Source organism: Primulina eburnea, chromosome 3 (assembly GCF_022965805.1).
Source record: "Primulina eburnea isolate SZY01 chromosome 3, ASM2296580v1, whole genome shotgun sequence".
NCBI classification, from domain to species: Eukaryota; Viridiplantae; Streptophyta; class Magnoliopsida; order Lamiales; family Gesneriaceae; genus Primulina; species Primulina eburnea.
In genome coordinates this window covers 7,525,078-7,667,704 of record NC_133103.1, presented here as the reverse complement: position 1 = coordinate 7,667,704, position 142,627 = coordinate 7,525,078, and the positions used below count along the sequence as shown (strand labels likewise).

At 33.7% G+C, this 142,627-nt stretch overlaps 17 protein-coding genes, 2 long non-coding RNA genes and 1 pseudogene across 29 annotated transcripts in view; 11 read left to right on the top strand and 9 right to left on the bottom strand.

Moving 5' to 3' along the window:
* Window positions 1-3,759, bottom strand: part of LOC140825921 (protein phosphatase 1 regulatory inhibitor subunit PPP1R7 homolog) — a 4,441-nt gene extending 682 nt beyond the window's left edge. The window contains 6 exon segments of the mRNA XM_073187968.1: window positions 730-844; window positions 936-1,078; window positions 1,214-1,360; window positions 1,907-2,137; window positions 3,325-3,435; window positions 3,437-3,759. Of these exon segments, the coding sequence (XP_073044069.1) occupies window positions 730-844; window positions 936-1,078; window positions 1,214-1,360; window positions 1,907-2,137; window positions 3,325-3,435; window positions 3,437-3,610 (921 nt within the window). The 5' untranslated portion in view covers window positions 3,611-3,759.
* Window positions 3,760-4,371: 612 nt separating this feature from the next.
* On the bottom strand, window positions 4,372-6,331 carry LOC140825920 (molybdopterin synthase sulfur carrier subunit). The gene is made up of 2 exons (XM_073187967.1): window positions 6,100-6,331; window positions 4,372-5,012 (listed from the first exon to the last, which is right to left on the bottom strand). The coding sequence occupies exon 2, from the start codon at window positions 5,007-5,009 to the stop codon at window positions 4,701-4,703; it is 309 nt and encodes a 102-aa protein (XP_073044068.1). The 5' UTR covers window positions 5,010-5,012; window positions 6,100-6,331; the 3' UTR covers window positions 4,372-4,700.
* A 3,449-nt stretch (window positions 6,332-9,780) lies between these two features.
* On the top strand, window positions 9,781-11,182 carry LOC140828151 (uncharacterized). The gene is made up of 2 exons (XM_073191136.1): window positions 9,781-10,046; window positions 10,271-11,182. Exons 1-2 carry the CDS (start codon window positions 9,927-9,929, stop codon window positions 10,865-10,867), a joined length of 717 nt encoding a protein of 238 aa, XP_073047237.1. The 5' UTR covers window positions 9,781-9,926; the 3' UTR covers window positions 10,868-11,182.
* A 229-nt stretch (window positions 11,183-11,411) lies between these two features.
* On the bottom strand, window positions 11,412-14,927 carry LOC140825919 (thioredoxin-like fold domain-containing protein MRL7L, chloroplastic). 2 transcript variants are annotated; one of them, XM_073187966.1, is made up of 6 exons: window positions 14,488-14,927; window positions 13,538-13,677; window positions 12,934-13,448; window positions 12,036-12,117; window positions 11,854-11,965; window positions 11,412-11,778 (listed from the first exon to the last, which is right to left on the bottom strand). In XM_073187966.1, the coding sequence occupies exons 1-6, from the start codon at window positions 14,564-14,566 to the stop codon at window positions 11,648-11,650; spliced, it is 1,059 nt and encodes a 352-aa protein (XP_073044067.1). In that variant the 5' UTR covers window positions 14,567-14,927; the 3' UTR covers window positions 11,412-11,647. The 2 variants fall into 2 exon arrangements, 1 of the variants encoding a protein (XP_073044067.1); XR_012116754.1 differs by having other exon boundaries at window positions 11,640-11,778; window positions 12,032-12,117; window positions 14,488-14,902.
* An 8,868-nt stretch (window positions 14,928-23,795) lies between these two features.
* Window positions 23,796-24,727, top strand: LOC140828150 (dehydration-responsive element-binding protein 3-like). Its single transcript, XM_073191135.1, has one exon. It carries the CDS (start codon window positions 23,937-23,939, stop codon window positions 24,624-24,626), a length of 690 nt encoding a protein of 229 aa, XP_073047236.1. The 5' UTR covers window positions 23,796-23,936; the 3' UTR covers window positions 24,627-24,727.
* An 8,321-nt stretch (window positions 24,728-33,048) lies between these two features.
* On the top strand, window positions 33,049-38,325 carry LOC140825916 (probable glycosyltransferase At3g07620; annotated as a pseudogene).
* On the top strand, window positions 38,278-42,840 carry LOC140825918 (protein CfxQ homolog). Its single transcript, XM_073187965.1, has 6 exons — window positions 38,278-38,508; window positions 39,480-39,590; window positions 39,759-39,857; window positions 39,989-40,099; window positions 40,527-41,063; window positions 42,163-42,840. The coding sequence occupies exons 2-6, from the start codon at window positions 39,480-39,482 to the stop codon at window positions 42,712-42,714; spliced, it is 1,410 nt and encodes a 469-aa protein (XP_073044066.1). The 5' UTR covers window positions 38,278-38,508; the 3' UTR covers window positions 42,715-42,840.
* A 3,310-nt stretch (window positions 42,841-46,150) lies between these two features.
* LOC140828149 (E3 ubiquitin-protein ligase ATL42-like) lies at window positions 46,151-47,552 on the bottom strand. Its single transcript, XM_073191134.1, has one exon. The coding sequence runs from the start codon at window positions 47,537-47,539 to the stop codon at window positions 46,328-46,330; it is 1,212 nt and encodes a 403-aa protein (XP_073047235.1). The 5' UTR covers window positions 47,540-47,552; the 3' UTR covers window positions 46,151-46,327.
* A 1,094-nt stretch (window positions 47,553-48,646) lies between these two features.
* LOC140828148 (E3 ubiquitin-protein ligase ATL42-like) lies at window positions 48,647-50,317 on the bottom strand. Its single transcript, XM_073191133.1, has one exon. The coding sequence runs from the start codon at window positions 50,179-50,181 to the stop codon at window positions 48,973-48,975; it is 1,209 nt and encodes a 402-aa protein (XP_073047234.1). The 5' UTR covers window positions 50,182-50,317; the 3' UTR covers window positions 48,647-48,972.
* A 1,283-nt stretch (window positions 50,318-51,600) lies between these two features.
* On the bottom strand, window positions 51,601-55,384 carry LOC140825915 (ninja-family protein mc410-like). Of its 3 annotated transcripts, none has more exons than XM_073187963.1 (3): window positions 55,281-55,384; window positions 53,485-54,619; window positions 51,601-52,368 (listed from the first exon to the last, which is right to left on the bottom strand). In XM_073187963.1, exons 2-3 carry the CDS (start codon window positions 54,503-54,505, stop codon window positions 51,872-51,874), a joined length of 1,518 nt encoding a protein of 505 aa, XP_073044064.1. In that variant the 5' UTR covers window positions 54,506-54,619; window positions 55,281-55,384; the 3' UTR covers window positions 51,601-51,871. The 3 variants fall into 3 exon arrangements, with proteins under 3 accessions (XP_073044064.1, XP_073044063.1, XP_073044065.1); XM_073187962.1 differs by having other exon boundaries at window positions 55,275-55,370; XM_073187964.1 differs by having other exon boundaries at window positions 51,601-52,365; window positions 55,275-55,370.
* Window positions 55,385-62,317: 6,933 nt separating this feature from the next.
* Window positions 62,318-76,631, bottom strand: LOC140825913 (tetratricopeptide repeat protein SKI3). Of its 2 annotated transcripts, none has more exons than XM_073187960.1 (22): window positions 76,510-76,631; window positions 76,261-76,371; window positions 75,935-76,147; window positions 75,704-75,826; window positions 75,532-75,615; window positions 75,384-75,434; window positions 74,880-74,972; window positions 72,927-73,067; window positions 72,763-72,843; window positions 72,402-72,640; window positions 72,156-72,327; window positions 70,619-70,734; window positions 70,471-70,528; window positions 70,137-70,202; window positions 69,815-70,027; window positions 69,637-69,688; window positions 68,923-69,296; window positions 68,738-68,832; window positions 64,767-65,012; window positions 63,923-64,566; window positions 63,386-63,589; window positions 62,318-62,717 (listed from the first exon to the last, which is right to left on the bottom strand). In XM_073187960.1, the coding sequence occupies exons 2-22, from the start codon at window positions 76,318-76,320 to the stop codon at window positions 62,533-62,535; spliced, it is 3,510 nt and encodes a 1,169-aa protein (XP_073044061.1). In that variant the 5' UTR covers window positions 76,321-76,371; window positions 76,510-76,631; the 3' UTR covers window positions 62,318-62,532. The 2 variants fall into 2 exon arrangements, with proteins under 2 accessions (XP_073044061.1, XP_073044060.1); XM_073187959.1 differs by having other exon boundaries at window positions 76,474-76,625.
* LOC140825914 (uncharacterized) lies at window positions 74,986-75,328 on the top strand. The gene is made up of 2 exons (XR_012116753.1): window positions 74,986-75,068; window positions 75,100-75,328. It is a non-coding gene; the product is annotated as an uncharacterized lncRNA (long non-coding RNA).
* A 1,062-nt stretch (window positions 76,632-77,693) lies between the features above and the next one.
* LOC140825912 (protein CONTINUOUS VASCULAR RING 1-like) lies at window positions 77,694-82,508 on the top strand. Its single transcript, XM_073187958.1, has 7 exons — window positions 77,694-78,097; window positions 78,925-78,977; window positions 79,660-79,769; window positions 80,016-80,183; window positions 80,267-80,364; window positions 80,923-81,049; window positions 82,181-82,508. The coding sequence occupies exons 1-7, from the start codon at window positions 77,918-77,920 to the stop codon at window positions 82,261-82,263; spliced, it is 819 nt and encodes a 272-aa protein (XP_073044059.1). The 5' UTR covers window positions 77,694-77,917; the 3' UTR covers window positions 82,264-82,508.
* A 1,444-nt stretch (window positions 82,509-83,952) lies between these two features.
* Window positions 83,953-88,358, bottom strand: LOC140825911 (uncharacterized). Of its 2 annotated transcripts, none has more exons than XM_073187955.1 (9): window positions 88,227-88,358; window positions 88,084-88,140; window positions 87,816-87,913; window positions 87,596-87,665; window positions 85,701-85,749; window positions 85,360-85,448; window positions 85,195-85,242; window positions 84,348-84,407; window positions 83,953-84,221 (listed from the first exon to the last, which is right to left on the bottom strand). In XM_073187955.1, exons 1-9 carry the CDS (start codon window positions 88,284-88,286, stop codon window positions 84,111-84,113), a joined length of 642 nt encoding a protein of 213 aa, XP_073044056.1. In that variant the 5' UTR covers window positions 88,287-88,358; the 3' UTR covers window positions 83,953-84,110. The 2 variants fall into 2 exon arrangements, with proteins under 2 accessions (XP_073044056.1, XP_073044057.1); XM_073187956.1 differs by having other exon boundaries at window positions 87,816-87,880.
* Window positions 88,359-93,076: 4,718 nt separating this feature from the next.
* On the top strand, window positions 93,077-93,685 carry LOC140828700 (uncharacterized). The gene has a single exon (XM_073191620.1). It carries the CDS (start codon window positions 93,077-93,079, stop codon window positions 93,683-93,685), a length of 609 nt encoding a protein of 202 aa, XP_073047721.1.
* A 7,845-nt stretch (window positions 93,686-101,530) lies between these two features.
* LOC140828147 (uncharacterized) lies at window positions 101,531-102,768 on the top strand. The gene is made up of 3 exons (XR_012117136.1): window positions 101,531-101,661; window positions 101,834-102,000; window positions 102,483-102,768. It is a non-coding gene; the product is annotated as an uncharacterized lncRNA (long non-coding RNA).
* Window positions 102,769-103,475: 707 nt separating this feature from the next.
* LOC140825910 (uncharacterized) lies at window positions 103,476-113,719 on the bottom strand. 5 transcript variants are annotated; one of them, XM_073187951.1, is made up of 26 exons: window positions 113,442-113,719; window positions 112,937-113,098; window positions 111,758-111,923; window positions 111,556-111,672; window positions 111,344-111,471; window positions 111,084-111,243; window positions 110,121-110,188; window positions 109,609-109,707; window positions 109,406-109,521; window positions 108,803-108,977; window positions 108,607-108,717; window positions 108,441-108,519; window positions 108,206-108,349; window positions 108,008-108,121; window positions 106,355-106,476; window positions 106,208-106,290; window positions 106,013-106,137; window positions 105,803-105,920; window positions 105,521-105,658; window positions 105,293-105,389; window positions 105,071-105,187; window positions 104,623-104,715; window positions 104,412-104,517; window positions 104,146-104,292; window positions 103,977-104,050; window positions 103,476-103,896 (listed from the first exon to the last, which is right to left on the bottom strand). In XM_073187951.1, the coding sequence occupies exons 1-26, from the start codon at window positions 113,598-113,600 to the stop codon at window positions 103,753-103,755; spliced, it is 3,162 nt and encodes a 1,053-aa protein (XP_073044052.1). In that variant the 5' UTR covers window positions 113,601-113,719; the 3' UTR covers window positions 103,476-103,752. The 5 variants fall into 5 exon arrangements, with proteins under 5 accessions (XP_073044052.1, XP_073044054.1, XP_073044051.1 ...); XM_073187953.1 differs by having other exon boundaries at window positions 103,977-104,054; window positions 104,150-104,292; window positions 106,013-106,105; window positions 106,208-106,283; window positions 113,442-113,718; XM_073187950.1 differs by having other exon boundaries at window positions 103,977-104,054; window positions 104,150-104,292; window positions 113,442-113,717.
* A 2,513-nt stretch (window positions 113,720-116,232) lies between these two features.
* LOC140828146 (uncharacterized) lies at window positions 116,233-118,885 on the top strand. 2 transcript variants are annotated; one of them, XM_073191130.1, is made up of 7 exons: window positions 116,233-116,388; window positions 116,514-116,601; window positions 116,718-116,842; window positions 117,220-117,316; window positions 117,905-118,014; window positions 118,164-118,238; window positions 118,637-118,885. In XM_073191130.1, the coding sequence occupies exons 2-7, from the start codon at window positions 116,532-116,534 to the stop codon at window positions 118,685-118,687; spliced, it is 528 nt and encodes a 175-aa protein (XP_073047231.1). In that variant the 5' UTR covers window positions 116,233-116,388; window positions 116,514-116,531; the 3' UTR covers window positions 118,688-118,885. The 2 variants fall into 2 exon arrangements, with proteins under 2 accessions (XP_073047231.1, XP_073047232.1); XM_073191131.1 differs by having other exon boundaries at window positions 116,236-116,384.
* Window positions 118,886-121,891: 3,006 nt separating this feature from the next.
* On the top strand, window positions 121,892-123,088 carry LOC140825909 (probable 3-hydroxyisobutyrate dehydrogenase-like 1, mitochondrial). Its single transcript, XM_073187949.1, has one exon. It carries the CDS (start codon window positions 121,930-121,932, stop codon window positions 122,959-122,961), a length of 1,032 nt encoding a protein of 343 aa, XP_073044050.1. The 5' UTR covers window positions 121,892-121,929; the 3' UTR covers window positions 122,962-123,088.
* Window positions 123,089-131,972: 8,884 nt separating this feature from the next.
* LOC140828145 (protein DETOXIFICATION 51-like) lies at window positions 131,973-133,893 on the top strand. The gene has a single exon (XM_073191129.1). It carries the CDS (start codon window positions 132,130-132,132, stop codon window positions 133,753-133,755), a length of 1,626 nt encoding a protein of 541 aa, XP_073047230.1. The 5' UTR covers window positions 131,973-132,129; the 3' UTR covers window positions 133,756-133,893.
* The last annotated feature ends 8,734 nt before the right edge of the window (window positions 133,894-142,627 follow it).

Genomic DNA, 142,627 nt, shown 5'->3' with positions numbered 1-142,627 from the left:
CTTCGGATTCTGCATCATCAGAGTAATTTGGAATCATGTATAATTTTGCTAAATACAACTGTTTTTTCCAGTATTTCAGACTTGAAACAATTTCATAAAACTCCATTGCATGCTAAAACAAATTGTGCAAAAGCAAGGGGAAATTACAGATTAATTTTGCATGAATCAGTTTCTTCCTTCAGATAACAAATTAATGCCTCTTCTGGCTAGCAATAGACAACAGTCAAGAGCACAAGAATCAGTGGATGTACAGTATACAACTACAAAAGTCAGCGATCAACGGCTTGAAAGAGGATAAAGAATACATATAACAGTCAGACAGCAAAAGCGCTTTATATCAGGTCCTACAGGAATCTCAACGAAGAGGGGTTCTATTACATGGAGAGAAAAATCGAGTTCGATCAAGGAAAAAAAGCAGGGATAGCATCCAATAAAAGCCTACTCTATAATAGAACCTTTTGTTGCTCAACATGTTGAATATTGAATGTCAAAATCCCGTGGGGGACCACAGGAAACAAGAATGTGAGAGGTCATTGACCTAGAACTGTTAGAACCAAGCTTAGGACCTATTGAGGGATTTAACAAATTAGGCTTGCAAATTTATGGAGCGAGGAGCAGCAGTTGCATATGCAGTTAAAAAAGAGTGTTCGAACAAGAGGATCACGAACCAAATTGGATTGTAGCCAAAGTGTACAATTAATAATATTGGCTAGAAATAGAAGTACATACACATGGATTGCGCTCGAGATATATTGTTGTGAGATTATCTTTGGCCCCACCAATTGCAACAGCTATGTCATTCAGTGATGTTATTTGATTGTCATTAAGCCACAGATCTTCCAACCTGAAATTAAACATGGACAATCAAGAAGGCAACAAATTTGATGCATACAATTTACATATTACTGTAGCATGGCTTGGTGAAACATTCGTACTTTGCCAAGTTCTCGATATCATTAATTTCTGTAAGCTTATTTGATGACAGGTCCAAGACTCGAAGGTTCGATAGAGTTGACAGGCCTTCCATTTTTGAAATACCATTATGGCTCAAGTATAATTCTTCAAGTGCAACACATTCCTAGACATCATAGAAAATCAAGAGATAAAATACTAAATGCCGTGTCATTAATTAGGGAGAGGAATTTAGGTAGGATTTCATATTAGAAACAGCAATTCTTCAACCATTACATCATATAAAGCTAATAAAAGCAACCTCAAGTCCTGTGATCGAAGTTAATCGATTACTCTGAAGGCTAAGCTTCTTAATGCATTTTAACCCACATAGATTGATTGCACGAATTCGATTGCGCCCTAGCCAAAGCTCTTGCAAAGTAGATAAGTTTTGTAAATTCTCCATTACCTGAAAATTAAACACAGGTCAAAAACAGCTAGAAAATTTTCAAAAACTAATTTAACAATGCCTAGGTAGAGAATACCCATAAGGTATGGATCCATGTAAGACTGACTGTTCATATAGAAAAGCCAAATAATTTGCAAATTGCTGCAAGAAAGTTTGGATTGCTGAGGATTTTAAAGTTCAGATACTTGAACCAACTTGACTTAACTCCAAAGCATGTTTGTTTGGAATTCAAGCAAAAACATCTATTTACGAAAGAAAGGTGAATTAATCTTGTCATATAAATCCTCATTTCCTATATTAATTTCACAAACTTTATGATTTAGAGGATTTTATGCTTTACTTAAAACATCTAATACGCTGTTGGAGGGGATTGGAAACTAGGTAAAAAGTTTTAAGAGAGCCTGTAATTTACCGTCTTATGAGATATCTAGTCCAAGTTGTTCGATAAAAGCTTTAGCTAAACATCATCGATATTTTGATTTTCCTACATGATTTTTGCATTAGGATGGCTAATTGAATTTATTATTTTAAAGAAGATGACCTAACCCGTAATTTGTTGGATCCAAGCTCAAGAATTTGCAGCTCATGGAAGTGCTCAATCTCATCCATCTTAGTAACTTCATTTTTAGAAACATAAAGTTCTTTGAGTGTGTTCGAGACTCTGGACAATCCATTAAGCGTCGAGATCTCGTTAAACGAAACATCAAAGACCAGGAGCTTTTTGAATATGCTAACATCTGGTATTTGCTTCAGCTGATTATCCCTCAATACTAGCTCCTGGAAAAAAAATTATAATATCATTTATAAAATAAGGAAAAAGTTTTGAATGAAACGCACCAAAAATCCAGTATTATAACAGCATATGTATCTGCAAACAAGCTCAAAAGGAGACCAAAGTGGGGGTTTTAGTGGGGCACATCAATTGAACATAAACAACCGGACTAAAGAGATCAATTCTAACTTTTGTTGGCGATCCTATTTTTTCACACATTACCTTCATCCAAAAATTTTACTCTTTACACATTGCCTTCATCCAAAAATTTTACTCCTTACACATTGCCTTCATCCAAAAATCTTACTCCATCCATCATATTTTGCCGTTTATCAGAAGCCCGACATTTCAATTCATGTAAGTCTACAATTATCAATCCAATATACACTAGAGAAGTTGCATTATCTATCTTTATTGTTTGGATAAGGAAGTAATAATTTTCGAATGATCGATTCTGAATTTTGATATTACATGGCCCTAAAAAATATGTCTTTAAATTACCGTAAATAAAATATTGAAAACTATGCAAATGCTCTGGAAGTTTGAGAGGGAGTGAGACAGATGTGACCGAGGGGCCCGCCCCTCCCTCTGCCCCAGTGTGGAGTTACTGCCTGCATTGGTGGTATGGAGCAGCTGCCATGGAATGTAGAATATTTTAAGAAATACCATGTAATCTCTTGGTCTAGATTGATCTCCAATTGTATTGCTTTCTGGACAAAGTTATACAATTCAATCTTCTAGCTAACTTAATATTGAGTAGAGAAAGCATGTTTGCTATACAATTGCCCACCTTTTGATGAACCTAAATTCATTGATTATCTGGATTCAAATGACCTTACATTTAGAATCTTATAGATACTTTGGCTTTAGAAAAGGCCAAAACATATATACATAGGTCATGTGATTCTAAAAATAAGCTGCGGTCAGACCCTATTATTTGTCCAGGCTTTTAAAAATCATTAGAAAGCAAAAAAAAAAAAATAAAAAAAAAATAAAACAAATCAAGTTGTCAAAAAAAGAAAAGAAAAGATTTTGAAATTTTTACTTTCACTCAATACTCAGTTAATCTATACAAGCCAATCACAACAAACTTGCATAAGCGCAGAATTCAAAACTCGGCTTAAAATTCAGTCAATTATTCGCCAGATAACGGGACTCAATTATATTTGGGGTAATCAAAATAAATCCTTACTTGGAGGCCAGAAATGGAGTACCACGTGGAAAGAGGACGGACACCATCATCGTTGAAAAGGTTCTGGCGAAGAGAGAGCTTCTGGAGGCTAGAGAGATTCGAAATGCGGGGGATCTAACGAGGACAAGCGGTTCGCCGTGAGGTCTAATTCGGTCAGACTCGGTGGCAGCACCACGGAGTCCAGATCGCGGAGCTGACAGCTCGTGAGGTCAAGAACAAGATTATTCGACGGCGAATCATCGCCATCATCCGAAATCTCGTCCGGGGGCAGATTCCAAGATTCCATGATCAGTGAGGATTGGTTGATCGGGAAATGAAATGGAAGCCAAGTCGGTTTTCTAGGGAACGACGGCTCCGAGAGGATTGAAATAGCCCGTTTGATGGTAAATCGAATTCGGAATATTATAAATATTTTTGTATGAGAAGAAAAATGGAATGCGGATAATCGTGCAATGAATGTTTATATAATTTTATTTTAGTTTCATAAATAAAGAGAATTTGTCATTTAAATAGAAATTACGGATAAATTTTATTTCCATCATGCCCAACTTTAACATTGTAACAAATAAACAATTTCCTTTAAATGATTTATACATATAGTCGATTTTGAGATCGAATTGTAAGACATCAATCTTAGTACTTCAAAACGGCTTGGAAAAAAGTGTCTATGATTTTTAGAAGATGATTTTGATTTAGGTGAGTGTATTTGTTATAGAGATTTATTGACTTTTTTTAAATAAAATATTTTGGTAGAGTTCATAGATTTCTAATGATTATTTTGATTTAAAAGGATTAATTCATTAATTTTTTTAAAAAATTCAAAATATTTTTTTTTGCATATCTCAATGCTGAAATCAAAACCAATGTCCCTCTGGAATTGATAGGAAAAATCAGCGCCTTTAATTGTGCTTGTATGCACAAAACGCACGGCAACCACAAAGCGATGAACAGAAATACTATGTAACACGAAGAGATAATGCCGATAACCAAACACATTATGAAATAAGATGAGGATCGAGGGAAATGGATATAAATCATGAATTATATTTAATGGACACATTATTTTATTCATCCTCAATTTTACCCCTTAAGTCAATGTACTGGTCGAGGCTCAAAATGTTGCACAGAAAATAGTGAATAACATCTATACAAACTTCACTCATGTTTTTTTGACAAGATTCTTGATCATCCAAGCTCCTACATAAAGAGATACATTACTTCCTCATTTAAAGTATCACAAACTTCGTGGAGTCACGCACATAAGTGGATAAGATATGGCAAGAATGTCAGAGACAAACAGCTCAACAACGTAACTAAGATAGAGAAACAGAGGCCATCTTGTTTCTGGATGTACCTGCATTTTCAGCAAGTACACGTTAGCCGCCACTTATAGGAGGAATGATAGCTAATTCATCTCTGTTTTTCACAACAGCGGACTCAGGAGTATATTCCTCATTTAATGCAAGGACCATACAGCTACGAATTTCTTCCAGGCTAGGATATTTAACAATAAGCTTGTTCAAGCAATCATGAGCAGTGCTACCAGCTGAAACAGCCAGCTGCATCTCGGACACTCCAGTTAGATCTCTTGCTCGTGCAAAGAACAAAACCTTGATCTCCACAGAATTATTACCTTTTTCCTCTTCTTCACCATCAATCTTCTCAGAGATATTTTCCCTTTCCATACACTGCCAAGTGCCAGGAACAATCAGTAGATCTATATTGATATATGACAGATCCGGCCAAGTAACAGCTTTATATAGCCTAGCATAAACTAAAGGTTCACAAGTATTTATGTGACTCGAATGTAAGAGTGCAAATGAATTACATCACTTTGTGAACCTTTTGAGCTGGCTCGAATATTATTCGATTTGTATTCAAAATTATAATAACCGGAGCCGAGCTAAAACATATTTAAATATTTATCAAACCACATCTGAGGTCAGATTGTTCGATAATTCCAGAATTGCTCAAGCTTTAAGATACTCTATATTGATAATGACATATACTTGAAATTAAAGGAGCTCGTGAGCTTAGGCAATAATTTTAGACATTGTTCACATTTCATGATTAATAAATTTGAATCCAAAGAATCGAGCTCAATTTCAAATTACGCTTAAAAATAAGCTAATTTTTCATGCTTTGGTTCGAGTTTCGAACAATCTCAACAAAATTTTAACTTTATCACAAATATAGAAATACAAGGAGCATTTGGTTCAATTCGATTCATTTGCTCCAATACTGATCTGTATTCCAATAACAAAAAGAAAAACATGGTGTACGGTCGGAATTTACTGTCCACTAAAACAAACAAACAGAAAATTAGAAATAATAAAGTTAAAGATGGGAGAATGCATAAGCTACCGAGCATATGGAGCTTCTTCTTGAACAAACATATGATGGACAAAATAAATATGCATGTTGGAATATCACAAAAGAAACATGAAAGCCAGCAAGTAGCAAACATACTACGTATCATTTAAAGGCAACTACTTTCTCCGATACTTTACCAATCAGTATTCTGCATCGGTACAATCATATGTTTCCACTGTCTACCCATCTTCATTATGTTCGATAGAACCCACACCATAAGCAAATAAAATATTCATGCAGACAGTACATCAAACAGATTCCAGGCAATCCGAGAGAAAAAATCCCACATACCAATAAAGATTCACGCAGACAGTACATCAAACAGATTCCAGGCATGCCGATAGAGAGACAAACAACCCCACATACCAAACTCTTTATGTCTAGATTACAAATATCGATTACCTTCTAAATACAAGGGCCAACGTATATCTTGAAAACGATTTCTGATTTCACAATACCCTTCGTTTGAAGATCAAACAAAAACAAAAGTGGGACAAGGTAATAAAACCCAGCGAAAGAAAATTGGCAGGAGATGAGGAGAGATCTATATACACCAGAGAATGGAGGTGTGTCCGTGTGAGAGAAAGGAAAACGAATCTTGCTGAAGATGAGCTTAAATAAAAACAGATGGTGTTTACCTTTATTAAAAAGAAATACTCAACTAAATGTTAACAAAAAATATACATAATTCACTAGATATCATTCTATAAAATATATAATCTAAATAAAAATATAAAAAATTATTGATTAATTATTTTTCAATCTTTTCTATTTGATTTTGGTTTAAATCAAATTCTATAAACTTCGATTTTAACATTTATATAAAAAAAAAATTAAAAATCGATTTCAGTTCGATGTCCTAATTTTCGGTTTGGAATTCTGATTTGAACACCCCTGTTTTCCATAAGCCATGGCATCCTATTTATGGGCCAAAATTAAGCTTATGATGTTTTGGGATGTCGATGGGAATGTCCTGTCGATCTAAACAATTTTTATCACCTAGTCCAGATAATGAAGTAGTTGCATAATTAATTTGGTCAGAGCAAGATTATCACCCCAAATTCGGAGGATCTAAATGCTGTGGTAAGAAATTTAGAAGTATGGAGGACTATTTTGTAACGTTATAATTAAAAAAACGATAGGCACCAGTGACAATTTTACAAATTAGATAACATATATGCTGTTCTTTTTCTCTACTCCAACATTGTTACTGTTAGGTTTTGAAGATGTGATGAAAAGTTGGACCCATAATCCATTCCAACTTGGAGGTCGACAAGTTTGCTAGATGGGCGAGCTGGCAAACTGCTTCTCTTGCTTCCTTGTAACCACACTCGGAGACAACACAAGGAAAGTCGCTGTAAATGGTTAACGTGTGGCAAAGAGACTTCGATATGTGATTGCATAATATATATATATACTACACAAGGAGGTCTCTGCCTACGCTAGCGTTGAATCTGTGCGTGTAAGCACACAAACTTTCCTACTCTTGTTGTTTCATGTGGACAAACTTAGGATAGTCAGCGGCTGCTTTTTACTACTTGCGAACCTGTGAGAAAACATCCGGCTGAAGTCCTGGAAAGTGCATATGCTTCCTGGCTCAAGGGTGTTGAACCATAATTGGACTGCTCCCTTGACTCTTGAGGTATTGAGAAAACCATGCATTTAATGGGATCAATATATTGATGTGGTAAGAAAGCATTCTCGAACCGAGCAAGGTGCTCCTCTGGATCTCCCTTGCTGGATATGTTTCCCTTCCCGGATATGTTAGGATAGCTGAAACATTGTGGTAGCTCGGCGGCTAGGACTTCGAGCGAGAAGGGAACAACTCAGGGTGATGGACGAGGGGCAACCAAGCGAGTGCTCCGTATACATTCCATATCTTCTCGTAGCTTTCTGACTATTCTGTTGATGCGGAGGATTATTTACTTATTTATGGGCCATGACTTTCTCTACGGTGACAATGATCTGTTGAGCAATTTGGGTTATGTTGAAACCAGGTGTGCAAATATACTAGTGCTTGTGTATTAACTTATATTTATAAAGCTGAAATTAAGTCCATTATATAGCAAGATTTCTAATTATATTTGAGTTGATCTTATCATATCTTTAATAATTTACGAATTCTAATGAGACATCCCTATTTCCTAGGATTATTTCCTTACCCTAAGGCACCGTTTGGTTCGTGTGATAGCCATTTGGTTCGTGTGATATGATAAGCAAATAATATATAATAAGAGTGATTATAAAATAAAAATTAAGGATAAACAACACATTATGATAAATTATATGATGTTTGACATGATTTTAACTTACTTGGTTTTTTTTGTTAATTATTTGCTAAAATGCCTTCGTCATATATTAATAAATAATATATTCATAAAGTGATTGAATAAATAAATAAAATTTCTAGAATTAATTGATTTTAAGAAAAATTTAAATTAATCACACATCATCCATTCTTTATCAAAGGAGTATATAAAGCAAAAATTTGTGTGAGACGGTCTCACGAGTCGTATTTTGTGAGACGGATCTCTTATTTAAGTCATTCTTGCAAAAGTATTACTTTTTATGCTAAGAGTATTACTTTTTATTGTGAATATCGGTAAGGTTGACTTGTCTCACAGATAAAGATTCGTGAGACCGTCTCACAAGAGACCTACTCATTATATAATTAATCACCAACAAGAGGATAATAATGCATACAGTGCGGGCAGGGTGCGAGTTGAACTGACCTATCACAATCTTAATCATGCATACCAAACACATGATAAGTGAAAGATTAAAAATCAATTATCTCTTATCATGTACACCAAACAATACCTAAAAGATTTATCGACATCTTGAATGACAAGGAATTCGTGCACCGCGTCATTATATCGAGTCTGGGTGGAGCCTCGCTTAGATCGGGTGTGCAGGCATTCTGTGCCGCCATACTCAGCCACGCCATACCGAGGCAAGTTTCCCGAGCTACAATATCCGAGGCATGTTCCATTCGAATTCAGGATACAGAATGAATATCAATAACATAGATTTTTTTTTATATCCATTTATGTTTTATAAGTTGAACGCATGATAATGTAAAGTCGTTCGAATCCAATACTCACAATTAGAGTAACCGAACCGAGATATTTATCCATAACCGAGTCAATTAATTTTCATAACCGATTAAAACCGAACCGAATTAAAATCGTTTAATTTGGTCGGTAACCGAATTAACCGATTAGCTTTAAAAAAATTGTGATTTATCTTTAATTTATATATATAATTTTTCTTGAACATTACAGTTTACGCAAATACATAAAAATATAAAATCACACACATCACAAATGTATAAGTTTTGTTTGAATACAATTAATACATGTTTTTTTATAAAATAACATAACATGGACGGGCATCGCCTCGACCGGTGACAAGAGATGGGTGGGCGACAGATGAAGTAAAGAGTGGATAATAGAGAATTGAGAAGGAGAAAGCCAATGCGTGTAGAATTATATTAGAATTAGGGTTGATTTTAAAATTAAAATTTAAATATATATAAAAATTGATAAATAATAAAAAATTATTAAATAATAGTATTTATTATATTTGTTATTTAGGTTAATCAATTTCAAAATTTTGAACATTGTAACCGAACCGAATTAACCGATATCACCGAATTTTTTAATTTGAAAACCGAATTTCCGAAATAACCGAACCGAATTTTCGAATTGGCTCGATTCGGTCGATTAATTCGATTTAACTGAAATCTTGCTCACCCCTATTCACAATCAATTTATTTATTTTATTTGTATAAATAAATTTCTTAGATACATCCCTGGGTTTAGACTTTGAGTGAGTCTCATGTAAGACCGTCTCACGAATCATAATCTGTGAGACGGGTCAACTCTACTCATATTCACAATAAAAAGTAATACTCTTAGCATAAAAAGTGATACTTTTTTATGGATGACCCAAATAAAACATTCGTCTCACAAATAAGACCCATAAAACTGTCTCACATAAATTTTTGTCCGACAGTTTTAGACTTTAGTTCCGAACATTCGGGGTAAGTTAGTAATTTCGTTGAGATTGCGTGCAGTAGCGGTCTAGTGGACCGTGGATGGTACCACCATGTCTCGCTGTCTTGGGATATATTATATTCTTGAATCTGCGTTCGAGACGTCACCGTTCATCACACACACTATAATAATACCCGACGGAGAAGAAGAAGAATAACGAATTAATGTGATATGGACTCAACCGATAAGGTGGAGATAGCAAAGCAAGCAATCAAAGAGATAATGGAGGAGCATCAAGTCTCCGAGCACAAACCCACTGCCAAACAACTCCTCTTTCGACTGCTTTCTCAGGTTCTATATCTCTATCTTTTCTGTTCTCTGTGTGATTATCTTTGCAAGACGTTTATGGGTTTCTTGGGTTCAGATCTTCACTTGAATCTTTTCTTGTTACAAGAACTTGAATCATTTAGAAGGACGCTATATCGGTGTTCGGCTGCTTTGTTTGCTTCATGTACAGCTCAACTGTCTGTTAAAGAATTGTTCCTTTATGAATTTGTTGTTGCCTAAAAAAACAGTTGGATTCATTGCAAGAGGAAGATTCTGAGAAATTGTGTCCAGAAGAGAAGCCAAAAGAACAGTGGGATTCATTGCGAGATGAACAGGTTGAGAAATTATGTCCAGAAGTGGATAGGACAGAAGAGGAGCCAAAAGAACAGTTGGATACATTGCAAGAAGAGGATGTTGAGAAATTGTGTCCAGAAGTCGATAAAACAGAAGAGAAGCCTGGAAAACAGTTGGATTCATTGCAAGAAAAAGATATTGAGAAATTGCGTCCAGAAGTGGATAGGACAGCAGAGATAATCAAAGAGGTGAGGAATGTAAAGAGGCAGAATCTGATCACTCACTGCCTTGTGTCGACCATGATTCTGCTCACTGCAGCTTGGCAGATATCAGAAGTGTCTCTGTTATTGAAAGTCAAAAATGGATTGAGGAACCCTTTTAACTTCTTTGGTGGAATCATAAAAGATTTAATCTTGAAAGGGGCCAGACGTGAAGTAGACGGCGAACAGTCATCTGGCCAGCAAAAACCTGCTATCAAAGCCCCCTTTATCGAGCTTCCCGATCTTCCCCTCTTGGATTGGTCAATTTTCGATTCTACTGATGAAGAATGAGGTTGTTTCCACTGTTAAACAGAAGTATACGAACATAGTGGAACCAAAAAGTCTCCCATGGTTCGAGAGACCGGTATCCTCTGCGCCGTATTTTGTTGGCTTGTAATTTTTGGACGAAACCATGTTTAGTTGTAGTCTACACTAGATGATTTTCAGTTAGTTCATCTTTTGTTGAAACGAATTAGTGCATCACGATTTCTTGAATGAAGTTTGTTCAAGATAAGATCTTATTGCTTTTGGGAAAGATTTGCTTGATTAATTCTTCAAGATAAAGGATTTGACGTTTGTCTAGAATATGATTATTTTTTAAGGTTACCGTGGTTTGAGCATTTACAGAATTTGTAGTCTGGTGTATCGTACGAATTTGCAGAATTGGGACCTGAATATGTTTGAAAAAGATATTGTAATGTATTTTACAATTAAAATATATGCTACATCAGGAATAACTATCTTATTGAATCTTAATCAAACACGATCATATTTTTATTTTGTATTCAAATAAACAATCAAACACGTTTATTAAAAAATAAGAACAGAACTGGCACTTTAGGTCTAGCATAGACCCAACCGTATTTAAAAGGTAAAGTTTTTTTGGCAATACACTATATAGTTTTTAGTGTAGAGCGGTTGGGAATATTGAATGCAATTAGGTACTGAATTCATCGATATATTTTCATTATTCGAAGGGAACAGAGCATTAGAAGATGAGAAATGCTCGGCAAACAAAGGTTGACAAACCATATACTGTGCGTGTTCTAACACAGAGCGACTAGAACTTCTTCATCGCTCACTAGTCATTTGAACAGAAGGAATTGCTTCTTCATTGCTCTCAACGGTCAGACAAGATGGCTTGGCCGCTCCAAAGTAGAAGAATGACATTATCTTTGATAACTCATCAGCTGTTCGGATAGCTGTAGCGAAAAATTGAAGATTCACGTACAGGCAATAGCCAAAAGCATGCAAGTGCTTGAATACTGAAAATTTACCTTTCTCACGGTACAAAATTTTTCCTGCTTCAGTGAAAATGAGTTCTGGGAAGATAGAGACTCGTAATGCAGAGACCAAATCAAGTTCCACGACAGCATCGATTGCAACACACTGTTTTCTAATGCTGATTAGTAGCTTGCAGAGAGGAAGATGTAAGCGTTCAGTGGAAAAGCTCACTTACTCTAGGTGATGGTAGCTGACAGTTCCATATGATGTGCACTGGTTTTTCTACTTCATCTCGGATCCTCTCATTATCCTTCGGTCTGCAGATATTTTTTTACAAGAATTAGTAAATATAGAGTTGCAAAAGGATAAAGCATTATGTACAAGAACTGAAAGATTTAAATTGACATCCAACTGGCATCATTAATCATCACATAATAAAAGTGTCATTCTTGACTTAAACTAACATAGATTGACATCCAAATAGTATTTAGCTAAATGGAATACCTTTCGGCCATATTTTGATAAATGGATTTGAAGAAAGTGGATATCAAATATCCATAGCGTATGTTTGGGCAAAAAATTTACATACGCATTTCAAATTCCACTTCTTTGTCTGATAATTTTTTCCACACTTTAATAGATTAAAATCACTCAAATACATGTATTTCAAATCAACTGATTTTCAAATATATTAATTTCAAAATATCTTTCAAATCCAACATACATGCTTCCAAATGCAGCCTAAAGGTATATGCTTTGTTGTCAGACAGCAACTCAATACTTAATATGGTCTCATGGTTGCATACTTGCATTAATTTCCTCCTATTCCTTTGAAGATGCAATTCTTCCTCCTTTCCAAGCTTTCAAATAATTACCAATACCACTAACTTTCAAAATTTTCTATATTTTTCCTCAATGGCACTCGTGTATTCAGTTTCCATAAATTTACTTTTTTTAGCCACACACTAAGAATGCCATATTCAATACAAATATACTTTTGCACGAGTGGATGTTCCAAAATATCTTATATATACTATTGGGTGACATCTAACTTTTCTTTTGGATACAAAGTTTCACTTCACCCAACTAATTTTGGATATCGGTTTAATTGATGAAAGAGTTTGAGGACAAACCTTTTGTAACGATTATGAACGACTAAAGGACTGATGTCCTTGAAAACAGCTTCTTCCCATTCTGCAGTGGTAATGTCTTTTATAGGACGAATATAATCATCGTCTTGCCATACTATTTCGTTTTCACCGTCATAATTCTCATCATCATCCTTTTTTACATTCTTGATGCTGATCTTGTTGAAGAACTGATTCAAATTAAATCCCCACCCATCAGCGTCCTCTGGCCAATCTGGATCCTCCTCCTCAACAAGTGGATCTTCAGCCAAAAGTTTCTGCATCTTCCTCCTCTTCTCAACAAGATCCGTCTCTTCCTCTAGATCAGGAATCCCACCAATAACTTCCCTAATCTTTTGCCTCCATTCTTTCCGCTTTTCTTCATCCATAGCAAAGGAATCATCATTTCTATCATCCTCGCTCCCACTGGATTCATCCCCTTCCTCTTCCTCCCCTCCACCAAGCCTAAGCAATTCTTCTATTTTTGAAACTTCAATGCCACTTCCTTTTCTGCCATCACCCTGTCTTCACAATCCAAAACAGAATTCACATATGTTTATAGGTATGATAGGGGGAAACTACAGAGCAAAAGGGAGATGAAAAAAGATACCCTTCGAGGTGAACACAGAAGCTTTTTTGTAAATAAGCCACCGAAAGGCTTCATTCTATGGTAGGAATCCATCTCATGCACTTCTTTCGCAGAAGTGAAGAGAGCATGTGGCCTTGAAGCATCTTGAAGAATTCCATTTCCTAAATATTAAATCAAACTGAAAGTCTGAGAATGAATTAATTTTGTAAATTTTATTGTAATGATCAAAATGCCCCAAATGCTAATTAAATATATATTCTTAAAATAATTGGAGAAATAATTAAATATTTATAATTATAATTTACATTTATTACAATTAATTTAAATATATTTATTAGAAATAAATTTGTAAATATGCATTTACTTTAATAATTAAAATAGCAATAATATTTTGAATATTAATGTTAAATAAAGTTTTAGTAATAATTATAATATTATTGTTTTTTCTTAAAATATTTGTAAATATTCTTAAAATAATTTGATAGATAATTAAATATTTATAATTAATAATTAAAATAATTATAAATATTCTTAAAATAATTTGATAGATAATTAAATATTTATAATTAATAAAAAATAGTAGTAATATTTTGAATATTAATTTTAATGTTAAATAAAGTTTAGTGATATTATAATATTATTGTTTTTTTAAATATTTATAAATATTCTTAAAATAATTAAATAGAGAATTAAATATTTATAATTATAATTTATGTTTATTAAAATAAATTTAAATATGTTTATTAGAAATATATTTGAAAATATTACAGTAATCATTAAACACAATAAATTAGAATTTAATAAATATTTATTTTCATAAAAAATAAGAGGATAAAAAGGTAATTTGTGGTGTGTTGATAAATCCTTAAAGTCCCCATATATCATGATATTCTGGAAAGGAATTGTATCACGTGTGAATTCAATCTAAAAGAAAACAGATATGACCTTCTGAGCAAAAACTATGTTTCTACCTGATTCAACCCGGGCGAAACTAATGAGTCGGGTAGGGAACCCCGGGTCAGGGATAGACCCTGAGACTTTCCGGGTCATGGAGCATATCCATGGTTGGTGCCCGGGCCAGGATGTAATGCTTTTAGGCCATGCTCACGCCCCGAGTCATAGAACTGCTCGGGACGAGGAAAGTACAACAGAAAAATCATGAAGTAGGCAGTCATTCAATAAGCCGGGCCATTAGATCACCCAGGACATGACTTCCTCGAGACGAGGAATGCCCGAGCCCTTATATAATTACTCTAGAAGCATTCTACTTGGCATCTCGATATGGGTGAAGCATTTAATACCGCCGAAAAACAAAATGTATGCAGCCGGCCTATCTCTGACATCACTGCAAGTGGTGGATAAAATCAAGTGGGCTGGATGTGACTAGCATAAGATTTGACATGTCAGAACAATAAGGTATAATCAACCACCCTACTACATTTAATACGCAAACACGAAAAACGAGGTAATCATTACATTCTCTACTATAAATACCAGGTTCTTTTACTTGCATTTATTCTCTACTCAGTCATTACTTCTCGTATTTAATACCCTCATTCTCTCTCTACACCAATCACATAGCCATCACTTGGCTACATTGGTTTTATTGCTTAAGTACCCTGCTGACTTAAGCATCGGAGTGGTCACACAATCATGAAGTACCCTCCGGCGGCCATTCATGTTGTTGTCTTCTTGTTCGCAGATCTCTTACGTCATTCAAGGAGTCACGAGATTCAAGTCCGACGTCGACTCATATTTCCTTAGATATTTTGATAGCAAACTCGGCCGAATTCCCTACCCGACTCATTAGTTTCGTCCGGGTTGCATCACTACCATTTCCAATTTCCTAATTACAATAATCAGTGATGCTCTGTCACTCAATTTAAATTACTCTTTAGCACAAGAGCAACAGCCAACTCAAGCATAAAAAAGATTAGCAAGCAATAATATCACAAGTGGCATCCATTACACAACAGTTTATAGTTAAAACGAAATACCCGATTCAGAAATAAACAGAAACCAATTCTCAAACATGAAAGATATATCAGTAACAAGACCCGTAGAACGAATCAGTGCACACACATCAAATACAGCTCTTTCCTAAAGCGGTTAGATTACGGACCCGCCGTCGTCGAGCTAGAACTTCGCAACCAAGGCCGCCGCTAAAGCAGAACCTGATACTCTCCATCTCTGCATATAATCGCCTCCTTCCCGCCAGTAGCTTCAGGATGCGGCCCAGTTATGTAGAAGAGGCAGCGCGAAATGGGATAAGGTTTCCAGCAACAGAATTAATTCCCATAATTAAGCCGAGAGCAATTTCTGCGTTGTGGGTTCCGTAGAAGGGTATAAATGACATTTCGTTTTAAACAATTTTTTAATATCATATTATATTCTAAAATTTAAAATATCTTACAAATTTTTTGGATAACAACATTTTCGTTAGTTATTTTTCATTTTGGTTCTGTTATTTAACATATTTTTCACTTTTTCATATTTATATTAACGTGACATCGAAAAATGATAAATTTATATCAATCAAATACTCACACATTTATGATATGATATTTTTTTTAATCCACGATCGAATTTCTCTTTTTTAAAAAAAAAATTCTACTTTCTTCGAAAATATGTTCACTACACCATTGTAACATTCAGAATTCTTTTGGATATATGTTGTATTTGTGCACAACATTCATGAATTTGAATTGTGTTTTTATTTTAATAAATTCTACCAAGATTTTTTCTCATCAAAAATAAAATAGCACATTTGTCATGAACAACATGCATGAATTTGAAATATGTCATGTATCAAAAAAATAAAAAAAAAATAAAATATGTTTGTCTGAAAAAACTTGTTTTTATTAGTTCTAAGAGTTTATATACTAGTTTTTAACTACTTATCGATGCTTGCATCTTATTTTAATAGTACTTTCTTCTTCTTCTGTTTTTTTTACAGAAAATACATAAGAAGTCGAGGGCGTTGAACTTTGTTTTTATTTTTAATAAATTTTACCTAGATTTTTCACAACGTTGCAAACCTTTAAAATATGCTCGTCTGAAAAGGCCCGTTTTCACAAATTTTAAGAGCTTATGTTAGGTTTTAACTACTTATATTGATGCGTACATCTTATTTTAATAATACTTTTTTTTAGATAAACTACACAAATTCTCATAGAAATATATAAAAAGTCGAGAGCGAAGATCAAGATCAATCAGAGGAGAAAGAGAGAGACAAATTGGATGAAATAATAATAACTTGAAACGTAACAAAGTTGTTATCATCTCAACATGTAGAACGTTTTTAGAAATTACATATAATTTCGTGATTTTTCATAGGATAGATCTTAAAATCAAGTCTATTCGAAAATTATATTTAAAACATGTAAAATTAATAAACATCCTAGCAAAGAAATCATATCGTTTCCATCCTCCTCACTCCCACTAGATTCATCCCCTTCATCTTCCTGCCCTCCACCAAGCCTAAGCAAAATTTTCTATTCAGGAAACTTCAATGTCACTTCTTTTTCTGCCATCAGCCTGTCTTCGCGATCCAAAACCGAACGAGAATTCATCTCATGCACTTCTTTCACGGAAGTGAAGAGAGCTTGTGGCCTTGAAGCCTGTTGAAGCAATTCCATTCCTTAAATACTAAATCTAACTGAAACTCTAAGGTCCCCTTACATAATGATTTTTAAAATATATACGCATGCATGTTTTTTTTTTTAAATTCGATCGACATGATATATCATTACAATTTTATATATGGTTTTTTCGCTTCGATTTGCTTCGATATGATCATTACATCACAAAACATATTCTAAATTATGTCAATGCACGGTTATAATTTCCATTTGAAATGGTAAGGAAAGTTCTAATTTTTGATAAGTTTTGCTATAGTTCTAAGGCGGTGGGATATAATAACCATTAACATAGTATAGCCTCTTAGATAATCAATAACTTGGGACTGGTATGTTAACCATAGAATTTTCGATATTAGATAATTTTATTATGGCTCTGATACGGTGTGATATAATAATCGTTAACATAGTCTCCATCTTTAAAAAATTAAAAATTAGATATTGATCAATTAACCATGAAAAACAATATGATTTTCAACATCATTTATTTGTTTTGTTCGGTTCTGATTTGTTTTTACATGTTATTATTTCGAATCATTAAGCTTATATGCATCTTTGTTATTCGTTATGATCGATCAACTCTCACTTACTGAATATTTCACAAAATGCTCATATTTTACTCTCCCTCTCCAGATAAAAACGAATAATAGCTACACGATGAGGAACAATAGATGTTCAGGAATTGGTGATCTATCCCGAAGTTTTGTTTTAGTTCTGCTTTTGGTTCAATTTCAAATGAAAAAGACTGTTATACAACAATAGTTACTATTTTCAATGTTAAATTATTAAACAACGCTGATGTTTAATGTCTCGTTCACGGGACGTGACATAAAGTCAAAACAACAATTTAACCATGATATTAGATCTTTTGAAATCCATAATTCTTTTGAATTTTCAATGTTTAAATAAATAAATTACACAAATGAAATCCAAGTCCATCACGTATAGGAATGTAAATGAGCCGAGCCGAGCCGAACAGTATCAGGCTCGGGCTCGGCTCGTTAAACTATTTGCTCGGCTCGGGCTCGTTACGAGCCTTTGGTTTGAAGCTCGGGCTTGGCTCGAGCCCAGCTCGTTAATGGCTCGTTTATCTTGTTTAATGAGCCGGTATCGGGTTCGGCTCGTTAAACAAGCTCGTTTCTGCTCCGAATCCAACTCTAAACCACATAAATATCGAATCAGCGATGGTTGCTAAAAAGCCGTCGCTAAGAGCGACGGTTTTTAAAAATCCGTCGCTAACAGCGACGGTGTTATAAAACATCGTCGCTAAGTAAATCTGCGACGGTTTAAAACCAACCATGACTGGAAATGTGATTACATACGAAAATTGATGTGTGAGGGCAGTGTCTCTCGCGCATATGCGCGACACCGATGCGCGCATATGCGCGAGGTAGGCAGAAGACGTCGCGCGCATATGCGCGAGGAGGCTAGTAGCTACGATGCGAGAACAGATGCACTCGCGCATATGCGCTAAAGTGTGCGCGCATATGCGCGAAAAACCGTCGCTATGAGCGACGGATTGTTTGAAAAACCGTCGCTGATTAAATCAACGACGGTTTGTCAGCGTAAAATATAATAAAAAAATATTGTGAAGCCCGTGTTTTTAAACATCCAAAGTAAAATATATTATTTTACTTCGCTTGTGTTATTACTGAAGTTATTGGTAATGTATTACTTCGTATTTTATTATTACCGAAGTAAAATCCGATTTTTCTACTAGTGTTATAACATTGTAATTTCTGTAAGATACACTTTAGAATTTTGAATAAATGAATTATATATATATATATATATATATATATATATATATATATATATATATATATATATATATATATATATATATATATAATGAATTACATGGGCCTATATAATTTTGGACCATATCATATTATAATATGATACTATATAATGTATCACGTAAGTGGCCTTGTATTTTTGGACCTCACAATACTAAGGTTTCTTCTATGCGGCGACATTAGATATCTAGTCGGTTGCCTTTGATGTCTGATATTCAGTTTATTATATTAAAATATTTTAATTTTTTTATATATTTACTTTAAAGTATAATTAATTTCAAACCATAATATTTTTAAATAATAAGATTATATACGTATAATCATATGTAGAATTAATTAGGAGTGAAAGTGCATACGCTAGATTCATTGCCGTAGCAGCAATAACAGATTGAAACTTTTGAACTTTTGTCTTTACATACGCTAGAATTAATTTCTACGGAGTGAAAGTGCATACGCTAGAATTAATTTATATCATTGCATTAACAGATATTTATATCATTGCATTAACAATGCAACAAATATGAGTTTCTTAAGTAGACTAAATTCATTGTCGTAGCAGCAATATTCAAACACACCTGAGGGGCTGAAACTTTTGAACTTTTGTCTCTAATTGTTTTGCCCACTGTATTTAGAGATGAAACCAAACCAGAATCAGAGCTAGGGTTCGCGACCTATACGATCTCCAAACTCTCGATTCACGCCTCAATCAAAGTCGACCCAGACGGTACAAGTATTTTCAGCCCTCGGCGTCGGCGGAAGAACGGAGAATCGTCGAAAATCGTACGCAGTGTAGAGGTGGACGGGAAAGGGGTCTCGCTACTTATACACGCTCAAATCTACCGATTTCTGCTTCGATAATGGTCGACCGGACCTGGGCTACGACCGGAGACCCTCGGCGACGGCGGGCGGAGGTTGGGAGGTGCGGATTCGGGAGGAATATGTGAGGTTACGGGAATATCCGAACAGGGTTTGGGATTCGGAATAGATGAGGATGAGGTTACGGGAATATGTCATTATTGCCATAACATTCACATTTTTAATATAATTTTTAATTTATTATTATTATCATACATAATTATTTTAATATGATAACTCATTAATTATCTCAAATTCGAGCTCACGATCTACCTAAACGAGCCGAGCTCGAGCCCGAGCTCATGAACCACTTAAACGAGCCGAGCTCGAGCTCGAGCTCACAAGCCGAGCTCAATTTTGAGCTCACGAACCTATTATCGAACATGTTCACGAGCTAACGAGCCGAACATCATTAATCTCAAGCTCGGCTCCACCAAATTGTCGAGCCCAAAATAAGGCTCGAGCTTGGCTCGATAAGCTTAGCGAACGAGCCCGAACGAGCTTTTTAACGAGCCGAGATCCATAAAGCTCGCGAACAGTTCGGTTCATTTACATCCTTAATCACGTACATACTTATTTAATCTATAATTGTACTAATTAAAATGAATTTCGAAACTACACAATATTGGAGTCATTTGAAATATATTATGATTAATACATTTATAATGTAAGTAAATATGAGATGGATTTGAATTGTTTTGTTTAAGTTAATAAACAATAAAAATACATATAAAATCATGAATTTCACATTGCTCAATCCAAAATCACCATTAGGATTTGGAAAACTCAAAGGGATGTATTGTCACCGGCCATATCTTGATACATCGTACTATGATTAGATATTCGAAACACGAGTCAGGAGATATTCCAACCACCCAATACATAATCTAATGCTTTAATATATGAGTAGGTCTCTTGTGAGACGGTCTCACGAATCTTTATATATGAGACGGATCAGCCCTACCGATATTCACAATAAAAAGTAATACTCTTAACATAAAAAGTAATATTTTTTCATGGATGACCCAAATAAGATATCTGTCTCACAAAATATGACCCGTAAAATCGTTTCACACAACTTTTTGCCTTAATATATAACACAGTACAAAACTTCGGAATTTCCATAACAAACGTCTTAAAAAACGAGCCTATGATTTAAAATATTTGGGGGCAATAATGTGGCGCCCGGTTTAGGAATTCATAATTATTCCCTTATTAGGTGCCACATTTACCTTCAATCTTTCTATATTGAACTTCTATTTTTATTTTTACCATTATTATTATTAGAAAGATATTGTAGATAAAATTTTGAATATTTTCTACCATAATTTAAGGATTATCTACAAATATTTACATTCTTATTTCAAATATGTACAATTATTTTACAGCGGAAGTCTAACATTCATATGTATAATTATGTTACAACGGAAGTTTAACATTCATTTATAAACAGATGATCTCAACTTTCAAATGCTCTTATTTCAGCTTCAGTTATTTTCCTCTTGTTCCAACTCGGGGGTTCCTGTGTCTGGAAATTACAATAGACGAAGAGAAACAGAGGGTTAAGTCTTTGAGGACTTAGTGAGTTTAAATCAATATATGACTTTTAAATAACACTTCATCATAATTATACATGAAAGAATAGGAATAAAAATTTAGATATTATGAATGATATGCAATGAAATAATAGATAAATGAAAAATTCCATAAATTAACATTGGTGGCTCTAATTGAGCACTTTTTACGAGCTGGGTGAACCATTCTCCGGACCGAAATATTCTGTACGCGTTGTTTAACCGGGACTTTTGACCCATTGTTCATTGGACTCATTTTCCGGGCCGAAGCGACGTTGTCTAGTTGACTCAATTTTCGAACCGAAATCCGTTGTCCATGACTCCTCATTCATGATATATCAATCCATTCATAAATATGCAAGAAAATATATCAGTAATTGAAATGAACAGTGGAGGATATTTGAACATTAAATAAATGCTATTGAAATTTCCAGGCCAAATGCCAAAGGCTTTAATAGAAGAATGAATAATAATTTCCTCACCTGGTAACTTACAATTTAGGCTTGATTAATACTCCGAGTTCCTGGAGCAAGTCCTAAAAATATATTATGAATGATATTTATGTGTTAGAATTTTTAAGTAACTAGCTGATCATTTCCAGATTATTTTTTGTTCAAAATTTAATCCGGTTGATTTTAATTAAATTTCAAAAATTCATATTAATTAGAAGGTATATCCAAACATTACAAAAGTTGGCCAAAAAGTCGGAAATAACATCAGGAACGTTCGGCCGCCAGAAAAACGCCGTTCCGACGGCGTGTGTGGTACACGCGCCGATGGTGCCGGCGCGTGGCTGGCCGCCCGGTGGCCATGCGCGGCCCGTTTTTTTCCAGCATGTGTAACTTTTTATGATCTTGAATTCTCTTATTGAAAGTTTTGTCAAATTCCTAACCGAACGATACCAGAATTAAATATCGTCGTATGGCTAACGGAGGTACTCCGGCATTCCGGAAATCTTAGTTTTGGCAATATTTTGGGATGACGGACAGGATGCACCTCATCTATGCAACAAGAGGTACAACTTTAATATTAAAGTCGACCTCTAGTTTGGTGTGTAGCTATAAGAAAAATAAGCGAAAAGTACCTAGCTTGAATACGGTATACCGACGCCGTTTTACGGAATATCTTTATTTGATTTTCTTATCTTTGGTCGATCCTCTTGCCTCACCTCCAGTGCTATATTGTTTTCAAATATGAGATGGAGTGTTGGTAATTTTTTGGAATTTTTCGAAAAAGGGTGTAGATTTTTCTTCTTCTTTTTCTTCCTTTCCTTCTTCTTTCTTTCCTTTTCTTTCTTCTCTTGCCCTCGGCTGGACTCTCTCGGGTGTTTACTGATTCTCGGCTGATTGGGTGCAGTATTTATAGCCGAAAGATCATAGTTATAATTTTTTTTATTATAATTAATTATTTATTAAATAGGAAAAAATCTCATATTTATCCAAAATTAATATTATTATATTGAATTTAATTATCTTAAACTTAATAATTATTATAATTAATTACTGAGTTTAATTATAATATTTTATTATATTTTATTAAATTTTGGGTATTGAATTTTGGAATGAGAACTTTATAGTGCTTGATGAATTTTTAAGTGTATTGTGATGTATTTTAATGTATTTCTAGATACTTTGGACAAACAAAATTTGTATCGAAAAATAATGTGATAAAATTTTAAAAGTGAAAATAATAAAATTTATACTAATAAAAATGTATTTATGCACCTTTGTTTTTAGGGTGTCACAAATAATGTCTCCACCAGAAGACTAATCAAAATATAATTAATGTTTATAATGTTATATGATTAAAAAGATTAAATTGACACTAATTATATATATCTTTTCATGAAACAACAATAGCTTAATCATACAAAAACATGCAAAAACAAAAAGTACCGATGTACATGTTGAAATTATGGAAAAGAGAACAGCTTCCAGAATGGACCTTCTACTCCCTAGCTAGGTGTCTTAACTGGAATTGCACCGAGGCTTTTGTATGATTTTGCAAAACCTGAAAATTGCAACTTTCAACTTATGGCCTCAGGGACATTGATAAATAGTAAAAATCGAGGTCTAACTACTAATTAAGAAAACAATCATATAGTTTTATAATTTTATAAACTAATTAAGGAAAAAAAAATTAGCAAATAATGAATTTCAAAGGTTGGGTCGGTAATGAGAGACCTCTCTTTTGTCCGTTCCAGGCACCGATTTTATATATTCTAAATACTAAATATAAATATAAAATGAAAATATTATTCGTAAAGAAAAAATATTTCAAAGGGGGACAAACAAAAAAAAAACTAGCTGTCTCGTATTAATTTTCCTCCCCTTCACTCGATGTGTACATGTATACTCACACGCACGAACACGAAATCTCATATATAAATACCTACCATTCTTGTCATATATAATACACTAGCTAAGTCTATTATATTATATTTTCTTTGCCACTTGTCAATTTCAATTTACTCTTCTTCGATCTTGATTGATGTCATACACTGACTGATCAAGCATTGATTGAAATATTTATAATAATACACGAACGATCATCAATGGAGAATCCGCACGGAGAATCATTCGGGCTTGAGCAGAGCCCGACAGTGAAGAGAAGCATAGAAAGTGATGGGAGCTCGGAGCAGCTGGGCGGTGGAAGAAAGAGTTCCAGCGAGTATCCTGTGTACACAGGGGTGCGAATGCGGGCCTGGGGCAAGTGGGTTTCGGAAATTCGGGAGCCGAAGAAGAAGTCTCGAATCTGGTTGGGGACCTTCGCTAGCCCGGAAATGGCGGCCCGAGCCCACGACGTTGCTGCACTGGCTATCAAGGGGGACTCCGCCATCCTCAACTTCCCGGAGATAGCGCATCTGTTACCCCGCCCGATCACTCGCTCCCCGCAGGACGTGCAGGCCGCGGCCACAAAGGCTGCTCACATGGAGCACCTCCACCTCCAGCACCGATGTGGAAGTAGCGAGAAGCGGTCTTTGGGGTCGTCTTCTTCGTTGATGACACTGTTTTCGACGTCGGAGGAGGCGGAGCTGAGCGAGATAGTGGAGCTGCCGATTCTTGACACGAACTTGGACTCGGCGGAGACTGTAGGTGATTTCGTGTGGGCGGATGATTTAAAGTGGGATTATTACAGTAACCCATCCTCACGAAGTTTCGAAGATTGTGGGGTTTTCTTCGGAGAAAATAACAATATTGGGATGGAAAATTATGACATGACGTCCGACAACTTGTTTTGGTGAAATGATTTAACTGTGTTTTCTTTAATGGATAATGGGAAATTTTTCCGGCTGAAATTGTAATTTTATCGTCTGTTTAGTTAAAATTAGTTTTTAACTTCTCTTCTCCTACCTCAAGTATCATATTAAAATAATGATTGGTATCATGTTAGCAGTCGAGCAGAAAATGGCCAAAATTGCTAAAGAAATAAGGTTGTTTCAGGAAGACCTAAATTTAATTCATCAGATCATCAATAATTTAATTTAGGCTAATTTACAAAACAGATATTTTTTTTCCTCGCTTTGAAAATCATTTTTAATGAGTTTTTATTGGGAAATTTCCTTCCTTCGAGTTTTTGTCAGTGTTCTTCTACGAAGATCGAATTTTGTTCTTTTTCTTTTACTTTCCCTCCTCTGAATTTGTAACTTTTTGGAAAGTAGTAAAATAATTTGTGATCTTATCTTTGTTATGACGTGTGACATGCAGTCACCACCTTTGATGTACACGATCGATAGCTAGATAAATTACACGGGAATAAACTCGCTCGTAGAATGTCGAAATAGCATATCTACAATTAATGCATATTAAATAAAAACAAGTTGTACGTATGTTCAGTATGCCAACAAAAATGGCACCAGTGTAAAAAGTTACTTTTATTATATGTTATTTTTATATATAGAATAAAAAATGATACTCAAATTATCCATTACTCACTATTATATAATAAAAATATAGAAATACTATAAATTAATAATATGAAAATCACGTGTGTTAATTTTCGAGTTCATTGTTTAAATATATTGTTTCACAAAATACAATTTATTATTCATGTGTCATTTCATCTTGTAGAAAATTATTTCATGATTCTAAAATAAAACTGTATTTAATTAACGTACAATATACTTGATCATGCATACACAAGATTATTTGTTTTGTGCGCTTCTATTTATTATAATTGTAGAGTTTAGGATTCTTTAGCGTTTATATATGTAGCGAAAAGAAAATGAAGTGGGTGAAAGCATTCGAACACGGCTAAAATCCACGTATTTGTGAACGACGTGAATTAATTTGAAATTTATCTTCATTTCAATAAATTCTACCAAGATTTTTTCACGGTATTGCACACCTTAAACGCTAGATGACGAGCTTGTCTTAAAAAGGCTATTCATTTTTCTAAGGGATAAAAGACATTATATTTTATGTTTTAGTTATCTAAGTATTCAAATTTAAGTTTTGATAGTTACATTGTGTTTTAATTTTTTATCCTTTTTTGTTGGGTGTAGATGTGGTGCCGCCATATGTTCTTATGCGTCATGTTTCTAATGCATGTCGTTTGATCTGATTGGTTAGGTAAACCGTAAAAAGAGAGACATCATGTCTAATGGGTTGGATTCTCTCTCTGCTGAGGACAACACTAGCGGTCGGGTAAGAGAAACACCGACCTAGAGGGATTGAAACATCACCAACAACGAGGCACAATCCCAAATCCCCTCTTGTATTCACGGTCCTAACTCCTAATAACTCAGCCCATTGGCACCAATATCGCTATAGCCTCTCATGTCCACATGTCATTTAGTATGAGACTCTGTGATAAATATAAAGAAGTAAAGTTATACATTGACTGATAACTATAGCTTTTTCCATAGTGGTAAATTTTTTATCATAACATCGATTAAATAAATGGGCATGATGATTTTCTGGTTCGGGGATTGAGGTGTGTATAATAGAATCCTACTTATACTAAGAATGGTATATCGTACCGTAACGAATTGAAAATTATATATTGTATACTGTATCGAAAATTACGGTATAAGAAAATTCATATGGATACCTTACCGAAAGATATACCGAAAATTTTGATACATATAACTAGCATACCGATTATACCGAAATTGTACGCTATACCGAAAATTTCCTTACAATATCGGTATATGTCGTTTTATACCTAAAAAACCTTATATTTTTAAAATTTTATAAATTTATTGTTTTGAGATATTATATATTTTAAATTTTTTTTATATTTTTTCTGTATTTTGGTATTTCGTATATACCAAAATTTTCAAATTCATTATCGTTACTGTACCAAAAAATTCGGTATTGTTATCTAACGTATCGAAATCTTTGGTAAGTTGGTCTCGTTCTGATTTTGCTATTTTATTTAGTCACGTTTCGTTTTTAGTACAATAGCTTTGATTTTATTTTATATGTATATATACACACACACATGAATAAAATTGAAAAAAAATGTAATTGTATCAAAATTGAATGGTGATCAGATAAAAGACTAGTTAAAATCGAGGTCAACTTACATGACAATTTAGTTAACTTCTTTATTAAATATAGACACTCAGTATGATTCAAATATATTAAGATACGTGATAAAAACTATCACCATTCACCATAGTCATTTCACGATAATTCTTTATTCGATCAAAATATGTATTTATAAATGTATTAAAAAAAACAATATTTTCGAAAATTATTTGAAAAATTAATAGGATTATTGTAAGAATATTTCCTTGGATAGAATATTGGAGTTGAATTTCGCATTTACAGCAAAAATCACATTATTTTAGTAAAAAAATACGAATGGAATGATCGAAGACGGTGTCGACACACACGACGGAACATAATTGAAGTGATAAAAAGCGATCGAGTTGGTGTATCGAAAAAAAGAAAGAAAAGAAAAGTCGACTGAGTTGGTCGCTCAAAGCAAGTAAAATATTACAAGTTAGTATCCTTCAAATTAGCAAGAAAGAAAAGAAAAGTCGACTGACGGTGGGAAATTACCAGTTAGTATCCTTCCCACTTCCTGCCCTTTTTGCACACAAAAAAGGTTCTAATATCGTATTATTCCACGTGTATAAACAAAAAGGATTTTAGCGTCCCTTAGTTCGAATGCCAAATTTCTTTTCAGATTTATTATTTCCATCAATGGGAAAAATTACCACCCTCACACAAATAGTAAATTTGCATGCATAATTAAATCAATTAGCATGTAGTTATGACAAGTTATACTAAGATAAATACAATATTTATTATAAAATAGTGAAACTCGTAACATGACATTTTTTTAACTTTGTGAGTCCGTAATCGCTACTTTTGATGCGTTCTGAATAAATTCATAGTGTGCAAACCAGACTAAATAAGTTGTATGTGTTACCTTTGTCTGGTAAATAATAAACCTTTGAGATGAGAATTTCCCAAAATTATTACAAAATCTTTTTCAAGATTTGCGGCTGTGGAAAGTTTTGAGGAAAGATGGTTGAATTTGAATAAATCGCAGCACGAAGGGGCCATTGCAAAATTCATCACCTTTTAAACAGGCTTCCTGCGTTTAACCATTAGTACTTAATTAATTCATTATGGCTGAAAATTTCACACTATACCAAAAAGCATCGCGAACCTAATTCACTACAAGCATATATAAAATATATGTGAAAATTTATCACAATCAAAACTTCAACTTGATTATTTTAGGTCAACTCTAAAAAAATTCGGATCACAAACTCTGACCTTTTCATTTTTGCCGTCATAAATTGCAATTGGGCCCTTAGTGTTTCATGGATTTATACTATCAAATTGTCGACGATTTGAAAGAGAGAATATTCTTATATTTTAAACATGCATCACTTTAAATAATCTCAATTAAGACATGTCAATTTGTAGTAGGAGAACTGTCGTGGTTTGGGTCCAAGGAAACTATGAAAGAGATCATTTAGTCCAGAAAGCTGTAACAATTACTGACTGAAGTAAAAGGGATAAATTCGATAATAATTTGAAATATCGATATATGAATTAACGGCAAACTAATCCTACATAAACTATTTACCCAAATTTATGATTTTTCATTTACTTTATCAACACATAATTTAATTATTCATTTATTTTCCTTACTCACAATGTAGCTTTTAATGGCGAAGGGCAGAGGAATTGATGAGATCGGATTTTTAGTTGGAAATTTGGGACGTAATAAACTACATAACCAAATCTACCATCACTACTTAATGACCGTAAAAAAAATATCATATATTCGTTTTTGTTTGTGATTTTGATAATCTATGTTATCAAATTTAAACGTTTGGTAGTGATACATCCGTTGATGCATGTTTCTTTGTGAATTGGTCGACTGTTGAATTGAATCCAACTGTAAAGGAAGATTTCAAATGAATTTAATTTATATATCCGAAGAAAAAGTGTGTTATGGACAGAAAAAGAAGAAGTATCTATCACACGTCGGTAAGCCATTTATGCATGGCATTCATGAATGGGCCGACGTATAGATATTTAAAACCATACATTTTCTCATAAAAATACGGAAACAAAACACACTTTTCTGTACAAAATCGAAGAAAAGCGCATATAAAGGCTCATTTTGTCTCTCACGAATATAACAAATTAAATTATTTATTTTTGTAAAAACGATTACAATTGTGCAGCATGTATGGGCCGTAGCAGAACCGGCATAGCCATGTATTGTTCCGCTCGAGCGATAACCCGGGTGGCTCTGTTTTTCTCTATTTTTTATATATAAAATTTTGTCTAATTTTTCGATAGTACGGAGACTCCTCATTTGTCAATACTTGCTCAACTTTTATCTTAAAATACTTTAGCTCGAATAGAAATAATAATCTGAGTCCACCACTGCGTAGCATGACATTAAAAATAAAAATATAGTCTGAATGTGACAACAATTCATTAATTTCAAAGAACATGCATAATGGGTTCTAAGAATTTATTTGTAGGGCACAAATATTTGGGGCGGTGGATATTATAAGCATTATAATAATAATATCAATTCAATTCACGTGCCATCCCACAAAAAATGAATTGGTGGCATATCTACCTTCGCTAATTAAGGTTTTTAATCATCCAATAATAATTCATAACCTAATATTTTTTTTAATATTGACAGAATATATTCATTTTAATTTTTAAAGATACTATGATATGGAAGGAGTCTGAGAGGTCAGAAATTTTTTAGGAGTGGAAGAGATTTCTGTAGTAATCCCGATTCGAGTGGTTAAGTCTAATGATCACCATTTAATATTCCCCTATTACGAAATAATTGCCCAACTTGTTTTATTTTATTTTATTTTATTTTATTTTATTTGTTATTGTATTGTTTATTTTAATATTTTATAATCATTGCAAATATAAAGTTCAAATCCAATTCATTAAACGGTTGAGTAGGTCTCTTGCGAGACGGTCTCAAGAATTTTATCTGTGAGACGGGTCAATCTTACCAATATTCATAATAAAAAGATTAACATAAAAAATAATATTTTTTCATAAATGACCTAAATAAGATATTAGACCCATGAAATTGATCTGTGAGACCGTCTCACAAAAATTTTTGTGTAAACTTTTTATGATATTGTAAATTCTAGATTAGTTGATTAATTGATATCAACGCATTAACATATAACATTTAATTTTAATTAAAAAAAATTAAAGTGGAGAGAGAAGTAGAGAATAATTGTTGGTCAAATAATTTATTATCAGAGTCCAAATGTATATGACAATATCCGTACTATATATATATAATAAAAGGAGATTTTATTGTTATGTTAAAGCTTTAAGTACCACACGTCTTTTTCCAAACTATCCCATCAAATTATAACAACACGATTCTTAACCACCGAAAAATCCAATAATTTTTATTACTAGGAATTTTAAAAAAACGAAATTCACTTAAATAAATTAGATATATATTTATTTATATAAGTATTTAATTTTTATGAAAAATTTTGAAAAATAATATTTATGCCTAATGTACGGTGTAAAATCTCGGCTGATCAAATTGAATAAAAATTTGTGTGAGACGGTCTCACGGATCGTATTTTGTGAGACATATATCTTATTTGGATCATCCATGAAAAATATTACTTTTTATGATAAGAGTATTACTTTTTATTGTGAATATCAGTAGGGTTGACTCGTCTCACGGATAAAGATTCGTGAGAACATCTCACAAGAGTCCTACTCATCAAATTGAATATGGTTGGACTTAAATTTTAACACATTTTTTTAGCAAATTCATTTGTCAAGTTCAAATCACCGAGTGATAGGTCATTGATCAGGGAAATGATAATTTAACGACAGAATAAAAGATAAGATTCTTTTTGTTTGACATTTAATAACTTTGTATAACACCAAAAAGAATTATATGTATTTACTATACTGAAAATAATATTATATGAAAAAATTTGACATATATCACATATAAAAACGATGACAAACACATACACAGTAAATACACAAAAACTCTTGTAAAATCGTTTCACATATCAATTTTGTGAGACAAATATTTTATTTGTTCACACACACATGTACGTACAAATAAACTCAAACGTTCAACACAAACACACACATATTTTTTTTTACTATGTTTTATTATTTAAAATCATCTATAAATTATATCTAAAGTGTTATCCAGAAATGATGTTTGGAAGTGAGAAATCGGCCGTTTGAAATAAAAGTTGAATAGAGAGATAATAAAACAAGTCGAAAGTTTATACATTTATGAAAAATATTAAAATGAAATATTTATATTTGGACAGAGAAGTTGTTTCAAAAAAATATTGGAAACTTCTACAAAAAATAATTTCAAGAGTAAAATATATTTAGTTAATAAAAGAATTTCTTATATATCCAAATTATCATCGCTAAGAATAATAAATTTTTATTAATATCGCTAAGCTTCAAAAGCATCAGTTAATAGCTTGGCCTTTAAATCTCACTGACCCACAACCTAAGGCCCAGCTCAATGGTTTTAGTGTTGTTGTAGCCCACAAACTAAGATATCCTAATCCGGTCCAAGTTTTTATGTTTATTTTTTCCAGGGAATTACCGATTATTACCTCTATTTATTTGACGTCAAATTCTACATATCTATATGATTATGATATTTTTTAAAAAATAATAATAATATTATACACACAATGTAATTAATACAAATTTAGAATTTAGTAAACAAAATAAATAAGAAGTTTAATTTATATATTTTTTTTTCAATGGGATTCTTGTAAAAAACTTCGGCTGAAATTCAGATGAATTGTTTATATTATATATAAGGGATTCAAAGGGTATTAAACTGTTTATTTCACCCTACCTTGTGAGGCACTGCTTCCATGAGATGATCAAAGGTCCAGATTTAAACACACATACACCCCATGAAGTGATCAAAGGCCCAGATTTAATCACCATATAAAATCAATGGCTGAGATCCTGTGAGGGCACTGCCCCCACAGATAGCATCTACTCTACCGTATTAAACTCCGTTTTAATTCCTCAATTATTCCTATAGAATCCCATGTTTATTGCTATTAATGCGGCCAATTCTATCCTACTCTAGGTGAAGTACTCCCCTTTACTTTTTTTCTTACACATGTCTTTTTTTTAATTATTATTATTACATTTCACACTATTTTAACCAAAAATCAACCAAACTAATTTCGTTTCATGTATATAACATGTGTTATATTATTATTATTATTATTATTATTATTATTATTATTATTATTATTATTATTATTCTCAAATTTTAAAACTTAATATTTTATATTTAAAAATTACGTGAAATTTTTATTTGATAGTAAAATTTTTACGTTTGAGGTTTGAGATTTTTATTTCTATTATTTTTATTTTGTGCTAGAATCATATAAATTGTAAAAAATCAATATTTTAAAATTTAATTATTATAAGAAATTCTATGTTCTACCCATTTATAAACACTAATAAAATTATTGTAGCTACTTTTAAATGCTAGACATATATATATATATATATATATATATATATATATATATATATATATATATATATATATATATATATATATACTATTTAGTGACAGGGAGTAAATCTCCCAGAGTAGGATAGAATTGGCCCTATTAATGTCTTTAATAATGGTAATTAATGACACCCACAATCTCTATATAATGTCTGCACACATAATTTTTTTTGTATTGTAATTAATTAAAGTAAATAATTATTTTAAAATTAAAATTTGCAACTCAGAGATTAGGAAAAAAACAGATTTTATATTTTATTTGAGGTTGTATTTGAATGGATGAATTTGAAGGTAGTGATTTCAAATCCATACTAACAAACCAATATAATTAAATCTAATTGACAATACATTTCAAATAAAAAATAGTTAATTATGATATTTTCAAAAAAAAAAAAAGTTATTTATGATAGATTTAAAATTCAATTAAAATAGAATATTTTCAAATTCAATTGCGTTCGTTAATTGTGCTTTACATTCAAATGAAATATAAATTTTGCAAAAAATTATTGAGAATGATTAAAAATTTAAATTAAAGGTACGAACGTGTATAATATAAAACGAGTGGAAATTTATTAAAATTAAAAATAATATCTTATTTGATTTCAATAAAAACTACAGTTTCTATTTTTTTGGGTAGTACTAGTTTTTAACGATAATTTAGATGCAAGTGGGACTGTGGGAGGTGATATTTGAGTTCAAGCTTGTTCTTTTTTCCTTTTGAGCACCGACAATTTGCTTCCGAATCTACTGATGCTCGCTCTTTGACCAAAGTTCCTTCGAGAGTAGATACTGAATATGCTTCTTGTTCCCCAATTTTCCACTTTCACTGTAATCAGTGGCTGAGAAAAAAATGAGTATTTAGTGCCTAAATATATAAATGATGGCGATGGTGATGGTGGATGGCTTTCGCTGAAGAAATAATTTGGAATTCAGTTGACATTCTTTTAGCCTTTTTTTTCTTCTCCATGTGTCTGTTTCTTTTTTGGGTATTTGAAGATTAACAGACTAATTTTGCAATGATCAAGATTCCTGAGATATAGTTTGGGATCCGGATTGGTTGCAATTTTTTTCATTTTTACTGTGATTGGAGTGTCTTTTGAGCCTGCAAACTAAGTGAATAGGCTTTCATGAATTCAGGGTTATGTGAGTTGTGTACCGCGGATCGGTGAGGTTGTAGTGCATTGGATTTTTTCTATGGATAATTCCATTAAAATCTCAACTCTACTTCAAATGGAGAAAAGGAGGTGGCTTTTCTTGGTGGGTTTGGTGGCTTTGACTCATTTATTTTGTCAGTCTTTGATGCTACCGGATGTGCACACCCTTCTTTCGCTGTTTCCGGATACCAAGAACAACGAATTTGTGAAGGAAAGTGAATCATCTAGGCAATCTTCTGGTGATATGGGGATTACTAACGACCGACATAAGGTTGCCACCCAAAACTTGAATAGCGAATCTCAGTTGGTGCGAAAAAGGAAAATCAGTAACGGTTATAAAGTGGGCGGAGATATTGAGAACGAAAAAGAGCTGATGGAGAAAGACCAGGAAATGAAGATAAAACTTTCTTTAGATGGTACTGACATGGATGATGATTTTGATTTTGTAGAGGATGAAACTTTAGATGATGAAGATATAGACACGGAAGAGTTGTTTGTGATACATAACGATAAACTTTTACAGATCGGAGGTGGTGAATCTAGGCAGAACTTTTCTCTTGCTCGGGCTGTGAAGGGAAGTTCAGGAAATATTATAGTAGACGCTGATACAAGAAAAATAGATGAAACAACTTCAAATGGTGGCTCTATTAATATATCACTTGTATCGGTCAAACCAGCTACAGTTTCATTGAACAATTCCTTTGATTCAAAGCATATGGAATTTGATGCTAGGAAAGCCAATGGTTCTGCCCTTGATGTATCATTTGATAAAAGTGAGAAAGTATCGATAAGTCAGCCTGCTAAGAAGAAGATGAGGTGTGATATGCCACCTAAAACAGTGACAACAATAGATGAGATGGAAACTGTTACTAATTCGAAATCGTGCCAGTTCACGTGCCAGTGTGAGTCTCCTTGATAAATTTAAAATCATCGCCTATATCTTGTTTCATCAGGTGATAAATATTAACTTTTTACTGTTGAATTTTAGAAACCGAGATGGTCATCTGAGCATGACCAGGAAATTTCGACAGCAAAGTTCGGAATTGAAAATGCACCAGTTTTCAAGAATGATCAGGAACTTTATGCTCCTCTATTTCGAAATATTTCTATGTTCAAAAGGTTAGTGTCTATAATACGTCAGTTTAAGGGAATGAACACATTTTGGGTTTGGTGTAATATATTTCCATACTAGATTATCTGATATTGGCATTGGTTTAGATTTCTTATTCTTCCCCTGCCTTTATGTTTTCAGTTCCAAAGACTCTCTAACGCATGCTAAACATAAAATGTGGATTAATATGCCTCGTATATGTCTGCTGCAATCTTATATTACGTAAATACATCTGAATATAACTCGTTTTTTTAATCATTGCCCTTGTTTAACATTTGTACAAATCCACATTAAATAAATAAAACAATAGCCTGCATTTCTATCATAACTGCTCTTGATTCTGTCATTCTTATGTGCTTGAACGAGTGAATGTATGAAAGAAATTTATTTTTTTTCGTTGAGACTAATTATCAAGTTCTTGCGAGAGTTTTAGAAAAATAAAAAGTGGATTTTTGTGAAAAAAATTCGCATCCTTTTCATGAACAAACAGAAGTAGTCTTGTTCCAGGCAATAGGCATCGGATTATATATAAAGGGACTCACATGGGCCTTCGTTATATGGATCAATTTTTTTGTGTAAATGCATTATGTTCACATAAATCATTTATAGTTTTCAAGTTTTGATTTCTGTGTCATTTTTGCTAGAGTTTCCAAAATCTTGTACTCTCAGTCAGTATCTCATCGCAACTCATGAAATGTTTAAAATCCATGAATGATGTTATTACATGCTCACACTCATGTGTGATGTGAAACTTTTTGAAGTTTTCTTATTCATGGTATTTATTTAATCAAGCAATTTCCTATGGCAGGAGCTATGAACTCATGGAACGTGTACTCAAAGTATATGTATACAAGGAAGGTGAAAAGCCGATCTTTCATCAACCAATACTTAAGGGATTGTATGCATCTGAGGGATGGTTCATGAAACTGATGGAAGGAAATAAGAATTTTGAAGTGAAAGATCCAAGAAAAGCTCATCTTTTCTATATGCCATTCAGTTCACGGATGCTAGAACACTCACTTTACGTGCGAAATTCCCATAACCGAACAAACCTTCGTCGATATTTGAAGAATTATTCTGAAAAAGTCGCTGCAAAATACCGTTTTTGGAACAGAACTGGTGGAGCTGACCATTTTCTTGTTGCCTGCCATGATTGGGTAATGCTTCATTTACTTCTGTTTGGTCCACGAACTAGACAGTTATAATTTTTTTTCCACGTCCTTCAATAAGAAATTTTTTGAGGAAAAGTAGAGCGCATTATCGATTGATGGTTTGACTAGCATTAATATATTTCTGCAACCTTTTCTTTGAAGAAACTAATGCTTTATAGTCTAATAGGCTCCATACGAAACAAGGCACCACATGGAACACTGCATTAAAGCCCTATGTAACGCGGATGTAACGACAGGCTTCAAAATAGGAAGGGATGTCTCTCTTCCAGAAACATACATCCGGTCAGCCAGAAATCCACTTCGAGATCTAGGAGGAAAGCCACCATCTCAGAGGACCATTCTTGCCTTTTACGCTGGAAATATGCACGGGTATCTCCGTCCAATCTTGCTTGAGTTCTGGAAAGATAAGGAGTCTGATATGAAAATATTTGGTCCCATGCCACCAGGCGTGGCAAGCAAAAGGAATTATATACAACATATGAAAAGCAGCAAGTACTGTATTTGCCCAAAAGGTCATGAAGTCAACAGCCCAAGAGTGGTTGAAGCCATCTTTTACGAGTGTGTACCTGTCATCATATCGGATAATTTTGTCCCGCCTTTCTTTGAAGTGTTGAATTGGGATGCATTTTCATTTATTCTCGCAGAGAAAGATATCCCGGATTTGAAAGAAATACTGGTTTCTATACCTGAAAATAAGTATCTTGAGTTGCAACTTGGTGTCCGGAGAGTTCAACAACATTTTCTTTGGCACCCAAAGCCTTTGAAGTATGATTTATTCCACATGACCCTGCATTCCATCTGGTATAATCGAGTTTTTCAAATGAAATTGAGATAGCAAAGCTTGGAGCTCCAAGAAACAGGGCAAAAAGCATTTTCCCCCCGTGTTTTTTAAAAATGAGTTAAACATAACTATGTGAACGAAAGCGTAGGAGCAAAAAAGATTTTGAGGGTTTTTGTGACATTTTTTAGAACTGTGGGGTTTTGCGCCTATGTTTTCCGGTGTTTTGTTGCCTTTGTTCAAAAGACAGGAGGCAAATGTGCTTCTCTCCAAAGAATAATGTTTAGGTACAAGGAAATGTATCTAAGGGCCATCCGCAGAAAAGATGAATGGAGGGGACAACAACAGAGTACGGTATGTTGGGTTTGAAGTCTATTACTGATTGAATCAGGCTAGTTTGTTTTTGATTGCTTTGCCTTGAAGTTGCTTTTGAACAAAAGCTAGAAACTTTTCGAGTGTAACTTATAGAGCTGAATGGTTAATCTTTGACAGGGTTGTTTTAGTATATATGTCTTGCTACGCTTCTTACTCATATTTTGAAGGTTATGGCCTAGAAGGATGGGCTATCTGTGTTGGGGGGAGGTGAGTAGAGGAAGATTCAAGAGTTTTAGGGAGGGCGACTCAATGAATTCGAAAGGAAAAACTCGAATTTTTGAAGAAAAACTACAAAATTTTCAGGTTTTTTTTTCTCCTGAAAGGCAACTTCCTGTTGAGTTACTCCCCAGAGGTGAGGCTCAATGCTAGGGATTCCAATGGTGTTCATGCTCATTCAGTGAAGATAATCTAACAAAGTTAATTCCATTGATTTACTAATGATAACCAACTTGGTAGAACAATCACACATATTACCTACTAACTCTTTGGATGGTAGACGTGAATTTCAACCATTCCTTCCTCCAAAACTAGAATCCCTCAATCATCATCATAGTTTTGTGCATCGATGGCTTCGACGAGTTTAAAACGTATTTTCTGTGAATATGATCATCTCAAGAATGTAACACTTTGTTTCATGTTTGAGTCTGTCAAATTCTTATCTCTCCCTTGAACAATGTGGTCATGATGGGGCTTAAATCTATGTTTTTTTTTTATATTTCGAGGGATCAAATCTGGTGAAATTGTTGGAACAGAATTCAGTCTAATGACAAATTGTGTGTATGAAACATATGTGATAATGCCCGTTTTGTTATGTAGACACAAGCTTTACGTACGTACAACAATAAGATCTTCATCTTATTTATTTATAAATAAATAATAAATCCAGTTAGGATTATAAATGTTCATAATCAAATCAATTGATTCAGACACATCCTAAATTTTATTTCTTATCTCAAGCGTTTATTTCAAATCAATTATATTAAAAATAAAAAAAATTGTTTTAAAAATTGGATAATTATATAGACAAGACTCATGTAAGTTGAGTACATTATTAAGAAACTCTAAATCATACCGAGCACGAGTCGGTCAACCGCGCAAAGGCAACGACTTCGTCGAACAAGCTGCACGAAAATCTTAAAAGTCAACCAAATTGTCCAATGCATGTGAAGCTGGCTGCCTGTACACACACATATGTATATATTCAAATACAATGATAAGTTTGACTTTGTCTTCCCACAACCAAAGAAAACCATCGTTATTTCTTCAATCCTCTCTGATTAATCCCATCAAAATCCCACCACCACCAATTCTAAAACCTTTTTTTAAAAAAAAGAAAAGAAGAAAGTGAGATTTGGGAGTGATTAGGATGAGGATTGAGGACAAGAACAAGAACAAGAATTCTGTTTCTGGAAACAGCAACAATATCACCATTCATTCATAGTGCTGAATCTGGAGATCTGCCTGGATTGGTCAGGCTGCTTGTCTGCAACCCTTTGCTCGCTAATGAGAAAAGCATTCTTGTCAGTACACGTTTTAACATATATCTATCTATATATGGAGTTATTTTTTTTAGTGGATCGTTATTCTTTTTAATCATATTTACATGTGGATTAATCGTACTAGTTTCCAATTTTTTGATTAGTTCATACTGTTAATTAGTATCGATTTAATGGAAGATGTTGCTTTCGAATTGATCATAGCCATGTGTGTGTGTGTCCAAAGTCAACATGGACATGTTGAGTTAAAATTTTTTTGATCTCTTTAGATAATCATGCTTGGTGTCTCTTTGATCTCGTTATATTAACTCTTATAATTTATTTGATCAAACTAGACACTACCATTGTATTCAAATGTATGTTTTATATTGTTAGATGTCTCACATCGGCTGGATGAAGTTATTGAGATTTGTATATATGAACCATGCCATTTTTGCTTGCTCGAACATAACAATTTGGATAATCATCATCTCATGAGCTAGTTTTTTGAGTGAAATTAGGTACAAGTCTCAATCTTAACATAATATCAGAGACACGTTTCGATCTTGGTTCAAACCCATCATTATATGTAGGATTATCTTGTGGCCACCCATTAATGTCTTATAAACTTCACGCTCCAGTAGTTCAGTTCATTCCCGGACGTGAGGGGAGTGTGTTGGATTAAGTTTTTGGGAGTTATATATAAGAATTCGGACAATCCAATTCTTTTTAGCTAGCTTCTCAATCTTAAGATGGTATCATAGATAAATTCTGATCCTAGCCAAAGTTCACATTTATGTATTGGACTGTGAGAATTTTATATATGGACTTTGATAATCCACCTTCTTTAAACTAGATTTTAGGATTGAGTTATCAATCTTAACATAGACCTTGGACATTCAAATGAAAGAATCAAATTATGGCAATTTTTTTTGGAATTTATCTTTATATAATATAGAATCAATTTTTCCTGAAATATCTCGTATCATTTTGTTCCGTGGGATGGATCTATGCAGATGTTACAGACACCTTTGCATGCCTCTGCTGGTCTCAACAGAAATGAGATAGTGAAGTATCTGCTTGAATGGAGAGGATCGGTGAACGTAGAGTTGGAAGCTACAAATGTTGTATGTATAGCATCTTTATCTATTTGTAATATTTGTCTTTATCTTTATAAAAAACGAGAACAAACATGAACTAGTTGGGAACATAGCTAGTCGAGCAGAGTCTTGTTTTTTGCAGGTCCATGGATGATGGATACGGTCTCAGATTTGTTCATTTTCTGTTGAATGCAGTATGGTGAGACTCCATTACACTTCGCGGCTAAAAACGGGTGTGTTGAATCAGCAAGAATTCTTCTTGATCACCGTGCAGACGTCCACGCCAGAACTAATGTTTGTGTCTTAATTTGCCTAGTTTTTTTCATACAAAAGTATTTATTGTATTGTTTTGAAAAAAAATTATATCCAATCAATTTTTACTTTGTTATTTATTAGTTGATCTCTTGTATCTAATCTAATTGCAGAATCAGATGACTCCATTGCATCTTGCTGTTGGTTTTGCGCTGCGATCTGGTGACAACTCGATAGTCAAGCTGTTGTTAGAGTTCAATGCCGATTGCTTTGCAGCAGACGATGTATGCATAGTTCTTATTTTTAGTCGCGAACTACTAGGATTTGATATTTTTTATATTTTTTTCTACGCCATAATTAATTTAAGCTGCGAAATTTAGTTATTCTAGCGGAAATCTTCCACTTTTCTTCCCAAAATCACTCATCTATGTTGGAAAAATGGCCAAGATTAATATAAAATAAATGCGGTGTTTTAGTCTTGTCGTTGTATATAATGTGATGAATTGGTAAATGATTTAGGTGAAAATGACCAAAATCAGTTGACAGAGATTACTTATATAACTAAAGTTGGTGATCAAATGTACAAAAGTAATAAAAGAATATCATAGGATGTGTATTACATGACTAGAAATAAATGTTGTGTTATTCTTTTATCCGTTTCTATATGTATATCTGCCGATGGAATTTACGGTGAAAAATTTTGATGAGCAGGAAGGCATGCTTGCATTCAATTATATACCTGCAACAGGCTATGAACATGAAGAATTACGCCAACTTCTTAGGTGCGAATACACGGGACAGAGCAGCTACTACAATACCTCCAACAGCAATAACTACAACAATGATGTCTACAATACTGCCTACTCGTGGAGTAAGTACCAAAATGTCGAAGAACCAAGGAATTACAAGGATGGTAGTGATGGAATAAAAGCAAAAATGGACGAGTTCGATCGCGAGTTGTCGAAGATAGTTGGATTAAGGGATCTGAAACAGCAGCTTCAGAAATGGGCGAAGGGGGTACTTATGGATGAAAAACGTCGCGCCATGGGGATAAATTTGGGTCCAAGAAAGTTGCCTCATATGGCGTTTCTTGGGAATCCGGGGACCGGTAAGACTACTGTAGCACGAATATTGGGCAAGCTGCTACATTCTGTTGGTGTGCTTTCTTCTAATAACGTGACAGAAGTGCAGAGATCGGATTTGGTGGGGGAATATCTGGGCCAAACTGGACCAAAAACCAGAAAAAAGGTAATTAACTGTGTGATTCTTATAGATAATTTCCAGTTCGTTTTTGCAATCTTTTCCTACTAAAGTATGCAGCATCATAAAAGTAGGTATTGAGAAATCTTGGGAAGTTTCTAATAGGTTATAAATTCGATGATATAACACATTGTAAGGTCAAAAGGGATGCAAAAGATGTATATGGGCGGTAAATCATTGGAGGACAGAGGGTTTTGAGTCTATTTTTTTCTAACTGGTTTTTTAGCTGCTTTGGAAAATCATAGGGGACTAAATGCATTTCACCCTTAATTTTATCCAAATACGAGTGTCGATGGTCGACCACCAATATAGAGGCAGAAAGTAAGAATATGATGACTGTTCGACCATATTGGGATTGTGGCTGATCAATGAGCAAACAGAAATTAACATAACATCAATGGTGTTTCGACTGAAAATTTGTGTCAATTTTAGAAGTATGCATTGGGTGTATCTTGAGAGTTTTCTAGCACCCTCAGGAATGATTAAAAATACTTCATAAAATCATAGAAAACTTAGGTTTTTTGAGTAAAAAATAGACTGATGGCAGCAAAATATGAAGTTGCACTACTCTCTCTCTCTCTTCCAAGGGAAAGTGAGAGTAGAGGTCCCTCGTATGTTCTGTGGTGGCTTACTTATCTTATAGTTCAGGGGCTTTACCTGTCTTTGGTTTCGTTGCTTGTTTTTTTGCGTGTTTGATAATACCACTACCTCATAATGGAATCAGATTCTTCTTTGGTTAGCAGAGCCTCCCAATTCTTGTTAATTGACTTAAGGTTGGCTAGCCTTGCTCTTTAGTTGATTGGAAAACCTGGCGAGCTGGCAATCCACCCGGCTCGGTGTTTGCAGGATCCTATTCCAGTGAAATCCGCAACAAAAGGCAGATGTCTATGGTCTTTGCTCTAAAACGTGATTTTGGGTTGAAACTCCAAATCAGCCTAAAAAATAGCTGCCTTTTCACTCAGAGTATTCTCGATTTTTATCTCTAGAAGAAATCAGTACCTTACAACATAGTGCTATCAACTCGTGATGCATATTCTTTTCTACTTATCATACACCATGCAAACGCTTTTCAATACTCATGATGCAGATCGAAGAGGCCGCGGGTGGCATTCTTTTCGTGGATGAAGCATACCAATTAGCACCCGAGCAGAAGGGATCAACGTACCGTGATTATGGTTTTGAAGCGTTGGAAGAGATCATGTCTGTACTAGAAGATGGAGATACCGTCCTAGTTTTCGCAGGTTACACCGAACCAATGAAGCGCGTATTCTCCTCAAACGAAGGATTCTGCAGAAGAGTGACACACTTTTTCGAGTTCGATGACTATAGTACCCGAGATCTTGCTGAGATGCTGACATTAAAGATGACAAAACAGGATGAAAAGAGTCGATTATACGGGTTTAAGCTCGAAAAGGGGTGCACTTTTGATGCCATGGTTTCGGTGATAGAGAAGAACAGTAGTGAAAAGCTAAGGAACAAAATGAACGGGGGATTGGTGGATCATATGTTGAATAACGCGAGAGAGAACTTGGATTCGAGGCTTACATTCGATTCGAAAGGTGATGAATTATTTACGATCACACTGGTCGATTTGGAGGCTGGACTTAAACTACTGTCACAACGAGTAAAAGTCGAGTAAAGAGACAGGAAGTCGAATAATGTAATAAACAAGTATGATTGATTATGTACCAAATACTATTTATAACTCTACTTTGTGTGATTTTGTGTTAAATGGCCCTGAATCTTATACCCAATCTTCATTCTATTGCTGTGAGAATCTGAATGAACAAAAAAATTTGTATTTTATTTTTTGAAAAGTAAAATTTTTTGATCAACAACTTGTATTTTTTTTTTTTTTACTTTTAGTATAGTAACTTCTTAAAATAAGTTATTTTTGATATCCACCAATTATCAGAATGTTCAATTTTTGCCAGAAAACGTCGACAAGATGATGACTAAAGTTGACATGGCAAAGAAATCGATTTACTTAAAAAAAAAAATTAAAATCTATTGTCATATTATATAAAAATATTTCTAATACTTACCCAAAACAAAAGGGAAAGCTATATGTTTTCTCCCACCAAATTCCCAAGACTAGTTTGGTTTGGTACGATCCACCTATGTGTCCTATAGAGCTATGGCAATAACTCCATATTTAAGAAGGAAATTGTTTGCTTTGGAAGAAGAAAATAAACCACTCACGTTCACTATCCACGTTTTAATTGAAAAGTTTATCCATTTCCATCTCTATAATAACTCTCACTTAAATCATCAGTAGGCGCCATTAAATTATTAATTAGACGAAAAAAGACAATAACACTGAAAATAAGTCAAAACTTATATAAAACAAGGGGAAGTTATTTAAAAATCCTCAATCATAATATTTCTTTGCATTCACTCCCTACCCACAAAATTGTGGTACTATTTCATACAAAATGTGGTACATTTCATGTGGAAATGTGGTACACTTCATGTGGAAATGTGGTACTAAAAAAGTACCTAAGGACTGAAAACAAAGAAAAAAGACGGCTGGGGACTGAAGCCAAATTTCCCGATAAAACAAACTACAAACTTGTGCAAGATGTCATTTCTTCATCACCAAACTTATACTATAATAATCATGGAAACGTTTTTTTGAGATGAATATTTTATTTCAGTTTATAAAAAAAAATATTAAATATTATTTTTTATTATAAATATGGACATATGTGATACTGTCTGACAAGAGATCTACTAATAATAAAAGATCTACTTTTATGAAAAATATATTGAGTATGTCTCTTATGAAACAGTCTCACGAATTTTTTTCGTGAAATGAGTCAACATTATCGATATTCACAATAAAAATTAATACTCATAGCATAGAAAACAATATTTTTTCTTGAATGATTCAAATAAGAGATCTGTCTCATAAAATATGACTAATGAGACCGTGTCACACGAATTTTTGTCAAACTTTTTATATAAAAAATTAGTCAAGGATGAGGTTATATATATATATATATATATATATATATATATATATATATATATATATATATATATATATCAAGGTTGGTCCCAATAAGTCTTTCTTTTTTTCAAATAATTCAGTTACTGACGTGTGGACTGCGAAAGGTTCAAACTTGGGAAGAAAGATTGCATTTACTATTGTCTTTGCAAATTGTGTATGCTACACATTCCTACACGCGATTATTCGCGTACATTTGTTTCGATTGATTCATTATTTTTTTCATTAATGTTTAGTTATTAATCATATTTAAATTTAAATTAAATTTAATATATATCTTATATTTTTTTAAAAAGAAAAATCAATAGACGATTATAGCCAAAAAAAAAAGATTTATCAATTTTAAGTATTTTAGGAAGTGAATCTTGTATTTTTTTTTAATAAATCAGAAGTATAGATAAATACCAAAAAAAAAATAGTTATTTTAAAAATTTTGGAAACTAGTTGAAAGATGAAGTTATCTCTAGGTTACTAATTCATCAGGGGTACTTTTTTTAAATAAAGATAAAGAAAATAACGTGAAGTATTCAAGTAAATTCATGTCAATGTAAAATTAACTAATAATCAATCTTTTAAGCTAAAACACATAGTCACATTAAGTTGCATGATACCAAATCCAACTCTTTGCATTTGATTAGCTTATTCAAGTAATCCATTTTCAATTATTGCGTAATCCTAAATTGTTCGGTTGAATCGAAGAAATGATACCACAACTTCTCGTGATTTTAGATTCGGGTATGTACAGTACATCTCATATGGCCATATTGATCAATTGAATTTCCTAAACATGGATGGCTAAATTCTTGTTTTGGTACAACTCGCTGAAAAATAATTAACCTCTATTATATCATGTCTAACACGTCCTTACCATATATGTGTTATTTTTTCCGTCTCGATATTTGTATACATCACATAACATGTCCAACATGTATCCATATCGTGTCATTATCATATATAAGTTTTTTTTTTAATCTTTTGATACATCACATAACGTGAATGACACGCGTATCCGTTTTGTATTAACACGTATATTTGTCGTGTCCTTATCAGATCAGCGTGATTGATATATCTGATAAAATACGAGTCAATTTTTCAGAGCGACAAATGTATGATAGCCTAATCCCCATCACTTTAGTTGAATTACATCACAAATTACCATATAATTGTTTGCCATGACCTGCAACTGTGGTTTACAAAAAGTCAATTAACAAACAAAAGTAAGTATTGTTACTACTCTTCAACGTATTACTGAAACTAATAAAATCAGTTCAATGGTTAAAACATTAAATATTATTAAATCAATTAAGTTATCGCAAATAATTTTATGTCATACAAATAAAAAAGGCCAAATGGTCTTTTTTAGTTGGTTGAAACCAAATCTTATCTTTTTCTATTTTAAATTCTTTACGAAAAATCTTTAATTTTTTAATTGGTAAATAACCTGTGATACTTCAGTATTTCTAGGATTTTATGTGATTCAAAATTTACTGAAGGTGGTATCCACTTTAATGATATTGTATGCAGTATGCGCGATGTAGCTTGAAACGAAATAAGAATTACATATTATTCTTAGATCATTTTAATTTTTATTCTTAACTTTTTTATCACGTAGGACTCTAAAACTATTGCCTTTCTATCGAGAGTGGGTCTCATGTGAGACCGTCTCATAGATACTATTATGTGAGACGGGTCAACCCTACCCATATTCACAATAAAAAGTAGTACTCATATCATAAAAAATTATACTTTTTCATGGATGATTCAAATAAGAGACCCGTCTCACAAATTCGACCCGTGAGACCGTCTCACACAAATTTTTGACTTCGATCGATGCATATTAGGTAATGCGAATAATGTTAATTGGGTAACTATACTTGACAACTCACGTGTCACAAGCTCTCCCGAGATAGTATTGGAGAGAATAAAAAACATATAATTATTTTTCAAGACTTGCAACTGAAGTGTACACAAAGTCGGTATTTAAAATTTAACAAGGCAATATAAAATAGCAAATATATATCCTACTCTTCAATGTATTACTGAACATAAATAAAAAAATAAAAAATTAGAAGTTTTTAATGTACAAACCTATTAAACTACCTCCTTAGACCATAATCAAAGAGAAATTAACAACTATGGATCCCAAAATATACAAATCAACACAACTAAACTGGTGTTTTAGAGGTAAAGAACTCTCAAACATTCGATCACCCGATGATGACCGTATCCAAATTGACGAATACTATGTTGTTTCATGTTTGTAGTAATCATAAATCTTCTGGCCTTGAGAACTGGGAGACCTCGATTCTCTATTTGTAAACCACTGCACTGTTTTTCTTGCAATTGATATCCAAAGTCTCATTCTTTCAGACTCGATGCTATTCTCGACAACAAACGAATCTGTATTATCCTCAAAATCTGTGAATCTTGAATGGACTACTATCTCAGACATGGATCTCTTGTTAATGCGACAGGGAAAGTTTGTTTCAAACTCCAAGTTTTTTGTCGAATTGGAGGTTGTAGGAAGGCCAGGAAAATCCGAGAAACTATGTCCAGTTTGGTTGATAGAACTCATCATCTGATCATTTTCCTTCCGAATCTCCTCGACTTCCATGGATTTCTTCCTCATAAATCTTGCACTTAATGCATCATTAAGAAACTCTGAATTCAAGAACTCGAGGTCGGAAGAGCTCACGTTGCTCCAACGATTCTTGAAAACAACATCAGAACAACCAACCACCCTGTGGTTGAATCTGTGGAACTGTTTCTTGAATTGATCAGCACTTTGTCGTGTGGGTAATTCGCCTTCCGGAGACAACCACCTAAAGCTACTACCAATGCTAAATCTTGAATATCCAAGGCCATTTTCTTCTCTTTGAACATAGAGCTCAGAATTGGATTCATCTCTTGGCTCACCAGATTGGCTACTTAAAAACCTCAGACTATTCGAACATGGAAACTCAGAAACGTCTTCCGGACTAATCTTTCGCCTGCAAAGGGGGCAGGTTGAGTGTTTTCGGAGCCACCGGTCGATACAACCGATGTGAAAAGCATGATTACATTTTGGCAGCAACCGAAGAATCTCAACGTCTTCGAACTTCGACAAACAAACCGAGCATTCGAGCCCTTCCCGCGATCCTCTTATAGACGAAAATCTGAAGAAAGGGAGTGACTCTATCACTGCTTTATCGACCCCGGATGCCCTACACCTCAATCGAAACAGTCCATCTTGAATCCGTTGGCCCGCGTTCCGAACATTCACCCCACGGTGGCAGAATTTGGCATAGATCAGGAGAAGATTTGCTAGAAAAAACAGGATGGATAGACAACCGAGCACAAGAGATAGACTTGACTGAAAATTGATTGAAACTTCTGCATTATGTAGTACTTGTGCTCTAACATCAACGATAAAAATCAAGAAAATGAAATGGAGAAGAAGAAATAATTTGATCATGTTCAATTAATAGATTTACTCAGAACTCAAATTATACATAATAGATATACCAAAATATGATTTTTAAACCTTTTTATCCTAAATTTTAAAAATATTCCTATCCCTCATGTCCAACATATGTATGACACTCAACATAGCCGTGTCCTCACGACATTACTATCGTGTCGAATTATATATTTTTCGTCTTAATCATCGGATCCATTACATGGCATGTCTGACACGTATTTCTATCGTGTCTTTACCATATCTGTGTTATTGATACATCCGACGTGCATCGTCTTGTTTTGAATTATAGTATTACAATCAACTGCGTTTTCACACTTTTTAGTAAAGTGAGCAAACCGTGTGATGCTATAGCTCCAAAGCATTTAGCATTTGTGTCCCATCTCTTGCGCCATTTTTGTATTATTTTAAATAATTTATATTGTTAGATTAATTGTTTTTTAAATAGTAAAAAAAATTATTTAATAAATAATTTAAATAATTATTCTTAATTTACAAAAATTATATTTTGTTATTTTAAGTTTGGTTAAAAAATAATAAATTATTGGTGTGTGGTATTTAATTTACTTTAATAATCCAACAAAAATAGATTTACTCACAAATCTTTAATGAATTTATATTATTTATTAGAAGTTAAATATCTTTTACTAACTAACTTTGTTACGGTGACAAAAAAAATTAATATAACATCCTCTAACTATCCAACTACACGTATACCATTTCAATTTTAAAAACAAAAAACTTTCATTTTTAAAAAAAAACTACTTCATATTCTTTTTTTCAAAAAAAAAACTGAAATATGATTTTTTTTTTAAAAAAAATCAGATTCCAAAATTTAAAAGATGTATTAAAAAAAAATCCCAAGTGTCTAAAACATGTGCAACACTCATGTAACCACGTCTATATCGTATTCTAACGGTGTTTCCACGTGCTTATTGTTTTTTCATCCTAATCTTTGGATGTATCATGTGACACGTATATCTATATATCCTTGTTATACCCCTAATTTTCGTGTATGCAACACAACCATTCAATTTTTCTGATTGCCCATACAGAACATAACCTAATCTTCTCTCAATTTAATGGAATCACGTCCACTATCAAGACTTGCAACTAAAGTGTTCAAATTGTCAGTCAACAAGCCAATATAAAAAAGCTAGTATAGATCCTACAGCTACTAGCTCTTCAATGTATTACTGAAACAAAGAAAATTGGAAGTTTTTAATACAAATCTATTTAACTATCCTCCTCCTACCAGAATCAAAAAGAATTTAAAACAGGTATGGACCCAAAAAATATTAACCAGCATAACTAAACTGGTGTTCTAGATCAGGTGAAGAACTCCAAGGATTCGACCACCCCGATGCCCGAATCTGAATTGATGAATACTATGTTCTTTCATGTTTGCATCAATCATAAATTTACTGGCCTTAAGGATTTGGAGGCCTCGATTCTCTATTTGTAAACCACTGCACTGTCTTCCTTGCAATTGGTATCCAAAGCCTCCTTATTCTTTCCGACTCGCTATTTTCGGCAAGAAATGAATTTGTATTATCCTTAAACTCTGTGATTCTTGGATGAACTACTATCTCGGACATGGATCTCTTGTCAAAGGGATAGGGAAACTTTGATCCGAACTCTAAATTATTTGTCGAATCCGAGGTCGTAGGAAGGTCTGGAAAATTCAAGAAACTATGTCCAGTTTGGCTGATGGTACCCATCATCTGATCATTTTCCTTCTGAATCTCCTCAACTTCCATGGATTTATTACTAATAAATCTTGCACTTGATGCATCATTAAGAAACTCCGAATTCAAGAACACGAGGTCGGAAGAGCTCACGTTGCTCCAACGATTCTTGAAAACAACATCAGGACATCCAACAACCCTGTGGTTGAATCTGTGGAACCGTTTGTTGAATTGATCCGAATCCAAATGACTTCGTTGTATCGGTACTTCGTCTTCTTTCGTACCCCTACGAGACAAGTACCACCTAAAGCTCCTGCCAATGCTAAATCTTGAAGATCCAATGCCATTTTCTTCTCTTTGAACATAGAGCTCAGAATCCGAATCATCTCTTAGCTCAACAGATTGGCTACTCAAAAACCTCAGACTATTCGAATATGGCAACTCGGTAACGTCTTCTGGACTAATCTTTCGCCTGCAGATGGGGCAGGTCGAATGCTTTTCGAGCCACTGGTCGATACAATCAATATGAAAAGCATGCTTACACTTTGGCAGAAGCCTAAGGATCTCAACATCTTCGAATTTCGACAAACAAACCGAGCATTCCAGCCCGTCCCGCGATCCCCTTAGAGAGGAATATCTGAAGAAAGGGAGTGATTCTACCACTGCTTTATCGAGCCCGGATGCACTAGACCTCGACCGGAACAGCCCATCTCGAATCCGCAGGCTCGAGCTCCGAACACTCGCCACCCGGTGGCAGAATTTGGCATAGAGGAGGAGGATAAATGTTAGAAAAAACATGATGGACAGAAAACCGATCACAAGTGCTAGACTTGGCTGAAAGTTGTTTGAATCTTGTGGACTTTGTTGTACTTGTGCTCTAACATCAATTATGAAGATCAAGAAAATGAAATGGAGAAAGGGAATAAATTTGGTCATTATCAATTGATTCATGTAGAAATTAAGATCTCCAAATATCAAAATATGGGCTACTAATATATTAAAATAATTATACTTATATTATACGCGGGTAGTTGGCTACTTGGCTTTGGTATACATAAATCTTTTTCAATGGAAACTTTCAGAAAGAATGTATCTTATTAGTTGTCAGTTTCCTTGATTTATTCTCTGCTTGTCCTAATGTCTTTCCATTTGTCCAATTTTATTACTTTTTTTTTTTAAAAAAAATGTTAATGTAGGGTTAGGTATTTGCTTATGTTATCTGATAAAGCTTTTATTGCACACTCATCCATTGAAGTCATCTTTCAAAACGAAATTTATTGGATGTATTCTAGATTGATTGACTTAATTATCAAAACTTCCCAAAAATCGATACAATCCGATATTTTACAAATAATCAAATTAATTCCGATGGAATAAAAAAAACGGACTAAGCTGAAAAACTGAAATAATTATCTGATTTGTTCGGTTTTGCCAAATAATATCAGCCAATTTAACCAAGTAATTAATTTTTTTTTTGGAAGTTATAACAGTTGAGTCAACAAAGCAACCAAACATAACAGCAAAACTAATTCGATCGACCCCATTAATCAGAATACTAAATTATTGTTCAATATGTTGATTTTTTTTTTTAAAATCGGTTTTTAGTAATCGTTTTTCGATCGAATTTTGAATACACTGGGCAGTTTTTGACCGAATATCCTCACATGGGATGACCATTTAATTTTTAGTTTCGAACATGATTTTAATTTTTAAAGTCTTACAAATTACTTTTGCCTTCTAATGTAGCCTTCTTTTTCCCTAGACATTATAAGGCAATTAATTTTTTTTTCTTTGAGTTGGGGATGGGAAAATCACAATTGTGTCTCGAACTTGATATATCGTCCTATACTTAAGAATTTGGAGTCAAATGAACTACAAATCATAGGATAATTAATTTAGCCCTCGTAAAATTTAATGGATACATCACAAGCCTAAGAATTAATGTAACTCTTAGCCATCATACCATCTTGAGTTGTCATTAAATTGTGAGGTAACAAATCAGTCAATATTTTATCTATCCTTCGGCCACCAAACCACGTGTCTAACTATAGCTTAATTAATTTCAATTAATGTGATTATTGAGTAAAACTTGCTCCAAGACTATGTAATGCACGGGTTTCTTGATTTATATGGGGAAGCGAGGAGGAAGGTTGACATCCCCAAGATTAGTGGCATGAAGCCCGAATACATGGATTACCTTGAAAAAAACTACACGACATTTTATTTTTCCACATAAAGAAGCAAGGGATCGTCTAAATCTCCACTAAATCCGCCCTTAGCCGCACAGAATTTCCCGGTCTACTCCAGATCCACCACCAGCGTACTCGTTTGGAAATTCATCAGGAAAAGTGATAAGCTGAAACAACTAGATGCATACAAAGCTCGAACAAAATTCATTACCAGATGCTATATCATACATAATATCTGAGAAATATGCTTTAGATTATTACACGACACTCACACCATCTATAAACAGCAAGTACAAACAAAACCGAGCAGAAAAGCGGGTACATGAAAGATGTCCAATCGCATATTCAGAGGATGCCAATGTTATTGATTCACCCTCATGTTAAAGAAAAAAGAAAGAAAGAAAGAAGGAAAGAAAGAAAAAGGAATCCTTTCAGTATCTTCACATTCACAATCAGCTATGTGCGGAGGCAGCCGGATTGCTATTTGGTAATGATGCTAAACCAGTTCCAGACTCTGGAGTAGTATTCTCTTCACTAGCATGCCGTATAAATTCTTCTGGAGACATGTGGGACCCATGGCAAGCACACACTATCCTTATTTGAGTAGGACTATACCGGTAAGTCACACCAGATATTGTCCTTCCATTGGGACTCGGGTCGGTAGTAGATACCCAAGGAAGGTTTGGATACGTACCACAGCCTCCAAATTTCAGGTCTGCAGCAATCCCTGGTCTTATGGCTGGATATTCCGAAGGAAATGATTCGGCTTTGGGATCAGATGTATCCTTCACATGATGGGTTATGTTGTTTCCCGTAAGATCGCCTTCTGCAAGAGAAATAGAGCCTTCGTCTCGAACATGCTTTTTACCATTAGTTTTTCCATGTTCAATTGCTCTACCATCATACTGCGTAGATTCAAAGGCCTTGTGAGCGATCACAGGCGCGACTGCTACACCAATAATACAAAGTGTTAAGAAAGGCAATAGCATTTCCAATGGCCAATGGAAAGATATCCGTGACCTAAAATCAGTTAGACCGAAACTTTTGTACAAACTAATGACAAGGTGAAAAGAACAAGAATAATGGTAAAACCAATTGATATATAACATCACATGTGGTGGCTGCGCAAAATAGCTAACGAGTTCCAAAATTTTGATGTGCGTGTAAAAATGATAGATCAATAGCATGGCATCAGGAGAAGAAAATTATTTAAAAACATTTTAGGGTAAATATCAGAAGTACTCTTTTTGGAGACATTTACAATCTGCTCTAAAATTGCATAACACCAGATCTATATTTCTGTCTTACTTCAACCTAGGAAATCAGACAGTACCATAGGTGCTCTTTTCCGGGATTAAGAGTAATTAATAAAATGAATGGAAAGATGAATAAGAATTTACATGCGACTAGGGCAACAAATCTGTTGTTTTCACAAACATCATTGTACCGCTGTTTCCAATTAAGAGTCGAGTCAATATCTCAAAACATCACTATTTAAGAAGCAATTAAACAGTACTTGCATAAATATTGATTCCAAAGCAATCCCTGCAAATGAGAAGTAAGCATGGACTATAAGTTGAGAGTTAAAAATTATGTAATAAGCATATTTTTTAAATTATGTAACAGTATAATACAGAGAGCTAAAAAGATCATCAGATTGCATGCACTGAAAAACTTTTAAGCAGATTCTGAATAAATAAATTCATATTGATAACATGCTTTGAATTTGAAGCATGAAGCAAAAGTATAGATTATAACAACTGCTTAAGAGATTTACAAACCAACCAAAGGCAATTTTTTATGAGGAAACAGCAATAACTCAAAAAGGTAAATTTTGTGATAACTGAAACTCGATGCAATTTATGTTGTAACAATAAGAGGGGAGACCAGTATCAGATGATAAGTGCAAGTCATGATCATGTCTCAACTACCACTCTCATTTCCAATATGATGCATTAATCTAGTCAATTGTTGGTTGAACATCTCAAACCCTTGAGCTATAAGATGAGCCTTTCAGCTTGTACTATATTTTACTTACAATAATAATGACAAATGAAAGCGTAACCTTGATTAAGCTTTCTGCTGTCATTTTGCATGTCTGAGTTTATGGGATTCTTTCCTGAAAAACCAGAGCGAATTTGTTGATGATGAGAACCAATGCCCCGAGAATTCTCCTTCTCCAATACGGGAATCTGAACAGCAGGGTATCCAAACATCAATGGAAAATTGGGAGGTACACCCGTCTGGATACCAGATCGCTCACTATTTCCGCTAGTCATACCATGGACCACTACAGGCAACGGATAGGTAGAAACACTAGGTGCACCAGAGAGATTAGAATCCCTTATAGATTGTGAGTAAGTCATGTTCGCTAGGTTTGTCGGTTGAGATGGAAAAGGAACATTATAGGAATTTGGCAAGTTCGATATATTGAACTCCTTTTCTGATGAAACGGCAAATCTCTTTGGACCTAAATGTTCTTTGCCGCTTGGATCACCAAATGCATGAAGCTCCTTTCGTGCACCAGATAGGCTTCCACTTACTACGACACATTTTGAGACATCGTCATATCGAGACACTTGTCTTGATGTCGAACCATCGACTTCTGAATCTGCTACATCTTCATTTTCGGCAGCTGACCCATCACATGTCTTTATGGAAATGTGAGATGTCCTACTCTTATCCGTCAAATCAGGGTGAGAAGCTTCTTTCTCATGCCTCTTCTGATGGCACTTCTCATTAAATGGGCCTTTTCTCTTTTCACCTACACCAGATCTATTTTCTTCTTCAACTTCAGTCGACCTCCTCTCATTTGTTGCCCATGTTTCCCCAGTGATCGAATTCTTGGAAGTTTCTGAATCCGCAGATGCTTTGCCAAAGTTTTTATAGAAGTTATCTTCTGATTTTAGGGGATGTTGTTGGTTTCCACCTTCTAGAAAGTTTTTGAACTCGTTAATCAATTTACTACCTCTGTCACCTTCATCCGTTCTAACGTCGGATGAGCTACCATATTTACCTTTCAGTGAATTGTTACTTCCACCACAAGGTAGAGCCAAACTTAGATCAAGACCTTTCTCATCTTCCATATCTAAAATATAAAAACCTCACTCTGTTAACCCTCTACTCTAATTACCTCGTCGAGTAGCAATGAAGCCTTCTAAATACTAACAGGTAACTAAGAAACCATCTGGCTTAAATATCTGTATCAAAACATATTTGATTAGAGGACACTGTACCGTGTTACCGAAAAAGCAAGCAAGAAAATATTCATCCAAGGAAATCATCTCACAGCAAGAATAAACACTAAAACATTTAATTTAAAGTGCAAATATTATAGATCAAGTTTGGTAAAATACAGAGGAAAATTGAACCAAAGTTCATTAAATTCAACTATAAAACCCACTAAAAAAGAATTAACAAAACGTTCCAAATAAAAAAAATCTCTCAGCTCAGCTGAGTTAATGTGATCAATAATTACACAAAATCTTGTACTTGACTGGAGTTTCTTATCTTATGCCGTAAACTACCATTAACTATTCCTGCGACGCTGATCAACAAAACAATATCGTCAAACAACATTTCTCAACAGAAGATAGAAATGTAACAAGCCAACCAAATCAAGCAAACAACTTCCAATTTATAGATCTGACCAGATAAATAGACAAACCCAATTTTAATTAAGTAGGTAAACAAAAAGAGCCGGGTAATCGTGCGAAAGACCCAAAAAAAAAATGAAGTAAATAATTCTCCTCCAAAATAAGCAGAACCCACAAAATTAAACACAGTTGCAAATTAATGCTTGTCAGTTGAAAGGGGAAATTGAAAAAAAAAGAAAAAGAAAAAGGGAATACATACCTGTACCTGAGGATGAAGAAAAATATGCAAGGGAGTTTATGTGGTGGAAGCGAGAGTCCCTGTAATGTGAGCGGTATCTAAGCAAAGACACCCCCCAACTTTGTTTTATTATTTTCACTTTAAATATTATTCTGATGAAGCACGTGCTATTTGGTTTTAACTCTTTTGGTCAATAATTACTTTTCTCGTGCTAAAAAAAAATATGTTCTATTTGTAAATTTTACAAACGTCTAGTGTTTATGTTAATTTATTCTTAAAAATTATGGAATAATAAACTAAGTGGTTTCAGTTTGAATACACTATCTGAAATTATAATTATGACATTATTTCTAGAGTTGGTATAAAATAAATATCTTATATGATAACAAAAAGATGATTATAACAACGAGTTCAGGTAATTAAGTGCTCAAGCCTGATTTGCTTAAGAAAAGTATTGGTCTAACTAAACCGATATTGGGGTCGAGTATGAATATTAAATTTTATACCCAAGTCGCTGCGAATTTGGTGATATATTATATAAAACCCGACCCATCTAGTTTAATAATAACCAGTAATAATTGGCATAAGCATTGCGCGTGTTTAAAAGAGGAGAGCCAATGAAAGTTGCAAAACATGTGAATGTTAGGTTAGCTATTACACCAATACCTTTTGATATGATCCTATTATATAATATTAATAATAATAATATTAATAATAATATGGCTAGCAAACCATGTGAATTGTGTGTCAATGCTTTTCTTATCATGATACAAGAGACTAAATTTCTTGTTTAAAATATAATTATGTTGTTTGTGATTAATTTATAAGTTGTGAGCATAACTTAGTTTAAAAACCTTTAAATTTGGTATCATTTAAAAAAAAATCTTACTGAACTTTAGTTTAAATTCCTCAACAATTTATATTATTATAATTAGACTAAAGTTCATATTCAAAGGTTTCAAATGCAAAAGAAAACCCACCTTTTAACATAACTAGATAATGATATGTTGTTTTGCAGGTGATAATAGTAAGGTCATAAAGTATGTATTATCCATAATATCAATTATCAACTAGGGGTGTGCATGGCGGGTCAGGTATTCGGGTTCGGGTATCCGAAATTTCGGATACCCACCTTACACCAACCCGATTATGTCGGGTACCCGAAATGATAGGGTATTTTCGGGTACCCGATAGAAAAAAAAATTAATTTTTATTTTTATTTTTTTGAAAAAATAAATATATTTTTTTACATTTCACAAAAAATCACGTCATTATATCGAGTTATAGCTAGTCATCATATCATATTATGAGACTAGTAAATTAAAAAAACACATGTATTTTTCACATTTCACAAAATATCATGTCATTATATCATTTTATGGTTAGTCATTTGTCATTATATCATTTTATGATTAGTCATTTATCGTTATATCGGGTTATGACTAGCCACAAAAAAATACATATGTTTTTTAAATGAATAGAAGGATAGACCCATAATTTATATTTATTTTTTTTCGTGTACCCGATACCCAATCGGGTACCCGTAAAATACTCGAATCCAAACCCGAAAATTATTTTCGAGTATCGGGTACCTGACGAACCTTTTTTCCTAAAAAAATACCCGACCCGATCGGGTTTTACCCGATCGGGTCGGATCGGGTACCCGATACCCGAAAATATAGACCAACAATAACGATATAAAATCCAAAGTTTATCGATATTACAACTCTTCATAGTTTTTACTTTTTGATCTTAACATCTTGTTTTCGACATCTTCGAGTGAGTTTTGATAGCTTCTCTTCATCTCATATGCCAATTGATTGGATTTTCTGCTTTTTTGTGCTCTTATTATCTTATCTTCTTTTCTTAATTTTTCTGGCAGGTGGTGAATAATTTTTTTTCTGATGGACCTGAAGTTGAAATACTCTTTCTTTTCTAAACATTTTCGGAGGTATCTTGTAATTTTTTATTTGTCATCAACCCTTCAACTATCATGGACACTATGTCATTATGTTGTTTTAAATTATTGTCTAGTTTAAACAATAATTTGTGTTTGACATTATTTTGCTCCTCAAGTTTTGGAAATAATATTCAGGTCTTTCATCCTGATATTCAAAAACTGTTATTTTTGATCGATGTGAAAATCAAAGAGAAATTGTTGTTCTATTATGGAATATGCTACTTTCAATTGTCTTGCAGATAAACTCATGTTTTGGAAAGCCTATGGACACCGCATCAATATTATCTTCAAAACAAAGTGATTCTTGTCACCAAATTATTTTCTTGTACAATTAATGATACGTGATACATGTTTATGTTTCATTGTATGTTTTAAATATTTAATTATCCTATATGTATTTATATGATGATGCACCATATCATCTTACATACAAATGATCTTACAGTCGAAGTCGATGCAATAGATACAATTGTATGCTTCATTTGTATGTAAACTGTGTAGATAAAGATGAGATCTAAGTTATGTATACATCTGTTAGAGTACAACTTTCCTTTTGCAACTTTGAACATGTAAATACCATGACTGGACAACCAAAATCATAAGAAACTTAGTCACAGAAATCGTATGACACGAACAACAATTCAGCTATACTGACGATGACTAACACAAACGTTGGAGCAAACTGAATTTTAATACTTCCATCATATGCTTTAAGGCTCAATAGTCCCAATTACGGGTCTAAACTAACAAACAAAATCGAGTCGAATATTAGTAAAAAAATTAAGGTTTGAATTTTTTGCTCAAATTTGAGCAGAAATCAAATTTGAAAACTCAATAATCCCGATATACACCTAATCTGCAGCTATATTATCTACACACTAACTCAAGCTTAAATGACAATTCACAACTGTCAAAATTCCAAACTCAACTCCCTTGATGTGCATTCAATAGTTCTCCACAGTTTGACAAAGCATCTGAAGGTTAAAACCGTGGAGTCGATTTTGAGTAAACTTCTTGGAGTGGGCATGCTGGAGTTGGATTATCAGCGTGAAGTGTTTGAGGCTTTGGTCTACTCTTAGTCTTACAGAACGTGCGATTCTTCCCCACGTGTTTTTTATTATTTATATAGGGTTTATGCATGTATGAAGAAGTTCAGGAATGCTACTGATATATGCTTTTTGCTGGATGCGTGAGTATGGATTTTATCAAACCATCGAGTCTTGTAATTTATACTTGAGTGCATGTGTTAGAATGGTTCTAACCATTCAGATGTTGCCTTAGCATTTTACAAGGAAATGTACAGGTGTCGGATTTCGCCAAATGTTTACGCTCATAATATGGTTATGGGCACTTTTTGTAGAGTGGGGAAATTAGAAACGGCAGTTGAAGTGTTTGAGAAGATGGAACAAAAGGGATCAGCCAGTAATTTGGTGTCATATAATACATTAATAGCAGGATATTGTAGTAAGGGCCTCTTGAGCAGTGGTCATGTGAAGCTTAAAGATAAATACATGTGATTAAGTATATTTAAGCACACTTAATTAAACATCTTAATTACGTTTAATTCGATCAAACTATAATTTAACCGTTTTTTTTCCGCTTTTCTCTCCGAAGTAGGGCATTTTTTTCGAGTTTCAAGCTTAAGCGAGCTTTTTAGAACACTAGTTAAAATTACTTTTGCCAAATAATAAAATTAACATCAAATGTATTTTCCTATTTGTTACAAAAAAATGAATGTCTTTGACTTGTTTGATGTTGTAACACTCAAAGTGATTAATATGAATTGTAAAACTGCGTAATTTTTATCTTCATTAATGGTTTACTAATTTGTTCATATGAGATTTTTACTTGTAACATGCGTGTAATTTTTTAACATGTGTTCATTTATACATATAGATGATAGATACGTATGTTACAATTGAGTTTCAAATCTAATATATCGTCATAAATTTGAGATCTTGGTGTAAGATGAACTATCTTAGTTATAATATGTGAATTTTGATAAAATCCACTCAAATCTATATACCTATAAAAGTGTGGATAGTTGAAAAGTTTTCTTATTATGAACGGACATTATTACCCTTCACATGTTTATTTATTTTCATTATTAGGTAACATATGTGGTAATTTCACATTTAGTCCATTAATTAATAATTAATACTAATTAACCATATTTTATGGTTATTATTTTGTGTTTTTGACTTTCTTCCCCATGTTCTTAAATGTTTGTGCTAATTTTAAATAAACATATTATTAAAAAATTTACTTAATATTAATATCAATTCTAAATTAAACACATGTTTATTTATTTTCATTGTTAGGTAACAAATGTGGTACTTTCACATTTACTCCATTAATTAATAATTAATACTAATTAACCATATTTTATGGTTATTATTTTGTGCTTTTGACTTTCTTCTCCATGTTCTTAAATGTTTGTGCTAATTTTAAATAAACATACTATTAAAAAATTTACTTAATATTAATATCAATTCTAAATTAAATATTGACAAATGAAAAATTAAAAAATTAAAATAATCATTATTACTTTTAAATTAAATAAAACAATTTGAATTGAAAATAAAATTATATTTAATCAAAATTTTAAATTTATTTTGTCAAACTATTAATTTCTAAATGCATGAACAAATATAATATATTGTAAATCTAAATTTAATTGTGAATTTGAATAATAGTAATAAAAAATTAATAAATTTGAATAAGAAGTACCTATAAAAGTGTGGACAAATGAATCGTTCATCCACATACATTGGATGATATGATGCTAGAAAAATATTGTTGTGCAATTGCTAAAATGAGAAAGAAATATATATGTAGAAAATCAATCAATTTTGTCATTAGTTTTTTCTCACTAATTTTGATAATAAATGTTAGTTATTGTTCTATTTCACTATCATTTGAATTCATTCAATGAATTATTAAAAATAAATTTTAATATAATTAGATTTAAAAAAAAAACTTCAAAAAATTATATATATATGAAGGACTCATGATAAAGTATGTGAGTGTTTTGAACGAAAAGTCATTCAAATAAATTCTAAATTAAATATTGACAAATGAAAAATTAAAAAATTAAAATAATCATTATTACTTTTAAATTAAATAAAACAATATGAATTGAAAATAAAATTATATTTAATCAAAATTTTAAATTTATTTTGTCAAACTATTAATTTCTAAATGCATGAACAAATATAATATATTGTAAATCTAAATTTAATTGTGAATTTGAATAATAGTAATAAAAAATTAATAAATTTGAATAAGAAGTACCTATATAAGTGTGGACAAATGAATCGTTCATCCACATACATTGGATGATATGATGCTAGAATAATATTGTTGTACAATTGCTAAAATGAAAAAGAAATATGTAGAAAATCAATCAATTTTTTCATTAGTTTTTTCCCACTAATTTTGATAATAAATAAAATTAATTGAATGATTAATTGTTTTAATTACTCTCATAGATTCTATTTTATTTAAGTCTCCTCATATTTATATATTATCAAATAGTACTCAATCATAACAATAATGCCATGACATTTTATTTGTATTTGTAGAGTTATTTACATACAAGTATATAATGACAATTATATTGACAAAAAGATAAGCACACATTAAATAAAAAAATCAATAAACACTTAATTTGAAAATAAAAATAAAAATTGAGCTTTTCACAAATGTTATCACAATTGATACTTTTCAGTTTATTTTTCTAAAAAAAAAAAAAATCAATGACGGTATCTATTATATGTATAAAAAAAATAGAGTCAAATGGTACATAGATAAAATTATTATGAAATTGTTTTAAAAAATGACACAAATGAGTCAAAAAAAAGTAAGAGCAAGATATTCCTACAAATAATTATTAGTATAATGTTAACATAACTAAATTGGAAGCTATGTTGGTGTAGAGTAAGTCTCTTGTGAGAAGGTCTCGCGAATTTTTATATGTGAGACGAGTCGACCTTACCGATATTCACAATAAAAAGTAATACTCTTAGAATAAAACTTAAATTGAAAAATTGTTGTCACATGTTCTTAATTATTCAAAATTATAAAAGATGTAATTTTTACATTTTATGAACATATTTATCAATTAATTTATGTAATAAGTAGATAAATATCAACATCATATACTAAAATGTTTTCTTCCACTCTTATATTGCTTAATTAATTAAAATATATTCATATAATTCTATTTACATTCTTATATTGCTTAATCAATTCAAATCATTGTATTGTATTGTTATTTTAGTTCAATTTAGTCCTTAATCTGATATATCATTATTCCAAATTCTTATAATTTGTTTTGATCTATCTTTTTCCGAACGAAATGTTGTTTGATGGATTTGATCACGTTATGCAAAGATAATATTTTTACTATTAATTTATTTTTTAGTTATTTAGAATATAGGTTCACGTGCGGATGCACGTACTTTTTTGCTAGTATATTAAAAATTTATGTTATTCCCTTCATTCCTTCCATAATTTGATAAAACAAAATAACCAAATTTGGAATTCGATTTCAAGAATCAGGTTCGCAAGTGCCAAGACATCAAATTCAATCATTGCAGGCTGTTGTTACTTCAAGGAAATTTAATGTCAACACCAACAAGGATTGTTAATCAGTAAGACAGCTATCCTTACCATTTTAACTGCTCTAATTACTACTGTTTGATCGTCAGGTTTTATTCGTTAGTTTCATACTTCAACATGCATCATTCGCCGGTTGAAACTTACGACCCTCGTGTTTTGAAGACATGTTAAAATCGATTACCAAAAACGCGATACATCGAATAATGAACACTAATAGGTTTCTGAGTGGTTTACGATTTAATAACATCCCTAAATTTGCTTGGAAACTAAGAAGTAAAAAAGTGAGGGCAAGATCATTGGTTTCGGTATAGCAATCCAATCAACTCGGTGAAATCACTGAATTTTTATGCGCAAGTGTAAGCATAGATTATGGTAATTGGTACCTAGCACTGTCTAAGACTAAATTTACAACTAGCAAACATCAGAGATCATAACTTTCACAAATACCCCCTCACTCAATTACTTTCTCCATAAAAGGGGGTAAACAATTGTTTTCTTTGCTGCATGTAGGAGTGAAAAAATCGTTTGGTACAGAAGATGGAATTGTAGGGGATAGATAGCCAAAGATACAGAGATATAAACCCTCTCTCACAGAGCCAAAATCTTCTGTTACCAGGGGATGGTGGATAGGAAAAATGTGTAAATGGAAAAAAGAGAATTGTGGTCCAGACTTCTCGTTGCTTATAGGTTATTGTATCAATGTACATGTTCTTTTTGCAAAAGCTTCCAATATCTCAAACATGAGGGATTGATGTGGATCGCTCTCAGCATCCATTTAAGCGAACTCCCGTCTGAATCCCGAATGGATGACGACTCGGAACCATCTTTCAGCTGTCTGGAAAGCAAATGCATTTGAAATAAGAGCTCAGCTGGCCTCATTTCTGCAAGAAATGGTAGGAGACAAATGAGAAGATAAAGAAAATGAAGCTGATGGTAAAAAAGATAGCGACAAACACCAGATTTAGATATCAGAATTGAAGCTTGTCAAACACATAATGCTACTGTCAATAGTTAGGCATTTGCCCTTCATTTGGTAATTTTTCACAGAGAAATGATGCAAAATGCATGAAAGGATTCTTAGATTGTCATCACGAAGCTAGCCACATGTGCCCTGCTGAAAGTTAATTCACATATCAGCTTATAGCTAAATTTTTCTTTTTGCTGGGGAGACAGCAATATCAGAAACAGTTATTATATATGCTTGACGGGGGTCCTCTCAGGACATTATAAAACTTCATTGTATAAAATGTGGACGATTCAGTGCGCTAGGGCTTTTTGCTTACACATGCCAGTCCTAGAACCAGTGTTGCATCAAAATTTGACCACTGATTTTAACTCTTCATCAGCCAATTAATTTTACAATTACTTCGATTCTTTCTCGAACTTTTAATCCAGAAGCATTAGCTGTTCCTTTGTGCTTTTTTTTGCCTTCTCTGTCAACATTTCCAGACTATAAAACTGACCGTGTAATGCGCAACAGCAAGAACTGAACTAAGAATGGCCAGTTCTTACGTCCTGAAAAACAAATGCATTTGTCAAGAAAATGCACCTGAAGGCCAAGAGAGCCATTCATCATGAAGGTTGTTTTCCCATTTCGCTTTGGAACCAAGGCTTGCTTCCGCTTGTGCAAGCAAAAGCGAGATGATAGGCAAGGGGCCCGGAGAAATCTCTTTCGCTTTTTTTAGACTTCTTATGGCACGTGATATGTACTGCGCCTCAAACTTCTGTCTTGCGAGCTCCATGCAGATGGCACCTGAATTCAAACAAAGATAATATCAATTATTGGCACCTGACAATGGTATAAAACATGAGTAGACTTTTCACAGTTGCATTGCATGATAATCTCTTTCATAACGAAGCTGATAGACCAATCAAGTTTTGGAAACTTACAAGATTTCATCTATACCTCGTATGTTTAAACACTCCATAATCCATAAAACCTAGAGTTAGTTCAACCTCAACCCTTCTATCTTAGAGCTAATGTTTGAAATAGTTTGAAAATATACAAATCATCGTCATTAGAACACCTACAATAGACCTACTATAGAGAAAAATAATGAAAGGCTTAAATTTCAAAACATGATACCATGACAAAGAAAGAGAAATATCTCGCTCTCTGCTACATCACAAGCTTGTGCAAGAAATTCTTCTGCAGCAACAAAATCACCAAACCAAATTGCAGACAAACCCTCCACCAAATTAAATATACCCATCCACATATTCCATGAAAGCTCCATATCTTTGAAGCAATCCTCAAAGCTCAAGTGCGAGATGCCAAGATCATTTTGCAGCTTATATCTAGATTCTATAAACTTCAGACAAATCCAACCAATATGAAAATCAGTTTTGAGTTCCAAGCATTGTCTGTATTCTTTGCTCATGCTGACAATATCATTTTCAGCAGCATATGCACGGCACAATAGTAAGTGTGCAAAAAAGAGACAGCTATTGTCAACTGAAACACCCAAAGCACTTCTAGCATGTTCAACGCATTCTCCAGTATTTCCTTGTTGCAAATTCAACTCAGCAGAACAGAGTAAAAGCTGGAAATATTGATATTGGAGACAAATATATTTACTCAAGCACAACCGATGAGACAGAGCAACAGATGTTAGCCTCGCTAGAACACGGCAAATATGTGGAGGAAATCTTGATTCACGGGCCTTCATAAAATAATTTACCGTAAGCAAATACCTAGCATTAAAGTTCCACGGCTCTTGATGTAAAAACCTGCAAGTTTGGAGTAGGTAGTTGAGAAAAAAGAGGAGCCATAAAATTATTTAAGTATCATAATTGAAGTGTATTGCATATAAAACCATAAAGACATTACAGACAAGAAAAGGATATTTGCATAAGCATAATTAGGAAATTGGAAAACTAGAATATTTATTAGACCGTCCAAAAACAGAAATGAGAAGAAGAAGAGAAACTTTTGCTGCAGCTTTATGATTCCAGACTGAAATGGCAGTTGGTGTCTACAGGTTAAAGCTGCAAAATTCTCATTGCCGTTTTTTGTGTCAAAACAGGCAACTGTTCCAGCACCAATGATCTCACATGCTGATTTCATGCCCTCGTCTTTTTTATGTTGGTTTGATAAGTCAATGATGGGGCATCTGGTTGCAAGACCAAGATCTCTCCATTCTTTGCTCGACAGTAAGAGAGAACCAAGAAGATTTCTGTTTATCATAAATTATATCAGACAAACCTCAGAGCAACAATAAAACATAAGGAAATAAGAATTATCACAAAACACTAGAAATATGGTGCGCCAAAGATGAACAAGGACTTGCTAAAAATTATCAGGACAAATCCCAAAGAATCGAGAGAACATTCAAATGTCTGCAGCTTGACAAGGTATCAATCAGCTGGTTAATAACTGAGGAAATATAATTCAAAATCTAAACTCTTACACGATGGATCACATAATGAGGCTAATGGATGAGGAGAAAGGATTAACAGGTGCATATCCCATTCCCAAGATAACCTAATAAATAACTCAAAAGGAAAAAAGGGAAAAAAAGATATGAATATTGCTCGCACATCTACACGACGAAGAGAGATGGAAAGAGGCAATAAAGACAGTGCCAGAGGCAAAACGGCAGGAAACATTTGATGAGATTACATAGCCACAATAGGAAATACAATTGGAAATAATGGCAATCTAGCCGATAAAGTATATGGCAAGCTACGCGCCTACATTAGAACATTTTTTCACTTCAATTGCTCTTGATACTTTTTGTCCAACAAAGTTGTCAAAATTTGAGGACTCTTTCTTCCCGTGTGATTTGGGTTTTTGTCCAATTTATTTATATCAGTTTCAATAGAAGTATGATGAAGTAGAGCTCCATTGACTGCATCATAAAATTTAACCAAGCTCCATCCAAGTGCATGTCCTGCGCCTTGATGCAGCATTAGTTTAATGTTTCTCTCATTCATGTTATTAGTTTTCTATCTGTCATTTTCTAGAATTTTTAACCGGATTAAATGCATTAGAATTGAACTATAAAATCAGTATTCTACTTATTATGTTAGAATTCTTGTATCCTAATTGCCTTGGGACTAGTATTAGTAATCTATTTAAATATCTAATTAGTACTAAAACATTCATTACATCTTAATAATATCTTCTTACAAAACATTAGGTTTTCCTTTTACTTGAAGCTTTAATTGCTTCGTGAAACACCCCTTCCTTCCCACCAAATTTCATCTTGCCTATGGTGATTGGCACCATCATCCAAAGTCCCTGTAGGTTGCAAAAGTAACCGTAGTACCGGAAACAGTGGTGTGGTTACTGTCTTTTGTGCTGAAATGTGAGAGATTGTCTACATCCATGAGTGATCTTTCCAGCAGCGAGGGTTTGATTTTATGTGTAGTCCCTACTCAAACCAGTTATATGCATTTGCATGGGTTGCATATGGTATCCGTTGTCAAAAACCAAACACTACCAATTCTGAGTGTCATACCAAATATATATTAAAAATAAAGAACTTACAAGTCGAAAAAAAAAGTTGACAGAATTCGACTGCTTGCCCTTCATGTTGCACTCAACCTTGAAAGCACTTCTAGTAAGGATTTCCTTAGAGAAGATCTACCACTTGATTTGGAATTACTATATTAGCAAGATTTAATGCTTAGAGCATTCAATGGTTTCCAGATGGAAAGATGATGAATGACACCCCCAAAAGACTCAAAGTTCATATATGCCCTTTAAATTTAAAAGTTAACTTTCAATTTGTTAAAGTTCGAATAGTATGAAAATTATGAAGAGAGAAAGACGTATGATGGAGTAATGGGATTTGGTTATAAGGTCTATATTCACCCCGCCAAGTAATAATAAAATCATACCTAACATTTATTATCATCTTTAATAATACCTTATTAGGCTTTGCTAAAGCAAAATGTTAACAATTGTGTGGTAGGAAGATAGTGGAACAGGAAAGAAACATAGCGATATCAAAATCGTTTGGATTGTTTTGCTTTATATCCATGAGATTGATGTCCAAATAGCTAATACTCTAATTATTTTATCCTAATTTTATCAATAATACAGATAAAGTGAAAATCTTTGCAATAAATATAGATGGCGAAATCTTCCAACTAAATAAAATCGTAGGATACATTTATCAAATGATCTTAATAATTTAGATCCTAATTTTGGCATTCATCTACTACTTATAAAATAAATACATATAAAAATTGAAGTTGACTTATGGAGCTTCATATCTTCACTAAACCACACTGTGAATCAATAAGCTTCCAGACAATTATCCACATGCTATATCTCAGCAATACTAAGAGGCAGTGCACTAGAGCCTATAAGCCCCCTTTTGTTCCACAATCATGTCGTGCAAATTGTTAAATTAAATTGCAAATAACCAGATTATCCATCGCAAAATTCATGATTTTGTTTCGATATGAGTGTGAATCGGAGCAAGAAAATTGATTAGATTACTTCCATCATAAGTTTGTACTTGTACACAGGGAGTATCGATCTTTCAGTGAGTAAACAGAAATACAGTCCTATTGAAAAACTATAATCGTATGGTACAATGCTTCTGTAATCATTAAGACATTGGTTGATAGAAGGCTAGAGGAAAGAATCTCTAATTTCGTTTTTTGGTTCTTATACAACAAGCAGCTGAATCACTGCCTAGGACAAACTAATATTGTAGGAAATTAATAAATATATGATAAAGTGTTAATATTATACTTATTTTAGAAAAGGTAGAATTTTGTAAAAAGTAAATTTAAGAAATTTTATTCATGTCAGATTTATGATTACAAGCAACTACGAAATAGTATTTAACACATGTTGATATATAATAATCTTATACATATTTACAACAAACACCTTCAATATGCAATATGAATTTAGAATAATTAACGTTAATTTATATGTTGCGACCAGTAATGTATCGTTTGGCTCGTGAATGAGATGATGAATAATTTTTAATCCAAGGATGATAAATCAATATAATTTGATAAGATATCGGTGGATGACAGGAATCTTTTATAAAACTCGAGCTAGTCTTACCATACGCACCAAGTGATGCTTAAGTGTACAATACACATACATAATATAATGAAAATTTTAAACATATAAATTTTAAGATATATAGAAATTTAAGGACAAAAACAACAAAGGATAAAAATGTGGCAAAACAAGTTAGACTTAACTAAGAACTTGCAGACATCAATGTCATGCTCCAAGTCACTTTGAGGGAATTCAAAAATAAGATTTGATCGTCATTTTTCTAAACCTAAAAAAAAATATTCAGGTTAAATTGCAATGCAGATGAACTGTGATTGCATAACCACCACAACATTAAATTTGAATTCCCAATAGCAAAGTTGGCAATGGATGAGCTCGAGCCTTATCATGGTAAATTGAGATAATAGCAGTCAATTCTTATATAAGCATCCAATGGCACCCAAACGCATTAATTTGGTGTGTGGAGTTAATACAAGTTGCAACAAGCTAGTAAGATTTAAATTAAATTATGAAAGATTAGAATAGTGCATATTTAACTTCAAAGATAGACAAACCAAATAGAATCAGGTAAGGCTTTGTTGAGTTGGGTTGCACAACCGCCACTTTCCTTTGGTTAGAGAAAGAATACATATAATTGTTTGAGTAGAAGCAATTCTAAAATTTACATCCACGTATTTCTAAGTAACTAGTTCAAACGAGCCTTTAGTTGCTCTTTAGGAGTGACCACAAGGGTAATAAATTTCAAAAACACGCTATTAGTTAAATAGTCGTTGCATAAAAGTAACATAAGCCCATGTATGATTCAGCTCAAACTTACTATCAGATCAAAAGTGTAGAGTCCAGGACATAAATGACACCTGGCTAAATAAATAGCAAAAGCCATAAACTATAGATTTTTGATTAAATTACCTTAGGACACTATTGTTAGGATACATGTGAAGAGCCTTTCTCAGGTGTCGTACACTCTCGTGAAACGCAAGGCAGTCCTTTTGTTGATGCTTAACCTGAAATTACCGGAACCATATAATTTGCCTGAACAAGTTATTAAAAAGTCAACAAGTCCTAAAAAGAAACAGTAAAAACTGGATACCTACAAGTTTACCGAGAGAAATTAGAAGGTGCATTGCAATTATCTCTTCATGAGACGTAACACAAGCACGACTAAGAGAAACAACAGAATCAAGCCGATCTTTTTGGTCCAACGCGTGCATAGCATAAACGATGAAACTAATCTTTGAACTATGAAAAAACTCCTTGGGCATTTTCAGTATGCTTGTGATTGCTGATTCCGATCCTGAAATGTAATACAGCAATCTACAGATGAAGCTAATGGAAGCAGCGGCCATATTTTTCTCCGCGGTCAAGATGCGGGAACCAAGTTCTCTAGCAATGGACAGAGCCGTATCATATCTGTTAAGTTTCCATAAACATAGAGCATATACTTGTAGACCTTCATGGCTAAGCTGTCCTAGAAATTCAAAAAACGTACCATGCTTTAGAGTGTAAACTTTTAACTTTGGAATAAAAGATGACCCAGAAGTAAAGATAACTAAACATCCAAATAAAATAGCAGAGAGAAAGAGAATGCAATCGAAGTAAATAGATTGCAGCTCATTGTCCATGGTCTTTAGCTATGACTTTATGGGGTTTTTTTTTCATTATCATTTTCAGATAAACAAGATCATTCAGCTGAAGTCACCTTTATCTTCTCCACCTTTAAACCCTCTCCTTTAAAGGGTATCCTCTTGGGGGATAAAACAAATATTTGTAATAAGAACACACTAAAGTACTTCAGCCATAATTTGCACCTTTTTGTCTTAAATATTCACACTCTTCAACAGCGTCTTCTGCATGTCCTGCCTGAACCAAACAAACCATTAGCTGATAAACACCATAAGGAATCACCTCAACACATTAACTTAAAATAAAAAGAATTACATGGCTAGAATAATGCATCTTGAACTCCAATGATAGCAAATAACTTACCATACAAAGTGATCTAGCCAAATTGATGGATATATCTTTGAGACAAGGTTCTGCTGATTCTGCTGCAAAAGATTTTAGAGCCCAACGTGCAAGCTTGTAGGAGGTAATAGCATTTTCATAATCAGATCTTGATTCACATACTAGGCCATTCAAATTGTGAGATTCAGGGTATTCAGGGGCACGCATCAAAGCCTGCTTGATGGCACCAAACACCTGCAACGCAATAATTGATATTTTACTCGACATTTTTGCCATATGTTTGAAAGTAAGAAACACAGATATGAAAGAAATCACCCGCAAAGAGATGTCTAGAGTACAGTACCTCTGAAGATGATAACTGGCCAGAATTCAAGGCAAGCTTTGCAAGACCAATTTGGAATTCTGCAAGCTGATCAATCAAAAGCTGTAAGCAAATTGGATTGGATTGAATATATGATAATTCTCAATCTGTAAACCTAAGGCTGTCAGCGGAAGACACTAGAGTTATTATAATGCTTGTAAATACTCGAGCAACGAAAAAACCAATGCAATATACAAAATAATATTAACCAAAAACTAGATAATACTCTAAACTAAGGTTGTAGATTTCTCTTCAATACGATGCCTGCTCTTACAGAAAATCACATGATATGATCATGCATGGGGGGAAATATTACCGGAAATATCTGCACAGCTCGTAAACAACATTCATATGCTTCATTCTCATTGAGATTTCTGTAAAAAGAAGAAAAGATAAATACGGCTTTGCATTACAAATAATACAGGGAACTATCCCTAAAGTCCCTGGGAGAATCTTAAAAATACCTAGTCTCAGCATCTGCCGACATGCCTGCCCAAGGCAGTGCAAGAGAGGGATCTATACTTCTAGCGCGATCGAATGCTTGTTGGGCCAACTGTAGTTCACCTTCTCGCCTATAAAGCTGTAACGATATGATCTCAATACCATCTGAGAAGATATTCCACATCGTCGCACAAATAAATGAAAAGGACACGGAAAAAGAACTGTCTGCCAAATTATCGTACTGATAATAGAGAAAACATCCCCATCTCCAATTATACTCCAAAAGAAAAGGAACATAATTTTCATTTTTTCCATCATCGCACCGGCTTTCTGCTCCGTTTTCCATGGACGGAGGAGTTTAAGTAACACAAAGATAGCTATACAAAACATTAACAAATCCCAAATATATAAAGTTTTTCTTCGTAATCAGGGGAGCCTAATTATGTAGTCAAGTCGCATGATAAATTGAAAACTGCAATCTGGATTCATTCATTCAAGTGGCAATTCCCAAACAAAGTTTAGTTTCTAATCAAAAAAAAAATCCCAAACAAAGTCGCAGAGCACAAAAACCAGTGGCTATGTGACATCATTGCAGGTATCCCCAGCCACTCTACGGAAGAAAGAGGAATTAGTAACCTCCAAAGCTTTAAAGGGGTATTCTAATGAGATATACAGAGAGACATGTTTTCCTCTATTAAAATAAAAACATAAGTTTTCCTATTCATCCTTGGCTCACCCCTAAAAGTTAGTACTCAGAATTTCGGAGCCAACAGCATAAGAAATATCAATATGGTCGGGAACTAAATGTGAATGAAGCTTTAACTAGTATTAACCATGACGCTACCAGCTTTAACCTTTATAACAATTCTACCAAATAAATTTATATTAGAGCATGGACTTAAAGTTGAAACCACCATTAGAAGAAATTCGATAATAAATCCATATATGAGCCACACATTGTAAAAACACCACTTGATTTTTAGTATAAAATGATGTAAAAATTCAAAACCTGCAATACACAGCCAAAAAGTCCAAAATTATTAGTTAATATAAGCATACAAAGATTGGAATCTCACTTCTATCTTTTATTTGACCATATAATGGATCATTCTAGAAATTAGCATATTAGATAGAAGGTTGGGGTGGCAGCGATTAAGAATAAAATTTGTGGTTGACATTTAAAATTGTTTGCACACATTCAATATCAACCATTAGAAACAAAAAAAAAATGAGTGAGATCGAAATTAACTAGACAAGAAGTTACTGAAGTATGCCTTAAGAAATTTGAAGACTTCGAGACGTTAGTCTGAAGCAAAGTAAAGTGGAAAAGAAGAGCTCTATGTACCAAGTCCAACGATTTTGGGGTTAAGACCAAGACGATGATAATTTATCCAGCTAGACACAGAGCTAATATAAATATCACTGCACCATTTCTCACTAAAAATTGAAAGGTGACTGGAGTGAATTCCAAGAGAAGTAAAATTATAAATTTATTATATTATTTGACCAAAATGAACATGATCATGCAGCAGTAACTGTAATTGCATTAATTAGCAATACCTTCCCAATGTATGCCCATGCAACAGCTAGAGATATATCCAATTGCAACCCACGTATGAAAGCATGTTGCTTTAATGCAATATCATCTGATAAACATCCCAGAGCCATCCAAAATTCCTCATTGTGGCCCTCAAGAAGTATACTACCCAAACACATCTTTTCAGCCAACGGCCTGGTTATTAGATGTTAGAGTAAGATAATGATGAGACACATATATAAATTCATTTGATGGAGAAAGATGATTACCACACAGGTAGGTCCTCTTCAGGATTCACCCTCAAAGAGGAAATGAGATCTGACGCAATGGCAACATCAGCATATATATTAGCTTGCCAGGGAGTCAAGCACAAAGCACGCTGATAGAAGTGGCTAGCATGTGATGCAGCGAGGAAGCAAGTTCTTCTCCAGGAACTGATAGAAGAACTGAAAGCAGTCTCATCAGCTAGCCCTTCCTCGGTCCATGGGAAACATCTTGCATATGTAAGCTAGAGAAAATGAAGACGACCTTATTCTCAACAGGAAGATAAAGGGAAATACCAATTCAAGTAGAGAGAACAACTTTTCTAGCATATGATAATAGTTAACTTCAAGAAGTAAATGTGTTTACCTGGATATCACCATGCAGCTTCCATAAACACGAAACGTTGCTAGCCAATGATGTACCATGAGTTGCCACAGCAGAAGCTTCCTATGTTCAGCTTGTACATTACTTAAAAAAACTCGTGGAGAGTTGCACATTTTGAGAAATAGGCATCATTTTAAGGCACTAACCTCTAAGAGTATAGCTCCCCATCCAAAAGCACCTAAATTTGTGCATTCTTTGGCAAAACCAAGAAGCGCAGAAGCAAGCCCAAAATGCGCAGAAACGTTGTGAGGTGATATTCTTAATGCATTCCTAAATTGCTCGACTCCCTACATTCAGACAGCACTGATAACAAAAGAGGGATAATAATATTGCTAAATTTATCATCATATCTTTTTAGGTGTGTAAGAATAACTGATGCAAAACAACGAATATTCATATGAACGTTTCGATTCTATGATGAATTTCTCTACATATCCCAGAAAGTAAACATAACACACTATGCTGCATTTCTATCGAATCTATCCTAAAAATTGCCTAGCGAGCCAAGCAGACAAACAACCATGCATATTTTTATCTTGGTTTTTATTAATTTTCATTACTTCTTTGTCATAAATCTGAGAATCTCCATTACTAAACTAAGATAATGAATTTTATTTTTTTATCATTAGTTTTTTTTTAAAACTCATAAATATAACAGTAAGTACATGTTTTCTCTTAAAATGTGTCATCGTTATCTTTTATTTCGCTTTTTCTTATTTTGTTTAATTTTTATGTTTCTTCCAAAACAAACTGACACCACTATCATGACTACCATCCCTAAACCCGACTAAATCCATCCCAACCCTGATAATCCCAGCCCCATGACACCAATTAGCAGCCGCAAGCAACAGGGCAGCTGGTCGTGGCGATTTGGGATGGTCGAGAGTCAGAGGGAAGAAATTATGGGGTTAAGAGATGGTCATCAAGTTTAGGAGGTCGTGGATGGGTAAGAAGGCTGGAGAGCGATAAATCAGGTTTATAGTTTCTAATTTACTATGCTGGAAGGTATAAATGATATTTCAGTTTTTAGCATTTTCTTTCAAAAAAATTGTAAAAGTAGGAGATAAATATTGAAACAAAAGATATAAACAATTTGTAAACATTGGGGGATATATATATATAATACATTGTTCTAGGAGTGGGCTCTCATCAATTAGCCTTCACCTCAAGGAAGATGGGACTTAATTTTCTTCTCTTTTTTTTGGCTATATACCCGATTCTTGAAGCCAAATTTTACCCATCCTAATCCTAAATTGAGTCGAGTCAGATTCATCATGCAGAAAGTCTCCTAGCAGTAGCACCAATCTTTTCACAAGATTCAATCTCTAATGTTGTTTATAGAGAACTGAACTCATGACTCATACCAAAAGGTGTTGGTAAGTAGGCCTATATTTTTATTTGGAAGAATTATTACACCTTAAAGTCATAACAGTGGGACCAAGCATTTTTCATTTGATGGAGCACCAAGTAGTGTATGAGCGGCTTTACTTACTTATCAGTTCACGTTATATAACCCCAACAACACACAAAGCAATCAATACATTTGTAAACAAAGAAATAATTCCTTCAAGAGCCAACCAGATATAGTCTAGCCAGAAGACCACGTACTGGCATAAATAATCTTCAACTATTATGTGGTTTATGTTGCATACAATCTCCTGCGTGGTCCTAGGCTCACCCAATCTTGGACTTTTGCCTCTTTGATAATTTTCAAATTGCCAGATCCTAATCAATATTCATCACAATTTCAAATCATCGTGGTTGGATGCTCAAGAAAATTAAGGGGGTAATTTGCGCTGATTCAAATAAGGATTTTCAAGGTTGTTGCAAAGTTTTCACCCTTCCAACTCTCATTGAACATTTGTGTCAATTATTGCATATTTCATGAAAAGCTAATTAGCTTTGAAGCATTTCCAACTAAAGAAAGGGCGTGATATAAACACATTGATACCCTATAAAAAATCGGGGTATAAGGAAATGGGGATTGAAGCTGTTAGGACAATAACAACACGAAAGACCTAGATACAAATAAATCGATTTCACAAGCTATGGACAGTAGAAAATATAGGAAAGAAATAGAGTCGAAGAAACTCTCTTACATTTCTAAAAGAACCAAGCATCAAGGAAATATTTCCACTCTCGATCCATGCAAAAACCCTGGACTCCTCCAACTCAATGGCTCTACCATACGACTAATTAAAACAGAAAAAAGTACTAGTAAATTAGATGCTCAGCGCCGGACATCATAGAGAAAACCCAAATTTTGCAATGTTATCAACAATGCTAAGGTAGAACATAGCAAAGATTTATAATCGTAAGTTATTTCTTTAGTGCAATCAGTAACAACCATTAACGACAACATACAAAGTTCCAATTCTTGTGTTCTTATTTAAAACAGTACATTAAAAAAGTAAGAGATAGTATTCGCATTAAACATGTATATGTTATAGACGTGTAGAATGTGCACATAATCTTTAAATTATGCTAAGGGTTTCCATTCAAGAACATAAGTTATTTGTGTATTCTTTATTACAAATAAAAAGGAAAATAATAATAATTAAGTAATGTGAGGAGCTAAAAGTAAAATGATTATTGAACATCACCTTGAGTGCAGCAGTTAACATGCCCATTCGATGGTAGGCAAGACCTAAGGTCTACAAATTTAAGGTAAATCAAAGACCAAAAGCTTAAAGATAGATGACTGCAACCAGTCAAGGATGAGGAATTGATAAAACGGAAACGAGGAAGGACCTCCCACAAATCAGCACAGGTAGGAAAGCCACGAATGGCATGCTGGAGATTATGTACAGCTTCTGACCATTTCTTCTGATGAGCCTGCAAGCAAGTACTCGATCAAATTTTTCCAAGATTCAGGTAAATCATACAACAAAAGAACCAGCGAAAAAATGTGGTGACATCCAACCTGAAGGTAACCCAATTGACGAAAAGCCCAAAAGGCCCTGGCAGACTTCTCGGAAGCTTCACAACAGACAGCAAACACCAAGCTCTCTTTCCCTTCTTTGTCCAACATATCACAAATTGCTTCCTGCATTGGGGATTGCAAGTAACTTCCAAAACATTGCAATGCTAAAAAAAACAAGAATTCGTGGAAAAAATAATCTCCTTAAGGATGAAACAAATGTTAAAAACAAACCCCTGCACAAGAATCATCAGGGTTGAGAAAGACAGCTCTTTGGTAGCACTTGAGAGCCCGAAGAGGCATGGGAGAATCATGTGCATAATAGTGACCCAGATATCTGAATGCATCCCCGTTCTGAGGGTCAAGCTTCACGGCCATCATGAAATGCTCCACCGCTTTTCCCCTGATATCTTGACTTTCCTCACCTTTCTCCCATAAAGAAACTCCCTAAATTCCATTGGTAACAATCATGTATACGAACAGAAACCACAAATAATCAAACAACCCGTAAAAAAAAAAAAGAAGATGAGAACGAAAGTAAGAAGACCCAGTGGCATTACCAGATTAAAATGGAGAGATGGGTCAGCTGGCAAGGACTCGGACTCGGACTTGGACTCCATATATTCTTCTTCCAACTTCTTTACAGAAACAGATTCTTCTTTTTTCAATAACTGCAAACAAAGACGGCATATAATTAACCAAAAATAATCAATTAACTTCGTTATACGCAGGTGGAGAACACATATTCAGAAGGGCTGGGAACAATAGAGCACCATTTTCTCGGCAAACCGAGGTTTTATGCTACTAACATTCGAAAAAGTGCCAGCTCTGATCCGAGGAGGAACGAACAACAAAGGAATTTATTCTTCTTTTCCGTCTTTAGAATTGGTTATGTAGCGCGTAGCTTTCAAATGTGTAATATTAAATTTTGTGCCTCTGATTGTTTTATCAAAATTTCACAAAAATTATTTTGTATCTTATATTTCTAAAAATGAAATAAATATGTTATATATATCTTTGGTTTTATTATTCTGAATAAAAAATATATTATCCATATTTTTTAATATACAAATATATTGATGGTTTAATTTCTTTTATTGATTATTTGATAGTAGAAATGTTAAAACACTACTAGACTGGAATATGTTGGTCCTAGAAATAGAATTAATTTGTTTTAGGAAAAAAAATTATTATGATAATAATATTTAACCCATAAGTGTATTTTAGGGAAAAAAAAGTTGAAACTTGGTGATTTGCTAATAAATTATTTGAAACTTGGTTTAATATTCATACCGAATATCTTTAAACAAATCCAAGCTTGAAGCGGTATTTTTCATCATGGATAAGCAATAATGCCTTCGAGATACAAAACTGCTTGTACAAGCAAAATGGCTGAAGCACCTTCCGATAGAGAAGCTTTGTAATAGAGAACAGGATCAGGTTGAGACTAGGCGTGTTACAAGACGAGTTGGATCGCGTTGAATCATATTAGTCTCATTGCATGTCAAATTAGATTTTAGTAATTGAATTATGAATTAGCTAGAATAAAACAAATTGTAACAGATTTGACTCAGGCACAAAAAACTAGTGACAAAATTTATTCACTCGGCATAGATTTCATTCGTTGAGTAATATTTCTTTATATATAAGGTCGCGTACCTTAAAATTAATCTATAGCTCATTTCTTTGTAACATGTCGTTGAACAAAGTTGATTGGATAAACACGTTGATATCATTATTTGACAAAGTGACACCGAAATAAAACATGTTATATCCATAAGTCAGTTGACGTTAACTTCGTATGAACGAGCATCTTCTGTGGTCAATTGTTAATTGGACCTGCTTAAATTTGGCTGCTATTTTAGACGTGGCAAGTCACATATGCCAAAATCCAATCCAATTTTTGAATAGATTTAGAATAAATAAAATAAATGTTCAGTGGAATTTTTGCAATTTAAGGAGAGATGAATACTAATATCTATTTATTGTAAAATAGGAATGGGTGGGTCGAGGAGTTGGGTCTAGTTTCGACCGTAGCCAGCTGTAGCTATGAGAGTAACATTCAGCTCCATTCCGTCTTGCGCGTGATTGAATTTAGCCTAGTAGTAATTAAGTTTAAAGTGGAAAAACACGAAGTCTACGGAGAAAAAGGTGAAATTTGCAAGACTGGTACACCCGAGGAAGAATCTAATCGCGAGTTTCGTGTTCTTGTGAGTGATGGGGGATGAGAAATCTTTAGGGATAATGGGGAACAGCAGCAGAGAAAGGGATCGAGAGCTTCTGATACCCGTGGCGGATTCTATTGATCACCTTCAGCACCACGATGACGACGGCGCTTCCTCGTCCTCCAAGCCATCCCCCTCTGCTTCTTCCTCTCACCATAATTCTGGCTGCGAGGTATTATTATATTTATCATGTTTTTGTTCAAGTTTCCCATTTTAGGGGTTTCCTTGTTAGTACCAGTCGTTTGATTTATTCGATTGGATGGACTTTCCGGGAAGTGGTTGTTTTCGGGTCCTCTTTAATTATTTGCTAAATTTGGTGCATGTGTGCTTATTAGCATTAAGCACTGCGGACTGCGGTGTTCAGTTATTACGATTGGAGGGCTTGTTTGATTGCTGTGACTGGAAGCTTGGTGTTTTCAATACACCGTCAGATAATTGGGGAGAAAAATTTATTTGTGAGATATCGGTTGATTAAGTGTAGATAGTAAAAGGTTACTGCCAAATTTAGTTTCTTAGCTTTCTTTAGTTCGATTCTTCGGTTGTGGAATTGAATTATCATGCATGCAAATAGAACCTCGACGCCAAATGCTTGGTCTAGCTTTAGTTGTGGAAGGCGGACTTGTTTTTTGTTTAGCTCAACGTATTCAGGATGAGAGTGATAATGTCGCTGGCATGTGAAAGGTTCACTTGTATTTTGTTTTTCTTCATCTGTTCCAAATTAGAAGAGAGGAGAGGCCCCATTATCATCAGTTTTTCAGAAATGTTTTAAAAGGGGTTTTAACGATTAATTGGCCCTGTGAATTTAGTTTCATGAGGAAGAACACTTGAATTTGGAAATATATTTGTTAGGTTTGTGTGTACCTTGGGCTTGCACCATCTGAGTCATGTCAATTTGTTTTCTTCTTCGGCAAAAAGTTTGGAAAGTAGTACCTCTATAGAATCTGTGATTCTTCCTGTGACGGAATTGAAACGCTATCATCGGTCTTGTTTACTGTGCAGGCCTTCTACAAAGTTGTGAGGAGCTGGGCATCAAAGAAATTTATGACTGGATGGTAATTGTTATAAATCCCTGTTGTATTCCATTTATGTGTTAAATTATAAGGATGACGGAAAACATACAATTTAAGGATCTGCTTAGACACTTGGTTGTTTCGGTAGTTATGCTGTTGCATTCGTTGACACCTAAATTTTTTGTTCCCTTAGTTCTAGTCATCTTAATTTATGATGTTTTCATAAATTATTATATTGTAAGTTAAGGCCTTTCTTGATTTACTAAACAAGCTAAGGAGGTTTGATCTGTTCATTGATGTCCGTGTGTTAAATAGAATGTGCAAGATCTTAGGTCCGAAAGCAAGATCATACAAATTATTTTGTCTGAGTTAGTAAATTATTATTGCAAAGGTGGAGGTGATGCAAGCCAATGCCAATGCCAATGCTCGGTGTGAGGCTTTATAAAAATTCTCAACTCATCCTCTTCACCAAATCTCATCTTTTTCTTTACTACAGAGTACAGATCATTCATCTTTAAAGAAAAAGGTCTTTAAATAGTATATAAGTTGATAGCATTGTGAATTGAGCTTGTTAGGCTGTGATACGTGGAATTTATGTTGTTGTGTGTGAGAAGATGAGCTACTTGTGGAACAGAAATACACTCTTTACTAGAGAATGAAGTAATTTCTTTCTAGAGTGATCCTTTTTGTTGTGACTGATTTTGCTTACTATTTTGATTTGCAGTGTCATCCTCCTCCCTATAGCAATAACTTTCTATATTACATGGTGGTTTATTCGTTTTGTGGATGGCTTCTTCTCTCCAATTTATGCACAACTAGGGATCAATATATTTGGTAAGCAGGAATATTAATCATTTTGGCGCAACACATTGATTCTGTCCATTAATGCATTTATTGCCTATGTTAATTTGAGTTATCTCGCTGAACTATCCATTTGAAGCTGTAATATGTTGTTCGTGTTCTTTATGGCACCCTCTGCGGCTGTATCATATATCTACGGTTAACAACTTGGCATCCAGTTAAATATTTTATGTCTCTCAGTCTTTTGGTGCATTGACATTTGCTACATGTTATGTTTAGGTCTAGGATTTGTTACCTCAATCACTTTCATTTTCTTGGTTGGAGTATTTATGTCATCATGGTTGGGGACATCTATTCTGAGCCTTGGAGAATGGTTTATTAAGCGAATGCCATTTGTTCGTCATATTTACAATGCCTCCAAGCAAATTAGTGCAGCCATATCTCCAGGTACACTTTTTTTTCTTGCATTCTTTTTTGTTGATAGACTTTCTGTTTTGGCACGGATCCTAGCTTTTCCAATTTGATTGCAGATCAGAACACTCAGGCTTTCAAGGAAGTGGCCATTATAAGGCATCCACGTATTGGTGAATATGCATTTGGGTTCATAACTTCATCTTTGACCCTCCAGGTCTGCCATGTTTTGCATCCTTTTCATTTAGCATTGCTACGTCTTTTATTTTTGTCATCAAACTTGTTCCTTTTTAAAAAAATCTGAGTTACTTTTTGTGGATATTAATAGTTCATTTCTCCGGCTTATCAAGATAATCTGATTGTCATTTCCTAAATATTTGTTTGCATATTTGCTCTATAAAGACCTTAAAAATGATGGTAGAGAGATGTCCACTTCTAGATGCTGATGTAACAACATTTTACCACTTGACTTCTGTTCTTGTTGTTAATTGTGATGTATCAGTCATCTCGATGTAATGGTGAATCTTATGATAAAAGATTGAAATAGTGGGATGAGTAGGAGTCATACAATTTTAGAATGTTTTAGTTTCTCTAAATTGTTTTTTTTTTATTTGGACTTGCATGATCTATTTCATGATCACTATCATAATGGCATCTCCCTTATTGTGATCGTGGAACATAATCTATGCATATTGCTTTTTCAATTTTTTTCTTTTTTAATCAATAGATCCATTGTTTTATGTCACAATTCACATAATTTCGTCTATGATTCCAGAATTATTCAGGAGAGGAAGAGCTATGCTGTGTTTATGTCCCAACAAACCATCTTTACATTGGTGATATATTCTTGGTCAGTGCCAAAGATGTTATAAGACCAAACCTATCTGTTCGAGAAGGGATTGGTATGATGTCTGTGCCATGTATCTTCTGTCCGCTAAATTTTATCCTCAACTTATTTGCCTTCATCCAATATTTTGCTTTTCATGGAGGCATTTCAATACCCGAGGGCATATGTTTCTATTTCACAAGTGCATGTATTTTATAATTCTTGGATCTTGGATAGCAGTCTAACACAGTGTTGGCCAGAGATTTAGTAATTTGAGATGCCTATAGGTGCAGCGCTCAATAGATTAAATTTTTTATAATTATCTCTGGGGAAGTTAAGATAAGTTAAAGTCTAGATTTGTGAACTCAAAGGTCCAAATTATAGAGTAAGGATAATAATTGGCTTAATAACGACTAGAAGGGCCCGAAAAATGTTTGTTCTTTAAAGCACACTTGATTTATAAACTTTCAAAGACTATTTAGAGAATACCCCCAATAATGTCCTTGCTAAGTATGACTTTTTTTTTATACCAAAAATGATAATTAATTGTTTGAAATTCTGTACTTTCTTGACATCATTCTAAATGCATAATATATTATTTTTAAAAAATAATATGTATTGAAATATAATATTCAGGAGGAGATAAGTAACCTAGGAAAAAATATAAAAAAACGTGTTTTTTAATAATTGGAGGTGAGGCTAGAAAATGCTGTGATTTAAACGTTTGGGTATTGATTAGTGTCAAATTGTATATTTGCCACTCCATTTTAGCAGATTAATTGATGGATTCTTAAATTCAAGGCATTGGTGAAGCTTTTTTGAGTAATTGTAAAATGATGCCATTGCAATAGTAGACGAAATTTAACAAATTTGAATTTGCTTAAAAAACTCAGGAAAACATCATATTGAAATTCCATAGATAATGTCTGTCGATACCATGCTGCTGATAATTTCAAATCAAGGTGATAGATACCCATAATTAATCTTATTATTTCTCTGGTATTAGAAGGTATTTTAGCTTTTATTGGGAGAGCCTACACTTAGTTTCAAAAAGGTATCGACCTTGACATATCCTTGTTACTTGTTGAGATGTAAATCCTTGATATTATTAGCTCAAGATTGCTCGAGGCCTAGTAATACTTTAAAAATAGTTTTTCATTAGCATTGGTGCACTCCTGTATTTTTAATATTTGTTTGTTGTGTGCAGAAATTGTCGTGTCTGGTGGCATGTCAATGCCCCAGATATTGTCTACCTTGGATTCAAGAATTATTCAAGTCGATAGAAACTGAGATGCATGAAAGTGGATGTGGACATATCATTTTCTCTACTTCAACACTTCACATTTTCGTAGATTAGGCGCTGGCATGTTGTCCTAGTTTACTTGGGATAATATCTTAAAGTGATAGATTCCTATTACTTATGTAACTATTATCCAATGTTTCAGTTATGCGAAATTATAAGGACTCATTTTGTTATTTTCCCTTTCGACGGAGAGCAGTTCAGCACTCAAGTTTATCAAATATATTCAGCTCTCCAGTCCTTGATTTCTTGATTGTTTTTGTCGATATCCAAAATTTTACAAGTGAGTCGTATGTTTCTGGTTATGACTGGTACCACCTCATCGTTACTCGGGAAGGAACGACTGAATCAGTGTGATAGATAAAAATTCATCAGTCCAAGTGCGCAATACATTCCTGTTTCAGTCTACATGGAAGTACTATAGTGGAGACTATTTCGATTTCTCCACGTGCATTGCTGTTTAGCTCTTCATCTCCATTTCATATCAAATTATCAATGTCAGTTTATTCCATCCATATAACTTGGTGATAATGGCACATATAACCTGGTTTTACTAGGTGATGTGTGATCTTATTAGCCTATACAACCGCGTCGAGATAATTATTTTAATAAAGAGATTGGTGGTGAATGTTAGCTTATTCAAGTATAGTTTGGTTTGTTTTTTATATAAAAATTTGAACCAAGCTTACAAAATCTCAAGCCAAACCAAACCATGAAATTCATTTTGTTTGGGTTTGGGTCGGTTTTGATTATTAATTTTGAGTTTCATGTGTATCAGTGCATAAAAGTTGAAAAAGTAGCAATTGACTTTCGATAGAAGTTGAGTGAACATTTTATTTCATCCCGTACTAAAATAATTACAGGTGATATATGATCTATGATACATTAAAATACTTGTACAGATTAAATAATTTTGAAACTCATAAAAAGCTTAAATTTTAATTGTTGCAGATACTTTTATCATGCAAAAAATAAATTCTCAATCACTAACAATGTAATACAAATTAAAAATAAATAAATAAATATATATCAAAGAAAAAGCACACTAAATTAACATAATTTATTTTATATTATATTCATGTGACCAAACCAAATTTTTAGGTTTGGTTGATTTTAAAACCAATGGAAACTCTGATTGACTGAAAATCAATAAAAAAAAAAACGTACGTTTTGATTTGTTGTTTTACCTTTTTTTTTTATTGGGGCACAAATATTATTCCATTTATTTATCTTCAAAATTATCAAATATCAAATCATACTATAACATATTCAAATGTATATTCCCGAGTTGAATTTGAAGTAAATTATTCCATTCGCGAGTTTAAAAACTTTAATATACTCGTTAGTATTAACAGATACTTTCAGAACTAAATAAATTTAAGCTTTCAAGGCGAATTAACATATTTGATTGATAGAATTTGACCAAAGAAAGAAAATTATCCAATTAAAATAAAGCCTTTTTAAGTATCCGAGTTTTAGACTTAGAACCAAGTTTTGTGAACTTGAAACTAACAAAGAATAAATAATATTCGAATTACACCCTAGTGGTTAATAGTAGATTTTTATAGCATATTCATGTCTATAAGCTTGATCATACTACCGATTCTAGTTCGTCTCATGCACCATCGTAAGGGCATAACAATTTTTTCCATTAATAGTCTAACAAAAGGAATTGCATATCGTCGATAAATATGAAATTTGCATATCATCGATAAATATGAAATTTACATCTAATTGATCAGTAAAAATATAATCCACCCACTCATAATTTCAGTAGAGAATAATACATCGTCAGCTACACGAAAAAACTTATTTTCTAATAATAACATTTGTAATTCTACAAGTGCTTCGTTGAACTTGTTTTCGGAACAAAACGCCACAGGTCCACAGCAACATCAACTTCCTTTTTCTTGTGAAATTTGTACAGTTGGGGAACATCGAATCGGAGCTAAGAAAGAGAGGGTGGTTTCTCATCAATGCAAATTATAAAAAAGCTAAATTAAAAAGAATATATTTAGACGCAGGTGCATCAAGCTAGCAAACTACAAGAGATACAGAAGTCAATATTAGATACCTCACACAAAACTTCTGCACTGACTGCATTATGCTCTCGCAAGGATGTTCTCTTGACATGCTGCAATCAGGATTAATCAAGAAAGGTAATAAAGCACTGTATTATCAGCAATATCGATGAGAATCGGTATGATTTGCAGCTAATAATGTTAATTTATGAATAAATTTAAGCAGAAAAAAAATGCTATATGCGGATAAGTTGAGGTAGAATACTTGACGTGGAAAGCCCCAAACTTTGTATGTATCAAGGAAAGTGGCGCAGAAGTGGAGTATACGCATGCACAGGGCACCCAAAAGCCAAAGCGCAAACAAAAAGAAGCTAACTTAAACCTAGGAACAAGCCTGGAAATGTTCCAAGACTACATAACAAATATGTTAATTGTTAACCCTGAAAAGTTTTGTAACAACTGGACAGGGTGATAAAACTAAGACAATCACAGACAAAAACAAAAACACAACCCATTCAGCACTCAAAATTAAATAATTCAACATCCCTCCCTTCTAGTTCGGTGTATAGAAGGTTGAAAACACAAAGCTGATTAGCCACCATCAACGATCTTTAATATAATTGATGAAAAGGGACAATTTGTTTGCTAGCCATACAGGGTACCTTGCAGAGAATGAATCCAAAAGGCAAGCAGTTAACTCGGTCATTAAAAAAAGCAAATTCTCAAAGCTCTGACCGCAATGAATAGAACCTAATTTATGATTCATTAACAAAAATTGCCATGACAAGTGACTGCAATTTAAAAAACAACATGAAAATTTAATCACAATTAATTGCATATCAAAAGACGAAAAAAATTCAAACATATATGATCCCAGCTTCATGAAAAACTCAAGCTTACGTCTCTTGTTGTGCTCTTGTGCAATGAATAAACTGCTTGAGAAGCAACCTGTCATGTTGATATTTTAAAAAATTAGATATATCAGACAAAAGAAAGTAGCCATGGAGGTCTCCTTGCAACATTAACACACACAAAAAAATTGTGAAACTGTAGTTGATGGTTTACCTTCAAAGCTGTGGAGAGAAATTCCATGTCAGCTCCTTTCTTTCTAGTTCCAAACGGAGGATTCAGTACAACAGTATCCACAATTCCACCTATACAAAGGTCACAAACTCTGGTCAACATTTCAATCATTTCAAGGAGGACAACACTTGAACTAATTTTGCATTCACACGTACATTTCTAATATAAATTCTCAATGTCTAAAATCACACATACACCTTAAAACATTCTTGGTCGTCTAACAATTTAAAAGGATCTTCTCAAGCGAATTAATCGAGTGTAACAAAGATGTATTAATTAAATAGTTTTGTATTTTTGTTAGGTGGATGCAGAGAAAGAACTACCTCGCCATCGTAAGTGCCTTATATCACATTGGATGAAATCCACGTCTAACTGCAAATGCAATTCATCACGATCAGAAAAGAAACCATGTCAACCTTTCAATTCAATCACGTAAGAACAAGTTATGCCAATCAGGAGAAGTGTGGCCATTCTAAAACAACGGCAAAATAAAACAAAACTAACAAATTTTAGTGCATACTTTTTTTTTTTTTGATAAGAAACTATTTCATTAATATTAAATTATCAAAAGGCTACATAACGTCGTGGACAAGAGATCCACGATCCACGACGATGAATTCAAACTAGTTATAAATCAGCATAAAATAAAACACCAGTCCCTAATAAGATCTGAAAGTAGTAAATGTTGAAACTCTGGTATGTTCAATGTCCATGTTGCCACTCTGAATTTTAGTTTTTCCCACAGTTTCCGTTGACTCTTCTAAGTCTTTGAATAGTCTGTTGTTGCGCTCCAGCCATATCGACCAAAATAAACAGTGTATAACAATACACCAAAAGTGTTTGAGTCCCTTTCCTTTAAGGTAGCTATGCTCCATGAGGAACATGTCTCTTGATTTTAGAGGAAAAGTCCATTCGAATCCCAAGTTTTGCAAGACCTTGTTCCAAATACTTCTTGTGTAAGAGCAGTGCAGCAGAATGTGGTCTTGATTCTCCTCATTATTTTTGCACAAAACGCACCACTGAGGACATAAAGCATAATTCGGACTCCTTTTCTGCACTTTGTCGGTTGTTTGCAATTTTCCCAACGCAACAATCCACGAGAACACTTTCGCCTTTTGTGGGATTGGTAATTTCCAAATTTGTTTAATGAAAGGGAAAGATGAATCTGGAATATTGCGGAATAAGGAAGAATATAAAGAGTTAACGTAGAAAAGACCCGTAGTGTCCCCTAGCCAAACCCTGACGTCCCTAACCCCCACACTCAAAGAAACCGAATCTAGGACACCAGAAAGAGATGTGAATTCTTCCAATTCATCATCATACAACCCTCTTCTGAAAGGCACATCCCAACAAGCTACAGAAAGACTTTGACTATCGGAAACAGAATAAAAATGGTTGACCGGTTTATTCTTATACTCAGAAAGAAGAAAAAGAAGAGGAAAACAATCTTTAAGGGGAGACAAACCCACCCATCTATCCTCCCAGAAGCGTAAAAGATTCCCACCCTTGAGGACCGAGCCAATCAAATGCTGACAAAACGGATGGGACCGAGAGATATACTTCCACGGGCTTCTATACGTTGAATTTTTTGCCACTCTTAAATCCCAACCATTATCATGGAACCCATAAATGCTACCAACCACCCGCTTCCACAAAGAACTTTCCTCTACCGCACATCTCCACCACCATTTTCCGAGTAAAGCTCTATTCCTTAACCGTATATTACCTAAGCCTAGGCCTCCTTTCTCTTTCGGTTTGCATACTTGTGACCATTTAATGACGTGACAATGCGTCTCCCCGTCAGGTCCGTCCCACAAGAAGTCCCTCATCAGTTTTTCCATTTGCTTCGCCACCAGATCTGGGACCATGAATAGAGACATAAAATAAGTGGGTAGAGCACTTAAGACTGAGTGGATCAATGTCAAACGACCACCTCTTGAGAGGTAGCCCTTTTTCCAACTTGCCAACTTATAGGACATCTTGGAAATCACCGGTGTCCAGAAATCAAATTTAGATGGATTTCCTCCCAACGGTTTAACCATGGCTTAGGATCTTTTCTAAGAACTTGTGTGCGGTAAATAGGCAATCATAGATAATCATTTTGGAAAACATATTGAACTGTTTCATTTAAACCAGTTATCAGATGTTGAGCTCTATCGATAAACATACATCAAAGACCTGTCAGCTTAAAACCAGGAAAGCACATGTAAAACCAGACCTCAAGTTCATCCGCATTTGAGGAAGCAATTTCTATAGATTCAGCATCAATATCAATCCCAATAACATGCCTGATCAAACAAACCAAGGATCAACATCTCGTATGTTTCAAAAAAATCAATTCAATCCCCGAGCTGGAAACAGATAGGTTTAAGATTTATGTACTACAACATAAACATGACACATAATCAGAAGCACTAAAAGACAACTTATTCACTTACTTTGCACCTAAAAGAGCAGCAGCAAGTCCTAGTGTACCGCAGCCACAACCAAAATCTACCACAACCTTATCGTTCACATCCCCAAATGAATTCTCCGCCTGATTTTGTGCAAAATACAAAATCCATGCATAATCATAAGGTAGCTATATGCCTATATACAACATTAACATAACTGGCAAACAAAATAGCATAAATTCAGCATATGAAGAAAAGGGTGTCCGCTAAAAGCAGGAAAAAGGAGAAGAATCAAAAAATGGAGAATCTTTACAGTGTAGAGCAACCGAGATGCAATGTGGGGTCCTGTCGGATATTGTTCCAATTCAATCTGTTTTATCAAAGGAGACTCCAATACTTCAATTCACAGTTATCGTAATGCACAGAAGCCCAAAGATAAGCAGAGAAATTCAAGACCTTTGGGTTTTCGAACTGGTGCAGAGAACCAAGGTAGCTCTCCAACTGCTTTAGCTTCATCTTTCTGTTCGGGAAAGCCCTGTGCGTGCCCTAGTATAAATATTTATGCAGATTTTTTGAGGTAACAAAATATTGAATTTAAATTCCTCAATTTTTTTTTTGAAATTATACGAATTATTGCAATATTTAATTGAGAGATAAATGGGTAATATTGGAATATATTTTACAATAAATTTATAAATTAAAAAAAAGATATACAAATTTTTATCCATAGACTGATTTAAAAACTACAATAATTATATTTCCCCCCCCCCCTGCCCCCCCAAAAAAAAAAAAACTACAATAATTATATTTCGAAGCATAGTTTTGACTCATATAAAAACTTTATTTTATCTTTCTCAAAAATATATATATATATTTATTAAAAATACACGCCAATGAATTTGAATTGGGTATACTACTTCTCACAAACTGTTCAAAAAGACACACGCGTGTCTATATATATATATATATATATATATATATATATATATATATATATATATATATATATTTGTTATATTATCCGTCGATCATGTCGATTTATGTGTCGACGATACTCAGCTATTAGATATAATGTATATAAAAATCGTATATCCAACAGGTGACACAAAAATTTGTAGGATTGGTGGATATGAATTCCCTTGTAGACATGCATTGTCTGACCTTCTCATTATGAATTACCTTGTAGACATGCATGGAAAATGTGGTCGAATGGACTTGGCTCGTACGGTTTTCGGTGAAATGGAGGAGAATAATATGTCCTCATGGAATTCTGTAATTGCTGGCTACTCTGCGTGTGAATGATGCCCTCGAGTGTTTCCACTGTATAACAGAAGCTGGCATCAGGCCGAATCACGTCACTTTTGTTGGTTAGTTCGATTATGGGTGTGGGGGCAGTGCCCACACCCCATATGAGTGGTTGAGATTCCACCTCATGGAAAAAAAAAAATTAAAAAAAAATAAAATTAGGCCAGAAAAAATTCTGGCCCTTGGATGTATCACTGCAGGCACTGCCTGCAGGAGTAAGATGAAATAATCCACTTTTGTTGGAGTATTGATTGAGCGTGCACGGGGGTTTGGTCCAACAGGGGAAATATTATTTCGACATAATGACAAAGATTTATGGGATTCGGTCTTCGTTCGGCCGTGTATGGCTGCTCAAAGAGGCCGAGTCTACTGTGGAGCAGATGCCGATGAAAGCTAATGTTGTCATATGGGGGAGTTTGATGGGTGCATGTGAAAACTATGGAGATGTGCAGATGGGGAAATGGGTGAGTAAACATCTGGTGGAGTTGGAGCCAGAGAACGACGTGGTATTTGTGGTTCTCTCGAATATATATGATAGCTGACCCCATTAGGATCCGGGTTGAAAATCACTCGATACTCAAGGTCACGACCCGTGTACAGGGTCAATTTCCTAGCTATCCGGATAAGTTTTTTCTTCCCGGGCAGTGTACCAGTAGCCTGGGCCTTTAAAAGAGTCATCCGGGTATTCCTCACATTTCCGGGGTGGGCAACCTCGAGAATGGCACCACCTCAAGAAGTGAACCGCACTCGAGTGTGATTAATACAGACAATCTAATCTGTCAGAACAACTTGGGTTTGGAGTGTCCGAGAAGTCATCAGAAGCTAGTGCGGTAAACCGACTTAGTAGATGACGCAGAAACCGAGGTAACTAACCATTCCTCTCCTATAAATAGTAGGTATTAATGAGATTAAAAGAGGATGAAAAACCTTTGAACTTTAAGCATTATACGTATTTTTCCTCAAATATTGCTTGTGTTCATCATCTTCATCTGCTGACTTAAGCATCGGAGTGGTCACGCCGGACACCCCTCCGACGCCCATTCACGAGTTACTTTCTTGTTTACAGGCCGCGATCGAAGCCATCTACTTTGCTCAAATTCTCAACCATTATAAATTACTGATTTGATCCGTTGGAGCTCCTTACCCGGCTCACCCATTTCAGCGAGATCGCATCAATAGCCACTGTATATGGGAAGAAGTGGAGCGGATGAGATCAGAAATTATGAAGCGGATAAAACTGGCCAAGATTCCTGCTTTTTATAGCTTGCCTGATGGTTCATATTGAAACCATACGTTAATTTGTTTATTGGAGTTCGACACTAGACTCGAAAAATAATTTTTTTTTTGCTGAAGCTCGATTGATTAAGTTTGAGTTGATGATGGGCTTAATAAGTGATCCAAATTCTAGCTCGTGGCTTGCCGTTACAGCAGCATAATTTTGATATAGTGATGAACAAAAACGATGAGCATTTTATCGAATCAGCTTGATGTTAAAGATGAAAAAGGTGATAAAAAAAAGGTTGCTTGGAGGGGGAAATATAATCATGTATTAGGATGGGCGTTATGATTTGGGCCTGGTTGAAGTCCCATTTTAGCCCAATTCCGGGTGTATAATTAATAATTATCTTTTCGTTTAGAAGTTTTCTTTTTTAAAAAAAATATAAAACTATTTTAACTTAGCTTGATATTTTATTATCCAAAAAATTATGAAATGATCACTGGAAGTTTTGTTTGAAACTTTTTAACTTGTTTGGACTGACAAGAGGGAAATGATTCTCAAACACATAATATCGACGTCATTTGAAATTCATTTATCAAATTAAATCAATATACACCAGGTTCGGATGATATTGTTTTAACTTTTTTTTTTTTTTTACATTTTTTAAATATTCAAATTTTGTATAACATGAAACAACTAGATTTTATTTATCGAGTTGGGATCCTGTGACACATCGAGTCAGATTTTCTATAAAATCATTTTGGGTCTCTATCCAATTAAGCCTTTGAGAATAAATAAATGGGTTCAACTCCGGGATAAATATGAGTTTTATTCACACATTCGAAATCTTTGAGTTGCCTTGAATACTTTTCGCAAAGCTCAACTATCTGTGTTAGTAATATTTTTTAGCTTAGTTTTTGTAATTCTCCGTTGTACATTTTTTCGTCTATTCCGGAGGTCTTGGTCTATTCTCCATAACACTCATGTTTTGTTTTTATACGAAAAATTAGGATAAAGTATTTTTTTCTAAACAAAAAAATTTATTTATAGCTAGAGTGGATTCTTTAATTGTACACCAATTTTTTTGTTAGAAAAACGAAGGCAAAAACTTGTGTGAGACGGTTTCACGGGTTGTATTTATGAGACCGATCTCTTATTTGGGTCATCCATGACAAAATATTACTTTTTATGTTAAGAGTATTATTTTTTAATGTGAATATCAGTAGAGTTGACTCGTCTCATAGATTAAGGTCTGTGAGACAGTCTCACATAAGACCCACTTAAAAGTGAAAGCAAAATTTTAAAAAATATGAACGTGGGGTTGTTGCAAGTGTAATTGGCGACCAATTGAAAGTAAGGAAACCAAAAGAAGTGTCTTCTTGACTTGAGGAGCACATCCAAATTAAATAAAAATGCATAATTTCTATTATTAGTTAATGTTTTTAAATTCAAAATATTTTGATTTAAAAACCAACATCCCCTCGTAGTTAATGTCTTTTTTCACCATAATAAATTATATTCATTATCCATCCATCAACAGAAATTGCCAAGGCGACAAATTAATAAGAATTATGTCACGTAACGGCATATAGATATATATATGGAATTATTAAATTTATATATTTGCATGAAATTAATTACGGGACCAGACTAAATAATTGTGGGTGACCCCTCGACTTACGCATTGTCCATTTCAGAGTTTATTAATGCTGAGAGAGAAGAGTAGACAGCCCAAATCGTGTCCGGGCAATTTCCCCTTTTATAAACTGTTATTTAATCTTGTGGATATAAATCCGTCACACTCAATAATTCCTAGGGGAAGTTATTTAAAAATCCCCAATCATAATATTTCTTTGCATTCACTCCCTACCCACAAAATTGTGGTACTATTTCATACAAAATGTGGTACACTTCATGTGGAAATGTGGTACACTTCATGTGGAAATGTGGTACACTTCATGTGGAAATGTGGTACTAAAAAAGTACCTAGGGACTGAAAACAAAGAAAAAAGGCGGCTGGGGACTGAAGCCAAATTTCTCGTAATTCCTACTCTTAATATTCTATTTCTATTCTATATATATATATATATATATATATATATATATATATATATATATATATATATATATATATATATAATTTTTTATAATATATTACAATGTGCATGCCATTATGATATATATTGAAAGAATGTTTGTTATCTAATCATAAAATAATATTTGAACACACATCTTGGACGCCTATAAGATATTGCGCGCGCACACACACACACATATATATATATCTTGATTTGAAGATAAAAAAATTTAATATTATCGGTCAAATTGGGCTTGTACTATTATTACTTGAAAATAAATACGATCAAAATGTTCAAAATACAAACTAGTCGGACATTCTAAAAAAGGTTCGAATGTACGTGACATTTGAGTTAGATTCGAAATCGATAATTTCTTATAATTTAAGCTAAGCATCCGATAAAATATGAACCTTTAATATGTGTGAAGAAGTATAAAATAAATTGGGTATAGCAAAACCTTAATGGAACAAGGTCCGACCGTTAATCCCTATAGCTTTACGTTTTTAACCACTACCCGTGCATGTGGTTGAGTGGGTGTGGTAGGGTCTTGGATTGGCCCTTATTAAATACACTTATTCTTTATGGTTCCTGGTCATCTTTGTATAAATAACCCCTTTCATTTTTCAGCAGTGAACCAACCAAACAACCAACTTTCTCCCATAGCTAACTCCTCTCCGAACAAAAGACAAATTAAACAAGCAAAAATGGTGGAAGTAGAAAAAACCCCGAAAGAGATGGGCAAGAAATATTGGAACTTGCTGAAAATAATGCTCTACATGATGAGAGAAGGCGTGTGCAGGAAAAGCAAGGTAATGCTGGACTTCCACATGCTCCTGAGCCAAGGCAAACTAGCGAGCAAGGCCATCAACAAGCTCATCCTCCACAACCACCACAGCTACTTCGCCGCCCTCACCTGCCGATCGGACGACTCCCGCATGTCGTTCATCTCACCGCGGGAGTACGAGTTCAGCTGCAGCAACACCCCCGTCTACACATCCTACATCTCCAAGCGCAAGAACCGTCAGAATGATCATCGCCACCACCAACCGCAGGAGGTTAAAGTCATGCAGAAGGTGTTCGAGATCCTGAACGTCTATGACGACTCCCCGGAGGCGTCCCCAGCGCCGGGAGCCATCCACGGAACCGTGGCGGCGGCGGACTCCCTGGCGGCCCAGCTGAGAGACTCTGACAAAAACCACCAGGTGGACAAGGATGCGGAGGCGTTTATCAAGAAGTTCTACAAGGAATTGAAGAACCAGAAGAGAATAGCTGCGTTGGAATCTCCATCGCCATATCATAAATGGGCTCGATAGATCCATAGCTCAAATTGAAGAACTTGTAATTTAATTTGTTTCTTTCTCATTGTTCTTTCAACATCTTAATTCCTTCCAGGGTAATTGTGTTCCTGTAAGACAACTTTTATTATTTTTTTACCACGATTTTCGTGCAAACGAGTTGGCTGGAAACGTTGATAAAAAAATATTTTGTTATTATATATCGAAACATAAGTAATTATTATTGATATAATCAGCTTAAAACAAATGCATGAAACATTAGTAAGATCGAATTTATTTAAAAACACAAAAAAATATTAAATTTAGATAAGTCATGTAAAATATTGAACTGGCAAAGGAGTAGATAATTTAGGAATATATTTTATAAGATTTATTAGATATATGATTTAATTAAGTAATTAAGTTAGAGTACGTCTCACGTGAGACCGTCTTACGGATCATAATTTGTGAGACGGTTCAACCATACCCATATTCACAATAAAAAGTAACACTCTTAGCATAAAAAGTAATATTTTTTCATGGGTGACCCAAATAAAAGATCCGTCTCACACAAGTTTTTGCCATTAAATTATCACCATATATTTTTGTACAAAATTTTTTATTTTAATATATATATATATATATATATATATATATATATATATTATTTATATATATAAAATATGTCTACTTTATATTAATATTTATATTAATATTTACTGTATAGGAAAAATTTATATAGTAAATATAAAATAAAAATATAATTTTATTGTATTCTTCATTAAATTTAATTTATGATTTTAATTAATTAGTTTCTGTTTGTTGGACAAAAATGGTAGCTATATTTTGAGTAGGAGTATTTAATATATTGACATCATCTATTATTTGACATTGAAGGTGATGGCTGACTCAAAGAAAAGCTAGCAATATTAATGACTTGCAAATAAGGCCACTCGAACTCGTGACTCAACGTGTTCCAGTCCCCACAGTCGTTGAGACGTCACATTTCATGCACGACATATGGAATTAAGGGTACATTTCCAGGGGTCCGAAGAATGGGTATTCGAGTCGGATTCGAGTGGATTTGGATAAATTAAAGATTTTCCTTATACGGAAGAATTTCGATCATTATTATGACCTATTTAAGCCATGTAATTTATCAAACTTTACATTTTTTTTTATTTGTAGGTATTCGAATAATTTGGATACATTCGAATTATGGCCTAGCAGGTTTGATAATTCGAATTCATTAACTTCGGGTTATGAATCGTGGCAGGTTTAAATTTAGGTTAAAACGGGTGGAATCTAATCTAGAACTAATTAAATCTGCTCCATAATCATCCTTATTGTATTTCAATCAGTACTTGGGGAAATAACTGATTTCTCATGATTATAGGGATATGGTATGTTTAAATACATACAAATATCGTAATTAAGTCCTCTGACGAATCAAAAAGAAAAAAGTACGCTACTCGTGCACAAAACCCTTGTATATATAACATAAAGAATGTGCGTGCTTTGATTGGCATCCCATGCTGCGCACAGATATCTCCAAGACAGGACGGCTACAGCATAGAAACATACCACTAACTAAGAATAGTTGTGGCCATAATTTCTTCCCATTATTGATATAAAAGTCTCTCTCGCATTTAAAAATGGGTGTTGAATTTTTTTGTTTGTTTTCCTTGCACCCTTCATTCTTTCTTCGATGGGTTCTTTTCATTGTGAAATCATTCTTATCCAGCCATGCATCATCATTTTTCAGTGGTGCCCAAAAAGATTTTTAGATTTGAATTTGGTGATGTAATTGGCTAGAAGTTATAAATAGGTAACTTCCATACAAACCAATTACTTCTCGATGCAGCCAAAGCCACATTAAGTGCAAATACCGATTCATAACTTGGAACTTGCAACCGCGTATTTGCCCCGAAAATATGGAGACACTGCCCGATTCCGAATGATAAAACGTCCTGGACAATACTTGGAGCGATTGAACCGCTTTTTTCAAATTTCACAAGCAGGGTTAATATGTGTCAAAGGAGGGAGTGGATGGATCTGATTAAGGATGATGATTGTGAAATTTTAGGACTTCAAAGCCAGGGGACGGGAGAACTTGACGCCACACGAACTGAGCTGAAAAGTTACTATGACATTAACCAATGACATAAACAGCTTGATTATCGGCTGTTGCACCTCAAGATTCCATATTGAGGTCAAATAATGTCTGAATATCCACCGTACAGGTGGAGTCAGAACTCTACGAACGAATGCAGGACTTAAAAAGTTCAGTTTCCAAAATCCCGAGGGTGATACACGCAGGGTTAAACGTACAAAATATTGCAAGGCAGTTAAGTCAAAATTGTGGATGTAATGCATTTTCAGTTATGGTAATTTCAAAAACATTAATTAGCAATCACAAATTGAAATCTAGTGTATCTCTGATTAGGCTTTACAGAGCAAGAGACTCCTAATGCTAGATGCAAAATACTTCCTGTGACTATTAGGGTTCAATCAAAAGCAACGATGATTTATAGCACATCTCTCAGGTCAGGTTCTTGACCTAATTATGACAAACCCCTCCCATATATTGGCAAAACTGGTAGTGATATTAGGAATCATATATAAGAAAAATGGCTAGCATTATGGAATATGTACTCACGTTGGAGGATTCTTCTCTGATTGGCATGTTGACAGGCATTCTACAATGCATTGGTGATTTGGTTCAACAAAGTAAGCCATCTGTAGAAGAAGGTTAATCAAGATTGATTGCCATCCTGTTTTATTGTACCAAATAAACAAGCAATAGTGTACATGCAGAACAAACACAGACAATACCCTGCCAATCCATAGTGAAATATCACCAGAACTTGGAATTGACCTCACAAATTTGGGCTCTCCGAAATAGCCACTTTCTTCCATTACAAAAGAATATACCTTACTTTATTTACACTCTATGTGGTATCTAACGACGGCGGAAAAGATCAACCAAAAACTTGTGAACATTCTCATTAACTCTTAATTTAAAGGGTTGTGTGTCAATTCCAAATTGAATAGTTGTAAATCCCCTTCAACTCATGACCGACTCCCACAAGATCAGATCAACGGGTCGTTCATGGCTAGAATTGCCTAAATTGATACAATACTTTTTGCCTAATGCAGACCACAAGTTCTGCGATATTACCTAGTGTAGCCAAGAAAAATCCACTGCAGCAAGATCTCACCCGTTGCTGGAGTAGGTACATGAATTTTCTTCACCTTTGCTGAATTGCATGGATGGTCAGTGACGAACCAAACAAAAATAAGAAACAATCATGCTCAAATTAAACATAAGAGATATTGCATGACAAAGAGGAATTCTCAAGTGAGAGTACAGGAAGAGAAATTTCAAAAACTTTGGAAAGCCTTGTAGAATTTCTTTCTTGACCAGTACACACTACCCGGTGTAAGTTAGACCTGCGCAGAGAAATAAAAGCAAACACATTCATAACTTATCAATTTCATATGCAAAGTATCCATACATTTCCTCAAATAGGTAAGTCGATGGAGATTCTATGGACAAAAGTTTACAAACTTAGACCTGCAATGCATTCAAATTTCAAACATATGAATTGTGAAATACAATATCTAATTTCTACTCGCATAATGCCTTAATATCGCGTGGTGTGTATATGGTTGCTAAATAAGCATATCAAGGCCAAAAGTCAGAGCAGTTGATTGGATTACGAAATAGAGCAGACAGGTGTTCATTGCTGCTCCAAATGAAAGAATCAAATCAAATAATTACATCATGATTGCAGGCATTTCTATAACTTATATTGCTACATTACAAAACATGCTCAGTATTTTGCGATCAAGTCGACAAGGGGACGACACTTTAAGAGAATGTCAGCTCCAAATCAGGGGAAAAAACACCACTAACAGAAAATACTTCTACACACTTGCACATTACCTAAAAGTGAAGTTGCTCCAGCGTTCCAACATATCACCAAGATTTACAATACATGCCCTGAAAATCAAGTACCAGCAATTAGATATTGAAAAAACGTCATCGCTAAATTGATAAAAATCTACATATGCATTTGAAGTTCAGATAGCCAATATTTTTTTTCCCAATTTATCTACAGGTTGAACATTCGTGCAAAACTTGTTCAATTCATAAGACTTGGCACGTCACTAATCCTTTGCAATTATCAATCCAATGTCAGCAATAACATTTTGGTACTGCTCCAATCGCTCCAGAATTTCGCAAAATATCACTGGTTACACAGAAATATATGATTTCTTGGTATCCTATTTCAAACATGAATATCACATGATGTTTTCATGCAAAAGCGTCTGACCCAAAAAGTAGTGTTATAAGAAAATATTTCCCTGTAAATAAATGATTAAAAAAATTCATCCTGAAATACTAATTTACATCAAACAATGGGCAGTCTCTACCCTAGAAACTTGACCCTCGATCGCGGTTATTTCATCCTACCTATGTGGGATTGCCCCCATGATAAGATGATGGTCAAGATTTGTCAATGCATATTAGGACCCACAATTTTTTTTGAAATTGTATGTTGGCAAGATCTGCCATTCATCCTCTCATGAGGACAATGCCCACATGAGTCGGATCTCATTACCCATCGATAGCGCGTCTTGGGCATGCATCTAGTTTTGACAGGAGAATTAAATACATATTGAATAATTAATAAATCGCCAATAACATTAATGCGTAATCAATGAGGGTGGGAAATAAGTTCATTTACGTGTATAATGGAATATCCAACTATTTATCTGTATTTACTAACTATTATATATTATAACGTTCCAATAATTATATAGGTTTGTTCATTTTCATACAAATTATTGATTTATTGAAAATATCAATTATACAAACATTTTTTTCATTTTACATTTATTTAATGAATGCTTATATAAATGAATTTTTTTTATCTTTTCAATATTTGGCTAATTACAAAGCCCCAAATTATATAGAGGTATAATACTATATTAGTGAAGAAGGGAGAAAAAAAATTATGACTAAATTTTAAAAGTATTAAAACAATTTCTTTGTCTTTTATTTATAGTTTTAATTTTTAATAAATAATCATATCACTCTTGTATTGTTGTTATTATTAATAATATTATGATTTTACCTATATACGAAGAGACTACTATGGGTTATATTAATTTCACCAATTATAACATTTGTTCATGACTTATGCGGAGAGTGGAACATGACGAGCCATGTGTTTTCTACTTAATTTTGTTTTTTACGGTAATCATATTACATTATTTTTACTTAAATTTTGATCCCAAAAAGTGAAGATGAAAATATAAAACAATAATAACCAAAAACGTCATTATCCTTATAATTAAGTTTACGAGGAAGTTTCTGTGGATCTTCGCATATCAGGAGAATTAAAAAGAAGACAATATCACAGACGAATCACAACACAAAATCAGACTCAGGAGTCAGGACGACAGCCGGGTCCGGCACAAGGGGCAAGAGTTATTGACCGAAACCCACTGCAAGATGCAATTTACGTGGAAAACATGGCCACAGGAGACCTGCGTACCCCCTGCTCCGCCTGTTTTGAACCCTTTCATGCAGACAGAGCAGCGACCTCCGCAATTCACCACCGTCGGCATTTCATCCAACAGGATTTCAGTGGCCGATCTGGGTTTTGCTCCAGCTTCATGCTGTTCGCTTAACTCCTCTTCCGGCATGGTCAAGGCTTCATCAAGGTCAAAAACCTGACCATCTATCTCAAACAGCGGCAACATGATTCGGCACTTGATAGAATTAGTTAGAATGGGAGAAATGGGATTCAAGAAATGATGTATGGGAATCGTGGGTTATGGGAACATCTGAATTTATAGATGTTTTAGAAGGGCAAAGTGTCCACGCAACTTGATGGTGTTATTGCATTATTATCGAAAGTCGAAAGTCAAAAGGAAAACACGTACAATTACAATATTGAACGCTATGTCACCACCATTGGCAACTTGCAAGATGTGAAAGGGACAAGCGCCTATCCGCCAGAAAGCTGGTTATAAAGGTGAAACTTTTTAGTTTTATATGTAAGTAGATCGATTTATGCGAGAACCTGTTTCGTCGAAGAAAAATGTGTCTCTAGATCGGCTGGTGCGAATTAAATTATTTGATTGAACGAGTAAATCTTCGATGCGACAGGGACAACATATTAGATTCAATTATTTATTTTTCAAATTTTTTTTACGAAATTAATTATCTATTTACTCTTAACGAGCTTTCCTAATTTAACGTGTACACACGTGCTTTTCCATCAATCGCCAAAGTTCAACACATTTTGAATTTAAATAAAAAAAAATTTATTTGTGCCTTTTATTTGTCATATTATAATTAGGTTGAATACTTTGAGAAAATTTTTGTCTTAGTTTAATAAATCCGTGAGTTTTCTTTTATAATTTTAGGTTTATACTTGGAATGTTAATATCATATCAGTAATATTCGACGTCGTGTATGCATTCTAGCGAGAAGAAAGGTTGTTTTTTTATATATATAAAAAAATTTGACTACATATTTATTTAAAAAGTTGGAAGATAACAATATTACAAGGTTCTTGTTTGACTAAGCTTGGGTGAGGAAAAAGATGGCAACTACTTGCATGAGGACCACCACCATTTTCTCATTAATGTTTCTAGGATTGTCAAAACATGTCATTTGATCACACACGAAAGAGGGTTTTCCATCCTACATGTAGAGGCACTATCCACATGATAGAATCAAGGGCTCAAATTTAGCTACACATACGCGAGGTCCACTAATTTTTTTAAAATCACATATGTGTGTGAATCTTGTCCATCCAAATCATGTGGAGGCATTGTCCCCTCAAGTAGCATGGACTTAACCAAAGAAAGAGGCTGCCTAACGAATTCATAATTAAGCTCAATATTTTCCTATGAGTAGATTCCCCAATTTTCAACTGGATTAGGAGATTTTCAATTTAGTTTTCATGAAATTATCGGCTCTACTATTAGAATATATTTTGAGCACATTTCCAGCTCGATTTTTATTTTTAATTTATGCGATTTGCTATCGAGTGAATTTTTTTTTTTTAATATATGTGAGTTATAATTCGTCCCTAGATTAATGGTTATGTTTGGACCGGTGGATATGAGATGATTGATTTCAAATTATTTGTCTTGTTTGAATGAAAAAAATTCAATATTTCATTTGAATTAATTAATTTGAAGTTAATGAATTCAAATCCATAATAACAAATGGTTTGCTCGATAAAATTCATTTAACAAATATCAAATCCAAATTACTTATTCTTTGACTTATTGTGGGAAATGGAGTCATTTCAAATCATCTCCTCAGATCAAGAACATTCAATCCAAACATAATCGAATGAATCTATTTATTTCGATTATAGTTTTATTGTTAACAATGAAATAATAAATCAGATTTTAAATACATAACTTTTTTGTTTACACAAAATAAAATGAATTTCAAATATACCATAATTAAGAGAATTTGATATCTATTACAATTAATATATAACACTATATAAACAAGGAAGGTTTCATTTGGAGTACATGATCTTGTTTATCTAAAACAATAAAAATATATTTGAATCCATCGATTCAAATACAACCGAAATGAATTGCAAATTGGAAATTTAGATAGTGCACTGGTTTTCTAGTCCGAGATGCACTAGTGAAATAGAAAATAACTGGAGTAAATTTTAAGTAGCATAAACTTCATACGATATCGACCCCAACATTGACTTCAGAAAATAATGTTTCAAAAAGTAAATAACTAGCTAGGGAAGAAACTAAACAAAAGAGATGTACCAAGTTGAGTTCTGCCAACTGCTATAATGGTTGATCCCAACCAACATAAAGAAACCTCTCGGTTTTCCATCACAACTTTCTCAGTGTGTGAAACCCAGAGGGGATGATGCGAGAAACAATCCCAATACGTCGAGCCTTGTCCTAAATCATTCAAGTCCTGCTGAAGTGCATGTAAATATCATTAGGTAAATCTACCAACCAAAAATTATATATACAATTAACAGCTCGATTACTTATACCATGTTAACTATGGACAAAATTTTGGATGATCGAATGTGAAAAGAAAGTTAATAGATCGTAGCATTCCAGTTTAAATTAAGTTCCCAATGCCTAAAACCATTTTTCCTGGATGATTAGATACATCCTGGAAAATTGATTACAAGAAATGAAGCTATCATTGGAGATCAATCCTATTGGAGGAGTCCACAAGCTGATATTTTAGAGAAAGCCTTACGAAAATACTCGACCGTCATGAAGTAAAGGCTACATGGTGACCTCTGTCATTTAGGATCTTAATCAATGAGGTAATCTGTTTTGTTGTTTTTTTTTAAAAGGTCACACTGATGGATGCCACTGCCCAATGGTGAACTTAACAAATTCTTATTTAGAGTGTTCCCTATTAGAGCAGAATCAAATTTCTTACTAGCTAATTATTATCAGCATATTAAGAAATATCTGAACAAACAATATAGGCACATTTCTTCAAGTGTGAATATCGAAAGCACTCAATCCAGGAAAAGGAATTATTTAACATACATTCTCTGAAATATGAAGACCCCTCCCCCTTTGGACCTATTAACACACATAATATATCAAAATTATGTATATGACAATTTAAAAATTAATATCAAGTCCTGCTTCCAAACCAAATCTATTCATGAATAGCTAGCATTCTTACCTGATTACTGTTAGCATTGCTACATATGAAGTCTGGCCAGTCCCTAAAGCAATGGCTCTAGCCAGTACACTATTATACTCATCAATCGCTGGTGCAAACTTTTTCCAGTTAACAACTTCCTTGCTGCTAGAAGATGAAGCAGCACTTGTGCACAGTGAATTTTCTTTAAGAAATGCATATAGAAAGCTCAAATCACCATGTTGCTTCTGCGAAAATGTCACCCCATAGCTCAACGAATTACCATCTTTTATCGGCAAAGAGAAGAGATAATGCAAGGCATCAAGCTTCACCACAGGATCATCTTTTGTAAGAGGCCATTGAAGTTCATCGCCAACTTTAGTAGTCGTTGCAAGAGATATATTCGAGTCGGATACTCGGAGAACCTCAAAATCTACATTGGTCATCCATAAGATAGACCTTGCATTCTTTTATTTTCAGCAAAGCGTCATGTTTTATGATCCTGTGTTCTGGGATTTCTTGCTTTTCCTCAGTTTGTGATGGGGTTTTTGCTGAATGTTTTGATCTCTTCAGCTTAAAACAGTTCATGTTCTTTAATTGCAATTGATAAAGAATATGGGAAAATAAAAGAAAGATGTGCTGTCATTGGATTCGATAATTTCCGACTTCATTCTGTTCTTGTTGAAGAAGTTGAGGCCAATATGTTGCTTTCGGCTGATGAAAATTGATAAGAGTAACGGATAAAGATTCTTAATATATATTTAAACTATAAACTATTGATACTTGATAATTTATAATTAGGAAATTATCGATTTCTAGTTTATTGGATACTTAGCAGTTTAAGAATAATATAAAAGAAAGAATGATCGAAGCGAATGATTTTGTTGTTTTTGTGACATTTTATTATTTACCCTTCCAAGGATTCGAAATCAGGAGAAGGTCATAATTGAAGATTTCAACATGAGATTTTTTTTTTCCTGAAAAATAGTTATGAATACTCTAGTAGGTCGATTTTTTTTCTTTCGTCAACTATTACAATATATACAAACATTTCAAATATCTCTCGTGTGTTTAAAAATCTTATCAACTAACTTTTCCAAAAAAATTAGAATAAATAAAACCTAATCATCTAACAGTTCAAAATAATTAAACGTGCTATTAATTAACTATAAAAAATATACATACACAAAACCTGTCACCGACCCTTGGTCAAGTGGCATCACCTCTCCCATTCATGTCTTATAACCCTCAATCTCCCTACACCCCTTGGTAAAAAAATAAAAATAATACCAAAAATAACTCAAAAACGATTTCCTAAACTTTCTCGAATTGAAAATAACTAAAATCCCAAGTACACTTGCAACTTCTGCAAAATACGCGAGGAAAATCTTTTCTCCCAAAGTCCGATTTGGCACACCCTTTAATGTGACTGGGATGTACACCTCTTTAGTATTGGGGTCTTGAGAAGATGAACACTTTTTATGAATCCTTTACCCAATCTACCCACAGATTGTAGCGAATCAACTAGATTGTCATCTTCTGAAAACTTGTCTCTTCTCCGTTTCTGAAATCGTACAATTGAAGGGTCAATAATGAAATAGTTATATTCATCAGAACCTCAGCAATGAGAATCATGAGACATACCTTTGAAAGGTACGTGAGACCAACAGCATCGCCTCCCAAAGAATCATACCATACCTTGAATACATTTGAAAACTCTTTCTGCACAAAGAATGCAGAAGAATAGGTCTAGGTGTTCAGTATAAACAACAAAAAATACCACCCATATGTATGTCAACAGCAATTATGTTACTAGCCTCAATGTCCGCCACAAGATACTTGAGTGGTTCAAAGTTCACCATCAGATTATTTTTCAGTTCCTCCGAGCTTCCTTCCATGTCCTGAGACGAGAAAAAAGGCTGGAAACTTTTGCTAGCTCTCCCACTTATCACGTGACATCCTGTGCATAACAAATGACATAATATGTTCCAGGGGAAGGGAAAAAATGGATACACCTAAAAATTTAGGGTATGGATATATAGAGAAGGATTCAGCTGAACATAAGCAGATGACAAAAACCTTGCTTGACTTCGGATGGGAATAGAATGCGGCGTGGATAAGGCAGTTTATCCATGTGAAGAAGAATGACAGCATCGTAGTTGCTCAGAGGCGTGCGGAAAAGACACTGCAGAGGAAACAATGCATCTTTCTAATTAAATGTTGCACAAAATAGAATACATCATCTATTACAATTTACTAAGAATTAGTAGAAAAAATAGCGGTCACTCACTTGCCACTGGTATGGATCAATCTGATTCTCCATAACGATTCTGGTTAACAATTTTGAACTGCTGGCCGCATATGCCACTAATCTCCTCAGCTCCTTATATATCAAATATACATGTTAACACCAAAGACAATGGCATCCAACACAAATATATCTCCCAAACAAATCAAGAAGAAATAACACAATTCAGACTTCAGAACATGTGAAGAATAGCCATAACTAAAATTCAAACCCCATTCCGGGAAGAAGGGTGATCTTTTCACTTCTGATAAAACTTAAAAAGTAATTTAGGTGTGACCCAACGGACATGATCATTCTACAAGCACACATTGAAGGTTTGGCAATTTGGCCTAAACTTATATCAAGAGTTTCATTGGCATACAAGAAACTTTTTGAATAGCATTAACCCAAAATTATGATAAAAGAAAGTCGGTTATCAAGAACTACTCACTGCCGCAGTCGGTCTTTGGCTGGTCCAAGCTTCAGATGTCTTGTCATATGCAGTAGCCACAAACATAGATGGGCCAGCATTCTGGGATTCCTCTTTTCTAGTCGACATGAAATGCTCCTACACAGCATAAATATGTGCTTATAGCTTCAGCAATTCTTTGTAAAGGCAAATAAGAAATACATAATTATCCATTAAAATCAGTTTTTAAGTTGCAGCACTTACATTAATTTCTCTGTCATCTTCAGGAATCAAATCACCATTGATGTCAACAATCAATGGATAAAAACTCCAATCGTACTGTGATAATAATCTTAGGAATCTGAAAGGAACAAATTATTCTTCATGGTTAAAACGACCCAACAAAATCAAAAGGCCCACCAAAGAGGGGGGAGGAGGAGTTGGCGATAAAGTAGAAGCAAGCGCAGACAAGCATATGATGAAAAATTTAACCTCAGAAATCCAGTTATTCGGGAGCATGGAGGTGTGAATGGCAAAGGCTTCAAGAAGAGATAGGCCACTAGCAGCTCAATGGTCTCTTCTGTCAATGCATTTGAAAATAGATGTGCAGATACCCAACGTTTTGCAAGCCTACAAGACAAAGAAAAGAAAGGGTCAAAGTTCAAACTTTATCTTTGTTTAAAAGATTTCTTTTTTCAACTTGTACTTCCTTTCCATTCATGATTTCTTTCAGTTTTTATCCCGGGAGTACATATAATGAACGCAAATTCTCACCGAACAACTTGCCCATATATGGGAAAGCGGCCTCGTAAACCATTAATCATGCTAGAATGTTGACTAAGAAGGAAAAGATATTTATCCGAAGACATGACCGACTTCTTTTGAGAACCACCTGTAAACAGAAAAATCATTCTCAACTTCAGACTGAATAGGAAGTTACTGCTACGATAAAGAAAAATGGTTAGGAAAAGAAAATGTCTTTACGTTTTTGATTCACCAAGCTCAAACCTCTCTCATGCAGAATTTTAAGACGAAATGCATATCCAGACATGAAAACATCAACATCATCTTCTGTAGCTGTACATGAAATCCGAAATCTGTCCTGAAGGCTGGAGTGTTTTGCAATTAGATAAAACATCTCAATCCTGGCGTTTTGACCAAAAAAACATCAAAACCAACCTCTCCGCAATTTTGAGGAGAAATGCTGATTTAGTCTTCTCCTGTGCCTGCTCATCCATTGGCCAGTTTCCAGAACCTTCAAGCTATAAGGAAGTAAGAAGCCGTTCTTGAAAATAATTGGTGAAACTAATTATCATCTGTTCTGACCTGAATCAAGACCAAAAGTGATTGTATACAGGTAGTGTATTCTTTCTCTAGTTTAACACGGGTGCCTTCTTTTTGTGCTAATGGATGCGGAAAGGGAGGAAAGACAGACGTCAACCTAAAAGCTGCAGTATCAGTAAGTATAATGCTATAAGTAGATGTGATAGCAATTCATAAAGTACAAAGCGTTGTACTGAAGCAGACTGGGTGAGAGAGATCATTTTTTTCCAATGAAGAGATTCCCAACGGCAGGTGTGGATGACTTGATACAGATTGTTAAATAAGAGCAGTGCACATCACAATTAAAATAACATGTAGCATCAATTTCATACCTCTCGATCATTCTTAAAGATGAATAAATTAAAATTTGATAATTGTACTATCAATTCAACCTACAGATGGAACAAAGCACCTTATCCATTGTATCCATTAAGAAACATTTACACTTTTCCAATAACTGTTTATGTTTGGTGATTATAGATCAATACTTTCACGACATCTGAGAAGTTTTATTTTCAGAGCCGATTGAGACACTGGAGCATGTCAATCATAGCTCAGCGGAGAATAGAATTCTACACCTTGACAGTGAATAAGGAAAACTCTCGTTCTATGCTTTTTAGAAGAAAAAAAAACGACAGGGTCAGTACATAGAAATCATGAAGTTGTCGATAATAAATAAATGTTAATTTGCATACTTGAGTAAAGCATCTGTCTAACATTTTGGCTTCTTGTGACGGTAATAACAAAGCAACAACGAAGATTGCAGGATGATACATTTGCTTTAAAGAACCAAACAACATGAAAACAAATGGAAATAATTATCGTTGCTGGAAAAATTATAGTTTTCCTTCCTGCCATAGAGCATTCTTTACTAAAACTACGTAAGAATTAAGAAGTATCAGGAATGTTAATGTAACTGGGGCCTGGGCCAGCCCCCAACCTGACCACACACCTAGCTGTGGGCGTGACAAGGAGCACTCGTACCCCAATAGCAGCCAAATTTTAAAATTCAGTTTAAGCATTAGGTGAAGATTGGGCCTTTCTTAATTGCATGCCCACTCAACATATCGGTTTTGTTTTCAAAATACCAAATCTGATGTTAGATAACCAAATAGTTTTGTGGGGGTGCAATAATCGCTTATGCTTGGTAATGCAATTGAAACGTGGTGCTTGAAGTGTTGTACGGTTTAAGATATTAGAGTTGCATCATTACCGTCAACTGTAGTTTTTGGTAAAGTAGCAAACGCGTAGTTTTACGATTGATATCAGAGCCAACATCACATGTTCAATTCAAATTAACTGCAAAGAGTGCAATTATCAAGTGAAGGATTGTTGGACTACAATAATTGTCTTTGCTTTGACAGAGCAATCGAAACGTGGTGTTTGAGCTGTTGTAAAGTTTAAAGATTAGAGTTGCACCGTTATCACTAGTTATAACTTTTGATAAAGTGTCAAACGCCCAGTCATACAAGTTCCTTTCAGTTAAACTATGCCAGAAGTAACATTTGTTCTATAAACTCTTGTTTTTAAGACAACAAATGGTAATTGTCATTGAAAGGAAAAAATCAGTTTCATACGTCGATGAGTACAGATTCAGCCCAAATTATATAACAAGCATGAGGGAAGGTTGAGGGCACTAACAATTGAGAGACAAACCTGAGTCTAGAGGCTGCACGCTGGATATCTTGAGAGGAATGTCATCAAGGAGGCGCAATTTCTTTGACAGGTCATCATATGCTTTCAACAGATTCTTAGAAAATGATATAGGATCTGCAACTCAAGAATCTATATCAGTGATTCATTTTGTTCTAAAAGAAACTACAGAAAATCATCATTACACAAACAAATCAATACCTCTATTGCCATGGTGGAGCGCAAAATCAAGTTGATCTACTATGGACAATATATTTTGTTTCGGAAGGGAGAGATGACGCTGTAGAACATGCTCAATTATTTCCTTTATTATAAGATGCTTTTGCCATTCCTCATGCTCCCACACTAACAATTAAAGATGTGTCGTGAGGTCTAATTTTCAAATCACCATTAGCATCACATAACAGCAAAGTATAAACTAATATGGATTCCTTACCTGCAACTTCCGCAATTTTACCATCACGAAACCATCTCAGTGTAGCCTTATCCCCCCAGAACTTTCTAAATGCCTGAGCCTATTTCAGTATTGGCAGCCATTTAGAAATTGATCAAAGCTACATAAACACACAGACAATGGGCAGAAGTACACGAAAGTAAACCACCTTATCTTTGTCTTCAGAACTAGGACCCATGATGGCCTGTTTGAATGCCTCTTCCACGGAGCCTATTGTGATACCAATAAATAAAGATTCTCCACCCAGCTCAAATAAACCCTACGATTAGAAGAAAAAACACAAATCCATCAACTCATGACATACTTCAAGAATTGTGTTGGAAAACTATTAGTACGCATCATACATCTTCAAAATTGCACTCAGACGCAGTGTTTCTCCAGATTACTCGAACCAGCTTAATTCTCCCCGTTAATGCTTGATCTAGGACACTAGATACCTTTTGCTCGTATGATCTCCAACATTCTTTATCCAAGCAAAATCCAGAAACATGAATATCATGATTGCCCTTCAGATTTAATCTAAAAAGACAATGTGTTAGACAAGGAGCAAGCACATGAAGTAGAAGACAACTCATATAATTTTATGCATCATTAGAAATCCTAAATCAATTATTTTTGTGGTAATTTCTGGAAGAAAGTACTAATTTCACCTTTAACAAAAAAAATTCATCTTTCATACATCCTCAAAGAAATCCATACAGGGAATATAGTCTTTTTCACTAACAGTAATTGTTTGAAAGACTACAATCATACATTCACAACTTCTTGTTCACTAAAAGCAAAATGTGTTAATATGCCGCAAAAATTTAATAACAAAAAATATTTACCCATCGTGGGAATAGGATTTATATATGGACAGTCACAGCTTTCAATTAATTAACTAATTAAAAAAAATGTAATAATTTCTCTCTCACAGGCAAGTACAATTATATACAATTCCAATGTACCTTGTGCAATAGTCATATTTGGCAGGAAAATCAACATCCTTCATAAAGATCTCATCAAAACCCCCATCTTTACATTTATCTATGCAGGTAACTGCCGTACCAGCCTCATCGCGAAGCTAAAAATAAATAGTTATAGCTAATTGTCAATGAATAAATACGGTCAATCTGATGACTGCTTGATTGAGATCCATAAAAGAGTATACCTCTTGAAAACCACTCAGCGAGACCCGGAATGCCATATTGTATCTAGCAAATGAATCACAAATGATCACGGGAAATAATTGCAATTGCTTCCATTTATCCTGTGATTCCAAACTTAAATTAACATCAGCAAAAGAAGTGTGGGAATATTGATGTCAACATCATGTTCGAGATCCTAAACTAAATTCAAGAGAACTGTAAAAGTTAGTTGTAACATGTGATGGGTGGCTGAAGAAAGGAAAACCCATCATGTTTTTCTTTAAACAAATACTTGCCAACTTTAGAGGCTGATGAGATATGCACTAAGGTCAAAGTTCAAAAAGACATTTCATATATATAGCTCAATGAAAGTAAGTTAACTACTGCAGGCCAATCTTTTAGAAATTAGTGAAAACTCCCCCACATGGTGAGAAAAGCTAACAGAACCCGAGAAATGGAAATTATCCAATAACCGTGGATAGAATTGAAACAAACATAAATGATTTCAATGTGTCACAAACATAAAGTGCAGTACCTTGTTTGCAACATTATCTTCCCCATTGGCCTGAAAGAAGAGTCCAGTGTCCCATACTTTTGAATTGGCTGAAAAACAAAAATGGTAGTGATGTTAACAGGAGATAAATTCAATAGGTAACCAATCCTAGAGGTTGTCAATGGAATCACACTTCGTTACATCAAGATGAAAAACTCTAGAAGTTCAACTAATAATTGAATGTCCTTGCCAACCTAAATGTTCCACACAGTTTCTTCAAAAGTCTCGGCGACAAGAAGGAAAATTTGACAAGAGACCCTTGGCAAGTCGCCTTGACATAAAGAATGCAATTAAACTACTGGAAGCACTTTACTAATTAATCAATTAACGTTACTTACATATGTAGTCAACTACTGAAATGACAACTATGCTTTATTACCAAAAAAACAAATGACCATCAACATTGAAAAAGGAGTAAGTCACCTCTAGCTAAGCCAACCTAACTGCAATCCACAATATTCAATATGTAAGTGGCTATCAAGGAAGATTCGCAAAAACCAATAAGAATTCAATACACCCAGATGATGCATTTAAAGCAGAACGAAAATTATTAAAAGAGAATTGCCTAGGTATTTTAATCTATTGAACATCTCACAGCCTCAGAAATGCATCGCATACTGTTCACCAAAGTTAAACAGGTGTACAAATTGCCATCATATCTACGAAATCTTAAGGGAAATTCACAGGTCAGAACATCTCAAGCATATATAATTGTCAAACATAAGATTCGGTTGTAGACAAAACAATACATGCAGAGTTAGTATAATCAATCCAAGTAAGAGATACTCAATCCAACTAATTTTAGAGCCATATATCAGCAAAAGAGGGTAACTATAATCCTACCATAACATCATGAAAATTTGATTCCGGGAACTACCTTACATCTACATAGCTTACACAAAAATATGTGTATGACACCTGAAGCAAAATGAGATTCACACATACCGATAAAGTCCAATGTGATGCGCAAAATCTGAATAGCATTCATTGATCTGTTGATGCTATTTTTACCAGACTTTGAAGCAAGATATGCCATTATGATGGTGATCAGAAATCCACTTAGGCAGTCGTGAACATATAAAGAACTTCGCTTCCGAGCCCAAACCTACTTCATCACACAAATATAATCTTCCATGCGGAGGAACAAAACAACTAGTAAACAAGAATAATAATGAATAAAAACTTTGATAAGCTGCTTATCGTACTTTCATCAGTAACAAAGCTTCTCCCAGTTCCTTCCATCCTATAAAAGTATTCTTGATGCACTCTGCATTATCTTCAATAAACATGTCCTCCAGAATACTTATGTTGTAATTTGGAGTAGCTAGTAAACCTTTATGATATCAAGGTTGCATTTAGTTGAAAATTTAAAACAAAACCCAAAGATGATAAATATAGCAACGAGTGAGGCTCAGACATTGATTCATGGAGCGGATATTGTTCCTCTCCACGTCCAATTTTGATACCGTGAACAGAGATGGTGCTGTAGGAATTATTTTCACTAAAAAAGCAACGTCCCCAGATAACCTTGCAGCTGATACATTGAAAAAGGCAATTGAGAAAATTACATGAAAAATATCAACAAAAAGCAGAGGAGATTAAGAATAAGAAATTTATACCTGAATAAACAACCAATATAGGTTTTCGTGCCTCGTTATGGAATGTGGACCATCTCACATCTTGAACTAAAGAAGAACATTTCAAATATTTTTTGATTATGCAAAGATAAAGAAATCTTTTTGCATGGTAACGATGATTGAGATAGTCTTTTTCATGAAAGCATTCCTATAAAAATAGAAAGAAAAGATAAAGATTTAGATGTAAACTTTGTAAAGTATTGCTGAAACATGCATTGGACGTTACATTATAAGATAGTTATGTCTCTAAATATTTGATAAGACAAACAACCCCATACCATAAAACTTATTAAACAACGGGTAGGGGCATACTTCACATGTTTACAACAATAAAATTAAACCATGATGTTGAAAGAAACTTGTTGCATGTTAGATTCCCAGCAGCATTTTCTCCATATCAATATAATCCTTTCACCTTAAAGACTTTGAATAATAAAAGTTAAAACACATTTTTTTTAAAACGTTCCGTAGCCACCTGGTGAATGATGATCTTAATCAACAAGACAACAACAAGATTCTATTTTAAAGGAAACATGAATAACTCTTTCAATATTCTCACAAAAATAAGTTCTTTCATGACAATGGTAGTCCGTAAGGTCATTAAGCATTTAGCAAACTGTGGTGGCATAAAAACTGATGGGCATTGGGATCAGTTTTGCATAGCAGTTAAAATAGGAAAAGCCAAACACAAATAAAAAAAAAAAGTAACTGTATGTGAGTCTTTTAACGGATTTTTAACAGGACTCGAGACCCTGAATTCTATTTTAAAACCCACTTTCAATATTTGGATAATTAAAAGATGCAATATCAAGTTTCATAATTCCACCAAAATAAAACCTCAAAGATTATAAAATTTCACAAAACCTGAGCTCTGAAAACACAAAATTTATAGAATAATTCCAAATAACAAAAACTAAATCGTCGCATGAAATATTCCACAGAATTCTCATTGTATCTCATCCAATCGAGATCGAAACACATATTTAATCATCACATGAAATATTCCACAGAATTCTCATTGTATCTCATCCAATCAAAATCGAAACACATATTTGTATTTAATCCATAACCAATGTTTTCATAGCTAAAGCCAAGACAATATTCTAACTTTTTAAAACTTCAGCGCTAACTTAAGCTTATTTGAAGTTAAGAAAAAAGTACCTTGGGTAATCTGAGGAAAATATCCACATTTACATCCGGCCTTGCAATGGATTGAAATGAATAACTCCCCCCAATTTCTATAGACTTTGGCCTCCTGAACTTAAAGTCTACTTTATCCGCACCTACGTCACGCACAAATCCGGATGCAACAGCAGCCGTAACCTACCACAAATAGCAGCAATAAAATTAAAAATAAATTCTCAAATTCCACCAAAAGGGAATAAATCACAATAACATACAAAAGTTTTTCTGATAAGAAACAAAAAATCACCGATAAATATAAAATCTCCAATACAAACAATCAAAAATTCGAATCGATGACCCAACTCGCCATCTTAGCTAGTTCATCTCTTTCCACTCTCCAATTAGTTGTTTATATAATTTTAATTTTACAACAAAGTTTCAGTTTTTCCGAAACCTTAACAAAATCAGCAAATAAAAAAACCTAATGGTAGAAGAAGCCGTGAAACTGAAAAACTAAAAAAGTGCACTCTGGGGAACGTACCTGAACGTCATCTGGAATTCCATCTATTGCTTCTTTGATCGATGAAACAAAATCATCGATTATTTGAGTGTTAGCAGGAGAATAGTCGAGTTGCACTTCCTTCAATAGCTCTCTCAACTTCAAACTCCTCGAATCAGTATAAATTTTCACGGAAGCCATATTTCTGTCCGCACAGTGGAGGGAGCAATCGTGTAAGGTTAAAGGAATATATATATGTGTGTGAGAAGTGGGGAAATGGATGGGCCGTTCTCTATGGCCCGTTTAGTATTTTAGATTTAGATTCTGCGCCCGTTGTTCGATATGTATTTTATTTTTTAAAATAAATATAATTTTTTTTTGAAAATAAATGTCTATTTAGGAAATCTTCCAAGTAAATTTTTTAGTGTTTGAATTATTGAAAATGGCACAATTAAGTAGTTTCTTAGGTTTTTTTCCCACTTTAAAAGGTCTTTGTGAATGATCAACAACCATGAGCCAAAATAACTAAATTTTATTTAATTAAATAATGATACGATTCATGATATAATCTAACAAATTAAAGTTCATTATTTGATAATTATATTACAAAATATTATAATTCTTGAATTTTTTAACTAAAGTATTAAATAAGATAAGGTTCATATTTTAATTTAAATGAATAATTTAGTTTATTTGCTTAGACGACAATTATGTAGCTTGGTTATGTATATCTTGTTGTGTGTGTGTGTATATATCTATATATATATATATATATGACAAGACCTTAGAAATCAACACCAGTATGCCGTTCTCGTTTCTAGTTTCGATTTCTCAATTTCAGAAACTGAACTTTAAAACCTCGGTTTGGTTCCGGTTTATATGACAATAATAAGCGAAGATTTTTAAACGATCAGTAGCTTAATGAAACAACGGATTTTAATCTTATCTATTAAAAAACACTCATTCATAATTTACAAAATTAATAATTTACTACCCTATAATTCATAAATAAATTAAGCTACAAAAATTAAATATTAATTTTTTTGTAAAAAAAACGCATTAAAAACCCGACGTGTGGAAAAATATGCAGATCCACGAAACGATGAAAGATCACAAAAACAAGCAAATATACAAAATTAATACGCAAAAGTGTTAGGAACAAAACAAAAACTGCGAAAAACCGAAATTACCAGAGAAGAAAGGCGAAAATCGCGTGGAGGATATAAAATCATAGCGACGGGTTTTGACTACACCGTCGCTATTAGCTACGGGTTTTAATAAACCGTCGCTAATAGCGACTGTTTTTGCGTGGCCGATCTTAACGGCGACGGTTAGACAAGAACCGTAGCTATTGGCGACAGTAAAACCGTCGCTAATTGCGACGGTTGAATAAAACCGTCGCCAAAAAACCCATGCTCATTTGGTGACGGTTTAAAGATTCCGTCGCTATATTGGCGACGGTTTCACCAATAACCGTCGCTAATCCACCAGTTTTTTGCTCAAAGATTATTGTATTTATTGATTTTGGAACGTAGAATATGCAAATCAATGCTATCTGGCCAATTAAAAATGTTTTGAAGCCTTAAATTTTGAGTTACAAAAGTTGGTTGAAAAACTTTGTACATCTCTCTTCTTCATAGGACCTATCATATTTGTGTTAGCTTGGAAATTTTTGCCATGATGCGTTGATTAATTTAATATTTGTTTATCTTGAAAGTTTGTTGGCTTAGTTATTGTGCTATATTAATTCTTAAATTAATATTTGATAACTATGCCTACGTGATTTAGTATTAATTCATCAATTAATGTGTTTAACATGCTTTGATGATGCATAGGCAGTTGTGTTACTTTGAAGTTTAAATATACTTAACCTAAATGATTTACTAGTGCAGTGAATAAATGTTTTTATGGCTCCTTTAGGTTAGGTTAGTTCCTAAATTTTTTTATTCATAGGATGTTTGTTCAATGTTTATTCATAGGATGTTTTTATTCGTAGGATTGTTTTGGTCTGTTGAAAAATTATCAACTTAACTCATCTATTTTATTTGGTGGACGGATCTAATCCATTTTTACATCTGTATGTATGGTTTCTGGTCTCATGTCATATAGATATAAAAATGGATTAGATCCGTTCACCATATAAAATAGATGAGTTAAGTTGATAATTTTTCAACAGACCAAAATAACATGATCATCAGGTTACGGACCAACCCATCTCGTCCAACTAAATTACATACAAAATTGGGTACGTCGGCCAAAGTAAGTGCTTTGAATTGGCAAGTTATCGATCTTCCAAAACGGCTTCCGCTCCTCTAATCGATTTCGACATGTTTATATGATGATAAGCGTTTTCCCTAGAATAACTCGTCCAGAAGTAAACAAGAAATTGTCAAATGGGGAAAGATGAACTGCATTTTCATTTTTGTATTAAGATCCAAACAATCTCTGAATTATAACTATCGAAGTATACGTCACTTTGTCTAAACAAACAAAGTCGTCCTTTTTTCCTTTTCTTCCTTGCGGTGATGACCAGGCAATCCCAATCTCATTTTCTCGTCCCATGCATGTATGCTTTTTTACTTTGGAATTGGAATATACTAACTTATATTAAAAATAAATTGGAAAGGGTGGAACATTTTTGTTGATTAAAAATTATTTTAGAATAATGTTCATATATAGTAAAATAGTACATACATAGTTTTTTTTGTTAATATTTAATTTGTTTACATTAAAATTGCTTTTGATTTTTTATATTGAACTTTTGGGTTTTTAATTTTATTTTATATTTTTTAAAAGATGTGATTTGGCAGGGGTATAATCGGGTCTGGGGAAGAAAAGCAGTAATGGTGACCTTACCGACCGTCGATTGTATTATAAATAGTATAGATAATCACGCCATTTTATGTCACCACATAATTGAAATATTCGTCCCTCTTAATTTATTTTTCATTCGGGTCCATTAATTCACAGATCAACCGGGAATTTGTAGGTCTCTTCTCGTTTCGATTTTGATTTCCTGAAAGGACGTGATTTCTTTTTTGTTTTTGGCTAAAGATCCGATTTTTAGAGGTGGGTTATCTGTAACTTTGATTCTTTTTTTATTTGTTTTTGCAGATTGATTCTTAAATAAAAATGGGTAGTGCTTCATCAATGCTGACACAATACGATATTGAAGAAGTTCAGGAACACTGTAATAATCTATGTAAGTGGTTGTTCTCGCAGTATGTAAATTGTCTTGCGTGGTCTCTTTTTTCGTGATGGTCGAGAAATCCGCGGTTTTTTGTTCTCTAATTTCTTTTTTAATTTATGATAATTTAGTTACTCAGCACGAAATAGTGTCACTGTATAAGAGATTTTGCCAACTGGATAGGAATGCAAAAGGATTCATATCAGCAGATGAGTTTTTGTCAGTACCAGAATTTGCAATGAATCCACTTTCTCAGGTAGAATCAGATAAAAATTGTAGTTTTGTTGTATGATTTCATATGAAATAGATTGTAACGTTGATGTGTAGTTTTTCCAGTACTCTCCCATCGAATAGAATCCAGGCGTGTGTTGAACTTTTTCCTTGTACATCTCAGTTAGTTTGGTTTGATACATGACTTTGGTTGGATGTTGTTTTGATTAATGGCACTTTTTATTTTTTATTTTTAAATATAATCTTTATATTTTCATGTGAAGTATATGTATAAGAGTGGAAAAGGTCATATATTTTAAAATCTTGTTCTACTATATATTTAAAAATTGAAAAGTTTATATACCAAAATCTTGGTATTAAATCTCTAAATTTTCTTTCCCTTTTTTAATGGGTTCTTTGTAGAGATTGCTAACAATGGTGGATGGCTTGAATTTCAAGGACTTTGTTGCATTTTTGTCTGCTTTCAGTGCAAAAGCGACTGCATCTCAGAAAATCGGGAGTAGGTCTCAAACCTGCTATTTGCCTTTCCATGGTTTAAATGATAAATGGACGCTTTTCTTTTTCTAGGCATTTGTAATAAATTAGGATAAGATATTGCTATTTACACCAATGGTATTAGATATGTGTACATGAGATTTATTGTTGTGTTGGGGGATATGAAATAGCTTTTCATCAATGTTGCTTAAAGATTGTGATTTAGAAACTAATACGGAGAGTCTAAATTTTGGGATTCCGTCTTTTCGGGTGATTGGATTTTGTAGCTTTCTGTTGTTTCAAAGGGGACCTCCATAAACTTGTAGACTAGTCGTAAATCGTAATTGAAAATAACTATTTACTGCAAAAAACTTTAAAAGAAGAAGATGAATAATGTTACTGTGTTATTACAAGCAGATTATGCTTTATGATCGTATTGAGATGTCCAGTTTGGTCATTAATTTTTTATGAGAGCAGGCATTCATTTGTGCTCTAGTTGATGTGTTTCTTCTAGATTATATTCATATTAAGTAATTTCTTGATACCTGGTCAGTTTTATGACTCAAAAATATACACTTCATCGGCTTCTGAACTTTTTCTCTTACCTGTCCAGTTATCTTCAAAGTATATGACAGGGATGGCAAAGGAAAGGTGACTTTCAATGACATAATTGAAGTGCTCAAGGATTTGACTGGACCATTTATGTCGGATAAGCAACGGGAGGTACTAAACAACTGGATTTCAAGTCTTTGAATTGCGAATTCTTGATTTGTTTATTTCCTTTTCTAAAACTTTAACCAAGATCCCTTGCACGTTTTCGTACCATTGAACTCTGTGTTAAACTTGTTTATTTGTTATTGTGGAGTTTTCAGGAAGTTTTACGTCAGCTTCTGCAAGAAGCTGGATACACAAGTGAATCTTCTCTTCTGTTGGATGATTTCATTAAGGTCCGTCTGTTTTTTTTTGCTAGCCAGTCATATCTTATCTTATGATCTTGCGCACTGCCACAACATTTTTGTATTGGCAGTAAAACTATATCTCTAAAACTTGAGAAATTTAAAGCGGACCAAAGTTATGCTTTCTACAATGTATAATACGTAAAACTTGATCGAACTTACGGAAACATGAAATATGGAGGGGGGAGGTGGTGATTGCTCCTCTCTGCAGCGTCACTGCTTGCACAGCCGAATATGGAACCCGTAACAGTAGATAAAACTAAATCCCAAACGCATGTTCTTTGTTAATGAATGAAAGAAATCGAAAACGTGTTTGGAATACACAGCGACTTGATTCACCGTATGTTTGCGATGACTGACTGTCTCATTTCTTTATGCTTGTGATTCAGATATTGGACCATGAAGGTTTGAAAATGGAGGTGGAAGTCCCAGTTGATTAACCAAGCCTGATGTTGCGCAACTTGCCTTTGATTAGGAAATAACAAAGACAGAAGATTCGGTGGTATAATAGAGTTGTAGTGTAACATCGTCCATTTCCTTTCAATTATGGGAATGAGGAATGTATATTGTAATAAACTATACCGTGGGCTTCAAAAATAACAATTTATATATGATTTAATCAAAATTTTAAAGAAATTAATATATTTCTTTAGTTAGGATAAATAAACGTTATAAGATTAATGTTTGAGATTACAAATAAATGTATTTTAAATGCTAATTAATGATATCTATTTTATTTAGTTAATTCAAAAAACTCGAATATAAACGTCATTATATAATCAGATATAAACTTGATATTTTATAAATTGTTGTTTTGTCAGACAAAATGAGTCATATTTTTTAATATATGTTGGAGTTGGTTTTTGGTTTTAGTTATATATTTAAATTTATCCTTTTAATCGTCCTAAGAAAATAAAAAATATTAAGTTTTAGTTATACCAATAAAACATTAAAGCTTTTATTTAATCTAGCTTATTTTAAAATTAATACACTCAAATTTAAACGAACAGAAATTACAAGTATGATGAATTTTTTTAATTAAATTATAACAACTGATATAAATGGTAACAATAATATAGATCTAAACATAAATCTAAAACATATACGACAATAAAACGAATTCTAATTTTTTGTTTTGTGGGTTTTTTTCTATATTAGCAAATATTTTGAAATTTCATTATATATAATTTTATAATAATGAACAAGGTGTTGAGAAAATACAGCAAAACTTTGCCTTCCTCCCCTCTATGAAATCAAGATTTTTGACGAAAGCACACTTCACTAGATGCCTTGATTATGTAACCCACTTGCTAAATTTAGAGCCGCAGTTTCTGTTTACTAAATGTGTATAATGGGACAAATTTTGCATGCAGAAAACACCAATTACAATACTTCAAATCTTATGTAACATAATTGTATCTTATACTGCCTCTCGGATTCTCACTACAACTAAAGTCAGCCTCGGCAACTCTCTAGCTATCACAAGCAAGAGTGCAATTGCATTCAAATTTTCAAGAACCAAAAGGAAATGTCTGGAGATCTAGATGTTCTCGATGCTGGTGCATCGGGATTTTTGGCTTCAAATCATGCCACAGGTCGCACATTGTCCCAGAATCGGTTCCAAAGGAGCAAAATGGAAGAGATTAAACGAAGATTGCAAGTTCTTGAAGATGAAGCCGAAGTTTTACGGAGGGTTTTCTTGGAAAGTTTAGAAGGAAGGGCCAAGCTTATGGCGGAGATATATGAAATGTTCGAGAATATACAAAATTGCCTCATGCTAAAACAACAACAAAGGGACGACAGATGCAGTAACGGAGATCAGATCATTTCACCTCTCTTGGTACACAGTTCCCAACTAATTACTCATTTCCTTGAGATTAGAACCAGTGCTTTAGTATATATACTATACCCATTACACCGTTGACATGCCTCACATATGTAATCAATAGATGTTTATGTTTTTGAGATTTTGATTTCCGAGAGAGTTGTTAAATTTATTAGTCATTCAATTTTTGGCAGTTTCAATAATTTTTTCCCAATTGACATGACATACACACATTCGTATTATATATATGTCGTGTCAATGTCAAACTAACATTATATTAGTGTTACATAAAAAAAAATACATAAAATTGAAAAAAAAAAACAAATTAAAACTAAAATTTAACAACGTAAATGACTAAAATTATAATTTTTTGTTTTGGAAATGTACTTATTACATGGGAGATTGTTTTAGCCGTATGAACTCTAAAACTTGTACATACAGGGTAAGAGAAGGGGTCTGCTGCAAGTTCTGCGCCAAGAGCCAAATCCATCTCTTGTCAACAGAGATTTAAAAGCTAGGGCTTTGGTATAGATTTTTTCTCTATTTCATGTGTTTTTCCTGATTATTTCCATATAATTCTAGCTCAAGGATAATCATTATGGGCAGATAGAAATTTTCAATATTGTTAGAATAATAAGTACATGCTCTTTAACGTTGGTTGATGAGATCGAGTGCCTCATTCCCTCAATCATCTCTATTTTCCTATGGTATATTTTGCTCCGTTTGATTAAGTTTTGGCCTATTTCTTGAGCCAAGAAAGCTTAAACTATCACACTAACAGTTTAGCCTTATTAAGTTTGTGCTCGATCAATCTGCACATCTAAGTGCATAAGACTTCCCCATTCGCTCAAGAACCATTACACTGCGCACCACCAACTGAACAATAGTCGAGACAATCATCGGCTTCTTCTGCGCCATGTCCTTTACATTTGCCTTGAAATAACTCAAAAAGGAAGAAGCATAAAAATAAGATATCTCGTTGCAATGGCATCTCTTCTGTTAGCTAGGGTTGTTAAAATATATATCTGATAATAATTAACTAGCTAAAATCTTCTTTATTTCGCGCTGACCCATCGAATTATTAATAAACAATAGAATTTAATATGGTTGGCATAAGCTCTTGTTCATCAACTAGCTAGAGCTGCGAGAGGCCTATCGATTAAAGTTTATTATCTGATAATAAGTAACTAGCAATTAATTGTTTAGTATTAACTAATTGATATAGATCATTTCTTTTGAGTAAATTGATATATACACTTTTGTTGGCGAATTTTATTTTAGCGGATCAAGTGTAGTAGCAAATTAACTAGGCAAATTTCAATTTAGGACAGATATGTGGATTATAAGTAAATCCATGTATGTTTAGTTTATTTGGAAGAGATATGACAATTTTCATTTTAGTAATAGATATCTCACTATTAGAAGCAACCAATTTTTGGTCTAGTGACACCAATGTTACAACAAAAAGATAATATCTTATGTTCGAGATGTAGTAATTGCGATTTTACTAAAAAAGAACAGTGAAGAGAATAATATCTAAACGAAAATTAAATATTTGAAGATAACATCTAATCCAGTAGTTATAAACGTACATCATATTTATATATAATCAAATGTATAATATCTATAAAAATTGAGATTTGAACCTGATTTAACCCAAAATTAAACCAAAAGCTTTGAGAAAAGTTAATGCGACTTTCTTATAGTCATTGATATCATGTACTACCTACGTACTAAATTCGAATAAAACCCATGTCACACATGAAACCATGAGCAATGAAGCTTGTTGACTATTTTATTTATTTATTTATTTTCAAGTTTAAAAAAAACATAATTTTAGGAGAGCCACAAGAAAACATGCGATTGTCTCCACATCGCTCACTCCTCCACTTCACCACGCTCGCCTACTCTAAGACTCTCCTCCTCCTCCGCTCCATGGCCGCCGCCCCCTCCTCTTCTCAGCCTGTTAGCCCAGAAAACACCAAAGTGGGCTGGATCGGCACCGGAGTGATGGGCCAATCCATGTGCTCGCATCTCCTCAAGGCCGGCTACACAGTGACCGTCTTCACCCGCACCAAATCCAAAGCAGATTCCCTACTCTCCATGGGAGCCCACTGGGCCGACTCCCCTAATTCCTTGGCTTCAAAGTCCGACGTCGTATTCTCCATCGTGGGCTACCCCTCCGACGTCCGCCACGTCATCCTCCACCCCACATCCGGTGCCCTCGCCGGCCTCCGATCAGGTGGAGTACTAGTCGACATGACCACATCCGACCCTTCCCTTGCCGTCGAAATCCACTCCGCCGCCACTTCCGCTTCCTGTTCCTCAATCGACGCACCCGTATCTGGCGGAGACCGCGGCGCCCGCCTCGGTTCCCTCTCCATTTTCGCCGGTGGAGACGAAGCCGTAACCACACGCGTCACACCATTGTTAAACCATTTAGGTAGAGTGTATTATATGGGAGGACCTGGAAAGGGGCAGTTTTGCAAATTAGCCAACCAAGTAACCATAGCCACCACCATGGTGGGTCTGTGTGAGGGTTTGATTTATGCATCAAAAGCTGGTTTGGATTTGACCAATTACTTGAATGCAATATCCACTGGGGCCGCGGGTTCGAAATCTTTGGATTTGTATGGGAACAGGATACTGAACAGGGATTTCGAAGCTGGGTTTTATGTGAATCATTTTGTTAAAGATTTGGGGATATGTTTGAGGGAATGCCAGAATATGGGGTTGGCTTTGCCTGGGTTAGCATTAGCTCAGCAGCTGTATGTGTCACTAAAGGCTCATGGAGAAGGCGATTTAGGAACACAGGCTCTTGTTTTAGCATTAGAGAGGCTCAATAATATCTCACTCAAATCCGAGAGTTCGAATTTAAAAGAAAAATAAATTGGTACAATGTTCAACTTATGCGATTGGTAGACCTATATGTGATTCCCATGATCTGAATTCTGTATTGAAATTCAGAATTACTTTCAAATGAAATCTTGACTGTTAAATGGATCGTGCGTTCATTTTATAATGCTGTATGTACACTTATATATTGTTTTGCTTTTAGTTCTCCTTGTCAATGTTCAATGCTGTAACTTTGTTACATCTCCTCTTCTTTATAATGAAGTTAAGTGTTTTTAGGTGACCTTTTAAGTTTTTAAGAGTATGAATATATAATCTTGTAGATTTATCTGGAAAATATCTGAATCACTTATTGCAACGTTGTGATTGTTTATACGTGTGGGGAGATAGTTTAGGAACTATGAGTTTGCAGTGTTATGTGAAAAAGTCCAATGATTAATGGTTGGAAGAAAAAAGCAGGTGAGTGCCTTATCCCAAAGAAGGTTACTTGAGCTTGATGATGTGTCTGAAATTCTGTCGTAGTTGATGATTTGGTCATAAATGTGTGTTGTCTTGTGATGGATTATGGTGTGAATGTGGATTTAACATCTTTGACGAACTGTGTTATCGCGATCTATTAAAGTATAAACACACAATCTTATATTGTAGTGGTTCCAACATTGCTGCTTATTGCTGGTCGATACTCAAGATTTTTGGGAGCGTGTTAAAAATACGATTAGATTCTTGGACCTAGCCGGAGAGAATTGTGGATCATTGCTATGAACAACCATTCATTGCCCTGTACATTCTTAACTTTGGAAACTAGTTGCTTCCCAATAAGTAGTTAGATTTCATGATTGTCTTGCGGAGTACATCCTATATCGGTGGTTCTAGGCAATTCAAACTAGTGTGTTTTATGTTGTTTCAGGTTAAAACTTCATGTGTTGTCCATTTATGTGGCTTGAAATCGCATTCCAATTGCAGATATCGAATTGATAGTGAAACCAAATACACCCTTTTTCGTGGTCAAGTACGAGTTTCCTATTCTGTCTGTAAGGAAGTTGTTCGATTTGGTCAAGGAGTGTGCAGGGTTCGATTGGTCAAGGAATGTGCAGGGTACTTATTTGTACTGGCGTGCATAAACCTCTTCTTTTCAACCTTTCCCTGGTAAAAGGCTACATTGGTTGGAGTTCTTTCTAGCCAATCTTTTCGATAAATCTTCATTCAAAACACATCTCATTGCTAATGAAGCTGATGTATGGCAGTACAAGATGTTTTCATAGTATGGAACTTTTGGGATTCAATCTCGAACAAGAATAAAATTCATTCAGCACTATAATTTCCTAAAACTTTCATGCACCCACTGCAAAGTGGATCTCTCCTTCGTTTTACTTTTTTCAGTGCTTGCATACATGAAAATGTAGGGGATGTGAGATACGAGATCACTGAGAAAAAGAAGATAGGATTTTGGCCACTTGTTCTTTTCTTCTATCTATATGTCATGAGTCGGGTTTACGAGCTTCACTAGCAATTATCTTGCATTCAACGTTGCAACAATTATTCATCCAAGTTGCTAAAGAAGTCGTGGGGCGTAGAATTATATAGTCATTCACATATGTTTCAAAAACCGACGAGGTACGATAAGGTATAGGACTCTCGAAATGCCTCTGTGTGAAAAATGACCTCATGATAATCATGGATATACTTAAAATTGTATTATCTGTTGGTTGAGAGCCATTATAGCTTATAGTGTCGTTTATATATATATATATATATATATATATATATATATATATATATATATATATATATATATATATATATACTACATTATTAAGTGTGAGGACATGATAATAACTACCTAGAGAGGAAATTGATTTTTTTTTTCCGATTTTACTTTTAGGTGATACTAATATTACATTTTTATTTTTTTTAAATTTCAACACACTTTTATTTTTATTTTTTTATTTCAACTATTCAAATATCAATTAGTCCCTACATAATTTGTCAAATTTCATTTTAGTTCATCGATGATGTTAAAAAAAAAGATTGTACACACGCATCACGTATATGTATATATACATATATATATATATATATATATATATATATATAATATATATATATAATTATATATATATATATATATTCCCATTTATCAGCCCACTTAGAGATTATATATACATCTAACTTTTTTATGTTATATATATACATTTAACTTTTATATATATATATATATATATAAAAGTTAAATGTATATATATAACATAAAAAAGTTAGATGTATATATAATCTCTAAGTGGGCTGATAAATGGAATACAGATTACAGATAATATCTTATCTGGACTAGACTCATTTATGGCATATTTACACTTTTCCAAATTCAGAAATAAATAATTAAATATTATCTGCTCAAATTTTAATTTGTTTAACGTGTCGAAACGTGTTTGGAGAAGATCCAAAGATGGCCATGCTATGCCAACTTAGCATTCACTTAAAATCATACCCAAATTGGTATAATATATCCAAAATTAGAATGTGCAATCACTTTCTTTAACCAAATTGCTATAATTAATTAAGTGTTAAAGTAGTTTCTGATTCTAAATTGTTTCTTTTTATTTTATTTTTATTATTAAGATCGAGTTTGGAAAAAAATAAGTAATTAGTTCTAAAGTGCTATATCAAGTAAGATTTCTTAAAATGTGTTTTTTTTATATGTGTCTAAGTTGATGAAATAAGTGAGCATTTGACAAATAACTTTATTCAACATCTTGCACGTAACTTGCTCAGTACGGTTACTTGGTTAGCGTAATTTGCAATCTATTGCGTTAATCCGCATATTTATCTGATACACACCAGAAGGCAGCGACTGCGAGTTTCCTCATCATAAAAAAAAATATTTCTTCGAATGTTATTTTCAAAATATCTTTTTTATATACCACTTATGAACATTTTTCTTGTCACACGAAAGTATCTATTTCCTTCTAATTCAATACCTCAATTTTTTGATTTGTAGGAGCCAGGGTAAAGCACATGATTATTTTAATTTTTAATTAATGTTAAAAAATTGAAGAAAACCAAGCATTGCATCATCCACACGTATTAAAATGTATGATATAACCTAGCTAGTAACATATTTGTTCAGAACCATGTGCAAAAATGCTTCCACCAGCATGGAATCCTATAATTCCACGCGTGTGATTTCCTTAAATACTCCAAACTCGGATCTTCAGATCTGTAAATCTGTATGTACCAAGATTTGATAATTGTACTATTTTATATCCTTGATATTTACCTTTTCAAACAAGTTTACTAAATTATTCGCTAGAGTTTGCGATCCGAGCTCGAAACCGAGCTCAGTTCAAAATCAAATAATGCAGTTGGTGCATTTGAAACTTCAAATGTGAATTTTACAATAAGGGTGCTTATTCTGATTCGAGAACGTCGGGCCATCTTCCAACATGACAAGTAAATTAAAATTGTCTGAATGAAATTGTGGAAAAGAAAGGTGTAAAAAGTGTGATTGTGTGCACATTAAGAATTTAGGCCATACCTCATTGAATAATAATAAACAATGATAATGTTACCAAGTATATAAAATGAAAGCAAAGCAAAGCAGCTCTGCAACTCCATCTCATACTTCACGTGACCATATTTTCTACCTATGTTTTCTATTATTTTTTCGATTTTTCGTTAGTATTGGTCGGTGAAATTCACTAAATAATATTTTCCCCTTTGATCAATCTCTTTATTTAATATTCATAAATACATCCTCCTCTGTCGTTCTATGATATTAATATTTCTAATTGACATGAAGGGTTGCTGGTAATTCTGTCGGTAGCTGGATTTGCTTTTAACTTTTCAAGAAAAGCTTATACGAATTTCACGACTATAATTGTTTAATAAATTATTCCGGGCAAAAACTTGTGTGAGACGGTCTCACGGGTCGTATTTTGTGAGACGGATATTTATTTGGATAATCCATGAAAAAGTATTACTTTTATGCTAGAGTATTACTTTTATTGTGAATATGGGTAAGGTTGACCCGTCTCACAGATTGGGATCCGTGAGACGGTTTCACATGAGGCCACTCATTATTCAATCCGTGGCTTGATTTGATGATCCTTAATTCTGAAGATTAAACAAATTAATGGTTTGAGCTTTCAATGTATAATCACACCATTCATTACGGTAACGTTTAGTGGGAAAGATCACACATTATTTGATTATACGACTTTGTTTCGTCAATGTTTTAATCAGATTTTACAAAATTATTAGAGTTATAAATCATTATGTTAAGATCAGAAGCTTATCATTATGTCAAAACTTATAGTTGTTAACCAAGACGTAATTTTATTTATTTATACCAGTCACAGTCAAGGTTGTAAATGGCGGGAGGCTGTGACAGGGGCGGTCGGTGACCACCTACCTCCTCGATCTAGCTCGGCCGCACGGTTGAATTTTTATAAGTAATTTTAAAATGTGTAATTAAATAATGTTTAAGCACAAAGTAGCTTCATACAATATAATATCATCTAGATAATGTGCAATTAATTAGTTGACTTTGATTAGGTTTTTAAAATTGTTGACTAGGTTTTAAAATTGTTGACTACAACTTAAAAATCTTGACTGCTCGCTTTGCCCGCCTGCTCGCCCCCTCGCCCTCCTAACATGCCTGCTAACCGCCTCGACCCACCTCTCCAACGCCGTACAGCTTGGGCCGCCTAAAACACCCGTCTCATGCATAGGCGGTGCGGTCGAGGGTCGCCTATTGGTGCCTAAGCGAACGGCCTCTTTGACCGCTATTTAGAACACTGGTCGCAGTGTAGGCCCATGAATCCAAAAGGTATGTCTCGCTGCTGGTATAACTATTTTTCTGTACTTGTATAACTTCATATAACATTTTAATGGATGTGAAATGTCTCCTATAAGGAATTTGTGACCAAGTAGACAACATAAAAATGAGACATGGGAAAGAAAAATAATGGGTTGCCCATACATTATTGTTGTTTGATGGGAAGGGTTGAAATTCCCCGTAACTAATGATAATAATACCAAAATCAATGTTTTCTTGCAATTTGGATTGGAAGTCAACCGCAAACAATTATTCAAATGCTTCGATTATATTATTATATTGCACATAATATCGCTAATAATGTAGAATGGATCCCATGCATACCTATTAGTTGGGAGGTAGGGATTTAAATGAATTAAATTTTATTATTTATCTCCAACTTATAAGAAAGTGAATTATTTCATCATGATTTTGACACTTGTACATATTTTGTAAAAATTTAGAGGAGGACAATTATATTAAATAAAGAGCGGATTATCTATAATTTTTGTGTATGTGTTTATAATTTTATTTATCGTATTTTATTGCCTTTTTTACATCAAGGAAGTGACCAATTTTGTTTTAATCTTATATTTCGTCCAATTAAATTCATAATAGGAACTATAATGACAGTATAATTTTTTCTTCAGATCGTGTAATGACAATACTTGATAGTCCATAATACGTCGGATGTAAACGAATCGAGCCGGTTTGCAAGATTTTTGAGCCGACTTGAAAATTATTCGATTTGTAGTTGAATTTATCGAATTTGAGTTGAACATATTCGAATTTTTTTTAGCCGAAACAGAACTCGCGCGAGCTCAAATTATATTGTTCGATAATTCGCGAGTTTTGATATTTCATTAATATAATATACATTTATATTAACTAAATAGATCTTGATGTTTGTGAGTATTTATTATAGTTCGAATAGCTCAATAAACATGTCCTTATTTTTCGAGTCGAACTCAAACCCGAAAATTGATTCAAACCAAACTCTCGAACAAAAAAAATTAAATTTTCCGAGCTTGGAACAGAACTCGAGCTCGAATGTATTGTATATTTATTTTGAGCCGAATTTGAATTTGGTTAATTTACACTCTTAGTTAGTCCAGAGCACCAAAGCATCTTATTAGCTTATTCGATTTTACGAAGGAGAATTAGTGAAGTTTGCCTCTTAGCAGCGTGTGATCCGAAAATCCATCCGCCAGAAGCATCAAATGACAAAAAGCAGATTCAGCCATGACCGAAAGATTCATGTAATTGAAAACGAACGATACTTGGAGTTGACTAATCTTCCAAAAGAAATTAGTCTAGTACAGTGCAATGATTATAAAATTAAGTAAAAGCCAACTGAAGAAATTTAGCAGTTTCAAAACAAGCAATGGGCAATATTAAATCAAATGGATTTCGGATTTCCAGTCTGCATTTGTCGATGGCGTAGTTTAGAATGAAGCACGTGTGGATCGACTAGGTATGGAAGAAAGCTTTATACGTACTAAGCATGCACCAAGAGCTTGATGCGCATGAATCATTAATACATATTTTAAGTAGCAAGATTTTACCAAGCGTTCCTATGAGCACAAATTTGCGAAAATTGTATTTTTTGTTCTGTGTATTTACCTCTTTGAAATTTTAATATTTTTTCCGAGATGACGTTGACGTATTACCAGTAAGGTGATGACATGTGCGGCGTCAATATAACTCTCAGTGTAAAATATCACATCAGCACTTCTAATAGAAATGACTGAAATTTGACAACATAGAAAATTTAAAGCGCTAAGAAACGAACATATGAAACCAAAATTGTAATTCTGGTATCAAGGTTGAGAGAAGCGGTCGATAACGCATTATTTAATCGGTTTGTTTATATGCTGATCATGATCTTATTCCACAAGAAAGAATCATTAATGGATGCTTATTAGTAGCTTTAGAAAGGCAATAAAAAACAAGAGTTAAATGACAGAAAAGTCATAAACTTGAAACCTAAAACCAAAAAAAAAATGTTTGATTACCATAAAAGTCATTGCTATTTCCTACAATACTGTTGCATTGTAGATGAAAATTTGAAAATCAGACCCAAAAAAAATTCAAAACAATACAAAAAAGTCATAGAGCGAGATCACAAAGCATTTTATTTAGTAAATAGTAACAAGATTTGGATGAAAACGAGATTAATATGATAATTCAATAATTTATAAATTCCAAAAATCAACAAAATGTAAATTATATATATTTCTTAATCCTACCATCAATCCAACTGTTAATCAAGATTAATAAACCATTAATGACTATCAACGTTCCTACATAAAAGTTTACTGTCGTTACGCTTCTTTAACTGTAAAACAATAATAATAACTTTTTAAATTTAAACAAAAAATTGATAATATGAGAAATATTAGGGTTGAGACAGTCAAATGAAGTACTTAGTGCATTCAAAAATAACTGATTACCCTCATATAATTGAAATCTTGAATTTATTGACTTGGACTTAGCTAGGTTTCATGTAGTAAATTATTATGTGCGTGTAATAAAATAAATTTAAATGATTCATTAACTTTTTTAGACTGAACAATATTATATCTTAAAACTCTTATCTTACAATTTTATATTCACAATTTTATATTCAAATATTAAACTCACTTTTACAACTTTTATCTCATTTTATATTAGTATATACTATTAAAATACGTTTATTATTTGGCCTTTGGCTAAATTATACAATATTAAATGTTATGAAAACCGTGTGAAGCATATCGATTATGTTTAAATCCCTAATTTAAGAAATAATTCGGGGAAATAGTAAGCATTTTATTTAAAAATTCATCCAATTACATATTGAAATTTCCGATATAGAATCGTAGGTGTGCATAGTAGCTCTCTTGTGAGATGATCTCACGAATCGTTTCTGTGAGACAAGTTAACCCTACTGATATTCACAATAAAAAAGTAATACTCTTAGGATAAAAAATAATATTTTTTTATTGATGATCCAAATAAGAGATCTATATATATATCACAAAATACGATATTTGAGACCGTCTCACACAAGTTTTTACCATATTTATATAAAAGATTACGGTATATTTTGTGTCTACACAAACCCACACAAAATAGTTTGTCGCTTAAAAACAGAAGATAATTCTTATAAACGAAAATGCCTACTTATGGTGATTTCACAATTTGTCTTATAATTTCCTTTCCAAGTTAAAAAGTGACCTTTTCAATTTTTAAAATCACTTTTTTTTTTCCATTTGCAATGCCATATAGAGTTACTCCATATTAAGATAACTCCAAATTTGGGACAAAAGGATAAAAAATTAAATAAATTTTCTCCTTAATAAATTTTTTGTAAAAAATATAAATAAAATTCAATATTTTTTTTCTTCTTTGAAGTTAATGGAGCAAATTTTTTGTGTACTAATGGCAATATAATCTGGTAGCAATCCTGCGAATTGGGTATGCCACAAGAAAATAATCACCAATAAATAAATCTCGTGAATACACAATAATATTGTCATTTAAATAATATTGGAATTGGTTAAAACAAATAATAATATTGGGACTGCCACTCTTTATGACGTCTCTTTAAACCATATAAAGCAACAAATCCATAAGCAACAAGTCTAGTTGTGTTACATTTCCAAAAAGAGCAAACTGATCATCTGGCTATTTTTTTTTTTTAAAAAAAACACATACACACACACAAAAATTAAAATCAATACATTAGATAAAAATAAAAATAATTTTATTATAAAAAGATTTACCTAAATATTAGTATGATACTATTGAATAATGATATAATAAATTAATAATAATTTATTCAAATTACAAGTTGTAGACTTAATTAAGATTTAAAACTGAATTATTGTTCCTAATATTTTGTAAAATTTAATGGGAAGAAATATATAACATAATATATTTAAATTTACTAACGAACAAATTATTTTAAAATTATTAATAATTATAAACCAAGTAATAAAGCAAATTAATTCTATATAAATATATATAGAGCACATTCACTGTATTAATTAAATATGAAATCACATCATATCATACAAAGGATCGAGAATATTGGTTATATATTATATATTATATATCATAGAAAAGGGAAAACAATTAAAAAAAAAAAAGTGAACATAGCCCACAATAGGCTGTAAAATTAGACGCAAAAAGAGAATTATTTTTAAATGAAAATAAAATTATAAATTTTGTTTTGTCAAGCGACGGCACGCTCCCTATTAATACTAGCTAGCAAAGGCAAAAAATGAAAAGAAAAGAAAAGAGAAGAAAAGCTACACTACAGATATGCACGTACATTTGGGGTAACAGCACTCTTCATGAGAGTAATATATCTCAAACATAGTCGAGAGAAATCCTAACTCACAAATATGTGCAATCCCACCACCAATCCTACGGTCTGCATCTCCGTGGAGAATCAACATGATCACCACAAGCAACCGCCGCCGCAAGCCAACCTGTTTCTTGATCTGATATCAGTCTCCGCCACCTACAAACCCCAAGAAACCACCAAGAACCCTCCACCGGAGGTGAACAATCTTCCAACCCCATCTGAATTTTTTGAGGAAACAAAAGCACTTTTCAGATTAGCATTTCCCATAGCCCTGACAGCCCTAATACTCTACTCGAGGTCGATGCTTTCTATGCTGTTTTTAGGCCATCTGGGTGACCTAGAGCTGGCTTCGGGTGCATTAGCCATAGCTTTTGCTAATATAAGTGGCTATTCGGTTCTTTCTGGGCTCGCATTAGGGATGGAGCCTCTTTGCTCGCAAGCCTTCGGCGCCCAGCGGCCGAAGCTTCTTTCTTTGACGCTGCAGAGGTCTGTGATTTTTCTTCTTGTTTGCTCGGTGCCAATCTCCTTTCTTTGGCTGAATTTCTCTAATATTTTTATGTATCTTCACCAAGACCCCAGCATCACCTCATTGGCCCAGACTTATCTTCTCTTTTCGATCCCTGATCTTATCACGAATTCATTTCTTCACCCCATAAGGATTTACCTTCGGGCTCAAGGTATCACCCATCCTTTGACTTTCGCTTCCTTCGTTGGAACGGCTTTCCATTTGCCCATAAATTATTTGTTTGTTTCCCAACTCAAACTCGGCGCTGCTGGCGTGGCGGCTGCTTCCGCCGCGTCCAACGTCATGGTTCTGTTAGCTTTGGTTCTCCACATCTGGGCTCGCGGGCTGCACGTCCCAACCTGGTCCAACCCCAGCCTGGAGTGCTTAACCGGCTGGGCGCCACTCATCCGGATGGCGGCACCGAGCTGTGTCTCCGTGTGCCTTGAATGGTGGTGGTACGAGATCATGATAGTGTTGTGTGGGCTGCTTGTGGACCCCAAGGCCACCATGGCAACCATGGGTGTCTTGATTCAGACAACCTCGTTGCTTTATGTGTTCCCTTCTTCCCTGGGGTTCGCTGTCTCAACTCGGATCGGGAACGAGCTGGGGGCGAAACGGTGGCAGAAGGCAAGAATATCGGCCGTGGTCTCCATTTTTCTTGCAGGCTTAATGGGATTAACCGCGATGACATTCGCCACCACTGTCCGGAATTTCTGGGCCCGGATGTTCACGAGCGATGAACACATCCTACGGTTGACATCGGCGGCGCTGCCGATCCTAGGGCTTTGCGAGCTCGGGAACTGCCCGCAGACCGTTGGATGTGGGGTGATAAGAGGGACAGCGCGGCCTTCTATCGCTGCTAACGTGAACCTGGGTGCGTTTTACTTGGTGGGGATGCCTGTCGCTGTTGGGCTTGGGTTCCTGCTTGGGGTCGGGTTCTGTGGGCTTTGGATTGGGCTTCTGTCGGCCCAAGTATGCTGCGCAGGTTTAATGTTGTACGTGGTGGGGACCACCAACTGGGGCTTCCAGGCAGCGAGGGCTCAGATGCTGACGTGTGGTGAATGCGAGGAGAATGACAGGGAGCCCTTGATTTGTGTAAAAGTGACGTCACAAGATGAGGACCTTTTCACAAAAATAACACCTTTGCCCCTTGTGTGATTGATTTTCTTTTTTAGATAGTATCCTTTTGTGTATTAATGGATTTTTTTTTGGAGTTATTAATTTGGGTTTAAAAATATTTATGTAAAGAGATTATATGGAAGGAGTGTTTAATGAGAAATTTTTGTTTCTAATCTATATTCCATCTCCACCTATTTTTCAAAAATGTATTCATATGCATAAACATATCTTCCCTCTTGTTTAATTTCCGTCAAAATTAAGCAAAATATATTATCTTTTATATATTTATGACCCTTTACGAATTAAAAAAAATATATCATTTTCATGTCCATTTCCACAAATAATTTCTTAGATTTGTGATCACCCCCATCTTTGAATGGCCTTGTCTCTCGACATGCGACAGCCTTTTGGGTCACTATCAATAATGCGAAGTGACGACGAAGGTTACTCTTCAAAAACGAATTAATTATACGAGTGCGATGGTGTGAGTTTGAGGCTAAGTGAATTTATGGTAAAAAAATGTTACCTAATCCAATATTTATACCACTTTATTTTATTTGAACAGACCAAACCAATTGTAAAGAAATGTGGTTGTTTCCAGGACAAGATGGTCCAACTCCAGTTGTTCATTTGTCATGGCCACAAACCAAAACCCTTTCCAGGCTCATAGCTCAAGTAAGTACCAATTATAGCCGCGAAAACGACGCGTTACCGAATTCATATGCAAGTCCGAGTAAGTTAAAAACTATTTTTTTCTCTAAGGAAAGAGGGGAATTTCCTTTTATAATGTAGTTTGGAAAAATTGTACTTAATTTAATGCGGGAAAATGGATGTGGTGATTTAGATGTATCTAATACACTCTGTCAATTTTATATTATAATAGTTATATGTGGTTGACTGAGAGAAGGAAGAAGGAAGATCAGTTCATGCCTGCCTCCCCTTAATTAATTTTACCGAACAGTGCCTTTTTTTTTTAAATGTATATCATAGATAAAATAGAACAAAGAAAACTTAAAATTTTCGTTCTTGGAAGATCCAAATTCCAATATTAACGTAATGCTCCTAAATTTTGCTTGAGGAAAATCAATGCAAATTTCCACATCCAACTATATATAGAGGTAGTTTTCACACGTGGTATTTTTTTCGGAATTTTCAGGGTTTGTATCCGTTGTTTTTCATATAATTAGCTGATCACCCCTCCATAAAAGAAAAAGTTGTATTAACATTCCAAATATCATGTTTTCATTGACATGCTGTTGAAGAACAATTATAGTGCTCCAATATTCTCTCTCAATTAACGAGAGTCGAACATATGATCTTGTTTTTTAAATCGTGCAACAAATCTATCATTGTATTTTTACGGCTATATATCTGCCCACGACTTTACCACAACAATTAAATTCGAATACATCTGACGTCTCTTTCAAAAATTTGCAGTCCACGAATATGAAATAAGATACAATTTAAAAACAATAGCCTCTCATTCAAATCATTTTCTACTGACACTACATTTAACGCGTAAATTTGTTAAGAAATTAAACGATCAGAATGCTAACAAATAAAAATAGAATGTGTAACATAACACATTATTCTGCCTCTGAAATTTAATCAACTCAACACTTAAAAAGTGTTGCTACCACCATTGAAATGTAACGAACTTCTATATAAAAAAATAAAAAAAAATCTGATGCCCTTTCACTAGATTCCAATTTTTTAAAAAAATTTAAAACTATTAAATTCTGATATTTTCTGTGCACTTAATTTGTGGGGCAAAAAAGGCCAATGAGAAATTAAATGTAACCAATTTGTTACACCATATTGTGAGTGAGACAGAAAATGAGAGGTGAAATCATATTTCAATATCACAACAGTGACATCATATGTATGTATAAAAACTCAAATTATGTATTCGTTATTTTTCATTAAAAAAAATTAAAAAGGAAAATTGTTTTAATTATCATCCCCAGAATATCTATTTCGGGTAGATCTTATAATTATGCATCTTTAATAATATTCTTGAATCATACGAGTCTCTCTTATTTTACAGCGACCACTCATTCTGGAGATGATCTAATAACTCGTCATCATCCTTACTATACTATACCATACCATACCATACCGCACAGAATGTGTAACGCATTATTTAAATCTGATTTTCAAGGGCAATTGATATTTGATAGGGAGAAAAAAAGAGTCTAATTTATCCATCAAATAAGTAGAAAAAGAAAAGTGGGAGCTAGCTAGGGGTGAGAATGAGAATATGATAAAATAGAGCTAGCATTGGAAAAGGGGAACAAACTGGGGTCTTGTCTACCTTTTGAGAGGCAGAATCAATGGCGAGCAGGGAATTCGCACGAGGGGTCCGTTGCGCCAGAAAAAAGTTTCGATCGAATTCCCACTGGAAATTGTAACGTAGCGAGGTACATTTTGAGTCATTTGCAGAAGAAGAAGAAAACAATTAAAATATAGGTGGAACAGAAACTGGGGCTTCTGCTACTGTACACGTTATATTAAAGGATAGAAGGCTCAGAAATGGGGTCCTGACACTCATTTCTTCCACTCACCTCCATCGAATCCTTTTACGACTGAATTTACACCATCCTCAATTTGCAACTCGCCCGCCCTTTTTTTTAACCTCAGTAGTCGCTGTTATTTTTCAAGTGTCGAGCTATTTTTTTATCATTTCATTGAATTCGTGCTGCTTGGTGAAACATTTGCCTCGACAGCTCTGTTGGCGTTTCGTATCATGCATATGCAAATTATTAACGATTAAAAGCAATAAATCATCTTTAAATTAAAATCAATCAATAAAGAACAAGACATTCGATTTTCCCACGCTAGCATGCCTCTAGATTCGCTCGATAGGGGTTCGCCACATTTTTTTTTGGTTTCATCATGTTCTAGATATAGTTCTTCGTAGTATTGTTTCAAGAAAATTATTATTTTTGATCATATATTTATATTTTTTTACGGTTTTTGTCACTTATATTATCAAAGTTCAGTTTTTGTTCATCGTTTTGTTTTTGTTTTTTTGTTTTGTTTTTTATTTTATTTTTGCAATTTTAGTTATTTATCTAACATAGCAATGATGTGATGTGACGCTTGATTAGGGAACGAGACGAAGCTAATGTGTACGGTGTCACATCAACACCTTTAATGAAAATCGTTGAAAATAATAATTCTAGAGATTGACATATAATAGACTAATTCTTTCTTCAAAATCTCATTCATCTTAACCAATTTTTTTAAAAATAAAAATTAACTTATATTTCATCAACTATGTTGCATAAGATTAAATTTAAAATAAATTAAATTTGGTTGTGAAGAGGAGAATCAAATTGAGTCCTTGACAGCTAGATAGAATGGTACATTCTCATGTATTTTTAGAAAAGTTCAATATTCTCTGCCTTTTTACTGTTTTCGGTTTAATCTCCCAGGGCCAGTACTTTAACCAACCAATTCCTGCAAACAAATCATGGGTTCCTTTTATATATATACATATGTTTTCTCTGGAACGGATATTCTTAATTTTTTTTTAAAAATTTCCACTAAATTTTTAAGAATTTGAGTGCAAATGTTAACTAAAAATGAACCTTTAAACATAATAATAACAACGTGCGTGGAAGTTCTGTTTTTTTAAGCAAGTTCTCATTTTTATCTACAGATTAATTAGTAGGAGTAGTCCTTTTTTTGTCAGGATTTTGGAACACGTTTGTTTTGCCTGCTAGCTTTTTCAGTTTTCGAAATTCGACAATTAATTGTACCAACTTACTTTTCAAAAGAGAAGAAAATGAAAAAAATATCTTGTACACCTACGTACTATCTTCTCATCCTAAAATCTCAATAAACCACCAACGACTCCACATACCGTCGTCGGCCGTAAAAAAAAACCCAGTTCCTCCGATACGCATTGGGTCTTAAAACCGATGAGCACAAAAATAAAAAGGTTGTTTTTGTAATCTTATCATCGTTCAGTCACTAGACATATCATTTAGGAAAAATAAGAAATTCCTTCATGTAAGTTAATTTATTTTAGATTTTTGGTCATTTTATTAGACAAAGTAGAGTTTTACAATAAATTTGGCATTTTTAGTCATGTTACCTCGTAATATTAATGTGGAGTGGAAATTATCGACATGATGCAAGATCATGTAGATGTAACACTGAAATTGTTTGCGTGTTCAGCATGATATCGGCGTTCTAAAAGAATGTAACTAAAAGAAAAACTGACAAAAATTTATGATACTAAACCCAATTTCGAATAATTAGTGGAAGAAATTAAAACCCAAAATATGACAACTTGAATGATTAAATTTTCTATTTAACTATAATTTACTCAAATACAATAACCAAATATGTAATTTCATAAAATCAAGAAACTAAAACTTAGTTACAACAAAAAAAGCTTAAAATATTAGGAGCGAAAAACTCTATTTCAAAACAATGGGAAACTAACAATTATGTTATATAGAAACAAAAGAACCTAAGGTTGTGTTTAGGTGTGTTCCAAACCTATCTCAATTATCATCATATTTGGAAAATAATAATAAATGATTGATTTGAAATCTCTCTAATATAATTGCAATAGATTTAAAATCAAGAACTTGCAATATATGATTACAAAAAAACTCAATCAAATGCACCATAAGGAGCTAATAAATTGGAATGTCATGGATTCTCTATTTTTATGTGTTTAATTTAATATAAAACATTATTTTTTCTCTCGTAAATTTTTTGAGTGGTTTTTTTATATTTAATATATGTGAAATTCCTGATTCCGGCACTATTAGCGGGTTCCATAATGTTGAATGTATACGAGCAGGAAAAAAAATAAAATTAATTACAGACAATGCACAACTAAATTTTATTATATATTATATAAATGTTTTTTTTAAAAAAAAATTATACAACATATGTAGCATCTCAGACATATAGTGTGAGCTTCGATCTCATCCAAAGTGGAAAAATAGAGCATAATGAAGTCAAAAAATTGTCGAAATTATTTTTTTGTCTAGCACGTGAGTGGGGTTGCATGCATTATGGTGAAATATTGACAAAATGTCCTATGCTGACCTAGTCAACGTCACGATTTAAAGTATATTTTGCTTGAGTTGACTTGTCTATGTTACATGAATCTCATTAATTTAAGTCTTGCTTATCAATTTATTTCCCTCCATTGAATTTCCATTTTTTCTAACTTATGAATAATATATATCTCTCTCTGTGTGTGTGTGTGTGTATCAATGCAAGTATATGTTTTGTGAACTTGTCATTAATTTATTTTAAAATGTGTAGCACAAAGAATTTATGTCTAAGTTCTCCATCTAATTAACCAACGACGATCACATTAAATATTATTGTCCTTTTTAAGAACATGGCATGAGACTAAATTATGAGAACGGACAAGACTTGATTTATCATATATTAATCAATATAATTTGACATTCCATTTAAAATATTAGTATGTTAATTATTGCAATGAGGAATGTGTCTTTTGCTAGACACTTGGGTTTAATTTATTCGAGGGAAATGAATTAATAATATGTCTTTTAAGACACGCAAAGTATCACGAAATATAGTATTTTTGTTTAGGAATGGAGCCAATAATGAATATTCAAATTTTATTTGATAATCATGCATGTAATAACTAGCCATTATTATGAGAAGATTTGGATTTGCCAACCAACCGTCGAAGAATTTAATGTAGTTTTTTTTTATAATAATTTAATATGAAAAAACGACAAGAGCATCTTAATTAAGGTTTGGGAATGTAGAAATTCTTATACATGTATCGTCACCACTCACCAATACTCTGTGGTGCACCAAAAGCACGCACACAATGTATTGGAAAGGGTATAAAAGAATAGCAAAGTTACGTTTTGTCGATAAATTTTTTTCCATCACATTAATTTTTTTTTCTTTGCAAATTAAACTTAATAACGACAACTTTATCAGAAAGGTCAAATTTCTATGACTTACTGTTTTTTTACACCATTAGTTGTTCAAAACTTTGGTTAGCGAAATAAATTGACTTGTTTACACATTTTGTTAAGATTGACTTAGATTATGTTGGATAAAAAGGAAAAACACGGATCAGATCGAGATAAAATTTGTTGCAACATGGGTAACTCTGAGAATCTAGCCTAAGATTCTTGGTAGGATTATGGGTCAAGTGACCTAGTTGGATTATCATGAGTCATTTGTGTTGTAATATAGATAGGATTCGATATAGTTTTTATTGTTGCGCTTATAAAAATACCTGATACATAGAGAGTGTAGAGACAATAAAGAGACCCACACAATGCGCGCACGAGAACGCAAGAGCTTGGGAGCGAGTTATGAGGTGTGAGAGAGAGTCGAGCGCAAACTTAGGAGCATGTAGATCGAGATCTTTTCTCTTGTATGATTTTTTATTTCATTTGGTTAATAAAAGTTTCTCTTTTGTATTCAAATCTCTACATATTTTTTCAACTCAACTACATACGAATTCTTTAATATTGTTCAATATTAAGTTATTTCCATAAAAATTTGGGATCTAATTAGAAGAGCAAGACTAATTAGATGTAGGAGTTCTAATGTTGATAGTAAACTAGGGTTTGATTTGAGAAAAAGTGATAGAATTTGAGTTGGTTATGGAGCTCGTCACTTATTCTGCATCTCTATCGTCTGAGAAGGTACCACACTTTTATTGAGACCTCCGCCGGAGTTCTCAATTTCATCCGGTCGTGTATAATATCGGAATTCATGTTAATACTTTGGTGAAATTAACTGAAAAAATTATTACTCTGATACCAAATTTTGATCAATCTTATAATCAAAACACTATATAGCTAGGTAATTAACTTACTCAACTATTTAAGAATTTCTCCAATGATTCAAAAAATTTACTTATAATATAATGTTCGAATTAATTATTTATAATATATAATATTATATGTTTTATTTAATCACTTATAAATTTAATCACATAGACTTAGAATCCAAACATTCATTTATATTATTTATAGACCATGTCTTGAAGGTGACCGTAGGAGTCTCCCTAGTCCCTAAACTATAATACATTATTGATAGAAAAATAGTTAATTAAGACAGTTGTCGTTCATGTTTTCCAAGAAAATTAATCACTTGACATTCTCTCTCAATTAATTTAATTCTATGATATCAATAATTTAATTAATACAATTTTCGTTCATTTTTTCAAAAGAAATAAGTTGATTTGAAATTCTCTTAGAATTTTATCATAATATATTGGTATTTCAAAGAAAAGTGTTCGATTTCGTGTTAAGCAAATGGTGCATATGGACCACATGTTTCTTCTTTGTCATTTTCTCAATACAATTTTGATCTACTTTCTGAACAAATATTATTGGCTTCAAAAAACTGAACAGCAAAAAAAATACATGTCAAAAGCTCCATAAAATTACAAAAAGGGAAAATTGCTTTTCCCGTCCACTATATTTGACATTCTGCGATTTGGATGTGCTATGTTATATATCATAATTGAGTTTTAATTATGTATTTTTCATTTTTGAGAAATTTTCGTTATTTGTTATGTAATTTTAGTTTTTTTACATAAAAATATTTATATAAATGAGAAAAGATTAAAATTGTAAAAAAAATAATATACATATACAAAACTAAAAATGAAATTTTATGATATAAAAGACCAAATTCGCAAACCAAAAACCTTGTAAAATTATTTTAAAAAAACTTTAATAACGTTTATATGGTGTGCCCTCTTATGATATGTTTGCATTTAATTTTTTTTTTTTTACCGAACTTCAGAATGACGACGCAAAACGATTTATGAACAAGAGAAAATAAATAAGCTGGTACGACTCTACGTACTTCAAAAATTAATTTCCTTGCCCGATTTCCTTCCATTCTTATTGTTTTTTCCTTATCATTTGTTGAATTCGTAAGTTTTGTTGTTTACCGTTTAGATTATATATATATATATATATATATATATATATATATATATATATATATATATATATACACCTTTTTTCAATATTTAACCCAAGAACCTACTTAATTATACACAAAAACCAAATCAAACTGGATTTTACAAAAAAAAAAAAAAAAACCGAAAAGGACCAAAGTAGTTGGTAACCGAATCAATAGGACCTCACTATTTAGCTAAAATTATTTAAAAACAACTTGTAATTCTTATAAATTGTTTGTTTTAAAAGCTGACAAAAGTTTATGTGAAATAGTCTTACATATCGTATTTTGTGAGAATGATCTCTTATTTGGGTCATCCGTGAGAAAATATTACTTTTTATACTAAGAGTATTACTTTTTATTGTGACTATCGGTATCGGTAAGGTTGACTTGTTTCACAGATAAAGATTCGTTAGACCGTGACCTACTCTTAGGAACTTATAGAATGTTAGGTCTAATGCAAAAAATAAGTTGTCATGATGTTTGAATAAAATAACATAATAGAGCTTAAAGATTCTGATGTTATTAAGATTATACGATATATTATTATTATTATAATTAAAAAAGAAGATATGAAACTTTGTAAAAATAGTTCTACAAACATTCAGATGTGAACCATTTATCATTCAATACTCCCCTGAATTTAAAATAAAAAACACAAAACTATCAAACTTGGATGATTTTTTCAACTGTTCGTAATGCGTCGAATAATTCGAAAACAACATATGCACGTTCCTTAGTTTGCTTCTTGATAAGTCCACCTGATCAAGTACTTCTTTGCCGAAATTAAGATGTCCCAGATTCCGTGATTATAATACACTGAAAATTCATAAACATCCCTAGCTAACTAGAAAAACTGGCCATTGTTTTGTGTATTGGATAGGTATTTATACGGATAAAATTTGTAGGTACTAAATTTCGAATTTAATATTTCCCAATAAATCTCATTATGGCCTACAAGTAA

Bases quoted from the DNA above. Each gene is read 5' to 3' on its own strand.
- LOC140825920 (XM_073187967.1), bottom strand. From the start codon at position 5,009: ATGGAAAGGGAAAATATCTCTGAGAAGATTGATGGTGAAGAAGAGGAA.
- LOC140828151 (XM_073191136.1), top strand. From the start codon at position 9,927: ATGGACTCAACCGATAAGGTGGAGATAGCAAAGCAAGCAATCAAAGAG. The intron at 10,047-10,270 runs GTTCTATATCTC...CTAAAAAAACAG, and splicing joins TCTTTCGACTGCTTTCTCAG to TTGGATTCATTGCAAGAGGA.
- LOC140825919 (XM_073187966.1), bottom strand. From the start codon at position 14,566: ATGACCCGGAAAGTCTCAGGGTCTATCCCTGACCCGGGGTTCCCTACC. The intron at 12,118-12,933 runs GTTTGTCCTCAA...AAATATCTGCAG, and splicing joins GTTCATAATCGTTACAAAAG to ACCGAAGGATAATGAGAGGA. The intron at 11,966-12,035 runs GTAAGTGAGCTT...ATTAGAAAACAG, and splicing joins GTCAGCTACCATCACCTAGA to TGTGTTGCAATCGATGCTGT.
- LOC140828150 (XM_073191135.1), top strand. From the start codon at position 23,937: ATGGAGAATCCGCACGGAGAATCATTCGGGCTTGAGCAGAGCCCGACA.
- LOC140825918 (XM_073187965.1), top strand. From the start codon at position 39,480: ATGTTACAGACACCTTTGCATGCCTCTGCTGGTCTCAACAGAAATGAG. The intron at 39,591-39,758 runs GTATGTATAGCA...TGTTGAATGCAG, and splicing joins AGTTGGAAGCTACAAATGTT to TATGGTGAGACTCCATTACA. The intron at 39,858-39,988 runs GTTTGTGTCTTA...ATCTAATTGCAG, and splicing joins ACGTCCACGCCAGAACTAAT to AATCAGATGACTCCATTGCA.
- LOC140828149 (XM_073191134.1), bottom strand. From the start codon at position 47,539: ATGATCAAATTATTTCTTCTTCTCCATTTCATTTTCTTGATTTTTATC.
- LOC140828148 (XM_073191133.1), bottom strand. From the start codon at position 50,181: ATGAATCAATTGATAATGACCAAATTTATTCCCTTTCTCCATTTCATT.
- LOC140825915 (XM_073187963.1), bottom strand. From the start codon at position 54,505: ATGGAAGATGAGAAAGGTCTTGATCTAAGTTTGGCTCTACCTTGTGGT. The intron at 52,369-53,484 runs GTTACGCTTTCA...TTATTGGTGTAG, and splicing joins CAGCAGAAAGCTTAATCAAG to CAGTCGCGCCTGTGATCGCT.
- LOC140825913 (XM_073187959.1), bottom strand. The intron at 70,203-70,470 runs GTAATATTTCCC...TTGATTGATCAG, and splicing joins GAGCTGTGCAGATATTTCCG to CTTGCAGAATTCCAAATTGG. The intron at 64,567-64,766 runs GTTTCTCTTCTT...CCAAACTTGCAG, and splicing joins ATCATAAAGCTGCAGCAAAA to GTTTTTACATCAAGAGCCGT.
- LOC140825912 (XM_073187958.1), top strand. From the start codon at position 77,918: ATGGGGGATGAGAAATCTTTAGGGATAATGGGGAACAGCAGCAGAGAA. The intron at 78,978-79,659 runs GTAATTGTTATA...TTTGATTTGCAG, and splicing joins AAGAAATTTATGACTGGATG to TGTCATCCTCCTCCCTATAG. The intron at 80,365-80,922 runs GTCTGCCATGTT...CTATGATTCCAG, and splicing joins CTTCATCTTTGACCCTCCAG to AATTATTCAGGAGAGGAAGA.
- LOC140825911 (XM_073187955.1), bottom strand. From the start codon at position 88,286: ATGAAGCTAAAGCAGTTGGAGAGCTACCTTGGTTCTCTGCACCAGTTC. The intron at 87,914-88,083 runs GTAAAGATTCTC...GCACAAAATCAG, and splicing joins CATCTCGGTTGCTCTACACT to GCGGAGAATTCATTTGGGGA. The intron at 85,449-85,700 runs GTAGTTCTTTCT...ACCTTTGTATAG, and splicing joins AAGGCACTTACGATGGCGAG to GTGGAATTGTGGATACTGTT.
- LOC140828700 (XM_073191620.1), top strand. From the start codon at position 93,077: ATGGTGGAAGTAGAAAAAACCCCGAAAGAGATGGGCAAGAAATATTGG.
- LOC140825910 (XM_073187951.1), bottom strand. From the start codon at position 113,600: ATGGCTTCCGTGAAAATTTATACTGATTCGAGGAGTTTGAAGTTGAGA. The intron at 111,924-112,936 runs GTACTTTTTTCT...CTATTTTTATAG, and splicing joins TTTTCCTCAGATTACCCAAG to GAATGCTTTCATGAAAAAGA. The intron at 108,122-108,205 runs GTATTGATTTGT...CTTGAGTTGCAG, and splicing joins GCTCCACCATGGCAATAGAG to ATCCTATATCATTTTCTAAG.
- LOC140828146 (XM_073191130.1), top strand. From the start codon at position 116,532: ATGGGTAGTGCTTCATCAATGCTGACACAATACGATATTGAAGAAGTT. The intron at 118,015-118,163 runs GTACTAAACAAC...TGGAGTTTTCAG, and splicing joins TGTCGGATAAGCAACGGGAG to GAAGTTTTACGTCAGCTTCT. The intron at 118,239-118,636 runs GTCCGTCTGTTT...CTTGTGATTCAG, and splicing joins TGTTGGATGATTTCATTAAG to ATATTGGACCATGAAGGTTT.
- LOC140825909 (XM_073187949.1), top strand. From the start codon at position 121,930: ATGCGATTGTCTCCACATCGCTCACTCCTCCACTTCACCACGCTCGCC.
- LOC140828145 (XM_073191129.1), top strand. From the start codon at position 132,130: ATGTGCAATCCCACCACCAATCCTACGGTCTGCATCTCCGTGGAGAAT.